The sequence below is a fragment of the Gouania willdenowi genome, chromosome 10, assembly GCF_900634775.1.
Source record: "Gouania willdenowi chromosome 10, fGouWil2.1, whole genome shotgun sequence".
NCBI classification, from domain to species: Eukaryota; Metazoa; Chordata; class Actinopteri; order Blenniiformes; family Gobiesocidae; genus Gouania; species Gouania willdenowi.
Window position 1 is genome coordinate 26,273,896 of NC_041053.1, and position 138,097 is coordinate 26,411,992.

Here is a 138,097-nt window from a genome sequence, read left to right on the forward strand (position 1 = left end):
TGGAAATACAAGAAATCGGGGTAAGCATGACGTAAAAATACATCTATGCATACGTCTACAGGACTCCACATCCCACAACGCAATGTGCGAAACTTTTCCGAAAATGTCAATAAACCCTTGTGACATATTCTGTACCTAAAAATTTAAAGAACTGATAATTTTTTTTTTTTTTTTTTAACCATCCTTATAAATAGGAGCAAAAAAAAAATCCTTTTGTCAAATCAACAATTGTTCTCCAATCCATCTTATTTCTGTGGTTGCTACTTCCTGTTTATGGGTGCAGTTTCCTGTGTGATTGGGAACATACATCCCATATTGCAATGTACAAAACTTTTTCCAAAAATGTCAATAAACCGACGATTTAAGCAGGAAAACAAACTTTCAAATCGCAATTTAAACCTTAAACTTTTTTTCTTCTTCATGTAAATGATCTTTGAGTTATTAAGGCTTACACTATGACTTTATCCGAATATACAGTGCATATATATATATATCATCTCCAACACACTTTAAAGTCAGTGTGCGCACTTTAACAACGACCCTGCATGTGTGCGTGCAAAAAAACCTTTTACACCTAACCTGTCATAAAAAAAACATGAAAATGGATTTAATGGGCACTTGAAGTAAGTTGAACATAGTAAAAGTTACATACCTCTGGTCTTATCGTTGATGCTCTATGGTAATACAATTAAAGCTCTTTAGTTATTTTTTTCAGAGATGGAAACATTGGAAGAAGATGCAAAAAATCAAAATAAAACTACGGTATCTGTACCCAAATCCTGTGTAAACAAACAGTTGTGTTCCATCTGATGTCAGCTTTCAATGAGCATGCATAGAGCAATGAAGTCAGTTAAAAAAAAACGATGATTTGTGCACGTAAAATCCAACACAGTATAAAAAAAGTTTTTATAGCGTCCCACAGATTGACTTTGACTACTTTCCCAATTGTTCTTCTAGCCATCAGAGGAAATTATTGGTGGTTTGGTGTCACAGAGATTAGCGTAGCAGTAAGTCCATGGAGGAATCTTGGCTAAGTTTGGTGTGCTGAGAAATAGTTGTTAGATGGGGGTTTAAAGGGATGCTGTAGCGGTAAAGACAATATGGACCCACAGTTTCTGTGAGGTGAGGGAGTAGAGTGGATCCCTGTGAGGCGAGGGGACTGTGGAGAGGGATCAGACATGGCGAGGGACACAAGGGCTTCTTCCTCTGTAGTGTGGTCAGAAAAGGGAGGTCTGTCAATGGATGCATCGGCCGGTCTGCTCGCAGGGAGGAAGACGAAGAAGAGGATGAGAAGGTTCGGCCGGGCAGCGGGGAAACAGCGGAGGACGTTTTTCCATAAAGAGGGAACGCGAGGGTGTGGAGGGTTCCATCCTGGCAGGAGAATGGGTAGCGGGATGAGGAAGAGGAGAAAGGAAGGAGGCCTTTAGCAGTGCCGGACGGTGACCCCAAGCCTGTCAACAAGACGTTTGAAAACTGAGCCACAAAAATCCTTTTTCACAAGGATGAAGTAAAGCCATCGGTACCTTGAAGCTGGAGCGCGAAAGGCTTAAAGTCCAGACTGAGAGGTCCTCTCCAGGGATATGATTCCAACAGGCCATCCAAAACTCCTCTACACACACACACACACACACACACACACACACACACAAGCATGTAAGTGAAAACTGTGCTTCCTTGTGTTTATATTTAAATCCTGAGAGGTGTGAAATCCTGCATTCATCTTTAAGTGAAGCTTTAATATGGTTTTGATTGCAGCTGCTGAACCTCAGCCCTCTCCTGGGTCTTTTACTATAAAACACTCAGTTCAGACTTTGATGACAGTTTTTCTACCTGTTTCTTCCAGGATCTCTGAAGCCCTTGGCGAAGGGGTTCCTGTCAATCTTCAGTTTTGTGATCTAGCCCAAGAGAGAAGAACAAAGACAGATTAGAGCGAACCTATCAACGTTGACGTGTTGATCTAACAGTGAGCTCAGCTTTACAACAGCACAGAGACTGCTATAGGCGCTCACTTTCTACCTCTGAAAACACATTTCCCAACAGCACCGAGGGCGACGAGCCACCCCAAACACGGTTCTTGTAGAAAACTGTGCGTATTTATGGATTTATGTGGTGCTTTACTAGGCCATGGACTGTTACCGTGTCTGTATAATATTACATTCTCTAATGGTAAAATGAAAAACACCCATATATTTTTAACTAAAGGAATGGTATAGCCAGTGCTGTGGTCAGGTCCATGCACACGTTTACACACAACACAAATATTTGTTTGTGAATTTCCATAAATAAGAGACATTCATTCATTCATTGGCTGCAATGCACAGACTGTGTGTTATTTTAATCACCCTCCATGGTCAGTGTGGTTTCAGTGTTACCTGTTGATTCTGATAGGCTGTGACTGTGGTGAACTCTGTTTCTGGGAAGGAGAAGCTGTGCACTCCACTCGCAGGCAGCGACTGGATCTGAGACAAGTCCATGTGAGGGTTGTGCTGGATGATGTGCACTCGGGGCTTGTATTTGTGCATTGACTGGAGAATAATCTGCATATAAAAAATAGAAAAGAAAAAAGCTGAGAATGTTGGGGGGTTTTTTTGCAGTTTTTTCTCTAATACTATCATCTGAAGTCAAATTTAATGAAAATTATTTTTTATTAAATTAATATTAGAATTGTCTTTTTTTTTCCATTTGTAAATACATGTTTATAGTTTCTGTCATTTCATCATTTAGACAACTTCATAAAATAACCACTTAAGGCAAAATATCTATAAACAAGAGGTTTTTTTTCTACATGACGTTCAACATGTTAATTTAAATAATGTAACTTAATACAAAGTATCAGGGCTGGTATATTTCAAATATAATTAAGGTTTTGTTCTGACCTTGAAATGATGTTTGTCAGCAAAGTTGTATTTGTGTTAACATATTCTTGTACGTTACTTTAAAAGTTATATTTAGTAATGCTTTGATTAAAGTATTATGAAATACATATTCATTTAAAAGCCCATCCAAAGACTAGGATTACCTTTTTACAATTACATTTTCATTTAGCAGACGCTTTTATCGAAAGCTACAGTTAATATTGAGGGACTTGTTTAATATCGCAGAATGTTAGAGTTAGATTAGAGTTCAACACGTGACCGTCCGATTAAAGCCCGCTTTCTTAACCGTTACTCCACCGCTGCCCCTGTTATAACAAGTACCGGTAAATATGAAACACACCCCTGTGCTTCAAAATAAAGCTATTAAAGTACATTGTTAATTTTCATGCAATAATTCAAGTCACTCCTATAGAAAAACCAACAATACAGCAAAGCAATTAAACCTGGTGCAATAAAGAACAAATTATTAAAACATAAAACTGATGCAGAAAATTCCAATAATAAAATATACTTGTAACCTTATTGATGGATATTTTTGCAGGACATTTTTTCATATAAGAAAGTTTGATCACATCCTTTGCCGAAAAACAAAGCACAGTGAAAAAGTGTCAAAATTTGAGTCAATATCTCACAAATATTATATTGTATAAAGTTAAAACTAACACAGGATTGTTTATAATAGGCTAACCAGTGCTTCCCAATCTTTTTTGGACCGTGACCCAATTTTAATATCACAAATGTCCGACGACCGCAGAGACATTTTTTTCTCCTAGAATTAGCTTTTGATAATTTTTTATTGTTGCCAGGATTAGTGCACAAAGTGACATCATGTGAAAGCTCAGGTATTTTTATACTGTATTTTATTTGACCAGATTTATATCTGAGAAAGTGAAAGTATTAAATGTTGTTTGGGATTGTGTGTGGTGTTATAATTTCAAAAAATGTCTGTCAATTACTAAACATTTCAGGGGACCCCATTTGAATTCCCCAGGCAAACGCACACGATCACGACCCCAAGGTTGACAACTACTGGGCTAACCCATCGATGAGACATGTTCATTTCTCTTTAGCAAACAAAACAAGAAAATACTGTCAATTCTGCAACGACCATGACCAGCAGCTACACTCAGTAAACATGTTTTATAGAAAGATCAGCAAAAGTTTACAACGTGTAAAAATGCCACACTGGCCCATGCAGTAAAGTCTCCACTCAACACTTCTGAACATGAGGGGTTTTTAATAACTTCCTTCTTAGACACACAGGCTCTCTGTCATATTAAAACTGCACTCAAACTCATTCAGAATAGAATGTTTTCTCAATGTTTCGGAAATGTTGTATTTACTTCTATATCAATAGAATTTGCACATTTTTTAAATTTATTTAATTTTTGGACACATATTTGAACTGTAAAATATTTTTGTAAATGTTTTTTATTATTATTGATGTAAATGTAGGGTTTTAATATATATATATATAATGTGTTTTACAACACATTAGCCCAATTGTATGTGGTGAAACAAATGTGGGCCAGTATGGCTGCAGTAATTAATAATAATAATAATAATAATAATAATAATAATAATAATAATAATGTAGCAACACAGCCAAGCAGACTGAGTCAGAAAAGTGGTGATGATGATGATTTAAAAAAAATCGTATTAAATCCAGAAGAGAGAGAATCCGCTTCTCACTATTCCATGTGATGCACAAAGCTACAGTATGAATGGTTCACCTACATGGCCTTTATCATCCATCTCGTTGTTGGTGAGTTTGACCCGATCGAAGCTGATCACCTGACGCATCCACGTCTCTCCTGCGCACGGGGAGTCCGGGTGCACGTAGAGGCGCGGAGAAATGCAGGAATGGTCCGTGTTTCCCGCCACCATCCACTGGGAGCTGTGGTACACATATCTGGTGGTGGAGGGACGTGTAGACAGACAGTACATGACTGAAGGACTGAAGGACGGCGCGTAAAAAGGTGTCTTGCGCGCGCTAAAGTATGGCCTTTACACACCTGTAGCGCTTGGAGTCCACGGGGTTGACGTCCATGGCTACATAGTACTGCTGGCACGGGTCCAGGTTGCGCACTTTTACGCGCACGGAGGGAAACATCCTCCTGAGGAGAGGAGAGCAAAGAGGTTTTCTATACAATATGATGTGATGGTGGGTCACAATGAACAGCACAAACAGGAATGTCCAGGTGGAAAAACCTGCAGCCTGTGTTGGACACAGATCAGAGGAAATGTCCAGGGGCCGCTGAGATTTACAGCATGTCGGAATAAACGGAACTAAAGCTTCCCAGTGACTTTATCTATAGGCAACACAACAGGACGCACACTTATTGTTATTAAACCAATTTTTAACACACACAAAAAAAAAACTGACCAAAACAAGCTGTAAGATGAACATCAGCAATACACTTCAAAATAAAAGTATACGCAAATGAGTGTGTTTATTAAATTAACTTAAATATAAGATTTTCAGTATTATTGGATAGTCTTTATTTTAAATATTATTTAAACAGTGTAATCTGTAAAATTAAAAAAAATAAAATAGATAAAAGAAGAAGAGGTTTCCCAGCATTGTAGGTGAATGCAAAACTATACATTTTATCCAGTTTATAGAGAAGAATTGGCTTAAAACAGCTAACTTTTATTTTATTGATTCTTCATTTTTATTAATATACCTAAATAAATAAATAAAATATTTTGTACAACTAAGAGGCTTTGAATACATTTACATTTGAATATGTATTTATTTGTATGTATTTATTGGTTTATTTAACAGGGACAGTGGACATTAAAATTAATACTGAAAATATACCAGAACTTCTGTATGGCTGGAATAACTGATGTCACTGTGCTGTGTTTCACGCTACGTTATAAAATAATTAAATTAAATTATTTATATTTTTTTAAACGGAAAAAAATGGGTATTTTTTTAATAAATAAAAACACTTACTCCAGCTTTTACGTGTACATTACCCCAATATATCGTTTCAGTGAAATATTCAATTATTTTAGTCAATATAAGGCCTGAAGCCTTTGTGTGTTTCCACTATTAATATTAACCTTATAGTTGAAAAGCTCATTAGTCCTGTGTGTATAAATTAAAATGATGGTCATTGCAGAAACATGTTTAATTTTTTATATTACGTCGAAATTAAACCAGACTTTATCTTCACTAAAGGTGAAGAAAAGCTAAAAACTTCTATATGTAACTATACCGGCCAGCTTTCGTGATGATCATCTCGGTTCCGATGTCAAAGAAGCGTTTCCACAGCTCGGATCCCTGCAGCTCCACTCGCAGCTCCGTGTCCGCGTCACGGTCGCTCTCCTTCGGCTTGTGACTCTTCCCTCTGACCGGGTCACAGTCCTCTGGAGCAGAGCAGTCACTTTGTCTTTGATGGTCACTGTGGGTCTCATCCGGCCTCACATCCGCAGACACGGATCTCTTTGCCTGGCTGTGGGGATATTCCTGCTGTCCTGGGGAGGACATCACATGTAGAAAAGTGAATTTGGAATATTTGAGCTATTTTATTCAAATGACTGTCTTTGTGTGTGTGTGTGTGTGTGTGTGTGTGTGTGTGTGTGTGTGTGTGTGTGTGTGTGTGTGTGTGTGTGTGTGTGTGTGTGTGTGTGTGTGTGTGTGTGTGTGGTAATATATTACAAACATGGCCTGTTTGTAATATATTGGAGTAAACATGAACTTTTTAAAAGGTGTGTTGAAGGGATTTTTAAATTGTGCGTAAAACGCACAATCTCAGTGTGCCATAGACTATATTTCAATCAGTCTCACCGGTGATGATGTCCATGTCTCCATCTGAACTTGAATCCTCCGACACTTTCATCCTCTTGCAGGGTTTCCCGACCAGCGCTTCCACTGAAAACGCGTGCGCTTTGGAGCTCAGGCCCTGCATGCTGTGCTGGTGGCGACGCACACCGTTCCAAGTTTTTTTGCGTTTTACGCGCCGGGATTCAAACTTTTTTTCAATCCCCTCTAAGTTTACAGTTTAGATTCCCAGCTACAACAGAACAGGGAGGAAAGAACGAGCATCAGCAGAGGCAGAAGTTCAGGAAGAAGTCCACCGCGGCTCAATGACACTGCGTAAATGATCCGGTTGGCTTGCGTGTGTTTCTCGCGCGTACTCATCCAAACTTCAATGCTGGCACGCCTCCTCGCATCACATAATCCCATGTCTGTCTTCCCAGTTTGTGCGTTTCCCTTTCCCCTCCTGTTCCATTTGGAGCTTGTTCTGTTCCTTTGGTTCACCTCGGCGCGTCAGAGAGGGAGGGAAGAAGGACGCTGCATTCCAACACATGAGCAACACACACACACACACACACACACACACACACACACACACACACACACACACACACACACACGCATATATATATATATTACGCAATAATAAAAAAAACCTTTAACCAGATAAAATGTTAAAAGGACAAAAAAATCACACAATTTTCACAGAGTAAAGCAGCTGAATAAATCCGAACGTGTTGCAATGAAACAAAAACCATGTAAGAACAAAAATATAGATATTTTAAGTGGTGCCATTTGCAGCAGAACTCAAATTCAAACGTTTTTCTTGTCGGTTTTTTTTTTTTTTTTAATATACCTTATATTTTGCTGCAGATAAATTCCACCTATCCAAATTAAGAAGAAGAATTTTGTAAATTAAAAAAATAAAAATAAAAAAGTTTGCCCTGGAGATATATAAAAAAAAAACTACTGAGCCCTGGCCAAGGAAAAACAAGAGAAGCCCATTCCCACCAATAGACAAAAAACTATAGGAAAAGTAAAATAACAATGATAGTAATAATAAAAAAAAAAAACATCATTATGAAACACTATCACATAATTATGAGATACTAAGTCATCTCATAATTATGAGATACTAAGTCATCTCATAATTATGACTTAGTATCTCAAAATTATGACTTAGTATCTCATAGTTATGATGTAGTCTCTCAAAATTATGACTATTTTTTTTTTAATTGTTGTTATTATTTTACTTTTCCTAGTTTTTTTTTTTGTTTTGTTTTATTTTATTTTTTTTTTACTGGTGGGAATGGGCTTCCATAAAAAAACACATTAGGCTACTTTAGAAGTTTTACTTCTATTTTTAAGGTGCTTATTTTCATTGAGACAAGATAATAAAATAGCTTTTTGGGCGTAGATTGGGAGGAGATGCATGGCACTAATATTTAAATCTGCTAATTTGGACCATCTGGAAGCTTAAATGTTTCAGGAAAACTTTGTGTCTCTGTGTTGAAGCCAACGTATCCTATATAATTTGTAAGCTTTCCTCAAAGTGCTGTATTGTTTCCTGCTTCCCTCGTATAAAAGTTATTCTTGGTTTTCCTCCTGGTGTCCAATGAGGGCGTCGGTCTGTTTCTCATATAAAAGTGGAGATCAGTTGGAGTTTCAGGGGGAAAACTGGCCTGTACTGACAGCTCGGGATTATTACATTACAGATCGACATGAAATAGATCCGCTTAACACAAATACAAGTCAGCGAGGGCTCTGTTTAAGATGTTTTTTAATCACATGGTGTAATTGCTATGAGGGGAAAACAAATGAGGCCTGTGTTTACGGCACGGTTGGTTTGGTTGGTGATGGAAATCTCTGACAACAGCCAGGAAATGGAGAACTATGACCAACAGGAATCACATGGCCTCTGTCATCATAACCTGTTTCACAGCCACAGACTGTATCCGTGTTTATGCTTTATGCTAACTTGTCGTTCTCTGTCCAACGTGCGTCTCAATCAGGAGTTCATGTAGTCTTTGTCCACACGCCTATAACAGAAAGTCTTCACTGTGCTCTCATCAGCAGTCAGATGATAAATCTTTCAGATTATGGGATGTCAGAGTGATGACGGGTGTGTGTTGGTAGGCAAGTGAAGTCCTCGGTTTGTTTGAGAACAACAGGAAGCCCCCTCTGTTCTCCATCTGATTCCTAATCTAGTGCAAATCTGTAATTTATCCCATTCGGCCTCATTGGCTCACATGTTTCTCTGATTAGATGCTATAGGCAGCAGCTCAGTGGAAACAGGAGACTTCAGACCAGTTTAGGATCAGGTTGATGACCAGTTGTAATTAGGTTTCTATCTCTCAGTGCACCCAGGAATGCTGGGAGGATTGTTTAGAGTACCTTACTGTACTATATGTCAGGGGCAGGCCTGACTAAATTGGGGCCCTAAAAGTGTTTGGATCCCGGGGCCCTCAACTCACCCCCTCCCTAATATATCATTGGTACAAAATGATTATATAACAACATGCATTTAACTTGACAACCCTTATTAGTATTAGGGATGTCTCGATACAACTTTTTCACTTTCGATACAATACCGATATTGCAGCCTTGCGTATTGGCCGACACCGGTATCAATATGATACGATATCAACACAAATTATACATACTTTTAATTTAATCATTTTGTAGTGTGGAATGTTATAAAAGGCTTGATTATTAAAAAAAACAACAAAAGAAAAAAACAGATCCATTTATTTTAAACAAATAAATTACATATAATTAACCTTTTAGAATAAGAATATTCTATGAATGAATAAAATAAATCAAAAATAAAATAGAAGATATTGAAAAAACAAATCCAAAAAACCAATGTATATTATATTGGATATTTTAGATGCAGTCTGATAAAATTCAATATTCGTTTTCTTATAAATATTAACTTCAAACTGAAATAACAAAAATAAACCTGATTCACAAATAAAACTAAACATCCAAGTGTGCCTTTAATAATGCAAATGAAGCAGGGGGGATTAGAACAAAATCCTGGGTTTTCATTGGTTGTCATGTTTCATTTTGGACTGAGCAACCAATCGTAAGACTCCTTCAGCACACTTTTTCCAACTTATCATGATTTTTTATTTCCCCTCACTAGTAAGTTAGTACATATCACTAGTTCATTAGTGCTGCTGTAAATGTCTTCACTAGTTTACTAAGGGCAAAAAAGGCTTAAACTACAGATTGCTTACTAGACCTTAATCAATGATTGACTAGTTTTTGGAGCTCAGTGTTACTGGTGAACTTACTATAGTTTGTGTCTTTGACATCTTTGATATCAAGGATACATCAGCTAATAATTACTCGCTCAGCTTTCTATACACTCCTGACTCAAGATGTCGACAACTTTATGTTTTGCAGCTCTGCGAGCGCTCCCCTCTGATTGGTCATTGCAGCGGTTACATTGCAGCTCTATTTGATCTTTCTGCATATACGTCCCCTCACGCAAAATGTTCAGTTCAGGGGCCAAATACAGACAAGTTTAATCTGAAGTGGGTGGGGAAATTACCAATTTTAACATGACTGTAATGTGTCCGTTTGCACTTCCATGTGTAAATACTGTATGTGAGGCTCATACATTATCAAAGCAATAAGTGACAGATATCTATTTCACCCGGATATTCTCTTTCAGTTTTCTTGATTTTATAACCAATTTTTATTTAATCAGGAGACATTTTATGAAATAATTTTAGAACAATTGCAGTGTTTTGGAAGAATTGAGTTCTTTCAACAATTTGTGCTTCGCTGCCATCATGTGATATGAGAATGGGAAGTGTCAGCCCACATTGTGGAGTTTCATTGCATGTGTGTATTTAGGGGGGCTAAGATATCGACTGAATTAGTTTGTAATTTCCTGCGGGCCGAATTGGATGCTCTAAAGGGCCAGATTTGGACCCTGGGACTTAAGTTTGACACATTTGAAACATCATGTTTCATACTGGATGAATTTGCCAACTCATGGTTAGCTGAGCTCTATCAGATTAGATGTTCATATGAACCAATGGATGATTAGATAATTTAACGTAATATTCAAAGTTGCTACAAAATATGCAATTGTTGAAAAAGCCTGTAGTGAACATTTAAGAGTGATATTTTGGTTTTGTTTAATTTGAATAGAAAACTTTGAGATGTGTGGACATTACAGCTGTACTTTATTATGTCAGGATTAGTTGAATGTGTGAATTGCAGTGATGAACTATCTCCCTGACCCCATAAAGAGGATTCCACCACGAAATCACGTCTGTGCTGCCAAAGCCAGAGCGCCCAAAAACACTGCCAAGTAACATTTGTTTTCAGTTGTCTCCCTATTATACTTTTTTATTATGATTTATCTCTTCCATTCTATTCTGCAAACTCATCAAGAAGCTGTCTTGACTTCTGGAAAACTCTTTTATTCTACTGAACAGTGACCATACACAGACATTCCTCAACTCTCCAACTCATTTTTAATTTCTAACCAATACTTTTCTTTCTTTTGTTTGGTCCGACATGTTGATCTCTGTATTGCAGCATCTAAGGCAACATGATTAAACTGATTTGACATGTAAAATCCTACTGTTACTAACAGTTAATGTTATATGAAAAGGATAAGCCTGTATTTGATGTGAATTATTTTCGTGCCCTAACTTTCTTATAACCAGTTATGATAAAAAACAACACTGCGTGAGACTAAAGTGTGTGAGTTTCAAGGCAGAGCCCAAAGAATAATCACAACCAGTCCTACAGCTGTATATGTTAGGCGTGGTAATGTGCACACACGTGTGTGCGTGCGTGTGTGTGTGTGTGTGTGTGTGTTTATAAAAAGGCCTGTCTATCTTCAGCTCAGGCCTGAATCAATGTGACAGAGTGCCTTGATTGTTTGTTTTAAGCTGGATCCTAATGCAGAGGTGTGTGTGTGCGCGTTTGTGTGTGTGTGTGTGTGTGTGTAGCCAAATGTCAAACATGCACCATCGTCTGCTGTGCACACTTATGGTTTGGAGCGCTGACCTGAGTTGATTAGGTTTGAAACACACCATACAGTACATAAAAGCGCTTCACAGAGATACTAAACGTGCGTCTACATCGTTGGTTTCTGTATTCCTCGGTGTAGATCAAGGATGTCCAGATGTGTTGAAACAGGGTTACATCTTAAACCTGCAGGATTGTGACCCTCTAGGACCAACTTTCCAAACCCCTGGTACAGATATGTGAGAAGATGATGAAGAAGAGTCAAAAAATGGACGCGGCCAATCAAAGTTCCTCATAAGACGAGCGATTTCAGGGTGGGAAGCGATAATTTGACCCTGTTATGTCATCAGCTTTGTGATGTGTGTGCAGCGTAGAGCACGGTCGGGCTGATTATAGCTATCGCCGATTAATCGACATCAGTCAATTAATCAATCCGTCTCTAGTTTGTAAGTGTTGCTTTATGCTGTGCTTTCTGCTCTAAGCGACTACTTTTGGATTGGCAATATTGATGAGAAACTTACAAGTGCACTAGTTCATTGTTTACAGTTACATTTTGCCTTTAAAAAAAATAAAAAATAAAAAATAAATAAATTATCCATGATTAGTGTTTGAGATATGAGCAACTTTGTCAGTAACGCAGTTTGCCTTTTCTTATCTATCAGTGTTTTTACAGTCCTTATGTTGACAGCGTTACTAATTAAAGTTCATTATTTTAATCTAACAGTGTCTTGATAATCCATCTTGAATCATAGTTTGGTATAATAATTTCTGTCTGCAAATTTTAGGCAGGAAAATTAGCAATTTTTTCATTATTCAGCCCTAAATATAAGAAAAGTAGTGGAAGTTACAGACAATATCCAATCTTTACATTTCCTTCAGTTTTACTTCATTTGGGAACAATGTGTGGAACAATTTGAATAAAATTGCAGGATTTTGGAAAAGATAAAGATTTATTTGCACAATTTGCGATTAAAAATGAATAAAAGCATGGGAAAACTGTGAGCCCTGGCAAATATGTGAATATTCATTGAATTTATGTATTTGGAAGGGCGGGAGGTATCTAAAACTGAATGACTTGTTTTTGTTACACAATGATTCATGTTTTTGGTAATTCTGATTTTATCCTGCGGGCTGAATTTGATGCTCTAACGCAGGAATAAGCAACTCCACAACATTTTGTGTGTCTTTGGAGCTGTTCTGTAATGTGTTGTTTGTGTACTTTGTGCATTTTGCTGCCGATTTGTGTGTTTTGAGCATAGTTTCGAGAGGTATTTACCTGTCATTGCCTAAACTTGTTAGAACTCAGAAGCTAAGCAGGTCTGGGCCTGGTTTGTCAAGTGTGAAGTGAAAGAATAATGCCATAATTCTGTAAAGCGACTTTGAGTGTCTATGACAAAGCACTATATAAAATCCAATGCATTATTATCAGAATCAGAATCAGAATCAGAATCATCTTTATTGGCCAAGTGTATGTTGTACACACGAGGAATTTGACTCGGTCAACTGTGCTCTCTCCAATAGTGAAACATTCAATAATAAACAATCAACTAGAAGAGATGATAATAAGTATAAACATAAGTATAAATATAAACAGTAGTTAGACTAGAATGTGCAAATAACAAGATGATAATAATAATAATAATAATAATAATAATAATAATAATAATAATAATAATAATAATAATAATAATAATAATAATAGTATAAAAAAATAAACAAATACAAAATAAAAATTAAAAAAAATAAGATAAAAAGAAGGAAAAAAAATAATAGAAAAGAAAGATAATAATAAAATATAATAATAATAATAAAGGAAAATAGTGCAGTAGAGCATTGATAAGTAGTGCAGGAGAACATTTAAATTAAAGGTATGTACATGAACATTCTGTATTATGTTGGGGTTCATATAACTTCCAACTTCTTGAATTACAATTTTGGGGGATTTGCTTTGGGGGCCCATGTCTACTCTAAAGGGCCAAATCCGGCCCTTTAGATGTACGATTTATATTTTGTGTATGTCAGCATTCTTTTTTCATACTGTATATTGGCAAATATATTAGATATCAGATTAAAAAAACAAAAAAAAAACACAATAACAATACCAGTTTCGGCTCCGCTCCCAAAAATTCTATATTGTTTGGGCTCTAGTTGTGTATGTGTGTGTGCATGCGTGTGTGTGTGTGTGTGTGTGTGTGTGTGTGTGTGTGTTTTCACTGTTTAAGGATGTGACGCTGCACAAAGCCTGGCGCTGCAGCCTCCTGCCCACAGTAGTGTGTGGACGATTTAACGGCTCATGTGCCATAGCATCCATCTTTTACTGGATGCTTCTGTCTCACTTTGGGATTCTGGGTAATAAGTGGAGATGGCAGGAGGGAGACAGAAGAGGAGAGAAGCGTCTATGCCAATGCTGCTGTCACCTCCTCCTCCTCTCAGAAGTGTGTTGTGAATTATCATCCCTGTTTCCCTACCTCATTTCTCTCTATATCCTGCTAATCCTTTGGTTATCCCTCACTGCTCAAGCTCTTCCTATTAAAAGCAAATGTATCTTCATCTGTCTACCGCGCGTCCAACTTTGAATCTGACTCTCAGGCACATTCATCTGGTTTGTTTGGATAGCTAATTGTTTGTGATGAAAATTGTGTGCCTCTTCTTCTCTGCGTCTTATTCTTTGTTCGTGTTTGACTGCCAGGAACAGTGTGGTTAATGGCTGTGGTGGAGAGAAACAAAAACAGCCGTAATTGATAATGAGAGTCAGACTTGGCCTGTAAGGATTACAGTTGAGCTTCCTTTTCCCCCATCTTGGATGGAGCAGCTCTGCCAGTCATGACTCTGATTGAAGGGGTCAGTAGCAGAATCCACAGGGTTTTGGGATGTGAGGATTTGGGAATAAGGATTTCTCTAAAGGGAAAGTAAATTGCAGGGTGTAAGTTTTACATTTTTGATGCAATAACGTCCATTTTCTTCATAGTTTTGGTGCATTTGGATTAAATGCGTGTGAAAGAGCAACACTTTATGAAAACATGCTTGAATTAAGTTGCTGTGGGATTCTTTTTGAGTGCTGAATGTTTTTTTTTTTCTATGTTGTCATCATGTTTGGTGAAAAGTAGTGATTGTTCTGTGGGAATTATTGGTTTTGAGCACATGTGGTGGGGGGAAAAAGAATTCATGTCTTTATCTGTTTTTGTCCTGCTGAGTACAATCACTCTGAACACAATCTTTTTCTTTAATCAAAGCCATGCAGCAGAGGGAATAGTTTTGAGAGTCCTCTGATAAATATGGGGGGAGGGGGGTGTAATTTTGTGGTTGGAAGGTAAACAGACGAAAAGTTAAGGAAAATGAAAGAAAAAGCTCGGAAAATAAGTCTGACTGAGCCACGAGAGCTTTGAAAACAACATGTGAAAAATCAGCAGTTCTTAAACAGTTAGCTTGTCATTTTTATTTGCCTCCTCAGACGGTGGCAGCTAGCGGTCGGCTTTCAGGCTGTGCCAGCTGGGATCGGCTGCTGGCTGCAAGACGCAGGCCTGGCCCCAGTTAGCACTCTTATTATCATCGCCACACACTGTAATTCACATGCCAATCACAGCCCTGAGCAGCGCCCAGCAGGCCCGGGAGGAGAAGGGCTTGGTAAAGAGAGGCCGGCTGCAGGGATGGGTGCTGTTTGCTCTGCATCAGGCTCCATTCCCACTGTTCCCACTGACATCTCTGAACAAGCTAAAGCTGGAAAGTACTATAGGCCAATCCATGAGCAGATCTACAGGGGACAGGTCTGAGTTTGGCCAGGTTTAACTTGCTTGAGTTTGCAAGAGAGTGAGCAAAGAATGAGTTTTCAGCCAAGAGTCACAAGAACGGTTTATTTTAAAACTTGGTTTATAATAATTATATATTTCCTTTCACTGCAGCGCTCTCTCTGAAGTAACTTCATAATCTACATCAGAGGTGGGCAACTTCCACCTGTTCGATCGAAGGGCCACATTATCAACATTCATGTCAGCATTTAGAATAATGACTAATCTGAGTTTTTATACTAATTTTGTGTGCTTTTTGTTCATTTCTGTTGTCTTATTGCCTATTTTTCCTGCAAAATACATGTTTTTTTGAGTCATAGTGTGAATTTGTGTAGTCATTTTGGGTTTTTTGGAGTAATTTTGAGTATTTCTGTTGTCGTTTTGCTTGTTTGTTAGTCCTGTGGATTTGCAGTCATCTTTTGTATTTTCATTGGCTTTTTGTGTGCTTTTGTTTTCATTTTCTGTGATTTTGTGTATTATTTTCAGTCATTTGGAGTATTTTTGTTGTTGTTTTTTGTTATTTGTCATAATTTTGTGTATCACTTTGTTGTTTTGTTCATTTTTGCAGTCATTTGTGCATTTTTTCAGTCTTTTTTGTGTTTTCTTGTCTCTTACTGTATTCTCCTGCAATGTTGTAATTCTTTGTGTCTTTTTTCATGTATTCTTGCTTTTTTTTGTGCATTCTTCTGTCATTTTGTAAGTTTACTTTGGAGGGATGCATACAAGTAGACCGAGGGCCATATGTGGCCCCTGGGTCCCTGGGCCTCCAGTTGCCTATGTTTGATCTACATCATGTTCTGAACAAAACGTAGGGCTGGCTTCGATGTGTTAAACAAAACATATTGTCGAGAATGTGTTGCATGTTTGTTTAAAAAATGGGACAGACTACAACTGTACAAAGTGCAAACAACTGTGATACAGAAGCAGAAAAAAGCTCTAATGTGTCCACAAAGAAGCTTTGAATTCTGTGCTACACTCTGAGGTCCAAATACTTACATAGTCTATCTCGTGATTGTGTAACTTACAATTCTTCAACAAATGTGTGAAGTTAGACCAAATTGTTAACCTATGAAGAGGATAAATATCAACTCTTGATTCTACCTCCGATCCAAGTTTACACTACAGTGAAGAAGCATGAAGACTCCAATCAGCCTAACCTACGTGTTATTGGACCGAGGGCTGAAACTGGAGCAGTGGAAGAAAACTAACTCACATTAGCACGTTATCGTGATGCAGTAAATAACCACTGTTATATTATGTCATCTTATTTCACACTGCAAAAATGTAAACATGTCTTGTTTAATTTCACTACACTGAATGACTATGAGTTTGAGTTTTAGGGCATTTACAGTTCATCCACATCATCTCTTTGCTATAGTTTATCGAGCCACTTAGCCTGTAGTCAACAACACACCCAGTAACTTCATCCTTAGATTTTCAGTGACAAGGTTAATGCATCATTAATATGTGGTTTCTTAACATTCTGTCTTTTTTTTTTTTAGCTCTGAAAGGACTTTGCAAATACATTTGTGAACAGATACTTAACGCTGAACTAAGTAACTTTTTCACCTTAATAAATCCTTCTCATAGTCCCTGTGAGGGTAATACCAGTGTTTATGGGGTGATTGGGGGGTAGATTATGACCACGATTGTCTACAAATTCACTTTTCTCAAACTTATATCATGGTGGAGCCAGCAAAACAAAAGGCAGAGAAGACCTTTGTCTAAGGAATGGAGCAATTCCATGCAGTTACAGCTCAGCAGCAACACACAGCAATCACACACACTGTCGTCGCGGCAACAGGCATGCACATACACTCACAACCCATCGCTCCCTCAGGCAGCACACACACAAATATCATCTATCTATCTATCTATCTATCTATTTTCAGAGCCGCTGTCAGCACACAAGCACATCACACACATTTCCACACTCCCTTCCGTATTATCATTCATTTATTTTACTTGTCTCTCTTCCTCATACTGTTCACATGGTCACATGGGACTATATGTGTGAAAACACCCTTAGTGTCACTGTTGTATTAGGATTTTTCAGTGATCGGTTGCTACCGTCTTGGGAGAGCAAAGGTGCGCATGTAGCTGTGGGGAGGGGCAGGCGGTGGGGAGTGGGGAGTTTTTAAGACAGTGACATAACCAAAGGGACCTTTAGGGGGAGCGCTAAGTGCAAGTTACTCAGTTTTGCTTTAAAATTGAAACATGAAGTTTACAATTAAATACCACAACCTGAGGTGCACTGTAAGCTAAGGGTGTAAGAAAAAATCGATTCAGTGAAATATCATATTTCACCGCGTGATTACCAAATCGATCTAAAAAAAATGTGCAAATCAATTTTTTCCATCATGTTTTTAATGAAAAAAAAACATTTAATTTTGCTAACATATGTATAGCATGTAAACACCTGGTCAGACCTTGGTAAACTATCTCACTCCTCAATGCATGATTGGAAGTTGATTGCACTTTATTTTCATACAACATACAAACATACTGGGCACTTTCATAGATGTATGTGGTTACTTTTTTTTTTTTTTTTTTTTTTTTTTTAAGATTTTAAGAACTTCAGAAAATCAGTATCTGTTGTAGACACAAAATATAAACTTTTTTGAAAAATGTAATTTGACAGTTTAATTAATATACCACTTGTTTATCATATTGGTAATTGAATTGCAGTTAGTTACCATTTATTAGTGCTCGCAAGTGAAAAAAAAAAACAAAATAAAAAATTGTATTTCATACCATTTTGTACTTGTAAAGATGGAATTAGTAATTTTTGATATTGCGATATATTGCACTGTATACCGTATTATTTAGTATCGTATATATCGTATCGTAACATGCAAATCGTGAATCGTATTGTCAGATTCAAGGCAATGCACAATACTGTAAACACAAAGTTTAAGCTTGATGAGTGAACTATTTGTGCAACTATTTCTTAGGAAAGCAATCTGAGACATCAGAGCTCCCAAATGTCCTCACTTTCATACAAAAACAGTATTTTATGTTTTAGATTATGGTATCCACGGTATCCAAGCTCTCTACAGGGACTTCTATCGTTCAAATACGGTCAAATTGGAAACAACATACAGATTTAATTAAAAGTCTGGTTCTTGGGACACCATCATGACTGCCAAAGCAGGGTTTGACACATTGATGCACACCCAATCTCTCTCTCACACACACACACACACACTCCAAGATGGGCCTACCATCGTGTGGCTTTCTATGCCTTTTTTGCCTTGTGGTTAGTGGTCTCTGAGCCATGAGAAATGATTTATTAGTGGCTCCTGCCTGTATTTATAGAGATTGAGCCACATTCAGTTTTCATAAAGTGATCCATCGTGGAAACACAGCACCTCTTTAAAGGATTACTGCATTGTTTAACACTGGCCCATCCTACAGAAAGACTACGTGATAAGCTCTATGGCAGGAACAAAACCCCTATGGCACCTAACACAGGATCCGTCATTACACACACACACACACACACACACACCCTCTCGCCTTGCTCTCATCTGGCTTAGATGTTGGAGAGGAATGGAGCAGATAAGTATTTTTCCACGTAGACTGACTTTTCTTCCATGTATCTGTCTATATGTCACTCACATGTACATGTCAGAGTGTGTGTGGCGATGATGAGGATGAAAAGGAAATGTGGAGACACACGAGCGCTCTGGCAGTGAAGTGTGCTTTTGTGACATCATTCTGTGTCTCCTTCTGGTTCCAATCAGCCCATCCTCCTCTGTAAATGACACCTGATGGATTAATGACGTGTGTGTGTGTGTGTGTGTATGTGTGTGTGTGTTTTTTTTTTTTTTTAGGGGCCCAATTGAAAGCAATCAGACAGCTTTCAAATTAGCGCTCTACAACTACATCCTGCACAGGGCTTATAGACTTCTGAGACGCCGGAAAGTCTTGTTTTTAATTCTCTCCACACACTGTGTAACCAAAATACCAATAGCTATATATATATATATATATATATATATATATATATATATATATATATATATATATGAAAAACTAAAAATATTAAACTTGAAAAGTACTTTGTTGCATATATTCTTGATGAAATTCATGATCATTCCTATTATGTATAAAACTATTTTAGTGTTTGTCTGTATACTTTTTACAGAGCCACAAAACAATGCTTGCAATATTTAGTCATTATTACTACGAGCGCAGATATTAGTCCACAGTTTGTTTATTTGTTGTTCATTGGATCCCCATTAGCTTCCACCGTGGTCATTGCTAATCTTTATGGAATCCATAAAAAAAAAAAAAAATCAAGATTTTAGTGCATGTATAGAAAACAATTAGAAACATTACATAAAAAGGTACATCAAGATACATTTTCATTACACCATCAAATACATTTAAAAATACATTATATATACATTAAGACTGGTAAAAATATGATTTTAAAGCATTTTTTAAATATGCGTAAAGTTAAGATGTCTTTCAGGTCCCTTGGTAATTTGTTCCATAAGTGAAAAGCTCAGGAAAAAGAAAAAGTTGAGTTTGGAGTCCAGTTGAAACGGAACAGCAGTCAATACGAATCACCAAAAAAACTAATTTGGAGTTTATTCATGTAATGGTTATTTCTCTTATAAGATCATTTTGGAGTTTTCTGTTGACTCAGGACTTTATCTGTTATCAAAAAAGTTGTTATGAATGATAAATCAAGTTTGGTGCTTTTACAAAGTTTGACGTTTATGTAAATCAGGAGTATAGGAGAGACAGTAAAACAGTAAAAACACAGCTATGGCTGTTGCAACGAAGCAGCTGAGCCCTAATAGACCCATAAAGAAGGTTGGTTTTTATCTTTGTAAATAAAAAACAAACAAAAACAGCAATTTTTATGCAAAAATGTCTCCACTGTATTTGATCAAACAATGTGGGCAGATATTCGGCAACTCTTTGCAACTTTTAATGCAATGTGAAACAGTCTGCTTTAAATACAGTCATATTACATGTCGTCAGGTATAAATACATTTGTAGTTTATTTTGAATGTGAAGCCAGTAATGGATCAAACGCAGTGTGAGTCTCTCTGACCTTAGTTTGAACAAATATAAAAGAAGAGAAATCTGTTTGTCTGCATATATGTATGTAACTTACATGTATGTGTTAAATTAATATGTGCCTTTTTGCTAAAAAAATAAATTAAAAAATGCATGTTTTCCCAAACAAATCAATTGGAATAACTGACACATTGATGCTTTATTGTATGGATGCACTTTTATTTGAAGCACAAATGCTGAAATGTCCAATTGTCACTGGCACGAGGAACAGCAGTATCCTCCTCCTCCTCCTCCTCCTCCTCCTCATTTTCCCATCAGCACAGCAGGGAGGAAACCAAAGGCCTCTGCAGACTGCTTAAACCTTATTAAGGGCATTTTAGAGTCCAGCAGGAACCATAACCACATGGCTTACAGCCATAGGAGTTTAAGTCTGTCAGTCCCAGGCTGTCCACACTGTGTGATTTGAGGATCATTTTATACTGGGTTCAAAAACGGAGCAGGAACAAAAGGCCTCAAAACAACCTCTGTGGTTTAACGGAGAAATAGCACTCTGTGTGTGTGTGTGTGTGTGTGTGTGTGTGTGTGTGTGTGTGTGTGTGTGTGTGTGTGTGTGTGTGTGTGTGTGTGTGTGTGTGTGTGTGTGTGTGTGTGTGTGTGTGTGTGTGTGTGTGTGTGTGTGTGTGTGTGTACCATTTTGTCTTACATTGGGGAACCTGACAGTGGAGACGTCATTGAGTCTGGAAGTGATTCAGTGATCACTCCTGGCTATAAAACCATCGCCCACAATTTGCCAACTTGTGTGTGTGTGCATCACGCATGTATGTGTGTGTGTGTGTATGGTTGTGTGTGCGAGATGCAAAGTCAACACGGCTGCTGGGCTTGCCTTGATGAGGTAATTTCCTGGAGGTTTAACCCTCCTCAGGACCCTGGCAGGCATTTGTCCATTTCCATCATTCTGTCCTTCACTGCCCTCTTTCATTCTTCCACTGCTTCCTTTCTACCTGTGCCAGTCGCTAAACGCTGAGTATGTGCTCACAGTACATGTGACATTGACTTTGATCCTTTCTGCCACTAATTTGGTCTCTCATCCTCATTACCCCATCGTGTCAAAAATCTTTATAATCCACAGTTTTCCCCAAGTTTTTGCTTCTCAACATATAAATACACAACATTTTGTTACATGGCTCGAGAATAGTAAAACAAAAATACAAAAAAAAAAAAAAACAACTGGTAAGTAAAAAACAAAATAAACCCAGTGAGACCAAGTGACGTTACCAAAAGATAAAGACTAAATAAAGAGTAAATGCACAAAGAAGCCAACTCACAATCAAAAAACACGTATGCTGGGTAATTTGTAGTTTAACCGTCGAAAATATATTCATTTTAGCAGAAACCCGGCTACGTGTGGACAAGGCCTAAATTAGCAATAGGAGTGAATGAGTGTAGATGTTTGGTGCTCTGTCCAGGTTGCAGAGGGGAAAGAAACGGAACTCATGTTACTCATGTTACTGTAGTTGAGTTGCTTCTATGGGCACTTTTACTTTTTTGTGTATTTCTAAATCAGTAATTTTACTTGTACTTAAATACGTTTTAAGTAAAGTAATTTGCTACATTTCAACACCCAACCGTTACTGAGTAAATTATTATTGCTTTTCGTATTAAAATGATGAACGGACATTGTGAAACAACAAAAAATGAAAAGACCAGACAACAATCAAGTGCATCACATCATAGCTGACCAACCACATTAAACAACATTGAATGCTGGTTATTTTACCACTTTCTTTGGTTTTGTTTATATTATTACCCACATGGCTCATTTGGCAAGGCACTTTTTGAGTTCATAAATCCAGCTATACATAAAGCTTGAGAAGTTTTTATTTTTTTTATTTTGAATTTAATTCATTGGTGTTATTTTATTTTACAAAATAATTGTACATTTTGACAAACCTTTTATTTTATACAGATGCCTTTGTGAAAAATAGATCAAGTTCCAATTGTGCAAGATTTCATCTCTTCCTTTTTAAGTTTATACATGAGATGTTTACTGTATGCAAGGAAACTGTGGCATGATTTATTACCAAAAATAAACGCGGGGGGGTGAAAGTAACTCGTAACTTTTACTTTGAGTACTATTTAACTGAGCTTCTTTTTACTTGTACTTGAGTATTTTATGTATGACTTACTTGTACTTGAACTTGAGTACCACTTCATTCAAGTAACAGTACTTCTACTTGAGTAGGATATATCAGTGCTCTTCACTCCTCTGCCAGGTTGTACCCCACATTCCACATGATGACAGCCGGAGACCCGCACAACCCTGAGGGAATAAGCAGATACAAAAAAAATGTAAAAAAAAAAAAAAGTGAATGTAACCATGTCGGAAATAAACTGAATAAATAAATAAAAAAATAAATAAATAATTGGGCGGATGAATTTCACTCAGTGATTTGAAAGTAACGGTAAATAAGCGATTCTAGGATTTAAGGTTACACTGGTCCTAATCAATACATAATTTATGCCTCAGATTGTTCCCACTGTAGCGAAACAAGCCCCTTTCAAGTTGAACTTTGACTTGAAGACCCCCTCTCTAACAGGATTTACCAAAAAGCCTGTTTCTTTATCACAAACTGTTTACAGAATTCTGTTTCAGTAACTTTGAAATGCATACCTGACCCTCACACACACCATTTGGTGAACACACCTTCCCTTTTATCTAAACAAAAAGGACATCGGAATCTTATCACCAACTGTTTATATGACCCTTCTTTCATCCCACTTGAAAAGGGGAAAAGCAAGGTGGAGTCTGCTTCACATAACTGGAACTCTAACCAAAACTTTGATCCTTTGACCCCCTGTGGTGACCACTGTCACCTAGGACACATCCCAGGCTTTCCCCAAGAGGCTGGGTGGAAAAACGCAGTTCGTGTCCCATAACACATGATATTTCAAGATATGATGTTGAAAAGATGATTTGAATTATGCTGAATTAATTATCATCATTTATGTGCTATGTTTAGATCCCCCTCTGTTTGTCTGTCATCACACACACCCAAAGACGCACCTACTACAGCTGTAAGCCGACAAACTGGGTCTGACCAGCCAACCACCGACGGGATTTCTGGACAATCAACGAAGCCCCTTCTAGAGAGAGTCGTCTCCAAATCTTTTGAAAAAGACGCGCTCTGCCAGAAAACCTTTGTTTTGAACGTTAGTGTTCATGCTCAAACGCTTTCCCTCATCGTCCATTTCTTTCGTTTTATATTTGTTTTTAGCTGCAGGTTAGTTTTTCGCAAGAGCGAAAGCAAGTTCAGACAAACCTCATCATGCGTAAAAAACTATTCACAAAGTCCGGACCGCGGCCCCAATAGCGGTCCCTCTGCGATATCCTCCACTCCTAATCCACACAGCTGCGACAGGCTTCTATTACGCCTATAACTACGGTTGTACCACAAACTTTGTTCCTGCCAAACCCAGAACGCCTCCAGGTCTAACCTGGACCTCATCTCCAAGTATGGACCAGCGAACATTGGACAAGCAGAGCCGTCACTCACATAATTTAAATAAATCCTCATACCTACACTCTACTTACAATATGCTTCACTCACAATCCACAATATTTACATTTGTCTTACCCTCTACGTCTTCCCTCTGTGTTTTTATGAGCTCTTGTTATTCCGTATAATCCTCACCTTCATTAGCTTACACATGCATATTATCATGATGTAATTACCACATTGTTCTTGTTTATTATTAAATTATGAAAATAAAAGGTTAAATAGTATTTTTGATTCCTCTGGTTTATTAAAGCTGTGTTTTAAGGTGCAGACGTTGCTGTACGAATCCATCCAACTGGCTTCAAATAATGGGTTTAGTCTAAAAACTAAGACATATTTCTCCGGTTCAAAAGGAGTGGCACCCCGGCATTCTTTAAGATAATATTAATAATCATAATTCATATTGTCATTCATATAACCCATTATTAATAACTCCTCCTCCTACACCACTAATATATAATCTGGTCTGGATTGCTGCAGAATAACGCTGGTTGTATCCTAAAACCAGACAAAGTGAGGCCTTAAGAAGTGTTCACCGACCAACCCTGAGTCCCTCTTCCCTGTTCCCTTCCCCCTCGCCAAGGTAACACTGCCCTCTCTTATCACATTCTCCCTTTAATAAAGTTTTTCTCACCCTTCCTTAGGGATGGCTGGTGATGGTCACAATAATGCAATATAATAAATTCATTTATTCAATTGCAATAATTGCTGTCAAAATACATAAATACACAGTCCCATTGGTGAGCCGAGCTGAGAACACATGGAGACCGAGGCAGAAGATGATACTTTCAGGGAAGACTCATTTTTCATCACCAGTGTCTGTGTGTGTGTTAGTCAGGAAGGATCATAGCAGCGTGATGAACTTATTTTAGTGGTAGGGTGGGGGATAGGGGGGTGATCAGAGGTCTGACAGGAGGCTGTAAAGCTGGTCTGTACACGAGCTCTGTTCACTCGTCCTCTCATTTTCTACCTCGTGCTCTCTCTCTGTTTCTCTCGCTCCCTCTGTTCGACCACTAAATGTTCTCCCTCTCTCCACACATGGTGATTATGGTGGATCCACATGGAGATATGTCAGTGACGTTATAAAGTTCTGAGCAGTGTCTAACTTTTTGGTTCAACGCTAAATGTGGCTGTAGATGTTCCCATAGCTCTTTCTGGGCTCTGGCTTGTGTGTGTGTGTGTGCGTGCGTGTGTGTGTGTGTAGTTTGCAGGAAAAGTGACACAGTCATTTGTCACTTGTGGTTTCACGAGTCTGCAAGGAAAATTGATGACAAATATGAGCTGTGGGTCTGTACGTGTGTTTATATATTTTTTGCAAAGGGGTGAGCTCATGCATGGGAGCTCCATTCTGTCGCCTACCACACTTTCAGTGTGCTGACAGTGCAGCCACAGGGGTGTGTGTGTGTGTGTGTATGGGCAACCATGATGTGTGCCTGTGTGTTTTCTTGCTTTTATTGAATGTTTACTGCAGACCACATGCAGGCAACGACTGCCATCCACCATTGTGATGCCAACTATAGCCTCCATGTGTAAAACATGAGCGTCTGTCATGTGTACATTTTGGCTTTTGGAATCGGTGTGTGTGAGGCAAAGAAACTCAAACCAGCAGGGTTGTTAGGCAATTTCAGACAGAAATTGGTCGGACGGCGAGTTCAATCTGCCGTTAATCAGCTTTTCGGAAAACTCCGTCAAGCATTGGATGCCACAGATTGCGTTGCTTCTTTCAATGACTCCCTCTCCGTTACCCCCCCCCCCCCCACATCATCACTTCACTCTCTTTTTCATCCAATCTCTCCATTTCACCCCCACCTGCTTCATTTACTCTCCTCAATCACTCATCATTTCCTCCTGGAAACACAGCACCGTTGGCCATCTTTCTATCCCTCCGTTGAGTGTGTGTGATGCCGAGAAGCCCTCAGGATTAAATCTAAGTCTTTTGTTTATCATCTTGAGCTATTACTACTAATGCTGGCTCTCTCTCGCTCTTACAGTATGTGTGTGTGCCTGTAACCACACATGCATGTGTGGGCAAGCGCTCAGATCAAACACAACGTAAGACGAGCCCATAAACAAGCCTTCAGGACCACTTAGGATTTTCAAGCCGAGTCAGTGTTAGGGGGGGCGCACAGAGGGAGAGCTGGGTACAGAAATCAGCTGCTCTGTTTATGTTCCTTTCAGTGCAGATTACCGGTCCAATCCGTCTGTTTAACCAAGGAAATATCATAGCCTCGCAGAGTGCATCGCGTGCTTTTTATGTGTGTGTTTGTGAGATGCTTGAGGTACAGTTGAAGAGCAGAGGGACTGGAGAGATGCCACCAAGTGATGTGATTTTAGAGCGCTGGTGCACTGGTTAAGTGTTTATTTACTGGTAAGTGCAGCCCCTGACTGAGGAGAGTGAAAGCAGAGGAAGCAGCAGAGGACCACTACAGACCAGAGAGATGTGTCAGATACAGTGTACGGCCTTGGCCTGCATGGGCCCGTGCTTCTACACAGTGTGTGTGTGTGTGTGTGTGTGCAGACATGCTGGCAAGAGGGAATAGAAATGTATTTACAGAGTGGGATATATTCACAGACAGGAACAGGTAACATTATACACTCAGACATTTCATTGCATTACAGCGGCGCAGCACTGAGTCACTACATGTCATGCGCTGCACTGAATCTTGTTTGACTTACAACTTTATTGGGTAAGTGACAATATTTTATAACTTCTGTAGACAAAGTCAATACTTGCCTCATGCTCCAGTATATGGCACCACTGTGAGTTAGTGTTTAGCACATTTGGCCTCGCAGCATCAAGGCTCTGGATTCTATTCCAAGGATTAGAGATGTAACGATTCACTCAACTCCCGATACGATTCGATTCACGAGACTGGGTTCACGATACGATTCTCTCACAATTTATTTTACAAAATGGGACTGTAGACAAATTTTTTTTTTGGGAAAAAAACTAGAAAATACTGTACTATTTTCCTTTTATTTTTCATTGTCAAAAGAATTCCTTGATAAACTATTCAAAACAATGCAATTTAACTAAAAATAAATCTTGAATGAAATAAATAAAGGAATAATACAAATGAAAATGAAGCCTATTAATTTAAATTCTGGTTCTATAATAAACAATGCAAAACTGCATAATAGTTCTTTTTCTTTTTAAAAGTGCAACTGAAAATGTATTTTGTGCCTTAACAATTGGACTTTAAAAAAAAAAAATTACGTCATATTTGTTTGGACCAGCAGAGGGCGCTGGTAACACACTGCGATTCAATTTTCAGAAAATCGATATCAACCGTGATACCTATGAATCGATTTTTAACTGCCTTACGATTAATCGTTACATCCCTACCAAGGATAGACGTAGGACCTTTCAATGTGGAGTTTGCATGTTCTCTCTCGGCTTAATGATTGTTTTCCAATTGTTCCTAATTAATGATGGTAATGTAATTCTTTTAGATCAGGTTCTCAAACTTTTTTTGGCTCAAGTACCCCCCTTTTTTGTATCCACGTCTTCCATTGTCCGACACTACAGCATTTTGCTTAGAAAACTATTTAAAAACAATTATAGAGCATGATGATGGAATGAAAGACTGATAACACATGTCTTAAACAATCTCATTTTGTAAATAAGTGGAAAGAAACAGTATTTAGTGCAGTGGTTCCCAAACTTTTTTAGATTGTGTCGTGACCCCATTTTGATACCAATTATTTCTGGTGACAACAAAGACATTTCTTTCCAAAATTAGTTTTTTTTTTTTTAACTGCACTTTAGTTGAACTAGTTACTAGAAAAGTATAGTGAAAGTGTAGAAATACAGTTGTTTAAGATTGTGTTTTGTTTTAATGTTATTACTTTAAAAAAAAAAAAAAATTCAAAAATTCAAATATCTTTGTAATTTTTCAGAAATTTCAGGCGACTCCACATGGGGTCCTGACCCCAAGATTAAAAAACAATGATTCAGATGCTCCTGAATAGATTTATTTCTATGATTTGTATAACTTCTGGTCATCTCACGCCTGGGGTGGGACCAAGACTGATGCTTTATTTGTTAATTTTCCACACTCTCTCTCTCTCAAGTACCCCCTGTAGTGCCATCACGTACCCCAAGTGGTAAACGTACCTCCATTTCAGAAACACTGTTTTAGATGACTTGTGACTTTTAGCTGTCACTCAATAAATCCCCTTTTCAACCCTGTGTTTGTGTTTTAGGGAGCTGCAGCCTTTCAGTAGACTGGTGATAATCTCATAGTTTTTACTGCAGATTTTAATGTTCTTATTGATTTTTAAACTGTCAAATTTTTTCTGTTGCACTTTTTAATCATGTAAAAAGAGCATTGAATTGCCTTGTGTATGAAATGCGCTATACAAATAAATTTGCCTTGCCTTACTACTACTACTACTACTACTACTACTACTACTACTACTACTACTACTAATAGTTCCTGCTTGCCCTCAGAGGAGAAGGACGCTTTTTCCCTCGCTCCCTCTTTTTTTCCTGCTTGCTCTCTTTGTCTTGTTTTTGTCTTGTTTTAATCTAAACAGGATCCTCAATTTGCATCCCGATCCTAAATCTAAATCATGGAATTGATCAGCTGGTCGTTTTTCGCTTTTGGTCAAATTTATCTACAAGCAGGAGGGGCAGTGGGAGAGTCTGTACGTCCTGAGGAGATTCGCCAGATTGAAGTTTATGATAACAGGTCTTCTGCTGATTGGATCTGGCATTTCCCTGATTTATCGCAAAAATTCGGATTACGTTGGCAGCATTACTGGAAGCCGCTAGCCACTGATGGAAGAGGCCGATCTCTCAGAACTCTCAGATGGAATCCACCGTGGTGAACTTCAGTTCGTCTCAATGAAATGGCCATATTATTGGATTATTGATCGAATGATCAGAATCAGATCAGATGGAATGAACAGCCTGTCAAGGTCTGTTTTTCTCTTCACACTCTCCAAGGATGGATGTTGATTCAGTGGTCTGACTTTTCCCTCACTTTCCATGAACACCTGCAATCTGGTTCGGCTAACAAACTCTCGAGGTCATCTCTACTGCAATGGCACTGGAGACAAACTGTGTGAGAGACAGCAGCAAAGACTCAGTGAACAGGCCTATACGCAATGAACACTCTCACTCCCACATTCACATACACAACCTGTTTCTACACCGTCTCCTCTGCCCCCCTCCTCTCCTCCCTCCCTGCAGATGCCAGCAGGAGGTGAACCGTAAGGGCAGCGCCATCCTGTGGCCGACCTGCGAACTATACCCACCCTAAAGATCCATTCCCTGTGCCAACTTGCTGTTGTATTGAATTGAATGTTGTGTTTGTTGGTTTTTTGTCGCAATTTTTGCTGAGGAGTTTTTTCTTGATCCCAAACTCCACCCCTCTCTACAAAGACCTAGTTGGTTTGTCCTTTTTACCTCTTCCTCTTCCCATTGTTTCACATTTCTCATCTAAGATACGGAGCGCTGTCCCTCAGGGATAAATAAGTCCTCTGATTCTGCTTCTGATATTATAATAGTTATAATATTTTATTAATTGACATCAATAATACTAATAATAATAATTATTATTATTGTTATTCATATTTATTGTTTAATATATGTTGTTTAAAATGTGAGCTAATTTGTTAATGAAGAGTTGAAAAAATTATCAGCAGGTGTATTTTATTGATTTCACCAAAACCTGATTTTATCTTCTGTAGTGTGTCAGTCAAACAAGCTGCAGCGTCAAACTACTTTTACTCCTTGATCAAGATTTACTTTTACTGTAATCATCCTTTTCATGTTTTAAACCAAGGCAAAAAGACAAATCCTAAAGCCCAAACTGAATAAAATTAATCTATGATTGAAGTCTGGTGCACATTAGGATGAATGTGCATGAATTCTGATGTAGTTGGAAGTTGTTTTGGAGTAAAAATTCAAAATAGAAAGAGGATATTGTGAGTATAATATCATGCAATAGCTAACCCGTATGGAGGACCAAACCTGCCAAAAAAAACTATATAAACGTGACAAATAACAAAAAGGATAATTGAAAATTAAATATAAATAAATAAATATAGGTGGATAGAATACAGAAAGAAAAAAATGCAAAAATAAAAAAATATTGTCCAAAATTAAATAAAGATTGATAAATAAAAGTGAAAATAAAAACGAAAATACTAACATAATTTATCTTTATTTTAATTTTAACTTTTATTAATTTATTAATTGATTTTATACATTTAAAAATATTAATATTCGTATTTTTATTTTTACTTTTATTCTTTATTCAAAGAAAAATATATACGTATTGTTCGTACCTAGCCACTAGGTGGCGCCCAATATGCAGAAACAACGTATTCTGAGACGTAAATAAAGCAATAAATAATAGTGACCTTTAATAAAAACCATGATTAAAACACATCCACACTAGTAGACGTTTCAGATTAGCTAATACTCGGCCCATCTTGGTTTTAAAGGCATATTTCCAGGATTCCTGTGTGCTTCTTTTCCATTCTAATCCCTCCCTTCTCCTCTCGAGGCACCGGAAGTGCAAAATAAAGCCGAGTTTGCAAGTGCGTCAAACAGCGCGAGTGTGCGGAGACGAGCCGGAGCGCTCCACACAACATCACCTACAGCCTCACTTTGACACCATTTCCTCTGCATTATGGTGAAAATAGCTTTAGTCTCGGTTGCTGGCGCAGAAGGCTGTGGGAAAAGAGGCTCCAGTCGCTGTAAATGTGTAGTAACGGGTGTTGTGGTTGCTTGTAGTAGGCCAGAAATCGTCATTGTACCATCATTTTGGTTCATTCAGTGTGAACTCAGCAAACTGTTTTATATTTGTGTATCTATCTCTCAAATAATGTGCTGAGTGATTTTACATATGATGCTGAGGAGACGGGACCGCCCATAATCTGCACAATGTGTCTGCTGTTGTACACATACATTCACGCAGTGGGATTATAGAGCTGGAATCTGCCATTTTTAAAAAACCCCTGCTGGCTTGTGTTCTGATGCTCTATGTATCCCCCTCCCTTACTGTACGGTGTGTGACTTTGTGTTGGTGTCCAGGATCCGGAGCTGGGCTCTGCTCCAGCGGGCTCTGAGGGCTCCACAGGTCGGTGTCTGCTCACCCTGCTGGGCATCGCCTTCATCCTCAGTGGCATCATCGTGGGGGGAAGCGTGTCGGTTTCCGATACTTCACTCCCAAGGTGCGTGACTTGCTTCAGTGCACATATAGTCTAGAGGATGGTTTTTCTCAAGTGGGGGTACGTGTACCATAGGGGGTACGCAATGGTACTACAGGTTTACTGGAGAGAGAGAGAGGAAAATAACAAATGAAAGCATTAAAATATGGGCTTTATATTGTTTTTTTTTTGTTTTTTGTTTTTTTTTTTAGATAAAAATTAGAATCACACTGAATATTACCGCAACTCACAAAACGACAACAAAAACACACAAAAAAAAAACTATACTGAATAATAAAAGAACAGACAGCAACAAAATATGCAAAATGACAACCAAAAACACTCACACTAAGAGAGAAAGATACTTACCATTACCAGCAACACACAAACACGTCAGCGAAGACGCACTAAATGGAGAAATGCACAAAAACAACAGAGAATATTACCTGCAGTACTGTATATATATATATATAATATATATAAATATATTTATCTTTTTATCCTTACCCTTTATTCTATCTGTCCTATATTTATCCCTTATCCTTTATTTTTATCATTAGGTATCGACCGATATGGTTTTTTTAGGGCCGATACCGATTAATTTTTTCCATCAGCCTTAGCCGATGACGATACGGACTGCCTATTTTCTGGAGCCGATACTACTTTTGCTCCCTCAATTTACATTATAAAAATTACGCAATGAAGATAACAAATGGTAGGAGTCTCAATTTTTTTAAAAAAAGCAACATTTATTGAAATTAACAAAGGTGAGGTAGAACAACAACGGGAAGTGAAAAAATATTGAACAGATATAAAACAGGTGATGTAGAACAAAAAATATTTAACAAATATTAAATAATGCAAATCAGCCAATGTCGATACACGTACAAACCGCAAAAATTGGCAGATAATATCGGTCTATCACTATTCATCATCGTCATCATCATCATCATTATTGTTGTTGCTGGTTTTGTTTTTTGTTCCGTGCACCAAAAGTAATATATAAAGTATAAAGAATACAGGTATGTTGTGTTATGTCTGCTATGGACCATGTATTGTGTCCAAAATACAGTTAGATGATGATAAAGAATATAGATTTATACATATTTACAGACGGAGGCGAGGAGAGATATTTATATTAGGAAATGGCTCAAATACGTTCTATTTCTAGACTATTGGTAGGTGCTCAAACTGCACCATGTATAGTCAGTGGTTTGGTTCCAGCATAGTCCACACCATGTGACAAAGTCATTTCTCCTTAAAAACAGTTGAGAAGATTATGTTTGATTAAATCAATCTTAAACAAGAGCACTCAGAGAGCACGACGCTCTGTAAAGAACTGAATCCAATCACATATTGACAGTTATCTAGATCAGGGTCAATGACCATGATCATTCACAGTGTAAAGGTTTGCATGAAAATCCTAGTCAAATTATTCACGACTCATTAGGCCCAAATGTATAAAAGCAAGACAGAAATGGTCATCCTTGTTTTTTCAGCATATTGCAGTAAAATGCACAATACGTATCCGATCCTGATGAAACTTGCAAACCCACATTCATTTTTGAACTTTTGCCAATGATGTAAGAATCAGTAAATTTTTCCATATTCCTTCCAAAATGTATTGCAATCTTCCACGGCGTGATGTTGCTCTTTGGTTAAAATTTTAGTATGTTAAGTACTTTGGTAACATTTTACTTTAAGTTTTAAACATAAAGGCTGACATTACCCTGTCATTATTATGACGTGACACCTGTCATTAGCATGATTAAGGTGTCATGAAGGCTGTCATTAACTTTACTAGATCCCTCCACCCTAAAAACGCCAACATAGCTCCAAAAGTGTCATAATTTAGCAATTGACATTTAATGATATAAAACGTCAAGTGTTACCAGAACTTTTAATGTAATCCTGCTGAGAGACAAACAAATAAATGAACATTTCAACACCTTTATTGATTTCATAAGGAAGTGCCGGGGCAGCATCAAGCTTCTCCATTCAAACCAAGGATAGACCTTGGACCTTCTTATGTGGAGTTTGCATGTTGTCATTTGTCCTTCCATATAAAACAGGAGTGAAGATAATTTTTTTGATAAAACCACAGGCAGATATTGACTTTTAAATCCAACTAGTCATCAGAAAGCAGCACATTGTCTTCTGTTGTGGCGACTGATGCGAAACCAATGTTGGAGACCTGTGGAAATCTGCAGCACTGAGAGAAAAACTGGACTTCAGAACAATCAAGTCAAGTCACTGTTCTAGTCACGCTGCATTTTAGCTTCTTTTAGAATCCTGCTGTGTTGAAAATGCAACAGAAATGTCTTTATCTTTCTTTTGCTTTAAGGCATAAGATTTTAAACAGAGAATAAAGCGTATTCAACTGTAACCAAAGTCATTGTGATCTCTGGCTCCCTCTGGCAGCCACAGCAGAAATGTGTACTTGGGTAGAAAATGAGTCTTAATTAATCAATCCAAAAAAAAAAACTTTTCAATCAAAAAAAAAAAGTTTACTGAATCAATAATGTATGTTTTCAATCAAAGAAAAAAAGTGTTCAAATGTAAAAAAAAAAAAAACTATTAGCGAGCCAAGTAATTGCATTTGAACACTTTTTTTTTTTTCTCTTTGATTGAAAGGGGTTTTTTAAAAAAAAATTTTTTTATTGAAGTTACGTTTTTTGTATTTGGGCCATATTATGGGTAATATATTTGTGTCTTTATTATTCAATCAAAAAATAAAACATTTAAATCAAAGAAGAAGAAAAAATTCAATCTAAAAACATATCTTCAATCAAAAAGTGTTTGAATGCTAAAAAAAAAAAATGAGCCTCAAATAATGTTTGAAAACTTTTTTCTTTGGTTGAAGTCAAAAAAGTGTGGATTCAATCAAAAAAAAAATGTTTAAAAACTTTTTTCACTTCAATCGAAGAAAAAAGTTTTCTAATGCAATGTTTTGAGGCTCACATTTTTTGTTGTATTCAAACACTTTTTTTCTTTGAACACATTTTTTTTTCTTTTTTTTTTATGCTTGAATTTTTTTTCTTTGATTGAAATGTTAATTTTTTTTTGATTGAATAATAAAGATACAAATCTACCTCCATAGAAAAGCGGGCTATTCAAGAAGGGGAACCACAGAAACATCACCTTTCTTCATATCTGTTCAGAAACGCTGGAGTGAGATGTAAAGGTGACTTTCTGTCTGATTCTCCTGCAGAGACTGTATCATGGTGCGATGGAGTTCAGGGACTCCTCAGGCAGAGGAGAGAGTCAGCCCTATTATCTGCCCCGGGTAGAGGAAGAGGTGGAGATCTCAGACAACATGGCTGTCATCAGCGTCCCTCCTCCCCGCTTCAGGCCTGGAGACCCTGCCTACATCCTGCACGACTTCAACAGGGTGAGAACTAAAAAAAAAAGTGTTGAGCTTATGGATTATCTAAATAGATCCACTACTGTCTTTGGCGCCGCAGGCACACTGCGCACCTGTGTTTGATGTGCGTTTGTTTCCCCATGTGCTGATGATGGCTACATTAACAGTTGTCTGTTAATAAAAGCAGGTTTACCACTAAAACAAACGTAAATATGTCATTTGTATGAGGAAAAAAATAGGTTTTAATTGTCGGTTTCAGGTGTCACTGACGAGATAACTCGTCATTTGTGTTTTTTCATGGGGATTACTAGAAAACACCCTGTGGGGTGTTGTAGTGACCAACTGCGCCCTGAAGATGGCAGCAGTGCACCTTTAGATGAGAGATTGGCCACTGATGCTACCCAGCAAAGCAGGAAAAAGGGAGATTATGGCGCTACAGAATTGTGACGTATCCAGCAGCTCACAGCTCCACATACTAACACAGAACATGTGGACCTGAGTGGATTATTGATAATGTTGCGATGGTGAGATAAAACCATCAACTAACCGGGCCAAACGGGTCATCCCTGCATGTCGGGAGGAGGGGGGGTGTGTGGAGGGGGGTACAAAATACCCCCAGTAGAAAATCTGAAAATGGCTGGCACTGAATGAGTAAATACCTAATGTCTGTCGGACCTGTAAGTTTCACTTTTGCTTTGTCGGGTTCTGGTCAAAGCTTGAATAAGGTCCATATCATAAATGGTCTGTGTTTAAAAGCAAATCAGCACCACAAAATACCAAAACAGAATATTTGTCTCTCTTTTTCTTTCTCCTCGTCCTCCTCGGCACCTGCTCATTCATTCTTCGTTTTTCTTTTTCTTTTTTTTGGTTAACATGTGCCATAGTCTTGGTCAACCAACATTTTCCTCGGTCTTTGAGATGCTACACACACTACATCCTGATTGCTGACTGTGTGTGTCTGTGTTTGTATGTGTAGAAGCTGACGACCTACCTGGACCTGACCACGAGGACCTGCTACTTGATTCCTCTGAACACCTCATTGGTTCTCCCTCCTCAGGACCTCATTGACCTTTTCTCACAGCTGGTAGGTCCTGTATGTGCTCAACCTCTTCACATCTTAGAACTGAAATGTAGGTGTGAGTTGTTAATCTAAGCAAACCTGTATTGGTTTTAAACACACTTTTAACATAATTGGCTCTTTTTTTTTTCTAAGATAAGTCTTCACGTCTTGAATTGTCTCCTAATTATGTGTCTGCTAATAACATAATGTTAATCCAATGTTAAATGAGAGTATTTCCATATAAATCCAGCAGAAATAAGACAATGTTATTGTTGTGGCGCTTTTGAATGAAATGAGACGTTTTTGGGGAAGACTGCTCTGGGATTCAAAGTTTTCTGTGCTCTCAGGGTTTTTGTATGCTGATAGCGCTAAGCATAACAATGACAGTCTCTAAGAAGAGACCTTGGCAAATGTTATCAGTATGATAGTATCTGGCCTGCTTAGGGTAGTTTGACCAGAACTGACCAGGAGAGATTCTGTAATCACATATACTTACAGTTACTGATGCACTTTTGATACTTTACAGAGGTTTAAAGTTGTAGGAGTATCCAGGCTCAGTCTGATTCTGGTCACGTGACTTAGCCCTTCCCAAGCTTTTTATTTCTTTTGTACTGAAAGAAAATATTATTTTTCTTATGTCCATTTACTTGTAGAGATACAAATGACCACAAGCAGTAAACAACAATGCGGTCGTTGTTGAAATCTTGATACTAATTGGTTTTGTTGTGTCTTTAATGCTCTGCCATCCACCCCCAAGTGTGTGAGCTAATACTTAGCATTTATTAGTTAACAAATAGTTTGAGAATCGTCCATAGTGTGTACATTTTGAATGCATTTGTGTTTCTTGTTGATCTCGTACATTAGCTCTCCACTCTGCTGAGTTTGCTTTTGTGTGTTCAATGTTGCTGAGAATTAACACGTGGGATTTTTTTTTTTTCTGGAACCTAAGGGATGGAAAGTGGTTAGATTACTTTTTAATCTCCGTTTGCTTGTTTTCTCAGTCGGACTCGTACCGCAGCTACCTGGTCCAGGAGGACCTGGTGGTGACGGAGCGCATCGACGACATCAGGCCTCTGGGCTTCTACGTCCGCCCATTGTGTGCTGGAAAGGAGACGTACAGAATGCAGCGTCGGGCCACCCTTCCAGGTATGCATGTGTGCACTGAAAACAAAAGATAAATTATCGACTGATCAGTTAATGCATGAGCACAGAAATTGTTATACGCTGTTATCACTTTTTGTACATTTATGATGCTTAAATACTTAGTTTCAGTACTATAACATATATATTTAATTAATCCTTATTTTTATCACCATTAATTTGGATTAAATGGTACCTGTAGTGAAAATACATATAAAAAAAAATTGTTTAATGTATTACTAATAAACAAAATGTGCACCTTATATACCTTAATGATATGTTATCGATTCACTGGCGCCAAATATCAATTGAAAAAAATAAACATTTTAATCTTTTACATACAAGGCATGACAAATAATATATATATACACACACACACACACATGATACACAGAGATAATGCAGTACATACACAGTACAATGAGACAATAGGTGAGGAATGGATATTTACAAATTTACACTGTGTGTGAGTGTGTTCAAAGAAGAGCCACTGTGCAGTATATACTTTTTTACTTAAATGGATTAAAATTTGTATTATTCTTTTATGATGCTGCCCCTATCGATGTAAATGCATCTTTGTTCTATTATTTTATGATGTTGCTCCTGTTGTTTTAATTTCTCCTCTGTTCTGTACAGCACTTAGAGATTTTATCTCCCAAACGCGCTTTATAAATAAAATACTTACTTGTTTTACTTGGCTGTCATTCATGTGAAATTAATTGACAATGTTTTGTAATTCCTGTGAAATGGATTCAGTGCAGTAGATAAATTCTGGATTTCTTCAGTGACAGATATCGTGATGTATCGTGGATTAAATTTCTCGTGATATATCGGTTATTGTTGTATTGCCGTATCGTGATAATATCGTTATTGTGGGAAAAAATAAAATAAAATTTATTGCACTATATTGATACCCAGCCCTAATCAACGGAGCACTGTTGCCTAGCAACAGCGAACAGGAATCAACAAAAGAGCATCATATCCGATCCAAAATGGTGTCTCTCCATAGTTTATGCCCCAAGGTATAAAATTGTTCTAAAAAGGCATTTTAATGTGATTTTTTAATATAAAAAGGTGCACATATCTGGTTTATTGGTAACACATTAAACACATTTTTGTTATACACATTTTCATTCCAGGTACCCTTTAAATACTTACTTTCAGTGTAATGAGTACTGTAACATATAATTGATTGAATCTTTATTTCTATCACCATGTATTAGGATCAACTCTTTGACTTCACTTCTCTTTGCTAGGTGGAGCTATCCAGAAGCGCTCAGCAGAAGACTGTTTCACCATCCATCACTTTGAAAACAAGTTTGTCACAGAGACCAGGATCTGCAAAGCTTGATAAGAAGGCATGAGTGTAATCCCGAGAAGGTGACGGGGGGGAAAGTGTGAGTGACTGAGAGAGATTTGGGTGATGGAAGAGGAGGACGGATGGAAGAAACTTTCAAGAAAAAGTCAGTTTTGTATAAAAACCTCTTTGTTTTCCTCCTCCTTGTGTTTCAAATCTTGTGTCGAGTGATTTTTATGTTCCGGTGTTAAAGCTTAGCTTTTCCTCCTCTGCTCTACACACGTGTACCTGCATAGGTCGTAGCTCTCCTGTGTAACTCTTTACTATCCAGTCTTGTACTGATGCTGACGGGTATTATTAGTTTCTGTTCTGTTGTCGTTTCGTTTGCTTCTGACAGAATGAATTATTTTCCATTTGTTTCCAGCCTGAGGGCCGTTTCCATTCTAGTGATACTGAGACATCACTTATAGCAGAGTAGCGTAGTCTTCTGTCAACACTCTCACCAAGGTTCATAGAGCGGCTTTAGCGACTAACTTGTTAAAGTGTGATAGAGTATACATGTCTGATCCATTGCTGTAACAATAGAAGTGTACCACGCTCATCATTTGTGGAGCGAAACACGAGGTGCACCCACACTTCTTGTCTTCGAGTGGGCGGGTCCTTCAGGAGCTTTTTTTCACCGTTATCTATTGTGTAGCCAATGATCTTCTACCTACCGACTAAACAGTCCTGCTTCTGTGTTTGTGTAGAAACCTGATGTGTGACTCCAAACATAAAGGCATAGGGAAATGGATGAGTGATAGGAAATGAAGTTTTGATAAATTATATAGTTTTGACAAATTTATAAAATAGGTTTATCTTGAATAAGATCACTGGATTGAACACGATCGATTCCATAGTGTTATCGAGGTGTACAGGATGCTGCATTTTTATAAAAGAATCCTAAAATGTTTCAAGATAAGAAATAAGTAACTTTCCTCTCGAAGTTCCTAAAGGTGATTTTCAGTCTGTCCATTTTGATGCCTGTACATAAAGACAATCAAGGTTTGTTTTAACCTGACACCTACTGTACTCGCACAAAGTTAGGGATATTAAGCTTTTGGATCAAAACTCATTGAACATGTCAACAGTTTATGCCAGAGTAATTTCATAAAAGTAAAGCATATGATTGTAATTGTAATCTCAAACAAGATAATGACAATATTTGGTACCCCAACCAAAAAAAAAGAACGAAATAATGTCTCAATAACTTCTCAAGAAGTCATAATGTGAGCTGTATGATGAAGAAAACTGTAAATACAAATGATCAGTGAAGAAGGATATTAAGATGTGGATTCATGGACGTGTTGAATATGAAACGATGAAGTGGAGGTCACATTTCAGCTTTTCTTTGTGAAAAAATTAAAAAAAGCATTTTAAAAGCCATATGTCCCAAACTTTATGTGACTTGTGTAACAGACTAGAAAAACAAATGTGTATTGCTACTGAATTAAACTTTCTTTGTGGTTAAAAATTTGTATTTCTTTCTCTGTTTGAGTTTCTAAAGTATATCAAAGTGTTCAATCATGAAGTTGAATTTAAACTATATAAACCTTTTTATTTATACAAATTTAAAAGGGTGTGTTTCTCAACTTCTTTTTTAGCTTCCTGTTACATCCACCACTTGTTTCTACCTACTATATGAGCCAGATGTCTATCTTACTGTAACTGACTAAGAGCAAAGTAGGGCTCTTAAGTTATACAGTATGTCATACTGTATCACCAATGCATATTCTTCTTCTGCTGTTTATTATTATTGAGTCTGGGAACAAGGAAACCATGTATAACCATCATAAGTTAAAACGAGTTTTAATACAATCATTTTTCTTATTGACGTACCAGTACCTTTTCTCCTTTTATTAACTTTTGAGTAAAAGTTAATTGGGAGCTTTTGTGTTGCTGCTTCCATCATCTTCCTTCTCAGGTTGGTTACAGTAAAAAACATACATTTCATATCCAATGGCTAAAGAAACTTAGATTGTTGTGAGAAAACCTAATAAAAACAATCCTAGGAAATGAGAATTAACCAACAGTCGACGAAGCGTAGTGGTCTGAACATTACTAAAAGCAAAAGGACTGCCTCATACATTGACCTAACTCCTAATCTGACACCAAGCAGCTATAATGTTCAGGAGAGAACACATTTTAACTACATTTTTAATATTACTGTTCATAAATGTGTAGAAGTGCATGGACTATGTATTGATCAGTGATAACCAGCAGGAGTGCTGCGTGAAACTGTCCAACTTCATTTGATTGATCCAAAGATGTCACTACAATGTAGAGTTATTCAAATTTTTCTTTAGATACGTGTCAGTGTCTTCGACATTTGTGCACAGCATTATTCACATCAGTAGGTGTCAGAATTTTGTCAACGCTTAAAATGTGCCTTTATTGTATAGGGTGCCAAACTTTTTCACAGCCGACATGTTTTGAGCTCACTTACCTCACATTTAACTGTTTTTCATTAATTTGTCTCAAATTAATGAAAAACAGCACATTTTATACATATCTTTGTTTAAAATGTGTAAACCTGAAAAATAAATCGAAATGTGAAAGTTAAATATAAATGTAATTCCAAATGTTAATTGTAAATCTAAAGGTTAAATGTAAATGTGAATTTATATCTAAATGTTTAATCGGTCACCTAGTGTAAAGAAATTATACAAAGTGGGCTGGTCAGTGTGTGGGTGGGGCCTTGTCAGCGATCTGCCCACTTTGCATAATTTCTAAACATTTAGCTTTACACTTGGCGATAACAATGATATAGAACTGTATAACTACATAGAACTATAGATGCTGTTTTACAGGAATTTCTGTCTCAAATTTTTTTAAAAAAATAGCTAAACATGAGGAAAGTGAGCCAAATATGTTGGCTATGAAAAAGTGACCGAGTTTTTACGTTGAAAGTGTCTATTTGTACGGTTGCCATACGGACAATCCCCGGTGCTATTGGTACTGTTACCAAAGTACATGTACATAGCGTTTTAGGGTTAGGGTATAACCCATTATCGCAACAATTTTAGGGTTCAGTTAAGGGTAAGGTTTAGTCTTCGTCACGGGACCTAAACTGGCCAAATAGGGGCACTGCGTACGGATAGAATGTTGGTATATTGATACGGCAACCGTACGGATAACCACTGGCTTTTAGATTTGGCACCCCATATTATTGGCTCAAAACAGAAACTTGGTCAGCTGGAAGCTCCTCCTTTATTCTCAGGCTCCTCCCCAACAGCTATGGATGACTGACGCCTGTTGAACATCACAGCCTCTCGTATCTCAGGCTTGCTGAGTCGCCTCCAGAACTCGTTGGTTGTGAAATAGTACATGAGAGGATCCAGGCTGCAGTTGAGGCTGGCCAGGCAGAGATTGACCGGGTGACAGCGTAGGATCATATTCCTGAGGGTGCAGTTCTGCAGCGCCTTGGCTTTCACCAGAAAGTCCAGAGGCATGGTGACATGATAAGGAACAAAGCAAATCAAGAAGACGCCAGCACAGCTGAGCACCATCCTCAGAGCCCTCCTCTTCTCCCCTCTGTCCAGTACAGCCTCAGATGTGACCTCCCTCAGACTCCCAGCAGTCATACATGTGCAGGCTAACACCACTAAGAGGGGGATGATGAATCCCATAAGTTCTGCAATGACAAGGAGTGCCCAGGCAGCGGCACTACTGGTCTTCCTCAGAGGCAGTTCGGCAAAGCAAACCTGGCCAGATGAGTTTGAGGCCTCCGGGGTGATGATGCTGGAGGTGCCTGGTTCAGATTCAGTGCTCCTCAGAAGAGGGAACGCCAGACAGCAGAAACACACCAAGAGCCAGCCAAAGCCACATATGAGCAAGTCCCCTTTCCGCCTGGACGAGTGATACTTTAGTGGGCGCATGATGAGCTCGCAGCGACGCACACTGATACACACCAGGAAGTAGATGGAGGCATACATGTTGACGTACTTGAGGTAGAACCAGATCATGCAAAGTGGATGACCAAAGGGCCACCTGTCGTTCAGGTAGTAGTAGATCCTCAGAGGGAGAGAGAGAACCTGGAGAAATATGGTAGTGTTAGGAAAGTGTCATAAAAATGTAAAACTAGGATTAGAAATTGTTATAAAGTCTCAAATATTTCCTCTGGGCACCCAATCATTAGTTTAAATAATAATTCTAGCAACATCGGTAGATACATTGGGCGACCGTGGCTCAGTGGTAGAGAGGGTCATCCAATAATCGAAGGGTTTGGGGTGCGAATCCCACTCTATCCGAGTCGTTGTAGTTGTGTCCTTGGGCAAGGCACTTTACCCACATTGCCTCATATTAATGGGTATGCTGGTGGTCAGAGGCACGGGGCAGCTGTGGCTACATTGTAGCTTATCACCATGGTTATGACTGATGTGAGTGACTGGTGTGAATGAATAATGGTTTCTGTACGCGCTTTGAGTCTCCTCAAAAAAAGCACCATTTAAATCCAAGCCATTATTATATCAGAACAGAATTGTACACAGTAAAATTATTTATGAAAACACAATCCCATATGTAACAAAGGGATGTCTGTGAAGGTTCTCTTGATGTTGATTCCTGTATCAGTTGAATCAGGTAGATTGTTGTTAAGTTGTTGGTTGTATTTAACTAATGCTCTTTAAACAAAGAGATTGTTGAGACACAATCGCTCATATATCTATAATCCGATCATCTCTTCACTCTCTAGACGACTCAACACTTATCGGTAACACTTTATGAAGTTTTATACATAAGGCTGACATTAGCCATCATTATCTGTCATTAGCATGAATAAGGTGTCATAAAGGCTGTCACTACGTGCCATTCGCTAAATGATGATGACACCTTTGGAACTATGTTGGCATTTTTTGGGTTAGGTAGAGGGATCTAGTGGGGTTAGGGTAGTAAGGTTAGCGGGTTAGGGTAGCGAACAAGGCTTATTACAGCCTCCATGACACCTTAGTCATGCTAATATAAGTTTTATAATGTTGAGTCATGTGGCACAGAATGTGAAGGCCTCTCAGGTCATCATGATCAAAATCTGCTTTATGTCCCCCACGATCTGGACTTTTGCTCATGCAACATGAACTAAACGAGCTGCAAGAAAACAACGTCATGTCTCCAACTCTAAAAGGTTCAGGTCTTCTTTATTTGCTTCTTCCCTCAATAAAGTAAATGATCAAATTTGATTGACATCAAAGAATGAATGAGTCATGTGGATAGAAACATGTTTACCTGCAGCAGGTCAGCCACTGCCAGGTTCATCATGAATATGACGGCCTTCTTTGTTTCCTTAATGTACATCCTGAACACCCAGATGGCCAAAACATTACCCAGCAGGCCGGTGCCAGGATCACACTGTACACCACAGCATACAGATAATGTTGGTACGCCTTTACGTCAGCAGGACTGCCACAGCTTTGGTTCATTTTAAAACAAAAAGGATAACGTGATGAAGAGGGCAGACAGGCGGTCGTCCACAGCAGTGAGAGGTTCCTTTTAGCAAAGCTCGGAAGTTTGCTGACCATTACTGCAAAAAGCAGCTCATGTTGCAAACGGATTGAAAGTGGTGTCTGAAGAATGGTAAACAAAGGAAGGCTGTCCTTAAGTTTGTGTCCAGTGCTGACCAACTGTTTGGTTGCAGGTGGCCGCCATCCAAAAAACTTGGTACTTGGTAAACGGATAGAAAAGAGAGTATTACAATATTTCAAACTTTTAAGTCAATGCAACAAAAAAAAAAATATATATTTTTTAATGTGTTTTTTTTGCAAAGGGAATTTTACAATTTTCTGTGTTTTTTCCACACCAAATGTTAAAGCTGCTACAAATTTTTTTTTTTTCTCCTTTTATCAGATAAAGTTTGTGTAGGCTACATAAATGAATAAATTGAAGATTATTTGCTGAAAAAAAAATGAAAAAGATTAAAATTGCTGCTTGAAAATTAGTTTTGAGTTTGACTGTTTATTGACACACAGAAAGTTTCTTGCATTACATTGTGGGATGTGGAGTTGGATGCATAGAAGGTTTTTTACTTCTTTCCTCATGATGTTTGTAGTTTGTTCCCTGTTGTTCCCGTGATTACAAAATAAATTGTATCAGTTTATGGGACTCCACATCCAACAATACAAAGTGTGAAAATGTCACAAACAGTACAATCTTGTACACAAAATAATGTTTAATACAAATAATCTTTGATTCATTGATTTATGAGGATACTATAAATGTATTTAATGTTCAGCAGCTTTAAGGTCCTGATCAAAACGACAGGTACAAATCCTTTCTCTACAGATGTTTTTCACAGGTTTGTTTGATGATTCATCAAAATCCATGTGGATGCCATTTTAGAATCAAGGAAAACATTGTGCGTCACATGAGGAAGAAGTACATCATCATTATTTATAAAATGTCCTACATATACCAGATGAAACAGTTTATTACCACGTGAAATGCCTCTGCATGAAACACGTGAAACAAATGCGGTTACATGCAAACCGTGCAGGGGATTTGTATTCAACGAGGTTACACCCACACAGATTACACCCACACACTGTTCACACCTTTTTACAGATAAGAATTAGGGCCACAGAAGAAAAAAAATTCGGAGGATGAGAAAAAAATCATCATGCACTTCGAAAGAAGTCGAAAATCCATGTCGACATTTTTTTTTCTATGGAGAAAGCAGCGCAGCGGGGAGCTGCACACTGCTGTACGTTTATGAAGTTATGCAAATGCATGCTGAATTGATATGTTTCCAATCGTAAGTGTTATTATTTTTTACTAAAGCCACTTTTAAAGTATAGTTTAACCAGTTCCTCAAACTGCCTGCCAGGCATTTTGTACAAGCAGTCAGCATAATTAAAAAGAAGTTGATATCGATTATCGACTTTTCCTGAAGTGCATTTTTTTTTTTATCTTCGATATTTTTTTTCTTCAGTGGCCCTAAAAAATCTCGACATTGATTTTCGACTTTTTTCAATTTTATTACATCCGAAAAAAAATCTCGACTTTGTTTTTTGACTCTTTCCTGTAGTGCATGAGGTTTTTAGTTTTTTTTTGTCTCCAAATTTTTTTTCTTCTGTTGGCTTAATACTTCTGTACTTTTTGATACGTCTATCAACAGATATAAAAGTAACAGAAGAATCTCAAGGTTAGTCTTACTTCAGTTTCAAACTGACATCACAATCGTAAAGACTTTCCTAAACTTTTCTTCCACAGATAACTCTGCAACTTATTCCATTTGTATACGTTGTCTGGTTTATCATGCATTTCCTCCTGTTGAATTTAGTCTGACAATCAATTTTTCTTAATCAATCTTTTTATTTAGACTCAGGATCATCAAAAAAAAAAAAAAACTAAACAAACGAACACACAACAATATTTTAAAAGACAGCCATACCAGTGTTTCCACATGGTATTTACAGCACTGAGGACAGGGTTAGTCAACATCATTATAATGGCATTACAAGAACTGTCAAGTCGACATAAATTTGAACATCGATCGTCTCAAAAGAGCATGAAAAGTGATGACTTGTACTTTACAAAAGAGTTCACTTGCACTATTCCATCTTGGTTTAGCAAGATACGCAGACAATCGTTATACGCAACCTGAAGTTTGCGGATGCTGGCCTTCTTAAATTTAATCCATAAGGGCGCAGTATAACTGTACAAACCTTTAATAATCATAACAAAAGATGATTTACAAGAAGACCAAACAAGTTAAAGTTGACCAAGTAAACGTGCTTTCCGTTTCTGTTCTAAAGTGGGATTTTTTTTGTTACACCAACAACTTAAATGTTTGATGAAGTTTCAAAGTCCACAGAATAATCTCTGATTGCTTCAAGATTTTATCTACCTGTGTGATATTGCTGTTCAGCGCCAGGATGTGGTAATATTCCACATTAAATCAACAGAGTTCTCAGTCATAAAGCAAAAGCGTGAAGGTCACATTGTGGATGTTTGCTGGACAAATGTTGGGATACAAACATATAAGACTTAACTCATATATAAGAGCGTGTAAATATAGTTTCATTTCTGTTTGGTAGTGTCAATTACCATTAGCATTATGCACTTAATCCAGGCCAGTAGCAGTGTTTTAGCCATGTGCATTCTTGTGTGACACGTGGATACACACGTGAGTGGGAATGCTATTTTGTTGGGACAAGGAAGGAGATTCATTTGGACGTAGACATGCTCAATGACTTTATTCAAAGCAGTTAATATATAGAAAATAATGCTACTTGACTAATGTTATTGCTGCCAAAAAAATGTTACATATTTCTATCTGTGGAATGGTGTAATTGATTGGCTGAAGAGTGATGGAGGTGCAAAAAGATTGTGAATGTAAATAGATCATGGGGAACAGGGTTTTGAGGTTTTGATGCCATATTTGGACATATCTAAGTTTGTTTAATATTGGCTTGGTTTAATTTCCTTTACTGCATGTATGACGACCTTTATTTACTTTGTTGAATAACACACACTAATACAGTTATCATAGAGTACACAGAATCTCATTGGAAAGCCCCTGCAAAGGGTGATTTCTCTGCTTTTACACGCATCAGTGATGGTGAAGCTCTTTGGTTTTATTTTAATATCGTTTTCTGTTTCTTCAGCACAAGTCATACCATGTGCTTTTAAGGAAAGTTGGCAGTTATGGTTAAAAAGTGAGAACCAATATGTCTTGACATCTAAAGTTTGAGTGAGGGATTTAAATGCATCTTAAGAGATTTACTGAGGGTTTTGTTGTATTTTTATTTATTTTTTACTGTATATACTGAGATTGGACAGTTTCGAAAACTTCAGGTCTCGCTTGTGTCATCAGCGCTCAAAATCTAACAATGCATACCCTATTCTGTCCTTGTGACATCCTCAATGCTGAAATGATTTTACATTCTATACAAAACATATTTAAACAGGGGGACCCAGACACAGGCGAACCCGAAATCTACACACCACACGCTCGACATAACAGACTTCCTCACACAGGAGAAAACACATGAGATCTCCATTGAGGGATGACTCCACACTGAAAACATCCAGCTGTTCAAACCCCTCACACTTATCTTTGTTTTAAACGATTTTCAACAATTCCCAGTTCATTGTCTCACCTTTGTTCTAGAAGCTGTCGTGGCATCAGAAATCAGATGAACAAAGCATCAGCGGAGGTAGTTCAATCCATCCTCCTCCTCCTCTTTCCCCACCTTCAACATTTACTATCTCTCGCTTCACTTCTTCTTTTCCTTTACCTCTCACTTTACTCCTAGCCGTCTCTAATTAATTTCTTTTTTTCTATCCCTTTCATGCTTCCTACTTCTTTTCCCACTCTAGTGATTCATGTATGAGTCTGTGGCCTCTGTCTGCTGTACTGGGGGATTTTGCAGACTCAAGACTTCCTGTGCACCTAGGGTGTGGTTTAAAGAATTATGACACCATGGCTTCTGCTAAGATACCAATACTTATGAATAAATACAAAATCTGAATACAACACTGAATTTGAAATATTGAATCAGTAAGTAAAGGACATTGTTCAGACTTGAAAACAATACATTTAGAGAGTGTCTCTTCCGTCTAAGGTGAACATGTGCTCACGTTTAGATGATGAAGAGGACACGAGAGGCAGTTTGGGGGCAACCACAGAGCTCAACGTGTACTAGTTTTCACAACTGTTCTCCATGCCTCACGGTGCTGAGAAAAGAAGTTTTTATCAAAAAGAAGTTGGCACCTGTAGAGACTTTTGGTGTTGGTTTTACCTGAAGAAGAAAATCCAAGATAAAAAGAAAGAAAGAAAGAAAGAAAGAAAGAAAGAAAAGAAAGAAAAGAAAGCAAAGAAAAGCAAAAGAAAAGAACGAATAAGAAAAAAGAAAGAAAGAAAGAAAAAAGAAAGAAAGAAAGAAGAAAAGAAAAGAAAGAAAGAAAAGAAATGAAAGAAAAAGAAAAAAAGAAAGAAAGAAAGAAAGAAAGAAAAGAAAGAAAGAAAGAAAGAAGAAAGAAAGAAAGAAAAAGAAAGAAAGATGTCAAACTACTTTCAGTTTGTTGGAAACTTTTGTGAATCTTTGAAGCATCTTGGAAAGGTTTCACTTAAAGACTTTCTCTTTGATGACAAATGTCTCCTTTTATGAGTCAAACATGAACTGAACACAGTGACACTTGAAACAACTGCGATTTGTGACAGTGTTATCTAGAAATTACATCAGTTGAATATAGTGCTAATGAAAAGTGATTCCAAGGCCAGCAGCACCAGATTCTATAGTCATTTGACACCTAATGCTTACCACTAATTTTTGGGGTCTATGCAAGCATCAGTTCTTTTTAAAGATAAATGTATATGTTGCCTGTATTTGTTGCCGATGAGTTGCAATAAAAGCAAAAGCCCTCAGAGAGCGCAAACCTGCGCCAAATGCCAAATATCGTTTTTGCCAGATATTTGCATAGTTATCTACATATATCAGTGATCCTGATGATGGTAACATGATCACTCACTCTTTAAAGGCTCGTAAGAAATGTATATCCCCATTAATAACAATACAGTAGGTCCAAATATGTGGGCACCCCATTTTTTCACAAAATTGCATTGAAATGCACAATTCAAATCTGATCTGGATGAAACTCGATAGGGTAATTAATGAACCAACCCAACATAACTGAGTCAAATTTCATAAAGATTGGACAATTGTTCTGGAATCAGTATATTGATCCGGATCCCCCCAATAATGGAATCTTCTATGGCATAAGGTCTATTTTTTTTCACAATTGGAGCCTAATTTATTTTCCACAAAGGCATCTGTATAAAATAAAAGGTTTGTCAAAATGTACATTTACATTTTTTAAAAAAAAATAAATAACACCAATGAATTCAATTCAAAATAAAAAAAGGAATTCTCAGGCATTAAGTATAGCCAAATGTATGAACTCTAAAACTGAGAAAATAAGCATTCAATGCTGTTTTGGCGCTGTGCATTACTTTTAACCCTCTGGAGTCCAGGGTGTAACTGGCTATTTTTGACTACTTTTGATTTTACCTTTATGTCTCATCATAAAAACAGATTAGATTAGAATAGTCAGGGAAATGACATTTCCAGCAGCATAACAGAAAGAAAAGAAAATCAGCAAACAGGGTTTAAATAATAAATAGATACAGAAATACAGAATATAGAGAATATTCAAGAAGAAACCAGAATGTACAGAAATAAATAATAAATAAAGCTTGCCTTGTTTGTCATTGTCTTTGCACAACTTCAGCTGTATGAATTTATAGTTAATTGATCATTTTGATATACTGTATAAAAACAATGGACTTACAATCACACAAATATACCAAATCCAGCCTTTGCAAGTAATCCTGCTGACAGACAAACAAACAAAAAAAATGACCTCTTTGGCGGAGGTAAAAACTGTTGTCATTCTATCTTCTGACCAGCCTAATCTACAAGAATCATACTGGCAGCTTTACACGAACATACCTAAGCATGCTAAATCCCTTTATGTTTCTTCATTTGATACAAGGGGTGCAAAGTCCACCTTCAAACTTATGTGAATACTAAATATTTTGTGTCCATGTGGGCAGCCATAGCTATGGAAAAACATTTGTAGGGGTTCAAAAGCCCAAAGTTGCTGTGACTACTGCTCCAATGACTGCATAAAAAGTTGCCCTAAAAATGTGCTCAAGAAAAACAAAAGACTCTTCACTTTTTTTAAACTTTAATGGCTAGAGAAACTGAGAACATGAGGATTTTCCTTTTGGGATCCTTTCAGTGAGCTTTACATGAAATGCGATGAAGACAGTGAGTTAAAGCTTGGTCTGTGATGGATTTCACACAGTCTTTGAGCAAGCACTTTCCATGCTCTGGAGTTTGCGTTTGAGGGGATGCTGGGTTGGTGAGCTAATCGGGGAGGACATTATTGACGATGTGAAGGAGTTTGTGCGTATTCTGAGGTGCATTCTGAACTCAGATGTCTGAAAGTAATAAAGAGCAGGATTGAGGCAGCAGCTCATACTGGCCAGGCACAAGGACACAGGGTGAAACCTTTGCACAACCAGTGCCGCCGCACAGTTCCACACTACTTCCTGTGATACCAATAGATAAAGCAGGAAGTTGAGATGGTACGGAGCAAAACAGAGCAAGAAGAGGGCTGAGCAGCTTAGCACTGCCCGTAGAGCATGCTCCTTCTCGCCCCTGTGCTCTTTGGCCTGCAAGCTGGAGGAGTTGGACTGGAGACGACAACGCACTGGTTCAACTGAGTCCTGCCCACCCTGTCTCTGATGATGGAGGGTCCAGGCAATGCGGATGGAGCAGTAACTGATGCAGGCGAGAGGAATTACAAAGCCAAACAACTCAGACAGAGCCATCATGGTGATGGCCAACGGGAGGGACAGGCGGCGCATGGGCAAGTCTTTGAAACAAGTCATTGAACTGGTAGGTGGTTTCAACCTCTTTTCAGTCAAAGGTTGCAGAAAGACTTTGGTGTAGCCTGAGGGTTGTTGGGTGAAAGTTGCATCCATACTATAGGACGTGTTAGGGACTACCTGTATAATGGTATCAGCGTTGCTGTTGCTGTTTCGCATCAGAATGAAGGGAGAGCAGGACAGGCCGACCAGCAGCCACACGGCTACACTGATGAACAGGTCGTTGCGACGTCTCCACTGGCGAGCAGAGAACGGGTTGAGCAGGAAGAAGTACCTCTGCATGCTGATGCACACCTGAAAATAGTGACATTTATTATTATTAGAGAAGAACATAATTCAATGACACATTTCCTCACTAGAATGTAAAAAAAGATGTAGTTAGAATGTATCATTTCATTTCAATTTTGCTGAAAATTTTATTATTTTTTATCATAATTTATACCATTATTCAATATTATATCACCAAGTCACTACATTTAGGGAAAATTGACAAATTCAATTTTCTTGGAAGTTTCTTGGAAGCAAACAAAATCATTTGAATAGTTGCATTTCCTGAAGAAAAAGCAAGTGAAGATGCAGGTGCTGGCCTGCATCATTGAACATTGCATTAGCATTAACATTAGCATTAGCATTAGCATTAGCATTAGCCTAGCATTAGCATTAACATTAACTAGCATTGACATTACCTAGCATTAACATTAGCTAGCATTAACATTAGCATTAGCATTAGCCTAGCATTAGCATTAACATTAACTAGCATTGACATTACCTAGCATTAACATTAGCTAGCATTAACATTAGCTAGCATTAGCATTAGCTAGCATTAGCATTAGCATTAGCTAGCATTAGCATTAGCATTAGCTAGCATTAGCATTAGAGAATCTGCATGGTTCACTTTATATACAGCTATATATTTTACAAGTCGTGGTTGATTTGATTTGATATGGCCCACTTACCAAAAACACTATAGCTGCGTACATGTTAAGGTATTTGAGGTAGAAGCAGAACAAGCAGATGCCCCTTCCAAAGGGCCACATGTGTGTGAAGTAATAATAGATTCTGAGTGGTAAAGACAGGACGTGGGCAAAGTCTGCAACAGCCAAGTTTATCATGAAGATCACCGTCTTGGTCTTCTTTCTGTGGCACAACAGAAAATATGCGTCAGCCAAGACGTGTGTGTGTGTGTGTGTGTGTGTGCGTGTGTGTGTGTGTGTGTGTGTGTGTGTGTGTGTGTGCGTTCACCAGGGTTGGTTTTGTGTGACTTTGTACCTGATGTGTCTACAGAGCACCCACAGAGCAATGGTGTTAAGCAGTAACCCAGGGATGAAGATCACCAGGTAGAAGTAGGTGTACATCTTCTCCATGTTCTGCTCCCAGTTCATGTCTTTGCCACATCCTGACGAGGAGTTGGAGAAAGAATCTCCAGATTTGTTCAGGGACATCTTTTTTGTTTTTTTTGTTTTTTTTTTTTTTTTTTTTTTATCACAGAGATCTTGTCCTTTGATCAGCTCTTATCCAATAACAGACTATTATTTGCTGGAAATAAAACAGTGAGAGAAGAAGAAATGTAACACAAGTGTATGACCAAAATTGATTAACTTGTATTTATTATTGGACACTTTGAGCAACAAGTTTGAAAATGTTAAACGGATTCTACATCCCAAATTAAGGATTAAACAGGTTAGAAAACTAAGACATTCAAAGATGTTTTCTGGTGGCTATCCAGGACTGGACTTATGGACCCATCTATGTCCAATTTACTGCTGCTTTTTTCATTGTTGTTGTTTTTATGCTATTGTTTTTGCTGGAAAGAACAAAATCTTCAGTGATAAATCCAAACCATTATTGGCATCCATCTATAAGACCAGAACTAAATAGGCTATCAGAATGTGATGGTATTAGAAAAAAAACAGATATGTTATTGTGGTTATCACTGAAACATTCCATTTCCTACACTGGACCTTGAAGAAACTGTGACAAACTTCTTTTTTTTTTTTTCTCATTTACCAAAATAACATCAGATTCCTGTGTTCTCGATACAGCCAGTTTGTATGTTTTCAGTCATTTCCAGGGAGGATCAGTTCATAACTGAATATTTTTGTGCTGTAATAACATTATTATCTAATCATTTAAAAGGCATATGAACTAAATAATGCTGCCCTTCAAAAGGCACCATATTTTGCACCGTAAAAACACATGTATGGAGTCCTGAGACTGAGCAAAATGCATGATAGAGTCACTAATGTTATTTCTATAAACAAACACAGGGTCATTACCTTGCTTCAGTGCATCTTGCTCCTTAAAGTTCTTCTAAGAAACATCTTCCTGCAGCTTTGAAATCCTTTTCGAACACTGCAGGTTTCCAAGAGAACAAAGAGATTTACAATTGAACTATTTTCTGGTACATGCTGAGAACAAGCTGCAGTAATAAATTATCAGTCTTGAGAATCACTTTTGGTGATTAAGTGAAGCGTGGGTTGTCCCGAGATGGTACAGTTTGCTAAGAAAGAGAAGAGGAAGTTGTTTGTTTGCCTCGCTGATGCAGTGGTAGCAGAACCACACGCTTTGCACACAAGGCTAGGTACATGTGTGGTTTATGTATAAACTAAATGTCAGCACAGATGTTGTTTTGCAAATGTTGTTTCCTTCATAAACGTTTCTGAAGCAGAGACGTTACTCAGCAGACCTTCTACAATATATTTTCACATTTTCCTAATATTGTTTATATTGCTCAAGTAAATGACAGTTTTCATTGTACAATATGAGCAGTGGTTGCAAAAATACTCACTTCCCTATAGTCAAATGCAAGACTTCCCTTTTGAAATGGAAACAGTATTTTTATGCTTGTGTTCATTATTTTCCTCACGTTTATGTATTTATTTGTGTTGGTTTAGTTGTGTAGAGGTAATTTACAAATGAAATAAAACTTGATTGAATTTTTTTTTCATCAATGTGCCTTATCTAAAATATCCTATTGTGGTTAAACATGACAACATTTGGGTGAGATATACCAGTAATAATATTTCTTTTTAAAAAAATAAAAATAAAAAAGGGGGTTGGGTATTGGGGGGGAACCAGGCACTTGAAAATTGAATAAAATCAAAATTTATTGTAATCATTAAAAAGCCAACATGTTTCGACCAAGCAAACTAGGTCTATTGGCCACTCCCACATCTTGTAATGGGGGCTAATCACGGACACAGACAGAACAATGAAGGCGAGAAACAAGTGAGGTCATTAAATTAATCAGCAACACAAGAAAGAAAGAAGAAACCTGAAAGACAATAAAAATGACACAAACTAACATATATTACATAAAAACATGATAGGTCAAATTCATCATTTAAACCAGGAAGTCATAAAGTGACCAACTGATGGATCCAGAAAGCTTCTGGATTCTATCCCCTTCTCTCATCAAAGGTTTCACATGTTCAATGCCCACAATGTGCAGTAAAGAATAATTCTAATTGTGGTATTTATTAAAGTGTCTGGAATTGCGTATTTATACTCAACGAGTCAATCTCTCATACGTCTTTTTGTACATCCAACGTACAAAAAACCTCTACATGCACAAAACAACTGATATATGAAAAAGGTAGAGTTACTTTTCTCCAGAAAAGCACAAGGCGTAGCGTTTTTGTGACTACCTATAGCACACGTGCTAAACAGATCAAACAAATTGTTCATACAAACTGGTACATTATCCAGAGTGATCCTCTTTTAAACAAAGTTTTCCCAGAACGTCCATGTTGTGTGTCTTTTAGACATGCCCCCACCATGAGGGACAGATTGATGCGCTCACACCTACCAGTGGAAAAGAATTAACCAGCGGGTACATTTAAATGTATGCACTGTCTCATTATCAGCATTATCACTGTCCTCATTGTGATAAAGCTGCACAAATGAAAGATTTTATGGATGTTCATACAAAAAAAACAAAATAATTTCATTATTGTAACACTACCTTTGTCATATATCAGTTGTCACGGGTCCAAAGCTATAGAATGCACTGCCATTTTATATCAGAGAGGCTTTATCTCTGCCTGTTTTCAAATCTCTTTTAAAAACGCATTATTTTTACTTTGGCAAATGGTTTTTAATTGCATTGATTTTATGCACTTTATTTTATATTTTGTATTGTTTTGTCTTATAGTGTATGCACTTTAGTACAGCACTTTGTCCCCCTCTTTTTGGGTTTTTAAAGTGAGTTATAAATAAAGTTGTATTGGATGATTCTTTACAGTGCATTGTGGTTATTAAACATGTTAAACCTTTGATTTAGCATGAGGGGATAGAATCTAGAAGCTTAATGAAAGGAAAGCTTTATGAATCCATCAGTTGGAGGCTTTATGATTTCCTGGCTAAAATGATGATTTCAAATCACGTTTTTTTGTAATATCTGTTGGTTTGTCCTTTTTTTAAAAAAATTGTTTTTCAGGTTTGTTTTCTCATGTGTTCATGTGTCGCTGATTACTTAAATGACCTCACCTGTTTCTCCCTTCCATTGTTCTGTCTGAGTCTGTGATTGGCTCTCATCACAAGATGTGGGAGTGGCCAATACAGGATACCAGTGAGTGAGCCTGGTGGGAGGAGTCTCACCTTGCTTGCTTCATATTTAATTGGCTGATGATTCTATATAGGTGTGACAACAACCACAAAGGGTTGATAGTTCTGATGAAGACTATGCTTGGTTGAAACATGTTGCGTTTTAATGATTAGACTATTATAATAAAGGTGTTTTAGAATCTCTTTCCTTATTTTGATTTTTTCAGTTTTGGAGTGCCTGCATGGTTTCCCCATTTTTTTTTTTGGACACATTTCTTCCCCCTCTTTTCACCCAAAACTGCTAAACTTTAAACACTTTGAACAGCCAGTCGTCCCTTTGACTTTGTTCTTCACAATAATATTTCTTGCTTTCTTTGTTTCCATAGTATTATGGTAATGAGGTATTTATTTATTCACCATTTCATATCAGTGGGTGGAGCTTTTTAGACGTGTTCACCTTGGTTTTAAAGTTAACTTTGCCTTTTCATTAAATTCCATGACATCTTTTGCATTTGTTAAGTATCACCAGCAGTGACAGGTTGTTCCCAAAGGGTGTGACATAATGGCAAAGTACAGCAGGGGTTTTCAACTTTGATGTCGGGACCCCATTTGGTGTCGCCAGATGCTTTTAAAGAACTAATAACATTTTTAAACAATTTCAGCCAATTTTTGCTTATTTTTACCCTTTTTCTGCAACCACACCAAATTTGCCACATTTTAACCTATTTTCATCACTTTTTCTTGCCATGTTTTTGCTCCTTTTAATGCATTTTTGCTACATTACTCCCATTTCTGCCACTTTCTCCATCAAATTCAATGCCTTTTCTATTAAATTTTTCCACTTTCAAGACATTGTTGGCATTTATATACCGTTTCCACCACTTATAACCTCTTTTCACCATATTTAATTTTCAATTTAACCACATTCACAATTTGTCATGCCCATTATTTGCCAGTTTAAACTAATTCTACCTTTTTTTAAATGTACTTTTCTCTCCATTTTTGGCTATGGAGGCGACCGTGTTAGTGGGTCGTCTTCTGATCGAGAGGTTGGAGGTTCAATCCCAGTACCTGAATATGTGTTGAAGTGTCCTTGGGCAAGACACTGAACCCTAAGTTGCTCCCAGTGGTGGACTAGCGCCTTGCATGGCAGTCCTGTCCCACTGGTGTGTGAATGTGAGAGTGATTGGGTGAATGAGCTGATATGTAAAGTGCTTTGAGACTGCTTCAGTGTGGGGATAAAGCGCTATATAAAATCAAGTCCATTTACCATTCTAATTTGCAACTTTTAACCAGTTTCTGTGGTTTTTAAAATCCCATTTAACCACCTTTTCCACCATTTTTTGTCACTTTCAACCCATTTATCTCTGATTAAAACAAGGATTTACATCTTTAAGTTAACTATATACTAGGGCGCAAATAATAATAAACTGCCTGGAATACAGTGGATATTATTCAGATAAATAAATGTGATTATCACAGATTCATGGAGCATTGGACCGTCATTTTGCTGACTTTATGGAAAAAATGCCTCCACATGACTGTTCTTCAATGTTCATGCCTGTGTTCAACCACCTTCAGGTACAGTGGGGTCCCCAGTCTCTGGCATCTTTGTTTTGGGGTTGGCGAGCTGAAAAGGTTGAGAACCACTGTGCTGGAGCTTTAAAACATTTTGCTGGTTAGACTTATGGTCACTAGATGGCAGCCCAGGCTGGGTTTGTACCAATGGCAGCTGCTGCACTATTCTCTCTTTAAACTGCCAAAGGCTGCATTTAAGAGATTCTTTGTTGAAGGTGGTGAAAACAACATCCTTGACATTCAGGGGGTAAAGGGGAGCCCTCTCATACTTTAGCACTCCCACTTTTCTCACTTCCGGCCTTTCTGTCCTCGATGGCCATCCTCCCCTCTGCTACCTTTGACCTCAAATCCCTGTTTGTCGTCTTTCTGTCTCTGTTGCTAAATGCATATCAGTCACAGTGACTAAGAATCCTGGTGGGTTGACAGCATTTCTCTCTCTCTTGCTCATTCACAAACGCCTCCACTTCTAGGTAAAGTGGGCCATATGCTCCCACATAAGGCAACAGAGGGGGCACACTACATTTTGAAAGAATGAATAAACAGTACTAGCATTGTATATAAAATCCACAGACATAAGGCAGCTCCTTTCTCCTGATAGGGCGCTGCATGCATATAGAAAGATACGGGTGGGCTTGCTGCAGGTCTTTAAAAATGAATTGCGTTTATTTTAAATTTCTGCTAGCCAACAGGGTACACCCACACGAACATAAGTATGACTCAAAGAATGGTGGTTAATATTGGTTCTGTGCACTGATTTCCAGTAGCTATCATCTTTGTTTACGTTTCAAACTGTAGAAGTTTGTGTTTGTAAAAACCATGCAGCAAGAACTTTGTAACTTTGTGTTTTTGGTGGTTTCTAGCTAATATCCTAAATCAGTGTTTTTCAACTATTTCTTCATTGCACAAATAGTGACTGCTAGTGTTTCACTAAGGATTAGCTTTACTGCCTTCATTAGTAACAAGTAATGAAATACTCTGGCTTGCTCTGGGCCAAGTGGCGAATTCATTAGTTTGGCCTCAAAAAAGTCAAAATACACACCTCTAAAGAAAATAATTACCCACTATCATTAGGTAACCCTGAATTTCAGTTTTCAATGACGGCGTGTTTCCTCCAAAGAGGGAGCACTGCACTTCAACTCATCTTAACCAATAAGCTAAATACTAACAAGTCAGGAAAGACAGCTAACAATATCGAAAGTTGTCTGAGATTTAGTCTTCTTTATTTGAGTATTTTTAAAAACTTTACAGACTCTATAACAAAAGATTGCACACCTGATTAGTGAAAAAAAAGTGTTGAGCAGACTTACCCACCCTGTTATCAAGCTTCGACCTGAAACCAAGTTTGATTTGGCATAGGGTATGAGCTGAGGTAAAGGAACAAAATGTGTTAAGTTGGTGTGGTGACATCTTGTCTAAAGGATGAATAGCGTAAATAGTGCTTCTTCAACAGATTACGTAAAAAGTGCTTAATGTTTTTAGCATTGCCAAAACTGCTGAATCATTCTTATTTTTCACCTTAATCAATGTAGTATAATGATTTCGGTGAAACAGTGAACAGCATGCATCTAAACTTTGTAGTGTGTGCACGTTGCAGTGTGTAAGGGACTTTGAGCAGATCTGCAGTGTAAGGCTAGATTAAGACAGAGAGAGCTCATTCAGGAGCAAACAATGGACCATTGCACTAGTTGTAATAAGCATTTGGCTTGTGACAAAGCAGTCAGGCCAAGGTCCTCAACTAAATCAGAGGTTCCCTGTGTGTTAGAAACAAGCGCGCTGGTTGTAGAGTGAACAGCTACAGCAGAGAAACTCCTCAACCGGTTGAGTGTTCAGTTGTGTTCACAAAGGGCACCGTAGATCAGGAGAACATTGCAAAGGCACTAAGAATTAATAAATGCAGCAATGTTTTCAATTCACATCAGATAGTCCATTTAGTGCAGTTGAATTTAGGAGACAGAGATCGCAATATTGGACCCATGGGTTAACACAGAGCGCAGTTATACACTAATAGAGTTAGGTTTTACAACAACAAATTGTGCCAAAACATAAATGTCAATAATTTGTGTGTGTGTATGTGTGAGGTCTGAGAAATGTACTGAATTATCTTCCAGAAGCTGTACATGTCTCTGAATTTTCACTTTTGTCCTTGTGTGGCTGAGCCTTCAGTCTCTCGTTCTCTTTTCACAAACATAGATACATTCCTTGGTTCTCCGCTGGTGCATTAATCCACAAAGCTCAGGCCATACTTCAGGACTTACCTCAGGTCTCAACTAATCTGGGAAGTTATGCATTCATTTTGTCACTTCCAGGACAAAACAGCTGATTGCTTCATTTTCCAAACCCTTCTTCTTGTCCTCTTTTACCTTTCCTCGTTCCTGTTTTTTTCAGAAATGGCTTTCGGACATTTTTGCCTCTTTCCCATTGCTGGACGTGGTGTGTGTGTCTCTTGGTAGAGTGTTGGCCGCGTCCTGAATTTCAGTGTCACTGCGAGGGATGCTCTCAGGTCTAGAGCCCGATCCTTTTCCCCCCAAGGTGAGGCTCTTCTGGAAGCTCTCGGATGTAAAGTAGTACACAACAGGATCCAGGCAGCAGTTGAGACTGGCCAAACACAAAGTAATAGGGTAAAGTGTTCGAGCGAAGCGTTCCACACCACAGTTCGCCAGAGCCTGGGTTCGCACCAGAGCATATAGGAAAAGGATTGAGTTATATGGAACAAAGCAGATGATGAAAATGCCTAGATGGACCAGAATCATCCGAAGAACCCGTTTTTTACTGTCAGAGCCATGACCAACTGTTGCAGGGCGGCGCAGAGTACGCAGGACTAGTGAAGAACATACCAGGTTGACAAGGAGGGGGATCAGGAAACCCACAATCTAGAAAAACATAATGTAGAACAGAGATTGAATGAAATCAAAACTAGATGCCTGTACAATTTAGAAAAAAGGTCTAACAATCAGTCTTACTCACCTCAATGAAGATCGTGATCTTGGACAGGTAGGTCTTCCAGGTACTTTTGGAAAATCCTTCAAAACACGTGGTGGCTCTGTGTCTGCTGTTGATGGTGGAGAAGAAGGTCACTGATATCCCTCCTCCAACAATGGTCAACCACACAGCGGCGCAAACCAACGCTGCATTCCTTCGTGTACGGATGGACCGAGAACGGAAGGGATAGACTATCGCCAAGAAGCGATCCACACTGATACAGGTGAGGAAGAGCATGCTGCCATAGATATTAGTGATGAAGGCTGTGCCTGACACTTTACACAAGCCGTCTCCAAAGGGCCAGTGGCGGTTAACGTTGTAAAAAACCTTGAATGGCAGCGTAAAAACAAACACTAAATCTGATAATGCTAAATTAGTCATAAACATTGTGGTTTCGTTGCGCATCTTCATTCGGAAGCAGAACACAAAGAGTGCAGCGCAGTTGGTTATCAGGCCTAGGATGAAGACCGTACTGTAAACCACAGAGTACAGGTTGTACTTGAAGGAGTCGTCAATCCCACAATTCTCCATTCCAGTCTCATTGATTACAAGACTTGCCATGGTGTTGTCTCAGGCTGGGAGAGGGTGTCCACGGAAAAAAAAACAGCCCACACCAAAACTGATCAGAGTGAATATATGTGGGAATCGGATGTGTCAGCAGGGAACCAGATCGTCAAGCTCATTCCAAGTCATGGTGGAGACAAATGGAGGCCGAGGCAGTCAGGATGCTCTGCTCTCAGGCTGCTCAGACCTCCTGTGAAAGAGAAACGGAAACAACACTCAGACACTTCCTCGCTATAAAAATCACACGCAAAGGAGTAAACCCCCATGTTCAAAGCGTGTATTTAAAATAGCACACTTAGACTAAAATAAATTGTCCAAAGTTAAAGGATAACAATTGGATAAAACATCCGCTAAATTCCCAAACCACAGTGAAAGCTCATTGTGACAATCCTGCCTGAGCCATAAAATGACAGAAAAGAATCAATGGCTAAACTCCAGCTGGAAGACGCTGAAACTCAGCATGCCAGCATTATGGAAAAGCAACTTCCCACCCTAATAGAGCTCCACTTTACAGGAATCATTTTGGGAAAAAAATCAAGGAATTTAATATTCTGACACGTTGAAAGACACAGATCCTACTTCAAGAAATGTGTATTGAGATCAAAACAGGAACTCGACAGCAGTCTTTAAATGTAATAGCAATGGTGTAAATCCACTATTTTCTTTAACAATACATTCTATCCACAGATGTTAGCTTACAAAACTACATCAAAATATGCACTTAGATCTTGATATCTTGTAAAGCATCATGCTGTGATGAAATTATAAGCAATAGAAAATCATACGGTTTGCAAAAACTCAACTCAAATGATTAATTCTGACATTATACAGTATATTTAGATTTTTTTTTTTGGTTTTTTCTTTTGAAATTGACTTATGTTGGTGGGTTCTACCTTCATAATGTCGTAAAATGTTTGGTAATTTGAATTTACATCCATATCAATGGGTGACAGTGAGCAACCAATTAGGAACATAACATAACACTGCCAATTATAATAGTTAGAACTCTGTGTTTTAAAAATGTCAGACTAACCTGGTGTAAAAGGACAGAATTACAGTTGAAGTGTGTTAGAGGAGCTGTAAAGCTAGTTCAAATAAAAAGTATCTCCAATGCAATGGGTTTTTTAAATTCAAAGTACACACTTCAAACTAAAGTACATGTTTTGTTGACAATGTTCAACTGATTCCTCTGAGAGTTGCTCAGTCAGAACAGAAGTTAGCAGTTTTCCACTCTAACTTCACCTCCGTTTCAGATTACTGGTCTCGTGAAGCCTTACACGGCTTCTGAAAACACTTGCGTAATTAATGTGATGGCTGTGCAGATGCTGTGAAACTATGGGGAAAGAGAAGAGAGTGGGATCAGAGTACTGTGCTAAAGAGTGAGAAGCGTAGTAGTGACTAAAACGTCATCATGTATCAAGTTTTGTCCACTACTGTATTGTTTCTTTACAAGAGCCCATTTCCAAACTGCTGCAGAGGCAGTTTTATCCAGTTCCACTAGCTTCATCTTCTGTTGCACAGCCAGGACTAGAGCAGGATGAATGGTTTCTGGCCTTGTTTTTAGTCTTTTCAACAAATACTCCAACCCACACGCTGTAGACTGTTAGTGTTAAGTGCAAGCAGTCGATCAGTGCTGTCCTGTGGCAACCGAGTTGTGACAAATCTTTACTGCTTTTTCACACGCCTTCAATAGAAAACACTCACTGTATCCATCTGCACCAACACTTTTAGATATGCACACTGACAGCAGGCCTCACACACACATTCTCACACTACATGGTTCTGTGTATCGTGGCTCCAGACCAGGACCCCCAACAGCCACAGATTCATTCAGATGTTGTTTCGGCCCCGGCTATAGAATGCTGAATTTGGCTGCTTTTCAGTTGACTTCTCTGCACTAAAAGTAAAGGAAGCTCTTCCTTGCTTTGAGAAACTAAGACATGCGGTGGATTACTAAGTCTTATATCTGTGTGTGTGTGTTTAATGTACAGGTCATGAACAGCTGCAGGAGTGACAGAAATGGGCCTCCGGGACCTGCTGATCCTCACGGATCGAGTTCAGACTCGGCTCACACATCCAGCTGTTCCTTTCTCTCACATACGAGGAGAATGAAAACAAGAGGGAGGGATGGAAGTGGAGGAAAGGCAGACTCATAGTGTTACTGCTCACAGCTTAGATACGTAGCTGCTGTGACAGGAAGAGATTCATCAGAATAACTCCATGTTTGTACGAACAATCTTACTTCTCAGTTTCCCAAATGTGTAACCCTTGATGATTTTATTGTTTTTGTCTTCATATGAAAGAGTTGGCTAACATTCTCATTAAACATGTATGATTCCACCTTCAGATTTAGGAAGCTTGGGAAACCATATGATTATTTTTAGGTTGTTTAATGAAAGAATGAATTTTTCTTCACTTCACGTGTGTGTAATTGTGCAATGTATCAATACTCAAAACAGAGAACAACAAGGTAACAACGAGTTATTTAAAGGAGACTTTTGGGAGTGATTTGGTATTTAGGTAACAATAAAACATTTGAAATGTGATAGTTACTTTAGTATTTTCTAACTGGTAAGGAGACAATAATAAATTGTATTTATCTAAATCAGACTAAGTAAAGTTTAATTCATGAATTAATATTTAAAGTTCATATTATTCAAAGGACATTATAAGCAGGACAAACTCACAGTCAGTTCTGACAGCTCAGCTCCGGCTCTGCTGGCACAGCTGTCAAAATGTTCAAACTCAGTCAAATATCCTCCTGCATCAGATCCGTGTCTCCCTCTGTGGCCCAGGCTGCGGTTGTAACCCAGCGACTCTAAAGAAAAACCAGTCAAATCAAAGGAGTTCATTTAATCCTTACGACTGGCTCGGTACGTCCGCCACAAATGGGACCGGTGCGTCTGCACGCGCTGGAGGGTCCGCAGCTACGAGTGTGCGCACGCGTGCGTGCACGAGGGAGGGGAGATTCTCTCTCTCTCTCTCTCTCTCTCTCTCTCTCGCAGGGTCACAGGAAACGAGACAATAGCACCTCGACCATGCACAGGGAGGGAGGAGGAGAGGCGTTTAGGAGAAAGGGATAAAAACAAGACCCATCTATTAGTGGTGGGATGATACATTTAGTTTACGATACGAGAGACAATAATGGACTTTAGATTATGATACGATACAATATATTGGGAAAGGGAAAAGTGACCCCAAAAAAGTGTTATGTATCTATCTATCTTTACTGTAAGGTGTAAAAAAAAAGTCTAATTTAAGCAACCTCGACCAATTTTGTCACCATGCACGTCATTTATGTATCCAGCTTTGTCTTAAGATCATTCGCATTGTCTAAATCGGCGATTCTCAACTGGTGGGTCGGGACCCAAAAGTGATTCACGGACCTGTACTGGGTTGATCGCGGACAGCTGTTCAAAAATTAATAATAGACTTAAAGCTGGAATTTACTATAGTCTACTGCCGGTGGTCATTCATATACATTAATGTACATAAGTCCCTCCTTCGTCCTATAGACCCCTATACAAATAGAAACGATCACCAACTTCACCCAGCCAATAGGCTTGGACTTTGTGTTTTTTAGACTGTCAATCAAAGTGAACGTGGAACTGTGCACGGAAACAAGGCCGCGCGTCACAACAGCAAACAGGTAAATATGATTTAGGCTCTTTCCTGACCCATAGACCTATATCAATGCGACCCGATGTAACCTTGTTATGTTCCGCGACGCGCGTGCAGAAAAGTAGAGGCGTGGCTTCTGGTAGATTGGCAGTATAATGCAATATACTGCATTATATTTGCAGTAGTTTTTAGTGTCTAATGATGGTCTTAACTCAATTTTTTTTTTTTGGAATTTTTTTGAAAAAAATGCCTTGCTATAGCCTTACTTTTTATTTTGGGTGATTTTAGTTTTCTGTCATTTTTTGTGCCTTACAGCCTTTTTAGCCTCGTTTAAGTATGTGCATTATATTTGCAGTAGTTTTTAGGGTCTAATGATGGTCCTAACTCAATTTTTTTTTTTTTTTTTGAAATTTTTGAAAAAAATGCCTTATTGCCTTACTTTTTATTTTGGGTGATTTTTGTTTCTTGTCATTTTTTGTGCCTTACTGCTTATTTAGCCCTGTTTAAGTATGTGCATTATAATTGCAGTAGTTTTTTGGGTCTAATGATGGTCCTAACTCAATTTTTTTTTTTTTTTGGAATTTTTGAAAAAAATGCCTTGCTATATAGCCTTACTTTTTATTTTGGGTGATTTTAGTTTTTTGTCATTTTTTGTGCCTTACTGCTTATTTAGCCCTGTTTAAGTATGTGCATTATAAAAAATATTCTTATGGCATTTATTTACAATTGGCATTAAATTGCGTTTGATGTGAAGATCATACTGTATGAGGGGGTTCTCGAAAAACCTTCTCCCTAAAAGGTCCCTGGATGCAAAAAGATCAAAAACTCCTGGTCCAAATAATCCATTGACTCTGAACGAGACACAAAGCATCATGTCTAGCACCATAACCCACAGTATTATATTTCTGACTGATTGCTTTGAACATTATTTAAATATTGGTTGTGACAGCTGCACTAACATGAGCCTGACACCCCCCATGCAGAAACCCAAAGAGCCCTCTGTCTGTTGCTGGTTTGATGTGTAAAAACACAGAGCATTTGTAAGTTCTGCCAGAAGACATGCTGTGGATACGTTGGACTTATTGGTAAAAAACTGTATAATCACATGTGGTGATACAGATGTTAGATGCATGAGTGGAGAAGAAGTGCATGTTTGAGTCTTTGTGTGTGTGTTGGCCCTGCAAGTTGACTGATAATGTCAAGGTTATTTGGTCTGAATAAAGTGGAATAGGCATCGTTGCTCTATAAATCCTGAACAGAAGAACATCCCTGCTGTGAGGCATCGCTGTCCTTCCCTTCACCATCAATTGATGACTTATACAACAATTCAACCTTTTAAAGAAAACGACTCCATTTCCACCCATTGTTGAGCTTGTGTAATGTAATTTAACCTGTCGTGCCATACTTCATAATAGAACTATTTCAGCTGATCAAAGTCTGACCACACCATTGTTAGAACACAACACAATCCTAATGTCTAAGGGCTACTGGGAGCTATTTTTAATCAGGTGACAGGGTGGTGTCAGACAGCTTCTCATTGTGTTCAGGCTGGCATTGGGCAGCAAGTGTTAGAGAGAGAGAGAGAGAGAGAGAGAGGCACTTGACGGAGGGGAAGTGGTCTTCAGGGGTAGCGTCTGGTGGGCTGACCACTCCACAATAGCAGCAGGGAGGACAGGACATCCTGCTTACTGCAGAAACACACACACACACACACACACACGGTTATTGCTCACACAATGCTTCACATAACACCAGATGTCTTGAGCCTTCTTAATTGTTGGAGTTAAAGAACATGTGCTCTGAGACTCATGACTTACAGTGTGTAGAAAAAAACTTGCTTTTTCCTTATATCTGATTTAAAACCCAATCCCTGTTGTATTGCTTATGTCAGACTGAACATATTCTCACTTCATTGAATGTTACGCAGACATTTTCTCTTACTGTGATAATACAGACATACTTGAGACATGTCTCTAAGGTAATAAATTAACTTTAAAAGTGATAATAAATAAAACCAGCTTTTCTACCACTTTCTGGTTACAATATTAACGTCATTAGATGTGTAGGAGTGAAATCTGGTAGCAGTACAGTATTCTAACTAAATAAACAGTGAAACATTTCCCAACCTATGGAAGGCAAAAAGCCGTGTACACCTTTTGAAGTTCATACGTCATTGAAACATCATCAGAAACATCATCTGTCAGTGATATTTGACTTGTATTAGTCTTTCACCACCTACGCAGTCCAGAGTTTGAATAGCACTAACACAAAAACTAAATGAGTTCATGCTTTTCTGAGGATACACATCATTTCTGTGTCTGTTATGACATATTGGAAATGTTTGCTCCAGCAAATTGCTCTGTAACACTTGGAAACCCACCTCGTTTCCCTCTGTTCACTCGTACCTTCTTGACAGTATTCCAGCATAGCATATTTCTCCTGATTAAGCCCCTAATAAAGTTTATCATACCCTGCCTGGGCATGCAATATAATCTTTATTTAATTAATAAAGGGTGGTAATCCAGTAAATTCTTTAGTGACCGTCTTTAATCGTTCTCCACGCAAAGTCTTGTTCTGTATTTTGTTTTCATGTTTGTTAAAGCTGAAAATCCAGATTAAACACATTTGGCTCGTGCAAAGCAATGTCGCTTTTGTCATATTTGCACTTTTTGATGAGATTGTTTTTCTGTCACCACTAGATGGCAGACTTCCAGAGGCCAATGTGTAACTTGTGGCAATGCATGGAGACTCCTGGCTACTCGTCGATTTATATTCTAGTTTCCAATGTTGCGCGCTGTTTATGTTTTTATTGAAGTACCCCCTATGACAATTTGGGTACCCTACTTTGGTAACCTAGGAAATAGAGGAAGTGCTCTGTTATTTCTCAGTTCACGTGAAGTTCCAGAGCAACTGGAATACAAGCCATTATGCACTGACCTTACAGTAAAATCTGACAGATTCTCTCATGATTTCTTGCTAAAACCTAATGATCGCAGAAACATCCTGCCGTAAACACACCCTTGCCCTCCTCGGTCCTCTGTCTCTGTGTTTGGTAACGGTAACTAAGCTGCGCTGCCCTTGCTAAAGCTCACACCAACCAGAACAAAGAGCCCATTACTCCAACCTCCTCCCTCCCGCCATCTCCTCTCCTCTTCAACCCTTATGTCCTGCTTGGCTTTAATGCGATGATGAGTGTATTTCCTTTGCTTTTCTCCCTTCTCCTTAGTCCATCCTCTTATTCAGTGGCTCCAGGAGGGGTTAGGGCCCGTCCTGCCATGCCATACATACCTCTGCCCTGACAACACAGCCGGACAAAAGCAGGGAAAGTAGACAACACAGAAACCTGCCTATCTATAGGCTTTATGGACTGATATAAACATGACTTTACCTAGATGTCTTTAGTGTGTGTGCCTATGTGTAGGTTGCCCTTTTCCCTCAGCTCTGACATGATTGGAAACCAGTCTATTCAGTAGAAAGTAGAGGTTTCGATCACCTCAGTTTGTAGCTAGAGGCTCAGTTCAAGCCGAGAGCTGTTAGTTAGTGTTTACCCAACAGAACTGATAGGTGCAGCATGACCAACCACGCGTGAGCACTCACTCTCCAGAGAGAAGTCGAGACGAGCTGGCCAGGCTGACCCTGTGTGTGCAGACAGAGCAGCTAAATCTGTGATGTAATAGGCTGATACTCTTTGTCTTGGTGGCTGACCAATTATCCAACAGTTTCTTTCCCAAAGGTAAAATATGTGCACCTTGGAAAGAATATTTTAATATATTTTATAGAACCATCAAATTCACTCTTTATCAAACTGAAAGCACTAAAATTCAAGGATTTAGTCGACCTCAAAACAGTTCAAATCCCGCACAAAGCAGATCAGAATCAGTCACCGAACGGCATCCAAAAGCTGTCTCAGATAAGAGAAAACAAGCACAATCTCAGGGGAATATGCATTTTCAAAAAACAGCCTGTACGTACCGACACAAAAACACACTGTATATCAGTCAAGGGTGTGTGAAATCATTGCAGTGAAGAAATGAAAACCCTCAGATCACTAAAAAACAAATGTTTACAACCCACATTCTGAAAGAGAAAAACAGAAAGATGAGCTTTCCTATTTTCAGATACACTTCGCTTTCCTTTCTACTATTTTGTTTTCCTACAATTGCTCTGATTGATTAAACTAAAGGGAAAAAAATATGAAAAGCATTATTATCCATGTTGTTTCCAAGTTGTCTCTTTAATTTTTTACCTGAGCACTTTGTATATTTTATTCATATTTCTTTTGGTTTTTTGACCTGTTCTAATGAACAAGATAAACAAACAAACCTGTACAAGTACTGGAAGAGTATTGAGTCATTTATTTTCCTTTATCTCCTTAAGCTTCCACGGTGAAAGGATGTTTCTATTATTAAATTATGGAGGATTCCACAGTGTTTGTGTGGGTGTTTTCTGACATGAATCACTGGTTCGCTCTCATCCTGCCCCATTTAGAACTGAGCCAAATATCTCTAGAATCATCCTGGAAATTCACCTTTTATTATTGTCCTTAATATTAAGCAAAATGTTGTTGTTTTTTTCCCCTATTCTGTTTCATGTTAAAAAACTTTTGTTTGTTTTTTTGTATCAGAGGCAAATGTGTTTGAACTAAAAATAGTCTTTATTTATGGCTAAACATTAAACAATATGACCCATATTTTTGGTTAACTTGGTTATTAGTCATGAAAAAACAACACACACACATAATTGTCACTTATGTTTTACATTCATTCTGTAATTTTCATCTTGGAAAACCTGTCACTCCAAATAAAGCAATAAAGACAACAACAACATTGTGGAAAAATTCAAAAATATCTTACTTTTGAAGGTTTTCCCACAAGAAACAAGCAGTCGTCTCATTTAATCCATAAATCGTCTTGAAAATTTTCTAAGGCCCAATTTAAAGTATTCATAAAAATGTTTGATGGTTCAGAGCAAAAATACACTGCAGTAGGGTTTAGAATTTACTGAGCTGATTTCATTCAAGCTTTATTCAAAACAAAACAAAGAAACTTCTTAAAAAAAATATTGCTTATACAAATCCTATATGCACTTATGATACAATAGAATTCATATTTTTTATTTGACTGTTTATTACTATGTTTGTGTGCTGTTTTCTCTGTGTGTTGATGCCATTTTGGCCCATATACAGTATGACTCCTTTGAAAAAGAAGCTTTTAATCTCAATAGAAACATCCTTGTTCAAAAGACGTTAAAATTGAATTCACAAAAATAGGCAGAAAATACAAAAAAAAAAATAAATGCTAAAACAATAGTGTTGTGAAATATTGCTAATGTCATTAATTGCTGCCGTTTTCTTCTTGGGCTAAACTAAATTACACAGAAGTTACAGCTATAGTGTTTACATAAAGAATCCAGAAGGGGGCGCTGTTGAACTGTCTGCAAAAGCTGAAAGAAATCTGAACTCCAGGCTCAAGTTAGGCAGAAAAAGAAAACTTTGTGTTGCAACAATATTGCCTCTGTGGTGGTATCCATGGAGACCATTACTATTGGAGACAGAACGGCTGTTTTGTTTTCTGTCATTTCTTTGATTCATTTAAAAATAATTTCACAGTCTAAAAACAGAGCTGAACCTTGACAAATGAAGAGCATAAAGTGCCCTATTGTTATTTATTTCTGATATCTGACCTTCTGCATTGTGTGTGATGAGTGACAGAAAGTAGACTGGGAGGAAAGCGGCCACCACCCTTTCTTCTGTGGCCTTGCTGGGCTTTTTGGTAATAGTTTTATTAAGAAACAAACAATATATACAAACAGATAATATACTTTTTACTACGAGATCATCAAAAATGGACAAATCAGTGATTGAGTAATGTTAATTCATGTCTAAAACAGTGAAGGCTGTGTTTTACACATGACTTTGAAATGTATTTGGGTAGTTGCCAAATGTCTTGTACTTTGTTGAATGTGACATCATGCCTGAGCACACTATGGCTAAGGTTAGCATCGGATTTATTTGGATCTTAAAGGTTGTGGTTGCATGAAGCAGAATCAACTTTAATAGCCATGTACTGTATGTTATACACACTAGGAATTTGACTTGGTGAACTGTGCTCTCTCTAACAATGTAAACATGAAATGATAACAATCAACTAGAAATTATATAAACAGTAGCTAAAGACTAATATGTGCAAAACTAAATAGGATAATATAACAAGATAATAATAGGATAGTAGTGCAGTGATGAGGCAGCAGAAATCTACTGTGATGGATGTACAATTTCAAAATAAAAGCCTGTTTGGAAACAAGATTTACATTCAACCCCCCAAAAACCTAAACCCTTGTCCCCAACTCCTTCCTTGTCCCTAATCCCTAGTTCCTAAACCCTAGCTCCTAAACCCTAATCCCTAATCCCTAGTCCCTAATCTCTAAACCCTAGTCCTCCAATCCCTAGTCCCTACTTTTATGGTATTTGAGTTGAAAAATGTTACCATTACAAAGTGTTTTCTAATGGAGGAGTGAGTGAGTGAGTGAGTGAGTGAGTGAGTGAGTGAGTTGTGTTCACAAGGATGCTGGTTTTTAAGATGCTTTCACTCCGAACGCTACTGAAGCAGTTAAAATCAATGTAAATGACGCAGCCTCAAGTTATCTCCCCTAAAGCGACTTGACATGAGGCAGGGCAAGTTGAAAAATCTGAACTTTTTAAGTGACGTAAAGCGACAAATCCCTCCTTCTTCACTGTCTGTAGAGCGGAGGTAGCAACCCCTCCCTGCTCCCACCCGCTTCAGTGCAGACGGCTGCTGCAAAGGGCTGTACAACTTCCTCAATTTATAAATAATAAAAGAGGTTAACTTCTTGAAAACCACAGTAACTATTGATCATAACACATTCTGAGTGAAGTCATCCTTTAATAGCTCCGTAAGTTGATCCTTTAAACCGTGAAAGTGGAGCAAGGAGGAAAAGAAGTGATCAACCCCCTCTCTCTCTCTTTCTCTCTACCCTGTCACCGGCTCAACACACACACACACACACACACACACACACACACACATTGTTCCCTGGTGAACGTGTCACTGGAGCGATGGAGTGACCAAAAAGCACCGCTATGTGCAAGCGACACATCAAGGGAGATGGAAGCTACTGCACCACTGTGGTCGCATTCGGTGTGAACGCACCATGAGGGATGATATGTTTCATAACAGGGAGGGGAGGGTGGAATGTGGTTGTTTCTATACAAGTCTCACAATTCTACATACTGCAGCTTTAAGAAGCTTCTCTCCCAAATTGTTAATCATTCTTAACAAATGTAAGGAGTTCCCAAGTTTCCACTATTTGCTCTTCATGATCTTCATGACACGTCAGTGCTTGAAGCAATGACAGGAAAAGCACAGTTATAATCAGGTGATCTGAAAGCAGCTGTGATAATCAAGGCTTCAGCACAAGTCACTCAGACAGAAGCGGCAACAGTTCTAGAAACAATCACTATGAAATCATCACTTATCAACCAAACTATCCAACTAATTAAGAAATAAATAATCTGCAGCCCAATTAAGACCAAACTGGTCTATATTTGGCCCCTGACCTAAAATGAGTTTAACACCCCTGCTTTATAGTATCAGTGAGGAAATTAAAAGTGGAAAAATGATGGAATTGATCCATGAAACCTTAACAGACACTCTGGATTTGGCTCACACTGGATCTCCCATTGCAAGGTAAAGATGTTAGCCCTGCATGACACGGAAGACTTATTTTAGCAGTTAGCTAAAGTAGTTTTTATAAACTCAAGCATTAAATGTTAAAACACGCTGCGATTTACAGACTTTACATTTGCACATGACAGATGTGAGTTATGGTTCATATTCTGAGCCATCAGAGCTGACAGCTTTACTTTATTTACGCTCCCAGGAACTTATTGGATGTCTGTTTTACAGCTTGAACTGCAAAAAGCTCTCATAATAAAAATCTGTTTTCATCACATCATTAGATTTATTGTGAATTGCTTTTTGTTTCAGAAGCTGGCAAACTTATTCATGTTAGTTTTCTTCTTTGTATGATGGAATTCACCAAGTCGGGTCTCTTGCAGATGAACATTATTGTCGTAAATGGACTGCAGTTACTTAAAACCTTACAGGGCAGCATTAAAGATGACGTGTGATCATTTTGTTGTAACATGTGCAGCTTTTAAGTGTATTTTTTTTATTATTATAAACAGCAAACATAATCAGATGGCTCATAAAATGCTCAGTGTGGAAGTTTAAAGAATCCAGGAGGATGAATTGCACACACTGTGGAGTCCTACGTGTTCAATGTCAGCTGAGGGACAACCAAGCACTTGATGTTTATGGTTTTTTCTCACAGCGCTCTGGTTAGATTCTTGTCTCTGAGCTTCAATGTGTGAGTCTTTTGACCAAAATGTCAAATAATGTCAATAAACAAATCATGTCAGAGATAATGGAAAAACATAAAAACATTGTTTCCAGAGAGGAGGAAATGGGTCATAAACAAAACTAAGATGAAGAGCTTTTGTGATTCAATTGTGATTTCAAAGTTATTAAATAATGTAAAGTATTCGTGTGGTTTTCAAATTCAAGCAGTTCATTTAATCAAAGGGAAGAAAGGGGTCCCATTTAAATGTTCAAGGACATCTCTGCATCCTAATCGCACTTGTGTTTATGAGTTCAGAACAAAAATAACCAGCTGCTCTTGTCTTTTCCATTAAAGGAGTGACGCCATTGCCAAGACGGAGCTGCTGAGACCAGGTCAAATATACAGAGTTGCAGAACTGTATAAACACACGTTTCAGTAACTTGGACAAGCACCTACTGTAAGTCACATTAGAAGTGCTTTTTTATTATTGTTTACTTATAACAGCTACCGTGTACATGTCAAATTCAGGAAACTCTGAAGAAAGCCTCATGGGGAAAAAAAAGTTTTATTCTGTTTCAAGGCAACACCTTGCATGGTTTGCATGTTCTCATTTTACATGTGGGCCATGCACCCATAGGCCCAAAACGTGTCCTTTTCAGGTTTCGGTTTTTATTGACGCTTAAAATGAAGAACTTTGTTTGGAGTCAAGCATAGAATAACTTACAACAAAAACAATAGAATAGTAGTCATGTGATAGACAGGTTTTGTGTATCTTTATGCATGGAATAGATGGGTGATCTGTCCAGGTTATTCCTTGGTCCTCATCTAAATGAAATGGTAAAGGAAATTACCGGATATGAGAAAGAACATTTGTCTCTAAAATTATAACAATGTGATTGGTTGAAGTTAACCTGTAGCTACTTGGTAGTTAAAGGTGCAGTCTGCAACTCTTATAAAAGTGACTTTTTGTCATATTTGCTAAAGCTGTCACTATGTAAGGACAGCTTTACATCAAACTAGTAGTTTGTGTGGAAAAAAAACAGGCTCATTGAGCCCCCCCTGCTGCTCCTGGAGCCTTTGGCAGATTGCCAGAATGCACCGTGACCGAGCAAAAAGAACCAGTCAGAGCCAGGATTGTGTTTGACGGGCTGTCTGACAGCTGTTGCTCACAGCCCCCGCCCCTTTCCCGGAGCTAAAGTGCCATCTTTTTTTACAGTGTATGGTCTGGAGGAGTAGAAGATGGAATTAGCAACTTTTCTGCTTGAAAGGTAATTAGTGCTGCTTGATTTACATTGTTTGATTTGTAATTGTTACACTCGAACTCTGTAGTGCATGTGTTGTACATGTGCGTGCAGCAGCCTCTGTGTGGGCTGCTATAAGTGACACTGTGTTGTTGTTGCTGCTGCTGCTGCGGTGTGTGCACATTGAGAGAGAGAAGCGCTGCAGTAATATGCTTTTAACAGAGCATGTTATATTACTGTGATGTTGCTGTTGGACTAACGTTAGCTTGTTAGCTCCACTGAGGGAGGGACTTTGGAAAGTTTGGATGCAGGGCAAGAGAAAAGCAGGAGAGGGAGGGGGAGAGAGGGATCTGAGAGTTGCGGACTGCACCTTTAATTGAGTAACATTAGGATACAACATAATAGTTACATTTCAAGCATTTTCTTCACATGGTTCTGAAAAGGCATCCTACTAACATTTTTTTTTTTTAAAAAATACCCACTAAATTTTATGGAGCCCTGATTAAAACATGTTGTCCATCCTTTGGCCCCCTGGTTCTTCCACTCTATAGGTACATCATTGTTGTTTTTGAATCCAAAGAAGTGTGAAATTTATAGATTGCAACATCGATGTATCCCCATTCTGCAGCAACACACATTCATTAGTCTTTTTAGTCACACAAAGCATAATTTCACCCTCAAGAGGATACATAGACTAAGTACTGATGGGAATAAACGTTGTACGTAAACAGATGTGAACTGTTTCATGTAGTTTCTGTGAGATTAATAGCCAATCTATTAAAAAAAAATCATATCCTGGACTTCATTTATTAACATCTTGATTTCCAACCAATATAATCAGAGTGGGATTTTTCTAATCAGTGGATTTATGGATCACAAAGTGATAAAACCAGCTTGAACATATCTTCTGCCTGTCCAGATGTGCAGCGATGCGAGGCAGATTCTTTCCAGCAAAGCCTGAAAGTGAAAGGCCTGTTTCCCCTGAATAAAACACACAAATGCCACCTGCCCTTAAGCTTATGGTTTCATATTTATTTAGGCTCCCTGTGGGTAGTTTATTGATTATCTTTGTCTTCCTTCTCCAAAATTCTGCTTCATGCATTGTATTGCCTCCTGTGTGTCGCTCATTACCCTGTGGTTTTCATTCTTCTTCTTTTATTTCTGCAGGTGTTTACACACATTGTTACCTCTCTGTGTATTAATGATGTCTATGCATGTTTCTTTTCTTATTGCGTATTGTCTTTTGCAGTATGTGAGCTGTATTCAGCAGGTCTGGTGCAGATTTGATGCTTAACCATCACACCTGTAACTTAGGCAGGAGTTTTGGTAATGAACCCTAAAACACATCAAGTACTCAATACTCATTTATACTGATTATAATTGCTGACTAATCGGTTGCAAAAAAATAAAGGTATATTATCCTTCCTTTCCTATGAACAAAAAAAAAACACATTCTGAGCATCCAGTGTAAATTTTGATAGTCAATTTTGATTTAGTTGTAGTCATAGTCTTTTGACTAAAAATCAACTTAATTTGATCCCAAATGTATTCATCAGGAACATTTTAGATACGTTTAGTTCTATTCAACTAAATTATTTGACTAAACCTGCTCCTGATATACAGTAGTCGACTAAAATATAAAGTATAAAAGTTTATGCATTTTTAAAGATTCAGTTACTATTTATCAGCTGATAGGGAATTGTGTTAATGTTTGTAAAAACACAGACAGATTTGACGTGATTGATGCACTAGAACACATGATCACATTAGTTCTGATTGGAATTCATCCCGTGTGACAAAATTATAGTTGTTTTTATTAGTTAACAAAAATATCTATATTTTTTTAAATATGTTTTTCATTCACATGTACTTTTTTTTACACAGGCGGAGTTTGAGATTCTTGTGGCAACCACAATGTGTGTAACAACAATAATGCAAATATGATTACTAACATATTTGATAACGTTGGCTACAGAAATGTGCGTTGACACGTCGTTTAATGTTCTAAATTCATTATAAAATCAGGCCGGAGGCCGTTTTCTGCTTTGTTTTTGCTGCAGTACCATACATGAACTGTTGGGCGCAGTGTCGCTTCACCATTTACATTGTGAAGGAGAATTGCGCAACAAAAGAAGAACCAACCTAAAGTCCCAGAAGTTTGGGACCATTTCACTGAAAACGTATTATGCACTACAAAAAATATATTACACAATCTACAACAAACTAATTGAAATGTATTTTTTACAGTCCCTGTGTTTTATGACGCTTAAAATATTTGCATATTATGCACATCATGTTAATGTAGTCAACAAAAACTTTAACAAAGATTTTTAGTCGGCAAAAGTAGCACTGATAGCATCGCCATTTGTTTTCAGGCAACACTTCTGTTTATGTAGACTGGTCGCTACAGGCTCCCAATGTTTCATAAATTGTTCAGCTAAATCAACAATAAATTCCTGCAGGCTGCAGTAACACTGGCCAATAATTCAAAGCATCTTTTTATATAGCGTAAACACTTGTCAAATAAACCAGTATTTCAGACAGATGCTGTAGTGTACTTTTTTGTTCACTTCACGTTGGCATCAAAGGAAAAGATTAATCAAAGACAGGGGTTGTGTTAAGGCCACATAATTCACTTCAGGAAAAAAATGCAGAGGCAGCAATAAAGTGTTGTAAAGTGATGAGTTAGCATTCGGTGCGGAGGGCATTCATCTGATCTTGCGGCTTAAATATGCAGTTTTCATTCGTGCAAAAGCACAATGAATGCATGAGGTATCTCATACTTCATGCAGGACATTTCACCATGTTAACAGCTTCTTCCCACAAGCTGTTATCAGGCTGAACAAAGCACTTTGAAGGCTGTTATTGCTCTTTTATTGTTGTATTGCTTTATTGGTGTATTGTTTTAGGTAGGCTATCTGTGTTATCGCCTCACTTCATAGTGTTTCCCTTGTTTAACTTTTACTGTGACTATTTTGGTGTTTTTTGTTGCCGTCTCTGGTGCATACTGGTGTTTTTTTGCACAAATATTCCAATGTGGTTGTGGATAAATTGAACTTGAACTTGAACTTTTCCAGCTTTTTACCACTTTTTACATACCGTCATACTGATGGTATGTAAACAGCTGTAAAACTCTACCTGGCTCAGTGATTAGATCATCTGTCCTGCATCCAGGAACGCACTGAAACTATGCCAGAAATGACAGGGGACATGGGTCGTGTGGAAGGTGTGGATTTGTGGTCAGTGATGCTACAGAGAAGCAGTAGCGAGGAAGTTTAAAGGCAGCATCATCCCCCTTGTGCACGAGCGATTGCAGCTGTGACATCTGTTGGATGAGAAGGAGGAAGAGGACATTCTGCTAAGAGCTGCTGCTGTTTGCTCATCAAACAGGAGGGAATATTACCATCAACCAGCAGCTCTGCTCTCAGACCACCAGGAACAACACAGTAAGACAATCTTGTTGTTAAACCTGCTTAGATCACAGCGTAACATTCACTTTTTTGGAATCATTTTGTCTATTTTTCTCTTTTTTTTGTGTGTGTCTTTGGAGACATTTTGTTAATTTTCTTCTCATTTTGTAATATTAGAGTCTTGTTGTCATTTGGTTGATTTTCTTTAGTATTTTTTGTTGTAGTCTTGTCTGTTTTTGTCTAGTTTTGTATATTTTAGTTGTTCCTCACTGTATTTTTCTGTATCTCTATTTTGTATGTTTTATTTTGTAAATTCTTCTGTAATTTTGTTAGTTTACTAGGGGAGAGGCACTCAGAATTAGACCGAGGGCCACCAGGTGCCCATGTCTGCTGTAGCCAGTCAAAGTATTATCTACTCATCCATGAGTGGTTGACATTAAAAGTATGTAGTTTTACCTTTTCGATATATCTTATTTATTTTAAAGAATAGCAGACACTGAAATTAATGTTTGAATAAACTGTGTAAAATGGTTGAACCAAATGTAGCAGAATGATAAGATAATATCAGATTATTAGATTAGATTGTACTTTAGTTTATCCCACAGTGGGTAAATTCACATGTTGCAGCAGCCAAAGAAACAAAGAGCAAGAAAGCTAAATACAAATACAGAAAGAAAAAAATTTAAATAAATTGAAAATAAAATAAATAGTAGATATTGGTCAAGATAAGAGTACAGAAAGTATATAAATAAGCGATAAGTGGGGTTTTACAATGAGTACTTAGTAATATTGCACATAACAAGGCAGTGGAGGAACATTATTATTTACAGACGAGAAAAACAATGCTTCAGGCTATGCTAGTGTTTTACATTCTGATGACAGATGATAATGCCTTGGAATTAATTAACATTGGAATGAAACTTTAAAATGATCTTGGGTATTTGTTCTTTTTCCCCATTAGTAATTACTAAAAACTATATGTTACACATTACCTTAATATTTTAAGTCATTTTACGATTTGATCAGAAAACTTGTGTCGGATGTAGAAAAGTCTGTGGTTACTCAAGTACAAATACTCAATAAGTAGCTGTAAAAAAAAAAAGATCTTTCTAATGTATACAAGTAGCAGAAGTAATTGACAGCTTACATTTCCCAAATGGCTTAAGTTTCACTGGTTATTTGTATGACTTCCTGCCTGTTCCCTAATGAATGAGAGCTACTTTGTTTTAAAGCCTCCTCTCATCAGCCTGAGCTCTGTAGTTAATCTGTTTAAGAGCACATGAGCCCAGCTTCCCACACCAATGACGATCCGTCTCTTCTTGGAACATTGACACGCTGACCACAACATACGCCACCACACACCAGCTGCAGTCAACTTCATTTTCCTTTACCTCTAATTAGGGATGTAACGATTCACTCAACTCCCGATACGATTCGATTCACGATACTGGGTTCACGATACAATACTATACTATACAATACAATACTATATTATTTTCCTTTTATTTTTCATTGTCAAAAGAATTCCTTGATAAACTATTCAACACAATGCAATTTAACTAAAAATAAATCTTGAATTAAATAAATAAAGGTATAATAGAAATGAAAATGAAGCCTATTAATTTAAATTCTGGTTCTATAATAAACAATGCAAAACTGCATAATAGTTCTTTTTCTTTTAAAAGTGCAACTGAAAATGTATTTTGTGCCTTAGTAATTGGACTTTAAAAAAAAAAAAAAACCGTCATTGCACTGATTTACGTCATATTTGTTTGGACCAGCAGAGGGCGCTGGTAACCCAGTGGTCGGTTGGCATGCAGATATCTTGCAGTGAAGAAGAGATGCTATGCTAGCAGACAGAGCTAATAGAAAAATGTGACTTTTACAGATATTCAAGTAATATTACAGATATACTTTCGGCGCTAAAGGGGTAATGAATCATTTATTAACATATTTAAGAGTAGAAGGCGGCCAGAAAGAAAGTATTAGCAGACTCCGCCCGCCGCCTACACTTCCGGATGGCGCCCTCTGCTGGTTAAAAAAAAGTACCACGATTCAATTGTCAGAAAATCGATCAACCGTGATACCTATGAATCGATTTTTAACTGCCTTACGATTAATCGTTACATCCCTACCTCTAATCGATCAACTCACTAATCTATTTCCGTGCTGATGATTTGTGAACGAATAGATTTGAAGGTTGACTCAGAATATCACATAAATAAAAACGGAAAACCTGAAGTTGAAATATCGAGTGATACATGGGTATACAGTAAAAGGTATACTCATTTATCTGACATTATAGTATAGCCATGAGTGGACTGTCCATACCAACCCATTACATTATCAGCAGACACCATGTAGAAGTTATTATGTCAGTGATAGTCAACATGTGGCTCTTTATGTCTGAACTTTAATTATTATTTCCCAAAAATATCTTAAAAGGGGGAAGCAAAACCCTTTTTAACAAATTCCTTTGGCCATTTTGCAAATTCCTTTGTCCCATTTTTGCCCCTTTTCAAAAAGTTCTGATGCTTTTTTCTGACATTAGCTTTGTAGCATACCCCCCCGAATGAAGGTTGAGACTTTACTGATGAAACAGGTTTATTGACAGGAAACCTCTAATTCACCGTAAGAGCTGAAATATATAAAAACAAAGTATAAGCTAAACGCTAACCTCTTACATCTCTGCATAAAATCCTACACGTGCATAAGTTCAAACAAACATCACAGAACCCAACAAAAGTTCAACTCTGGACACACCAAACATTGATGCAACATTACCAAACATTTTAAACGTACCTTGTGCCTCTTCAAGGGGGTAACTAAACATAAAAACACTTTTAAAAACCGCTCCGTGTCGTTTTTCTCACACTTCTCCGTGTGTTTCCATCACCATCAAGCTACCTCAAGCATAAAACGGCAAACAGGAAGTGATGATTTCAAAATAAAAGCATTACATTTTTAAACCGGAAGTTAACTAAAACTAACTGCAAAAAATGATGATAAGCACCAAAATAAAACACTTTAAACCTTGTTTATAAACAGAAATATACCTGTGGTTATTTACACTCCCATCAAAATTATAACGGTTGGTTTACATCAAAACAACAGATAATTTTCTCATGAAAAATTACACACAGGTCACCTTAAGAGCTTTCCAACAATAAAACAAGTTTTTGCACTGGACGCTCTACAACTGAAAGCTTGCTAGAGCGTTGCCCTTTGTTATCTAATTTATTTTCTCCAAGTGAAATCTTCACTCTTCGCACAAGTCCATCTTTTCCACTGACAGTTTCTAAAACTCTTGCAAGTTTCCATTTGCTTCTGGGCGCTTGTTCGTCCATGTCCAACACAACATCACCAACTGTTAGATTCCTCTTTGGTGAATGCCACTTTTGCCTCGAAATGATGCTGTGCACATATTCCCGTCTCCAACGGCTCCAGAACTGCTCTGCCAGAAACTGGACACGCCGCCACCTCTTTTTGCCGTATAGATCTTCCTTTGAAAAGGCACCAGGTGGGGGCAACGGTGCGTTGGATTTCAGATGAAGCAGATGATTGGGCGTAAGCGGTTCCAAGCTGTCAGGGTTGTTCAAGTTATCAATAGCCAGAGGTCTGCTGTTGACTATAGCCATAGCTTCGTAGAATAGAGTCCTTAATGAAGCATCATTAAGTCTACCATTGGAAAGTGTCAGAGTGGTATTCAGTACACTTCTGACAGTTTTTATCTGACGCTCCCACACTCCCCCTGCGTGACTGGAGTGGGGTGCATTCATTACAAAGTCACACTGTCTTTCAGTTAAGTAAGCACTTAATCGATGAGTGTCCAGTTCATTTAAGGCAGCTTTAAACTCATTTCGAGCGCCAACAAAATTTGTTCCCTGGTCGCATTGGATTTGTCTAATTGCACCTCTGATCGAAATGAAGCACCTTAATGCATTGATAAATGCATCAGTGGACAAGTCCTCCAATAGCTCAATGTGAATAGCACGAGAACAAAAGCAAGTAAATAGAAGTCCATACCGTTTGTGTTGTTTCCTTCCTTCCGTTGTGAGAAATGGGCCAAAACAGTCCATGCCGCAGTGTGTGAAGGGAGGAGAGGGCTCTAAGCGTTGAAGAGGTAGGTCACTCATCCTCTGACCCTCTGGAAGTTTGCGGAGTCTGCGACAGGTCACGCACTGACGAATGAATGAAGCAACGGTTCTACTCATACCGGGAATCCAGTAGCCTTTAGACCTGACTTCATTTATGGTGAATCCTTTTCCTTGGTGTTTTACTTTGTTGTGACAGTGAGATATTATTAGTTTGGCTGCATAATGATCTTTTGGAATCACAATTGGGTGTTTGAAAGAGTCATTATCTGGTGAATGTCGCAGTCTCCCTCCCACCTTGAGGAGACCATCTGAGTCCATAAAAATGTCCAGTTTATACAGTTTGGTGTGATGTGGGAGCCGTTTTCCTCTTTTCAACAGATTTATCTCTTGACCATATGTATGACACTGCACATCACGAATGATCACGTTTTCAGCATTTTCTTGTTCACTCACTGTAGTTGGTGTGTTTGACTTGATTTGTTTAGCTCTTCTTATCAGTTGTGCTACAGCTTTGACTGCGTTAGACCATGATGAGAATTTACTAAGACGATCCGCAAGAGTTGTAGTGTCTGTGGCTTTGGTTAACAGTGTCTGGACCTCCTTCCTGACTTCTGGATCTCCGATGGCCAGATCCAGCTCAACAGTTTGTGGCGTGGGTAGCTCATTTTTCCACAAAAAGGCTGGGCCGGTGAACCAGCTAGACTTCATTAACTCATAGACAGTTACACCCCTTGATGCGCTGTCAGCTGGGTTCACTTCAGATGGCACATAAAACCACTGCGAAGGGCTCGTACTTTGTCTGATCTTTTGAACTCTGTTAGCTACAAAAATGTGAAAACGACGTGCATCATTGTTAATGTAGCCCAATACGACCTTCGAGTCAGTCCAAAAATATTCTTTCACATCATAACACAGTTCTTCTTTCAATATGTTACTGACTGAGACTGAAACTACAGCTGCTGTTAGTTCTAGTCTTGGAATTGTGGTCAGTTTGGTTGGAGCAACTCGGGCCTTAGCTATTATCAGCAAGCAGTGAATCTCATTTTTTGCGTTCTTGGCTCTCAAATAGCTACATTGTCCATAACCACTCGAGCTTGCATCAGAAAAATGGTGCAATTCTATTTCCTTTAGCTCACCAAAACCGGCAGGGAAATAGCAGCGAGGTATGTTTAGCTTTTCCAAATTTACAAAGTCACTTAGCCAACTCTCCCACCTTGGTTTAAGTGCGTCTGGTAAGGTTTCGTCCCAACAAACACCACGCTGGCACATTTCCTGCAAGATCTTCTTTCCGTTTAGTACATATGGCGCTAAAAAACCAAGCGGGTCATAGATTGAAGCAACAGTAGATAGAATGCCTCTGCGTGTGGCTGGCTGGATTTTTAGTGTGTTGTCAAATTTGAAACAGTCCTTTCCTATATTCCATCGGATGCCTAAGGCTCTTTCCTGAGGCATGTCTTTAAACGTTAGGTCCTTTGTGTCTATGTTTACAGCACATTCTGATAGAGGGATGCTTTGCAAAACAGTGTGATCATTTGAGACGAATTTATGGAGACGGAGGTTACCTTTGCTGCAGATCTCTCTGGCATCCTGTGCCAACTGTATTGCTTCTTCCACAGTGTTTGCGCTGGTAACCCCATCATCGACATAAAAGTCCCTTTCAATGAACTGTGAACCTGAGGGATGAGTGCCGCTGTTTTCTTTTGCTAAATACTTAAGTCCGTAATTTGCACAGCCTGGAGAAGATGCTGCACCAAAAAGGTGCACCTTTGTTCTGTATGTTAGAGGTTGTGTGCTTGTATCACCGTTTTTCCACCAGAGGAAGCGGAGATAGTTCCTGTCCCTTTCATCGACGTGAAACTGATGAAACATTTTTTCTACGTCACACATTAAAGCGATACGATGCTGTCTGAACCTTAACAGAATACCAGTCAGATTATTTATTAAGTCTGGCCCTTGGAGGAGATGATCATTGAGACTCGTTCCGCCATATTTGGCTGAACAGTCGAACACGACACGCAGTTTTGTTGGCTTTTTTGGGTGATAAATCCCATGGTGGGGGATATACCATTGTTCACCTTTTTTTCCTTCATTGTTAACCTCTTCGACATCTCCTCTTTCTATTATGTCATTCATGTATGCCACATAGTCCTTTTTGTATCTCTCATCCTTGTTAATCTTTCGCTTTAAGTGTTCGAGTCTGATTTCAGCCAACCTTTTGTTGTCTGGTAATTGCGGCCTTTGTTTGAACGGGAGAGGCATCTCATAGTGACCTTGTTCATTTTTCCTTATTCCTTCCTTAAGTTTGTCTAGAAAAATTAAATCTTCTTGTGAGACTGTTTTGTCACCCGTCTTTGTGTCTTTAAAATCTGACTCAAGAACAGTAAGCACGTCCATTGGTGTTACAGGAGGTTGTTCTCTCACTGTAATTCTGTGGCACAGACTTATTTTGGTTTCGTTAGGTTCTGAGGTGAAGCCACCAACAATGCTCCACCCTAAATCTGTTTTAACTGCAAATGGCTCATTGTCTTTTCCAAGTAGAACTTGTTTTGGTGCTAGAGTTCTGGGACAGTTGAATCCAATGAGTAACCCAACATCACAATTTAGGAGGGGTGGTATTTTCTCAACAATCTCAGACAGATGTGGCCATTGCTTTGCTGTATCATTTGTGGGTATGTTGTCGCAGTTAAATGGAATATAGTCTTTTGTGTAAGAGGGTGGAAGATCAATATGAACGTCCGAATCATAACCTCTCACACGCAGCCCTGATACTCTCTGACTTTTAACTGTCATGTGCACTCCAAGCATTGTGGTTAGTTTTAGCTTGACTGGATGGAAGTCTGCCTGCAGCTGGTGAATTATATCTTCACTGACGAATGAGTTGTCACTTTGTGTGTCTAATAAAGCGTACACTAACTTCTCTTTAGACGGATTCTGGGTAGTGGAGACCCACACAGGAACAATCATGGAGGTACTACCTGACTGACCCACCTTTGTAACGTTCAGAGCTGTGGCTGCCGTGGTTCCGATTTCTGTGGTTGTAGTAGCATTTGCAGGGCATTGAGGTCTTTCATTTGTTTTGTAATTCTCATTATGCAAACAAGTGGGATGCCGTCCTTTACATTTGTCACACGTGTGGCGATGACGACAGTCTTTGGCGTTGTGGCCCACCTTCAAACACCCGTAGCAGAGTTTATTGTCCCTAACAAATGTACGTTTTTCGTCTAATGACTTCTCTGAGAAGCTGTGACACTTTGACAACTGATGCCTTTCATCTTTGCAGAACATGCAGGGTACTTTAAATCTTGTGTTATTTGACTTTGCTGTATCTATATTTACAGTAGCTTGCGTTGTAAAGACTTGGGTTGCAGCTCTGTTTGATTTAAACTCTTTTGCTTGTCCTTTTACCAGAGATGTACTGCCTGCATAGAGTGCATATGAAGAAGTCACTGGGTTACATGCAATTTCCGCCTCAAGTGCTACAAACTCTGCAAAATCCTTGAAAGAGGGGAAATCTTTACCTTCCATCAGAGCAACTGTGACCTTACGATTCCACCGTGTTGCGAGCCATTCTGGGGCCTTTTGCAGTAACTTTTGGTTCTCCTCACAGTCGTTCAATATCTCCAAGCCCTTTATATGTGGTGTTGCTTGGAGACAGGCTGTAAGAAAATCAGAAAATGTCCGCAAACCTTCTGCATCCTTTGAGTGGATTTTAGGCCACTTTGATAATTTGTCTCTTATTGCCTTTTGAACAACAAAAGGCTGACCGTAGCGTTGATCGAGTCTTTTCAATGCATCTTTGTATGCATCTTCATCACTGCGATAAAATGTGCCATCCAAACATTTAAGTGCTGGGCCAGTGATATATCTTTTTAACAAGTGCAGTTTATCAGCAGGAGAAATACTTTTACAGTCTATCAGTGAGATGAAGGAAGCCTTCCATTCAATGTAGGCGATTGGATCTCCACTGAACACAATGGGCACTGGCACTGGGATTCTGTTTACAGCTATGCTGTCTTGGATAGCTTTAGCTAGCTGGGAAAAGTCTGTTGGAGGCGATGGAGTGATAACTTGAGGTTGTGATTGTTGTACAGGATTGTTAACAGGAATAGATACATGTTGTTGCATTAGTGGGTGATCTGAACCTGTGGATGACATTGGAACTGGTTGTGCAAAGCCTTGATTGAAAGGAGAAGTCATTTGAGTTTGTAACATTAACTGACTGTCCATGTCGACTTTTAATTCCTTGTCATAAATCTCTATTTTTGCACGTGCAGCTTGCCTTTCCTTTTCTGCTTGTAAACGCTCTAGTTCAGATTTTTGTGCATCTATTTCCCTCCTGTGTTTCTCTTCCATTTCTCTTATTTTTTCTCTTTGTTTGATTTCCTCTTGTGCGATTTTATACTGAGCTTCCATTGCAGCTGACTCTGCGGCTGCCTCAATTCTTTTGGCGGCAATGCTTGCTTCAGTGTGATTACTTGACTGTGATGCAGTACCAAATATGGACTTAGCATGTTCATAAAGCAAGAGCTGATGGAGCCGCTGTCTTTCCTTTTCTCCATCATACTCATCGATTGCTGCTAAGCGCTCAAAAATTATTTTCATAATGTCCTTTGTCACTGATTCACAAGAGTCCATTTTGCGCCTTATGACATGGGATGGTGCATGACGCTCTCTTAAATCATTGTATACTTTCATCATGTCATTTACTGTCCTTTCAATGCCATCGGCCATGTCTGCTAAGCGTGATTCTGAGAGATCGCTTTTCAAGTCTTCTCTGTATACTCTGACCTGGCCTTTCCAATGTTCATATATAGTTTCCAACTTTCTCTCTCTTTTAGTCTGTTCATCCTTTTGAAATAGAAACATTTTCTCGGTGGGCACACTAGGCCGTTCTGATCGCCTAGGTAATGTTTCAATTGCTGCTTCATCAATTTCACATTGCGACTCCTCCAGTTGTTCATCCATACCTTCGATTTTGAGAGCGATTGCTTGTCACCTTATCCTTAGATCGTTGCTCCAATTCGCTGCTCCGCGCCGTAGCCGTGCCGTTCCTTGAGGTTGCTGACAGCTCGTTGAAGCACGAGGTGAAGCACTTTAGCTTAGCGCGTGCTTCTCTCCACGACCAGCTCTCACTCTTCTTGGAGGTAAGCTCTTACTGTAGCATACCCCCCCGAATGAAGGTTGAGACTTTACTGATGAAACAGGTTTATTGACAGGAAACCTCTAATTCACCGTAAGAGCTGAAATATATAAAAACAAAGTATAAGCTAAACGCTAACCTCTTACATCTCTGCATAAAATCCTACACGTGCATAAGTTCAAACAAACATCACAGAACCCAACAAAAGTTCAACTCTGGACACACCAAACATTGATGCAACATTACCAAACATTTTAAACGTACCTTGTGCCTCTTCAAGGGGGTAACTAAACATAAAAACACTTTTAAAACCGCTCCGTGTCGTTTTCTCACACTTCTCCGTGTGTTTCCATCACCATCAAGCTACCTCAAGCATAAAACGGCAAACAGGAAGTGATGATTTCAAAATAAAAGCATTACATTTTTAAACCGGAAGTTAACTAAAACTAACTGCAAAAAATGATGATAAGCACCAAAATAAAACACTTTAAACCTTGTTTATAAACAGAAATATACCTGTGGTTATTTACAAGCTTTCTTTTTGCCTTTTGCCTTTCTCCCTTTATTTTTTGTCTATTTTTGCATGTTCTTTTTCAGAATTCCTTTATTAATCCCAGAGGGAAATTGCTTTTGTTACAGCCACAGACAAAAAAATATAAAAATGTTAACAAAGACAAAAGAAAGAATAAACAATAAGTGTATAATTAAGTAAAAGACTGTTAAATAGGAATCAAAAGCACACACATTACAGTAGTAGAAAATAAAGTAGGATAGATGATAATAATAATAATAATAATAATAATAATAATAATAATAATAATAATAATCTACAAATACATACCAATATGATTTAGATATTTACAAAATAATACAATTATACAAATATGATTTAGATATGTACAACACTTTTTTGACATTTTTTATTCATTTTTTTTTACCCTTTCTTTAATTTTTTTGGCCACTTTTCATCCCAATAAGCTACCTTTCGTCCAATAAATACTACTTGTTTCCTTTTCCTCCTACATTTTGTCTCATTTTGTTCCACATTTGCACATTTAATACATACCACCTGATTCCTCTTTCTTTGCCCATTTTTTTGGCCACTCTTGACTTCTTTTGGCCCATTTTAGTCACTTTTCACTCTTTTTTTTTTTGCCACGTTTTTGCCTTTGGACCATTTTTGGCCACCTGTTACCATGTCTGCTTCCACTCGCTCGTCAAATAATTAAATAAATGTCGTGGAACGGACCGGCCCTCTTCGTGTCGAAGGTCCACCGGCACGATGTCCTGTATGCGAGATGGCCAGTCCACCATTGAGCCGATAGCTAAGAAACAAGTGGATTATTGGCACTGCAGGTGTGCTGGAGGGCCACCCACACCTGATTTTAAAAGCTGCTCATAAATAAGCTTTCATGTAATTTAATATAATAAATTCAGGTGTGTTTGAGCAGGGATGCCTCTAAAATATGCTAAAGCAGAACATAAGTATTTAACTTGAATGAAATATACAGGTGTTGTGTATAGTAAGTATAGTAACATTTAGTCAAATATTGAGCAAAGACACAACTGTAAAGTGTTATGCATCAGTATTGTTTGTCCACTTTTTCATTGCTCTACGGTCCATGTCTCAAACTTGGGGAACGAGGGCCATTAATCATAGTGTAAATGATCAAATAATTGAGTTGTAGATACTGTATCTCAGCCCCTTCAAATACATAAATTCAACAAAACTCCACAATATTTGCAGGGCTTACAGTTTTCCCATACTTATACTATGGTATATCACATGATGGCAGTCACTCTTATTCACAAATTGTTGAAAGAACACTGTTTTCAATTATTTTTGCAAAATTAAATAAATAATAGTCACAAAATCAAAGAAAATAAGTGAAGATCCAGCAAAGACTGATAAGTGTCACTTATTGCTTGAATTTTGTTGTGCCTTACCCACTTTACATATCATTTATACAGTGCGTGAAAGTGCAAACTATAGCACATTAATATTAAATTAATTATCAATTTGGCCCCTGAACTAAAATGAGTTTGACAACCTTGCTCTAAGAGAACAACCCTGTCACACTAAACAAAGCCATTCAATCGCTTGCCAGATATCTGCAACAGCTCAAATTGAAGTATTTATTAAATAAAGCCATTACAGAAGCTCCACTACATGTCTTTCAGGAGCCTGATCTATTGTTGCATGATTTGTTTGCACCTGAGATCACACACATTCTTTTCACCTCTACAGCTGAAATGGAGCTGCTGAATCTGACCGACACCAAAAACAGCAGCACCTCCATTGACTGCCCGTCCATCGATGAGTTCCGTAACCAGGTCTACTCCACCTCCTACTCCCTCATCACCATGTTTGGCACAGTGGGGAACGTCTTCGCTCTGGTGTTGCTGATTAAAAAACATGAAACCAGGTCTCCCTTCCACACGTACATGTTGAACCTGGCCGTGTCAGATCTGCTCTGTGTTATGACGCTGCCACTGCGGGTTCTCTACTATGTCAACAAGGGTCAGTGGAACCAGGGGGACTTCCTGTGTCGTATCAGCTCCTACGCCCTTTATGTAAACCTCTACTGCAGTATTTATTTCATGGCAGCCATGTCCTTTTCACGTTTCCTGGCCATTGTTTTCCCCATGCAGAATCTGCGACTGGGGACTGAAAAACATGCCCGCCTTGTATGCGTGGGCATCTGGTTGTTAATCTGTCTGTTATCCTTACCCTTCCTGAAGTCTGGTCAGCACATTGACACCTTAACTAATAAAACCAAATGTTTTGAGCCTCCACGAGGCAAGGGATTGCAGAAACTAGTCATACTAAACTACCTGTCCCTGGTCCTGGGCTTCGCCGTGCCCTTTCTGGTCATCCTGCTTTGCTACGCAGGCATCATTCGCACCCTGATGTCACGCAGTCATGCCATTCAACGCAAGGGCGACTCCGGTGTTAAGGCTATCAGGATGATAGTCATTGTCCTGTTTACCTTTCTGATTAGCTTCATGCCTTACCACGTGCAGAGAACCATCCACCTCAGCTTCCTGGCTAGGAGTGACACCACCTGCTCAGAGAAGGTGACCATGCAGAAGTCTGTGGTGGTGACTCTGTGTCTGGCTGCTGCTAATTCGTGCTTTGATCCTCTGCTGTATTTCTTCTCCGGGGATGCTTTCCGCACCCGCCTTTCCTCCATGAGAAGGTCAGTGAGGGGCGGCACAATTCGTCTATCAGGGAGACTAAAGCCCGTTGTGGGCACAGAGGAGGCGTGTGGAAGCCCCCGGCCGAAGAACCTTCAGACTAGACTTACGATGGTGAAGAAGCAGAGTGAAAAGTGACACGTGGTCACACCAACATATAGCACAAGCTTTTAGGGTTCATACTAAGGCAGCACAATTAATCAAATTTTAATCTTGATTACGATTTTGGTCTCCACGATGAAATTAGCCCGCTCTGCTGCATATATAATCAGGCACTTTTTCAACCCAGTCCTTAAGCCTAATGTTCTTAACTTTTCTTTATATGCTGTATTTGTTTTCAAGGAGTTGCACTCGGTAGCAGTGTATTTATATAGTTAGCACATAGTATATTTAAAATTCTTGGGTATGCTTAAATTTTTATCAATATTCTTGTTTGAAGTTTTTCTTTTGTGTTCTAAACTATTCACATATTGGTTTTTTTTGTTGTTGTTTTTTTAAGTTGTTAAATAAAAATACAGATGTTTTCCCAAACAGGATGAATAATAGTGATTCAAATATTGATCAAAATAATCTTGATTATCATTTTGGCCATAATTGTGCAGCCCTAGTTGATAGTTGATACTGTGCTTTAAAATATTCAAGTCTCAGGGAGATGTGTCAAATGTATTTTCTAAAGAAAATTATTTTTATTCAGTATTTATTGATGCTGCTCTGCAAAATTAATTGTACGTGGAATAAAAGCTGCTTTACTGTTTAAAACAGTGGTTCCCAAACACGGGTACAGAAGCACATTGCAGGGGGTACTCGGAAAAATGTAACTTAATCAGGAAATATTCCTAGTTCTTTTATTAGGCTATTTCTTAATAAAATACTATATTTTATTGAAACAGGATTATTTTATCCCGCAGAGGCCATTATATCACACTTCTGACAATAGGAGACAATAATTAGCTATTTGCCTGCTATTAAAGTAATCACATAAAAGTTACATATGGTATTTGAGAAAATAATAACTCCACTTTAAATTACATTCATTGTTTTGAACTTGTGGATGAAGCTGAAAGGGAACCAATGTTTGAGACACAGTTGATCAATGTCTGATCAAGAGGTTGGGGGTTAGATCCCAGTCTATACCAGTCTGTGGAACAGTCAGCGGAGAACCTCATGGCTGCAGAGAATGTTCATATTTTTAAGAACAGGCTCAAGACCCACCTTTTCAAATCAGCTTTTAACTAATTCTTTATTCATTTTAGAATTGTTATCTTTTATGCTTTTATAGTTTTAGGACCGTTACCTTTAATGTTGTTTGTATAGTTTTAGAATGATCTCTTATGTTGTTTTTATAGTTTATAGGATTGTTCTTTTATGTTGTTTTTATAGTTTTAGGTTTATCTTTTAGGATTACTATCCCAGTGTTTCCATGGAGGGAGCCCTCTGCACTGGGGGCTTGTGATGGGCCGTGGCTGCAGTGGTGCTGTCTGTCTCGTGGCCCTCAGTGTTGGTGAATGGCTTCTGCTATTTTGCCGTGCTGGGGGTTCTGTCTTGTCCCCTGTGCTCACGGCCTGTGTCCTGCTCCTGGTGCAGACGGCTCCTTGTGGTGTCTCCTTACCTATCCTCTGTACCCAGCCATGTGCCATTGTCCTTATTTTAACCTGTGTCTGCATGTGGTGGACTGGGTTTGTACAGGGTGGATGTTTATCTTATTTGTCTTTGCTTTGAGCTGAATTTTATTGTATGAAAAGTATTTTTTATAAATAAAGATTGATTTGATATTGTAAAGTGCTTTGGGACCACTTCAGTGTAGGCATTAAAAGCACTATATAAATCAAGTCCATTTGCCATTAAAAAGCATATTAAATTATGGAGAGGGTGCACGTGATTTGACCAAAATGCAAAGGGGGTACACGGGACAAAACATATTCGGAACCACTGGTTTAAAACATTGTTTAAAAGATATGTAATGTAAGAACACATTTGAAGATATAATAAGTAATTTAATTTATATGATGTGTAATGAGTTGACAAGTTTACAGTCAAGCTTCAAACTATCGCTGTTTTTTGAATCCATCCATCCATCCATTTTCATACCCGCTTTTTCCCGTTTAACAGGGTCGCGGGGGTCTGCCGGTGCCAATATCCAGCTCTCATAGGGCGCTGGGCGGGGGTACACCCTGGACAGGGCGCCAGTCCATCACAGGGCAACACAGACACAGACAACCATTCACTCTCTCATTCACTCCTATGGGCAATTTAGAGACTCCAATCAACCTTACAGTTATGTTTTTGGATTGTGGGAGGAAGCCGGAGTACCCGGAGGAAACCCACGCAGCACGGGGAGAACATGCAAACTCCACACAGAAAGGACCCAAGTCCACCGTTTTTTGAATCTTTTCTGTTAAAAGTATTTGTGATATTACTGTTATATCTATGAAGGTTAAGAAACACTGTGGAAATAAATAGTAACATTTGAGAAGGGAACTTTGCTTAATTTATTGATTTATTGAAGCGATTTTATATGATGTTATTTAGTGTCATGTTAATAAAATGGGTGAAACGTCTGTCCTCAGCATATGTGCTGTTATATTTAATGATCTGCTAAACGTTCCCTTGCTCATACATGAATATCAAGCGTTCAATCTTTATTAACAAGTCCGCCTGCTATAAAACCCTCTTATCATTGGCCTGTATCCTGTTTGCTTATTTCTCAAAGCCTGCAGCCTTCCTCTGCACACCAGGCCTCCCTGTGTGCTCACTGGATTTTTATTACTGTTGGCTTCAAATGTGTTGATCGAGGTGTCCAACATATGGCACCGAGGCCAAAAAATGTTGTCCAGACGTTTTAAACTAGACCGCGTAGATTTATCAAAAATGACAAAGAAGAAGTTGCTATTTCAATAAATGAAGGTATTTTAATTGTGGGAGGTGGATAAATAAAAACACTGAAAACATCACCAGTGCCATTCCAAATGGTTTCGTACCTTTATTTAAGCTAATTCACAAGAATCACAATCTGAAATGTGCTACTATTTTTAATCGGATATATTCTGATGCTAAGCTGCTGTGTCTGCTTGCTGTTGTTTTACTATTCTCTGTATGATTTGTTTATCTCGTAGGTGTAGTAACTGTAACGTTACGCTGTATGATTATGAACAGGAAAGATTATTATGAATGCTGAGAACAGGAGAGAGATTTGCATCAATTAATCAGACCTGTTTTGAAAATCCACAAATATATCCACTATCTAACACGTGTTCTGTAAATTTGTGAGTGCATTTTGAGTGAATTGTCATTTCTAAATCTGCAATTCTGTTCGTACATTGTGGATCGACTGACACGCGTTGGATTTTGAGACAAACGTAAAGAAGTTTGATAGAAGATTCACAAACAAAAATATGCAGATCCATGTATGTAAAGCCATGCCTTGTCCTCTCCATCCACTAGGGGGCAGGGATGCTGTCTCTGTTCATGACTGTGTTTCATTTGACTGGCATCATATATAATACTATAGAGGTTTAGTCATATATTTTCCTTAAATATCTTTGTAAAGCAGCCTGGAGGAGGAAAAACCTGGTCTTCCGGGATACACGGCGGTCGCCATTTTCCATTTCTGAATTTCCATAAAGCCTGAAAAGCTACGGCTGTAAAGGCAGAAAGCGTCGCCATAACAACCAATGTGATAAGCTCATAAGGTATGCAAAGTCATGTCACTATTACCACCCACTTTAACAACTATGACTGGAAAAAGAGAAATATTGTGCTACAGACTCTACTTTATGAGTCCCACAAACATTGCCAAACTAGCATCTCAAGATTGAAGCCGCTTATGAAGTGTTTTGCACTCACTGATAAACCAGTGGTTCCCAAACTTTTATTTTTTATTTTTTTATTTTGACCCCATTTTTATATCAATAAGTTCTAGTGAACCTAAATACATTTTTTCCCCTCTAGAATAATTTTTTGGTCATGTTTGTTTATCATTTATTTTTGGGTTGTTGATTTTGTTGCCGCATTTTAAATGTAATTAGAACTACATTTATATTTCACAAAATTAAAGTATTGAAAACATATTGTTTGAATTTGAAAATATATTTTTCAGTAATCAGTAATTATATATTTTTTTATTTATTTATTAGACGATTCCCATGACCCTATTTAAACTCCAGGCGACCTCACATGGGGTCCGGACCCTAAGGTTGAAAAGCTATGCCATAAGCCACGACAGCTGGCCTCCGTCCTGCCCATGTCAGCTGTTTGCTGGAGGTTGAGATGTGTGCGAGTCCAACAACCTCCGTTGTGTTGATTTCCAAACAGAAGCATCTGCAGCTGACGTATTAAAGGTTCCATGTCATGCTATTTTTCACCCATCTCCATTTCTCCTAAGAACCACAAAAACATAGTATTTGAGGTGTATTTTCCCAAACTCGCCTGTTTTCCAGAGTTTTAGCCTCTGAAAAGTCACTTTCTGAGCAACTCTACACAAACAGGCTGATTTGCGGCCTACTTATGCATATTCATGAGTGGGCGTGTCATGCTGCTTGATAAACACAAGACAGAGCGTGGGGGCGGGGCGTTTGCTGGTACATACATAGACCTTTGTGGGCGTGTCTGTTTACATGTCAATCACGGCAGAGAGCTTCCTGGAGGCGCGGCTTCTCCAGTTCAGTGCTGGGTCAAATTCATCATCAAAGTGGGAACGCGTCATCAAATTGGAGCGAGGTGTTTGTGCTCACCCTGCAGTAAGAAAGGAGCAAATCACCCTCAAATTAACGACTGAGGGAATCAATGAAAGAAACACTTTGGGCATGTGTATGAAGCCCAAATAGCACTTTTATGATGTTTAAAGCACAGAAAAGTTGATTTAGCATAACATGAGCCCTTTAAGTTAATGATGGGCATGAGTATGTGGTGGACCAGCATCATGGACATGATGGCTTGCTACTTTAAACAAGAAGCAGCCATTTAAACTCTGGAAATCTGCGATATCGGAGCTAGGTGTAGAAGAACTTGTGAAGCTAATCATTCCATAAAGACAACAATAGTTATTTGTGAGGAAAAAAGACCGACTGTGTCTCTAACTGTGCCACTGAACAGCATGATTGAACAGTATTACTAAATAACAAAGATTCCACTACTGGTCAAAACTAAGAGCATAATCCTTCATATCGTTGCGGACTAGCTAGACAGGAGAGTTGAACACTACAAAGAACAGGCCTCCATCCCACTCAGGAGCAGCCATTTAATGTGGTGATGGGAAAACTCTTCCCAGTATGCTTCACTTTATCCTCCTGAGAAAACATACTTCTCCATTTCTGCTACATTTGTCCTTAGCGAGCGTGTCTTTTAGACTGCGGGAGGCATACTCAATCTCCAAATGACTCAATTGCTGGCAGAAAATGTGGACGTGCTATTATTGTTGAAACAGATTGTGTAGACTGTTCTAGTTTGATGTTTCAAAAAACCCGTTATGCCAAGTTTACGCACAGATAGTAATGTTTTCTTTTAAGAATGTCTTGATGATGACATGATTTGGTTTTGATTTTAGGCTGGCTTGTTTTATTTGAGTGGCATGTTTCCCAGTTTGAACAGGAAAAAGTAAGTAAATAATGTTTATTTTTATAGCCCCTTTCACAGACAGAGGTCACAAGGTGTTTTACATATCAGCTCATTCACACTCGCATTCACACCCCAATGGGACATAGCTGCCATGCAAGGCGCTAGTCAACCACTCGGAGCAACTAGGGGGTTCAGTATCTTGCCCAAGGACACTTCAACACATAGACTGGAATAGATCGGGATCGAATCCCACAACCTTTTGATCAGAGGACGGCCCCTCTACCACCTGAGCCGTGGTCACCCAAAATTGCCCTAAAGTTTTGTTTATGATATGGTTTCTTTCATTTTTTTATACTCCTCTTGAGTTGTAAAAAGTCATATCATATTATAAACTCAGTCTATCATCCCACCCCATGATAATGACACTTAAAACAAGGTCGGGGTGGAGAGGGTCCATGTACCGGCTATTGGATATCGGAAATTAAGTGTTTGGACAATATCGGCATATTGGATCTCGGCCTTGTTACAACAACACTGCCCCCTAGGGGCGGGGCTTTCCACTCTCATCAAATGGCGTGGTTCGTCACTCGATGCTTAAGTTTGCAACAAGTTTGATATATATTTAATTTAATATAATATATGACGTGTACTTTTGTGGATTTTTATAATAGGTATAAGTAATTTTAATAAAAATCTTACCACAAACACAGACATAGGAGCAGTGACACTAACTTGACATTTTGTATTCTATAATGAATTATTGTAGGACACTGATGTTAAGTATATGCCTTTGTTTTACACTTTGTATAATTTACATTTAATAAAATTATTTTTAAATAGTGTACATATTGATCTATCATTTTTTTTTTTAGAAATAATTAACAAATAACAGAAATTTCAGTGCTTTAAAATATTAACTGATGTGATGCGAGGGATTAAAAGCTCTCCCTTCGTTTTATCTTCACATATTCGTAGCCTACATTTAGTTTTTAAGATATTTCATCAGAAAGCTTCAAATTATGTGAGGCTTTATTAAGCAGACGTGTTTTTGTGCCGCTATTCGTTTTCAATTAGAATGAAAATGAAATGTCAGGTTATCCACACATTCCTCCATTCTATTCCTCCTGTGAAGTGGTTCAGGATAAAAAAGATAGCAACAACCCAAAGTGATCACCTGAGAGAGACCAAAGAAGTTTTGTAAATAATAATAATCTCTCACACAAACTGTGTGAAGAACTGCAGTGTGACCACTGGGGGTCACACCAGTTCATAAGTCCAACTGATCAGTGCTTTATTGTTTGTTTGTTTTTTGTTTTTATTATCTTTATAATGTTTATGGTGTTTAAACTACATCAAGGTATAAAGTGAGCGTCTGTTGTGACGACAGAGGAAAAGCCTGAGTCAGCATCCATGAAATCACAACAATAAGTCTGGAAACTTTCAGGTTGATTTGAAATAAAAAACCTTAAAGAAGGAGCAGACTGGTGTGGTCAAGCCTGCTGATTAGAACATAGAGGACCACTGTATTACCACTTCATGAACAGATGAAGCACATGACCACCTCCCTCCTTCATCCACACAACAGGATGTTTGTTTGAGTCTCTGCAAGAAGAAAGCAAGGAAAGTCCCTCCTGAATGTCTCCTGTTTTATATTCGAAAAGCGTAAATATGACTTGTATCACTTTAGGGAGTCCCATATACGGCTTTATTTCCCAATATATTCCCAGAATTCATTATTCCTTAGCTAATTAAACACTGAAGGGAGTGTATATTTAGAAAGGTTAATAATGAAACCGTTTGTACTTCTTGTGACTGCAGGGGGTAAACTAACACTGTTACAACAAGTCTCAATGTCTTCATTATTATTAGCAGTTTATATACTTGTTTTTTTGACAGAATTTGGCCCTCCAGTTATATTTGAGGGAATTTATTCCACTTCAATTGTAAATAAAAAGTACTGACAGATTGTTGCTGTGGTTAAATCAAATCAAAGATGAAACATTTTAATGAAGGGTGATGTTGCCAATCAGTTGTGGTTTTATTCCGAGCGCGGATAATTTATGTGCGGCTTTTTTATGTTCCCCTCCAGCCTTAGTTGTCCCTGGGTAGCCTGGCTTAAAGAATGTATGATACTAAACAATAAAATAAGCTCTATTTACTTTGTATTTTGGGATTTTAAATGCTTCATCTATGACAGTGGAAAAAAAAGATAAATATCTCAGAATGGCACAGAAGTGATACAGCAAGATAAAGGTTATATATATTGTTATATCTAAGTTTTATGAACACAAAAATAATCTAAAGGAGTTCAAATAATGAGTAAATTGAAATTAAAGGAGAATAGTTAAGACAGTGGCTATCCGTACAGTTGCCGTATCAATATATCGACATTCTATCTGTACACAGCGCCCATATTTGGCCAGTTTAGGTCACGTAATATGTCAGTCATTGGTCAGTTTAGGTCGCATGACTAAGACTAAACCTAACCCTAACTCTAAGTAAACCTAACCCTAACCCTAACTCTAAGACGCTACATTGCTTCGGTAACCGTACCAATAGCACCGGGGGTTGTCCTTATGGAAACCGTTCAAATAGACACTTTCAATAGTTAATGATTAAAGGGAGCAAACTTTACTTAAGTGTCGCTGGTTCGAATCCCCTGTGGGTCACACATTGTGGGCCTTTAACCCTAACTACTCCCCAGGTGCTCATTGTTAGCGCTTGAATCAGGACACAAGTGTGCGTGAGTTTGTAACATCATCTTTCTTGTAAGAGTTTGAGGGCTCTGTTTTCATGGAACCAAATGTGACCTAGAGCAAGACACAGGGGTCAATGTACTTGGCCGGCATCCGTTTTTTCTTGTTGTCCCGCTCTCTCAGCACCAGGTACCCTACATGGACCACAGGAGCTCCAGTCACCAATGAGCTCCATCTAAATTCTGATTTACTTTCCAAGATTCAAACTCACAAAGATGAATACATATGACAGATGTAGATAGTAGTAAAGTTAAATACTGCTACACCTGATAAAGTTTAGTGGTGTATGGTTTGTTATATATATAATATGATAAATAAAATATTTATTTTTTAAATGCAAGGTGGACTTTTGTAAAAAATATTACATAATTGTTACATTTTACAAATGTCACGTGTTATATGATGAGTTAAAAGTTGTTTGTTAGTAGATAGCAAAATAGGAAAATTACAATTTTCTATGAAATACAATGAAAATGAAACAATTGCATACATTAGGTGAAATAAATTGTTCCATGTTGAAACTCAAATATTTCTATACCTTTTTAAGTTACTGATAGCTTTTTTTTTTTATTAACTTACCCTCTAATTAATGTAAAACCGTGAACATTTAATATTTCTGAAGTTCTTTTCTAACTGGTAGCCCTTCAAACTATACAGTACCTATGAAGTAGTTTACACTTTCAGAAAGGTTGGTGACCCCTGATCTTGACTGGGACCAGTATACTGGAAGCTCCCCAAATCCTAATTGGGACACATGACCAAAGGTGGTTGAGAACAACAAGGATGAGATCTTGTGGGACTTCAGCTTCCAGACTGACCAACAGCTGCTGGCTAAGTGGACATGGTGGTGGTCAAACATCATCATCATAGGGTGGTGGTCATAGATGGGGTGATACCAGCTGACTGCAACATTAGGAAGAAGGAACATGAGAAAGTGTGGAAGTGTGTGGAAGGTCAAATCTCCCATTGACACCGTGGTTGTAGGACCCCTCAGAGCAGCAACCCCCAAACTGGGAGAGTGGTTCCAAAAAGTTCCAAAACTAACATTGGAAGCCTCAGTCTGGAAGCGTGCAGTAGGAGGAACAGCTCGGATACTGAAGAACACTCAAACTCCCAGGACTCTCGACCTTGAAGAAGACAAACACACCCCGACAGGGTGAGAGGAAAATACTGTTTATATAATTTTCTTTTGCCTTCTTGTTAATACTCAATCCCGATGACCTCCACATGTGCAATAAATGGTAGCAGCTTTTTCTGATTTAATGTACAGTATCACATGTAATCCCTTGAATAATAAAAAACCAAGCTGCACCCTGCAGTGCTGGGCTTTTGTGCCTTCAGACTTATTCATACCTACTTATATATTTTTGATATCTGTTAAAGTAATAAAACATCTATGTTACATTAATCAGTTTCTCAGAAAGAATATGGTGCTTCATTTCTAGCCCAAGGCTTCAGTGTAAGGGTTTTATATCTATCTGCAGCCATGGGGATTGTTGTGATGTGTGCATGAGGAAGATGTAGGTCTTAGAAAGACTGGTCTAGGGTGGAAATCACAAGGGGATACATAACTAGCTTGAATATATATGAAGGCTTCTTAATGGGCTGTTGGGATAAAAGAGGAATTGGTTTGGAAATTGTCTGAGGATGTGTCGACTTCAGATTCTTCAGATTTAAAGCCAGTCCAGTTGTGGAGCGATGTGCTGGATGAATCTGCTGATATCTTTGTGTACATTATATTTGAACAGTCAGGACTCTTCTGATGTTGCAATACGACCTTAAGCAAGTAACGCGCATTATCTATCTATGAATCTGTGTCTTTGATGACTGCATGATAGTCACACATATTGAATCAGCCCTCTGGCATTTCCCTCTGCACTGTGTACGTTGATGCAGAAAAATGTTTTCTTGTTTCACTAAAGGTTTTGAAAAGTCACAGCCCTTCCAGCAGTTAATCAGACGTGATATCGTACACTATCTCCTTTATAATGTGGCCTTCATCATATTAATGCATTGATTCTAAATGTATTGTAAAACCCAATAAGCTATCAGGTGGAGTGGAGGGAAAGACTTAGAATTCAATGTAGATGAAATCATTGAAAGTAGTTGTAACTACTACTGTATTTTTGACCAAATTCTTTTGTTGTAAGTTTGTGGTCTGTCAACCCAAGTTAAGATGGTTTTAAAACTTGCTTAAAAACTAGAGATGTATCTCTTATAAAAAAAAAACAAAAAAAACAACAACAAATCTATAACAATACAGTGATGTTTTCTCGCTTTTTTTCTATAAACTTGATAAAAAGCTAACTTTTTTGTATTGTTGAGCAAAATAAACACACTAATACCCTAGAAGTAAAAAGCAGATCATTTTCCACAAGTTTGTTTACACGTAGGTAAAGGTTTATCTCATCAAGTGTTATGAATATTTATTAGATTACATTTAAAGCAGCAGTATGTATTTTTTTTTCTTCCTATTTTTCATTTGGTGAACAACCCATGAATGACCTTTCAGCATATTGTAATTCAAAGTCCGAGAGAACACTTACCGGTAGCTTTGTATTCAAGCTTTAAAATTCAAGGACCGGGATGCTCTTTTTTTTACAAACCAGGTGGTCCTTGGCTGTTTTGGGCATTACTATTGGCTGCTAAAAAAAATCATGGTGGCACCTTCACTATTGGTAAGCCAAATGCCACTATCGTTGGCGTAAGGCACAACGGCTTACATACCAGTCTCATCGATTCTGCATACTGCAGCTTTAATGTCAAAACACAAGGTGCTCTTTTTGCTTTGTGCTGCAAAAAGGAAACAAAGCTGGTGGACGGGTAAGCCAAACCTGATTGAGACCTAGTTAACTCACAGTAAGATTAGATATGGTTTTCAAAACAATATTACTGCCTTGAAAATGCAGATTGAACATAAATGTGAAAGTTTCCCCCAAAACTAACTTTTTACAACTAGTTATCTTCTAATGAGTTCATATACACAGATATCCTGAATATAAATGCTGTAAAGCAGACATAGGCAACTGGCGGCCCGGAGGCCACATGCAGCCCTCAATCTAATTTAGTGAGGCCCCAAAACAAAATTGTAATTGTAATTGTAAAAACAGAAAAATGCACAAAATGACAGAAAAAAACACAAAAATACAACAATAACAAAAAAATATAACAAAAACACACATAATGACTAAAAAGCACATACAAAGGCAACAAAAATGTGCCATATTGACACGAAAATAGACAAAATGAATTCAAAAACGCACAAGATGCCTTAAAACAAAAAAAGACAACACACACAAAAGAACAACAAAGACAAAACTCTTTATTTTTTCCTGTATACATGCTCAGATTGGTCATTATTCTAAATGCTAGCATAAATGTTGATAATGTGGCCCTCGGATCAGACAAACACGTTTTTGTGGGACCCACTCTGATAGTATTTGACCATCTCAGCTGTAAAGTGCAGTGGCCCAGAAGGGCCAACAACACAACACACCAACAAAAGTCACAACACACCAACAAAGAGCCACAATGCAACAGCAAAAGTCACAGAGGTCGGAGGGCAGGCTTTGTCATCAGGGGACCATATTTTCTGACGGACCCAAAGTGGAACCAAAGGATCGACGGCAGAGCACAAACATAACGATATAAACAATTTCAACACTGTGATCGACATTGCTGATATCTGAAAACACATAAAGACATTACTGTAATCACAATCATCATGCAGCAGCGTTTTACTAACGTTTTAATAAACTCCGTCATCAAAATGTTCCATCCGCTGCACACTTTCATTGAGGAATTTTGCTGTTTTTTGCTTTTTTGTTGTTGTGTTGTGGCTTTTGCTGTTGTGTTGTGTTGTTGGCCCTTCTGAGCCACCGTAGTGAAGTATCAATAAAACGTGCCAATCCCACCATGGATGATTCAGCCATTACTATGTGTATTTAAAATGAAGTGGGCTGAGCCACACTGATCCAAACACAGTCTTAAAGTTTATCCTAAAGACTTAAAACTGCTTCGTTGGCTTTTGAGTGAAATAAATTGTGCTAATAATATGCTTTGGTCTTCCAAGAGGATCTACATTTAAACAGCCATGCATTTCTGCTCACTCTGTAAATGGCCTGTTTCTTTAAAAAAAAAAAAAAAAAAAAAAACCTTGCTCTCACACAGTGTGTGAGGTTAAAGGTCAGGCTGATGGTTTATCTGAGCTTTCAGCACATAGAAGCAAACGTAAATCCTGAAAACTGAACACAGCATGCAATCCATGCTTTTTCTACAATTACGTTTAGCAGACGCTTTTATCCAAAATGACATACAACAGCAGCAGTTAGGGAATTGCTCAACATCCCACTGTGATGGCCCAGGTTGGAGTTGAACCGGTCACGCTCCAATTACAGGCCTGCTTCCTTAAATGTTAAGCCACCACTGCTTTTTAACTGATTTAAACTCAAGCAGTTTATCAGGTTTATCACTTTTTACTTTTAACATCTTTTGTGTAAAAAACAAAAAAAACAATCTGGAGCGAGAAAAACACTCATGGTAAATGGACTTGATTTTATATAGCGCTTTATCACCACACTGAAGCAGTCTCAAAGCGCTTTACATAACAGCTCATTCACCCAATCACTCTCACATTCACACACCAGTGGGACAGGACTGCCATGCAAGGCGCTAGTCCACCACTGGGAGCAACTTAGGGTTCAGTGTCTTGCCCAAAGGACACTTCGACACATAGTCAGGTACTGGGATCGAACCCCCAACCTCTCGATCAGAAGACGACCCACTACCACCTGAGCCCTGTCAGCTGTGCTCATTAGTTGATGGTAGATTTGGTGTTCTCTCACAACTGCCTGCATGAGATACTAAACAGACACACGCACACACACACACACACACACACGCACGCACACACTCGCGCTCAATCTTAAACCTAAATCAGACCACATGCTGATTTAATATTTTATTATAGCTTTATCACAAACAGTGCAACAGTGTGTGTATGACAATTCCAACTCATCATTAGTGTTCTTTTGCATAGTGACGCACTCAGAGAGAATGGATCCTCAGTTTTCTGAGCTTTTGACTGTATCATTTGACCAGGAACAGTATAAAGATCTCCAACTTTTAATTATTCACGAAGCATAAAACATTTTTTAATGTGGAAAAGTTCCCCTAAAAATATAAAAGACTATGGGCAGTGCTGGATTTTGAAATGTGTTAGCCAAAATACGAAGCCTGGGAACCTTGATCTTAAACATTTTGATCATTTTTAAAGCCTTTTTAGTTCTTTTTGTCTTCATTTATTAACTGAGTTTGGAAAACATCCAAAATTACCTCAAGATGTCTTCTTTACATCTATTGTCCAAATGCCTAAAACTGGAAGAAATCAGATTACCCTCTGAAGAGAACATGTAAACTCCAGGCAGAAGAATCCCAGATCCAGGTGGGGTAAAAGTGCGCAACAATGCTAACATTTTTATTGAATATTTATTCAATAATAAGGACAAAGCGGCTCTGAATACGGATGGATGGATGGATTTATTCAATAATAAATAGTATGATTTCTATCAAATCACTCTTCTGCAATTTTGTGTTAGCATAGTTATATAAATGTGCCTCGAGACCTTCGGAACCAACAACGCTGCACGTGTAAAACTGTTGATTTTAAGTACTACATTATAGGTTGGATGTTACATCCTGAACAATGTCCAGGTTGACCGACATTAACAAAGGTATTAAAAAAAATAAAAAAGTAACTCTAGAATAGTTTAACAACAAAGGCATCACAGGGTTTAATTTATTTATAAAGCACTTTTAATAAACCCAGGCGTACAAAGAGTGATACATGTAGGAACTAAACATGGGAACTACATTCAACACTAAGCACCGAAAAATAAAAACATTATAAAAATACATAACCAAGAACACATCGGCCCTAATTTATCACCCTTGCGTGAAAACGGGTGAAAATTGGAGTGGATCGTACGACAGGACCGACGTGTGATTTATGAAACAATCATATTTGATCAATCCCAGAGTACAAATGATCCAGTGTTGATAAATGCGGTGGTTAAAATTGATCGTCATTTACATGATATGCCCTCAAATATTCCTGGTTCGGAGGCCCCGCCCACTGAGGTCAAACAAACATTGACAAGGAAATAAACGTTTCCAAGACTAAAATCAGCATTCTCACAGCTGAGGGGAAGAAAAACAAAGATGTTCTTTTCAGTAATGTGAAAAATTTAATTTAAGGAGCTAATTTTAAACATTCTGTGGAAAACAATAAGGGAAGCACTGGACAGTGTTTGCGTATTGTAACAGACTGAGGTTTGAATTAAATTCTCAATAACTAAATCAATGCCTAATGATGGTTTAATGAAATTTTACTCACCCACAGCCTAAATTTGTAAATCCCTGCTATTTGATCAAGACAATTCTTTACATTTTGGTCAAGTAAAAGTAGACAAGTCTGTCTGGCTGAGCTTTATTTGTGTATCTGGGACCCTCAGGAGAAGCTGATCAGCAAACCAGACAATACATTAATTTAAAAACAAATAAAAATTTAAAATCAATTCTAAAATGAACAGGCAACCATAGTAAAGAGTGCTAATGACTGGGGAAATGTGCTCAAATCTCCTTGAACCAGCTCAAAGCCAAGCAGCAGCATTTTTGGACCATTTATGGAGGAGAGGAAGGGTACATACATTGAGGATTCTTTTGAAGCAAGATCACGTTTGTTTACTAATTCCATCTCAGCTTCACAATGAGAATTTTTATGACACACATCCGGCAGGGTTTTGGGGGTCACCACATCATGTTACACGCAGAAGGTGAAACTTCTTCAGGACAATGATGTTTGCTTTCTAATGCTCAAGGCTTTGTGTTTACTTTTTTATAGGATTCAGATGTAGGGATTGTACACAATGAGAAAAACTTTTTTTTTTGTTAAAAGACAGAGACAAGGGGGCTAGAGACTTGATTAGAGTTTTAACTTTTTCCGAATCCCATGATATCTCTTCTGCCCAGTGCTACCATTAGAAAATTCACTGCGGAAAACAGTGATGAGTGTGAGACCTTGAATCGTTGACATTTTTACCTAATGGATGTAATAACCCAAATGTTTTCACACTATTAAACAAAAAAACAATGTCTGATTTTTTTTTTTAAAACCCGCTCTTTTTCTGCATTCCTCCCTTCTTTTCCCAATGACTAGGACAACATCATGTTTTCCTCAGAGGCCTCCTGTCAGTGCTGCAGAGGAAAAGAATGTAAAGCAGATGTCAAACGGATTTTGTGAGCTTTTCCAATCACTGTGTGAAAGGATGAACTCTGACATGATGCACCACTGGTTGAAACCATTGTGAACTACAATCTCAATGCACTGCTGTCATACGTATTTTTCACTATCTATGGTTGTGATCAAAATGGCACACTCCGTACTATGCACTACAAACTCAATGAGTACATACTGTCTACTATATAATCTAAGTATTGTTAGTATGATTAGAATGATGAGCGTTCCCACTGAAGTATACTTCCAAGTTTCCCAAGATGCATTTCGAACCTGAAGCACACTGAGGCTAAATACCTGCGTTGATTCTCCACCTTTGAAAGTTCTGAAAGCATTTTAAGCAAGAAAGTGACCAAACAGAATATCAACATGTGGTATTTTGATCCACAAAACTCGCAGAAACACATTTAAAACAGACATTTTTGAGATTTTCGGAGACCCGTCATTGTGCTACTGACAAAACTTCTGGTTAATTTCAAAACAAAAGTCCTATTTACATAAGTGTTAAAAACTAATGAAACACAAGAAGAGATGGTTTTGTTTTGAAAAGGAGATGTTTGATTTTTAGCTTGAAGCCAGTCTCAGGACGAAATTTTATATTCTGCTCACATCATGGGGTATCCCGATATAGTATACATAAGGGTATTTGATGAATTCATGTTGGGTGTGGGATACATATGTATGTGTATATACGTATATATGCATATGTGTGTATCCATAAAATGAAGAGTCCGTCCTTAAGACTGCTCTACTGTAAAGTGTCTTGAGATACCATTGGTTATGATTTGACGCTATACAAATAAAGATTGATTGATTGATTGATTGATTGATTGATTGATTGATTGATTTCTTGTGTACTTAATCGTTCCATATATCTAATGTGAATGCACTACAAACAGTTATGATTTGGCGCTATACAAATAAAGATTGATTGATTGATTGAGATTGACTACAAACTCATTTTGACCTCAGACTTAGTGTTAGTAGTATGTTAGTATGCCATTTCAAACACAGCCTATGTCTCCTCGCTGTCATTCATGATAGAAAAGCAACTGGAAGCTTTGCCTGACCAATTATGGCCCCTCTAAGTCAGTAATTAGACGCATGAGAGCCTCATTAGAGATTTTGAATGCTTACGTTGCATCCATGGCACGCAGATCTGCATGCACTTGCATGAACTCGGTGGAAAAAACACTGAAAGCTACAACAAGCAAATATTGGACACATACCCAGAATTCCATGGTGTTGGACCCACACAAGCACACATCTTACGGTGGTGTTTAGGCTGGAGGAACGGAGACCTAAACACATCTTTATTTGTTGTCTTCTAATGAAACGTCCTTGATTGAGATGTCTGTCCGCCACCTGACCTATCAATAGACTATATTTCAATGACCCACCACCACCCACATTGAAGGACAACACACACAAAAGATGCACTTCTAAAGAAGAAGAGCATTCTTTATATCAAGGTAAAAACACAAATATTCATGCTTCCTGCTCAGTGCAGGGTTCATTTGTTTGTTTTTTAAAGAGTCCCCAAAAGTATGCTGGACTCTACAAGAGCCCTGACCTTTTCAGAGTTTGTCCCAATTGTCTTTTATTACTTAGAACAAAAATAAGAGTTGTCCCCTTGGTGCTCCTCACTTGTTTAATTTTGTTGAGTCCCAAGTTGTCACTGAGCCTGTTATTTTATCCCTCTCTGTCAAAATAGTCCAATGCTGATGTGTGACTCAACTCCCCACATCACAGAAATTAGTTTGGACTCTGGGAAAGAAGGAAGATTGCCTCTTTTCCCAAAGCCATGATTTAATGCTCAATAATCAGAAATTTTCAAGTATTTTACAGGCTAATTTATACATAACACACCAAATCAAATGCAGAAGATTCAACTGGAAGTTAGTCATCTCTCTGAGTAGAAGGTTGCACTTAAAAAACATGACCAAATGTGTTCTTTATGTCGATTAAAACACAAGTGGGAAAGACCAAAAGGTGGCTCTGTGAATAAAAATGTCAGTCACTCTTGGAAAATACGTCTACATTTTGTATTTAACAGTTTTAAATCCATCATATCTTGGTGGTGTAGGTGTTTTAAATGAGGGAATGATCCCCTGAGACGTCTCTTAACCTGTATCCAACCTTTACATGACAAGTTTGTTTGAGCTTTGACTTGCCTTCATCCTTAGAAAAAGCCCTCTTCAATTCACCGAAAGAGATTTTTCAAATATTTTGAAACTTCAATTGTTGTGCAAAGCTCAGCAACTATATAAACTACGCACAAACAAAATGTAGAAAAGTAAAGATAAAAGCTATGAAGAGACAGCATGGCATTTTGAAAAAACATTTTGAATTATTTTGTAAAGAAATACGAGTTTGATGATAGACTAATGTCATCTGTGTTAAGATGAAAAGGTACATCAAAAGACAAGCGTTTGGATGCTTTCCTTCAGTAAATATGGGTCTTCTCTCCCACAGTCAGTCAGTACAAGTCTGATAATATATGGGCGACTTTGTGTGTAACATCTTGTGATATGAGCTATTAGTGACCTTTTTATGGATGTTATTCTGTAAAACTACAGCACTGATATGGAAAGCTATTATAGGATAAATTTGATATCGGTGACGTCACCTGCATTACGACTTAAATTTGGAGTACATGTATTTAATTTTGGTTTACTAGTGTGTATACACTTCAGCAAAATTGTCACTAGCACTACTAGTAAACTTAGAAATGGTCACGAGTATACCTACTATTAGTAAGCCTTATATGCTAATAAGAGGGCAGGGAAAATCACAATAACCCCAAATTTCAACTGTATTCATCTCCGCTGCGTTATGGCTCCGATGCGGATTTGCTCCGCTGTCAACCGTCCGGCAATCCCCACCGGCTACGTTTTGAGTGCACCACGGCACAGTCCAGTCCGACGACTAACGTCACGAGACAGAGGAGTTCTCGCGCTTTTTACATAATCACGCGAGAACGCAATTAAAGGTATGTGTTATAAACCCAACAACAAACAGATAAACAAGTCCATGGTGTCGTCAATGACCTCTGAAAACCTCTTACCTGTTGACTCCGCGCCTGGCCCTGCCCATTATGACATTTTGGTGGTGTAGTTACTTAAAATATGATCTGAAGTGTTTTGTTTCGAAAAGTATCCGGATATTTTAATGCTGAGTATATGCTTAACTTCCTGTTTCGCCATATTGGTTTATTTCATACTCATTTGTCGTGGTCACAAGAGTACTAACTGGTACAAGCAGGAGAGAGCATATTTCTCCAGTACCGGCTTCCTGTAAAATTTGGACGATAGTTTAAAATCCTCCTGTAAGCATACAAAGCTCTACATGATCAAGCTCCAGTATGTCTTGAAGACCTGTTATACTTAATACCTACTTATTTGAAACAGCGTATAAAAGCGTAAACCTAACCACAAGAGACAAAGCCCTAAACCTAAAAACAGAACTAAAAACTTAAATTGTATTGTAGAACGCCAATGTTACATTCAAACACAATCCACCCCTTCTTCATTGTGGGGGAAGAGTGATGGAGGTTAGATTAATTAATTAATTAAATCACATTACATTTCTACACCCAACTGTTACTGAGTTAAATATTATTTTTTGTCTTAAAATGATTATCAGGCATTGTGAAACTACAAAAAATGAAATAACCAGACAACAATGAAATGCATCACATCATAGCCGGCCAACCAGATTAAACGTAATGCACATCGCCAAAATATCATTGAATGCTGGTTATTTTCTCTTATTTTCTATGTAGCTATACTTAGAGCCTGATAATCTCTTTTATTTTGAATTGAATTTATTTGTGTTGTTTTATTTAAAAAAAAATTAAAAAAAATGTGTATTTTGACAAACCTTTTATTTTAAACAGATGCCTTTGTGGAAAATAAATTAAGTTCCATTTGAGCAAGATTTAATCTCTTCCTTTTTAAGTTTATACATGAGATGTTTACTGTATGCAAGGGAACCGCGGCTAGATTTATTACCACAAATATATGTGCGTGTGTGTGTGTGTGTGTGTGTGTGCGTGTGCGTGTGCGTGTGTGTGCTTTGAGTACTATTAAATTGAGCTACCTTTTACTTGTACTTGAGTATTGTATGTATGACTTACTTGTACTTGAGTACAATTTCAAATGAAATTAAGCATTGCATGATTACTGATTACTTTTATAGTGACTGACTCATTCATGCACTCTATAAAATGAAATCCATCAGATTGCAGAGTGCTGAATAAGGAATCAGTAATCTTTCTGCATCCCTCCCTGTTACTTTCTTTGTCTGTCAGCAGTTTCCTCACAAGGGTCCAAGCAGTGAGGAAGTACCCACCTATCCTGATCCTGACACCAGCCCTCTTACACAGCTATATTATTGTGACTTAAGGAAAATACAATCTTTTGCCCTGATAATAACATTGCAAACGTGGCCTGGCTAATAATAAACCGGATGTGTGCTGCAGGTTTCCCTGGCTGATGTCATTTAGAAGTAGCTGTTCCTGTTCCCAGGGTAGAACCAGCCAGAGTGGCGGGATTTGTTTATATAGACCCAGCTGTGTGTGTGTGTGTGTGTGTGTGTGTGTGTGTGTGTGTGTGTGTGTGTGTGTGTGTGTGTGTGTGTGTGTGTGTGTGTGTGTGTGTGTGTGTGTGTGTGTGTGTGTGTGTGTGTGTGTGTGTGTGTGTGTGTGTGTGCGTATTGTGCCTCGAGGGCCAGACGTGTCAAACAACTGAAAGAAGAATAACTGTACAATGGGATTCCACATTTTCCTTGTTGGTCCACTGCGCATTAATCAAGTGTTTCCAGATGTATGAAGAAAGAAAAAACCAAAACATGCAGGTTTAAGAAAAAAGAAGGAAATTGGATAAACTGTACCTAACTTACATGATCCCAGAGGAGAGGTGTGGACTCTAATGTACACCAGCTCTGAAACAGACGAGAGTAAACCCAGTTCGTTGAATTTAAAGCCATCCATCCATCCATTTTCAGTCTCGCTTTGTATTATTTCAGGGTTGCGGGAGTCTGCTGGTGCCTATCTCCAGCTCATGCTAGGTGCGAGGCAGGGGTACACCCTTGACAGGGCACCAATACATCGCAGGGCAACACACAGACAGACAAACAACAATTCACACTCACATTCACTCCTACGGGCAATTTAGAGACTCCAATCAACCTAACAATCATGTTCCCCAAGGGAAACCCATGCAGCATGGGGAGTACATGCAAACTACACACAGAGGACCAAAGTGTCCACCCCAGGGCTTGAACTCAGGACATTCTGAATTCAAAACAAATTATTATTATTATTATTATTATAGATTATTATTTTTATTAGATTATATATAGACGCGTAGACGGCAGGCGGAGTCGCCTAGTACTCTCTTTCTGGCCGCCTTCTACTCTTAAAGATGTTCATAAATGATTCCTTACCGCTTTAGCACCGAAAGAATATCTAAAACATTACGTGTATATCTGTAAAAGTCACGTTTATCTATTAGCTCTGTCTGCTAGCATGTAGCATCTCTTCTTCACTGCGCAGAATAGCTGCATCCCAACCGAACACTGGGTTATCAGCGCCCTCTGCTGGTTGAAACAAATATCTGGCGGCTGCAACTGAAGGAAAAAATAATTCTCTCTAAATTTTTCTCCAATAATATGATACATCTTAACACGAAATGATGTTAATCATGCAGATATGTTACAGTGCCAGACAACATTCTACAGAGGACCAAGCGCACATACTACTGGTATACTATAAGTTGGTATATTTTCAACTTGAAAGAGGTAAACTGATAATGATGCTCAATTCTCTGTCATCTTTATCATGGATACCAGATTTCAACTTGTGAATGCATCATGCAAACAAAAACGAGGTGAAAAAATACATCATGCAAAGAAAAGTAAAAAAAAAATAAACAAATAAACAAAATACACAGAAGAAAAGACACCAAATGCACCAAAATCCACCATATAGCATAATTTTTGCAAAATGTTCTGGGGGGGCCATGACCCCCGACCCCCCTAGGTGTTGAGCATCATCAGCGTGCAGCAGCGGCTACTCGCCACAAGTTTTAGCCTTCTACTTTATTTTTTAAAGCCTACTACTTTTTTTTCTAGACATCTATGTATTAGTAGTAGTAGCAGTAGTAGTAGTAGTATTATATACTACCAGTGTTTGGAATAACGGCGTTTAAAATAACGACGTTATGTAACGGCGTTTGTTTTTCAGTAACGGGGTAATTTAACTAATTACTTTTTACGCCGTTACAACGCCGTTATCGTTACTGAACGTTAAATGCGGTGCGTTACATGCATTGATTAAATGAAATGTTATCCGAAAGCATCCCCGGCTTCTGACTCAGCTGTGGGTTAAAAACAAGGTGAGCGATTATGATTGGCTTAGGCGGCATCATGTTTCATGGTAGCCAATCAGAGCCAGTGTTTTTACACATGTGCCAGCAAGAGGAGGCGGGTTAAAAACAAGGTGAGCGATTATGATTGGCTAAGGCGACGTGCCAGCGCACGCGACACACACACACAGAGCAGATTTGATGAAGCAGCAGAGATGGCGAGAGTGGAGCAGTCTGATGAAATGTTGACATTTTTAAGGTGACGATACAAACACTAATTTAAATTAATTGTGGTCAAAGGCAAGAACGTGTATGTGAAGTGTTCATTATATCCAGGAGTGAAGACTTTGTCCACATCCGTTGTAAACAACTTGAATTTAATGAAGCACCTCACGACACACGCATCTAAAAAATGTGAATTATTTGACATAGAGCAACTTAGTAATGCAAATAGTTACTTTCCTTGTTAATGAGTTACTTTTATTATAGAGTAATTTAGTTACTAACGCAGTTACTTTTTTGAACAAGTAGTGAGTAACTATAACTAATTACTTTTTTAAAGTAACGTTACCAACACTGTATGCTACATGAAGAGGCATAAGAAGAGAGAGCGGTCAGAAGGACCTCCTCGAACAGAAGCACAGATGTTAGATGCCAACAGAAGACACTTTTTAATTAGACAGAAGAGGAGGAGCTGGGGTGGGGGTGGGTTGCGAGGCGTTAAATTTTACTGGTCCTTGTTTTTCTGTGAGTCTTTGTTTATTCTGTTTCCATTCTTGTTCTTGTATTTTGCTTTAACACTTGTCTTTGTGCTTCAGATTGTTGTCAGTGTGTTTGTGTTGTGAGTGATTAGCTGCCTCATGTTTTGCACCCAGGTGTGGCCCGTTCCCAATCAAGCCTCCCTCACTATTTAGCTGAGTGCTTGGACACAGAATGGTTGCTGGTTCATTGTTGTTACCCTGTTCATGTGCTGCTGCGTTTTGTCCCCTGCTCCCTGTTTTCCGTGGGCCTTTTTTTGGATTTGGTTTTTATTCATTAAAAATGGACTGGTTCTATGAAGCTGCCTCAATCTCTCTATGTGCTTGGGTCCTCCACGACACCATCTTTAACGTTATGACGACAAGCATCTGTTTTGATTGTAGAAGCCAAAGCACAAAGCATTCAGGGATCTATATATTAGTTTAATACGTTGGATTTGTAAACACTTTGTGCTTACAGAATTCCTAGCCAGATTCAATCTGTCAGTGTTTACATAATAGCCTCTGGCAATGCAATTTTTTCTGTTTAAAGCTGGTAATGATTTGGTAATGAAGCAATATGACCCGTGACCAATGAATTAAGGAGTAGCCTATTGTGACGCCACATGTGAACAAATGTTATTAGACATGTGTGCATCTTATTTGTTTTAATATGTCAATCAGTTTTGCTCTCACTGGTGCGGTGCATTACAAAACTTGGCTTAAGTTTACATTCATAATGAGGGAGAGATTTCATGCTAACACGAATAGCTGATTTAGAATAAATAGTAACTCACATCAGAATTACAAGTCCATTAAAGAGTTTTAAGTTATTTATAAAGAAGGTATCATGAGCCACAAATTATGGCGTTTATGCTACACTAACCCTGAATGCAGGTGCGTTAGTTGTTGTAAAAGCTGTATGATACCTAGAGATGAGTGATATTATAGGTGGATATTAGCCATTAAATGTAATATCAGTCTACAACACTATCTAAAAAAAATACATGTGCTGCTGTTTGAGTCAATCTAATACAAACGAATATGGTATTTTCCCTATTACTAAAGTTAAATTAGTATTCTTATTTTGCACAGATGATATGTATATGTTTAATATATTCAGTGGATCATCACATTAAAGGTAGCCTTAATCTTGACGCGTTCACACCAAACGCGTTTCGAGTGTCACGCCCCCAGTTGGAAGCTAAGTGCTCATCGGATCGGCTTGTCACCAGCATGGGTGGGAAGAGAGCGCGTTGAGCGCGTTTAGGGGAGGGGCTTCTCTGATGCTGTTGGTGTTCATACAATGGATGATACTGTGGGGAACATTATTGTGTTGAGAAGGCGGTGTTTCCGGTTGGATGAATTTTGGTGTGACTCAGTGTGTGCACTGTGATGTTAGAGGGCTATAGAGAAGTGTGGTTGAATGGAGAATAAAGTTTGAGTTCCTTGCTGAACACGCTGCCTCCATCTCTACATTATTGAGAGAGTGGCGTGGCTTTATTTCCCGTGCCCAGTTTGACAACCTGTTGACCCGCATTTGAGCTTGCATCTCCTACCAGGACACCAACTACAGGCGTTCTATTCCAGCAGAAGAGTGCCTGTCCATCTGTCTCTGGTTAGTGTTTTTTTAATTATTCTGAATTCGTCACAGTTTGGGAAAGCTCCTGATTGCTCGATATGCGATATGCCAGAAAAGTTCAACAATCCCAACTCTAGCGTCGCCCACGTTGGAGGTGCCAGAGGCACGTCAAAAGCTTCAACACGCGCCGCACAGGAGGCGCGGGACGCACAGTGGGACCCAACGCTCCTAGAGGCGGGTCCACCATATATTGTGTATGTAAACCTGACGCTTTTGACACTTTCGACAGAATGGTGTGAACGTGCCATTAACCTGGTATTTCCATGGAGAGATATAGAATGGGACCTAAAATTAAGTTTGGTGCAGGGGTCTGTGTATATGTCAGTATTGATTAATATCAGGAATCGTAAATATAGTGTTGGACAATATCGGCATATCGGATATGGGCAAAAAGCTAATATCATACATCCCTAATGATAACAACTATAGTTTCTATATTAACTGTAGGAGTGAATGTGTGTGTCATTGTAAGTGTCTGAATAATCTGTCATCCTGTCCAGGATGTATGGTGTCATCTGAAAGAGATAAAAATGCAGCTGTCTATTTGAATCACCTAATATCCCTATGGTTCTACGAGCCGTCCACTCCTGCTGTACGACCAAGCACATTTCAAGACAGTTCCACCGATCCAAAACGTATGTTATACTCATAGACACAGATCCTTTTGATCACAGAGAGTTTGATAGGTTCCAGCTGCTCCTGATGTTTATCATGATGAAGTGCCTGCCAATCAGAGTCCCACCGACAGGGCAGAAATTGCTTGTTTCAGTCTAGAGTTTAAAAAAATAAAAAAAATATTAAAAAAAATATATAAATGGGGAAACCTATACTCCCCTTTTATTCAAAGAGGGAAAGCCATCATGGATACATTCACTATTTATATATGAATGTAAATGAGAAGGGTGAGAAAGCAATATATATTGTGGTCCACTTAAAGGTCCAGTGTTATGCCATTTTTCACTAATCTCCATTTGATCTAGGAACCCCAAAAACGTAGTGATTGAGGTTTGTTTTCCCAAACTCGCCTGTTTTCCAGAGTTTTAGCCATCTGAAAAGTCAATTTAATGACGCTTCTAAAAACAGGCTGTTTTGGGGCCTTCATGTATATGCATGAGTGAGCATGTGTATAGACGCTGACTCCACACAACAGCTTTATTACCATAGCGATTTTTTTTTTTTTTTTGTTGCTATGCACACATTCTTGTTGTTGTTTTCAGCCAAAAAACTGCATATTTTCTTCCTGAACATTAAAAATGTTTCGAGCAAGAATTTACAAGTCCAACCATTTTCTGACCCACTTGCTCCTTGCTCCTGTCGTGATTGGTTTGTGTAGGTCAGTATGTAGCAAGTTTGGTGTCAAGTGAGCAAAAATTGTGGGAGGAGACAGGTTTAATAAGCCTTTTACAGTTTAAAAAAAAAAAAAGTACAAAGTAATGGACTCCATAATTTGCAATAGGTTTAAATGTACAAAAGTTTCTTCAGTATTGGGTCAACACTTTGCTGAAAGTTGCAAATCAGTAGCACATATGGTTAATTTATTTAGAATTTTCAAAATTTTGAACTTTAAAGACCTGTTTTTGCAAAATTTTATGAATATTCGCACATTAGAAATATGATTTCCTCAGAGGAAGAAAAGGAAAAACAAGAAATTAGTCCTTCGAACACTGCATGCTGCCTTTCTTTTTAATTTTTGTTAGTTACGTAGTTATTTAGTTCCTGGCACTTAATTGATCTATCGCAAAAGCTTTTTGGACCAATACCTGCACAATATCCTCCAGATCCAGGTAAAAGGGGTTACAGTATGCTGTGGCGGATATATTCAACATATTGAAACAAACAACAATGGCGACATTACAACTATCGAAGCGATTCACCGAATGGGTGCAGCAGCAGCTCCAGCTCACAACGGAACTTTTCCCTTCTTTTAAACATGGACGCTCAAACTGCACTATTTTTTCTGCTGCTAGTGTCTGCAATTTTTGCAATCGTGTCGGGAAATACTGCTCGGATTGTTTACAGCCAAATCAGCTGTTAGCACTCTGTGCTAATGCTACGCCAATTACTTGTGTGTGCAAACCATTGCATTAGGCCACTTGAAATACTCACAATTTATAAACAGTCTATATGTCCAAGGCTGTCTATGTACCTGGAGATAAAGCACAAAAACGATTTAGTAATTTATAATGACCGCTGGGGAAGTGAGTTTAAGAAAAGCATTCCAAAAAATTCCCAAATCTGGAATAAACCAGGAGCTGCATCGAACAGAGACAAATATTCTATCCAAGAAACACTTCAGGTTTAGAACGTACTCCCACCTGGCTGCTTATGAAGTTGATTAACTGCTCTGCACCCAGATTCTTTATTCTCTATTCACAGCACACATAACCACTTTTCAAGCATTTTCATATCAATTGCAATGAACATTAAACGTCAGTTGTCAAATAAATTCTTATTTGAAGATTCTTTTTATATTTGCAATCAATGCCTAAAAACACACTACACGCAGACACACTCCCCATTCACACAAACACACAGGTGCATCATTGAGTGTGTATAATGGTGATAATGTCTGCTAATGGTTTAATAATATGAGAATGTGCTAATGACAATAATGATGCACCAGGAATAGATGCCTCCCAAAATAGAGTAGGGGATGGGTGTCATTAAACAGCATCCACAGAAAGGACCTTTGTGTTTGTGCACGTGTGCATGTGATTGCAGTCTTTGTTTGTCCCTGTGGCCACATGAACACTCAACACACCAACTTGAGCATGTGTTGTAAAAGGATCACTTTTCATGCACAGTAGGACAAACACTAGAGGAAAAACTTTATTGTTTTTTTATTTTTTTTTTATTTTCTAAGTCGCTGACAATGAGTAATACACATGTTGCATCAAAGCTTCATTGCTGCATGTGCCGTGTTTGGGCATTAATCTGCAAATACTGCTGTTCTATGTGTTTGCATTATCCTTGAAAATGCTACAACTAAAGATATAGGCACAAGTTTCCTTATAATAAAGGCAGTAGCAGTATTGTTTGAAGAATCAATTCATTTAGTGGTATCTGCAAGTTAAACAGGACTTAATCTGCCACTGTGTAGATTTACTGTGTAGAATATATTCAAAGCTGTCGTTATAAGGCTGGAAACAGACATTTGTGCTCTGTGTGAGGCACTGTTGACTGTTTCTGTTTATGTTACATTCATAATCAGGAAGTTCATCGCTAGCCCAGGATTAGCCCACTTTCAAACTCAAACAATGCATCCTCTCTCTAATGTAATAAATAAATAAACGTGTGATTCGATCGCTGTTCTTGGACCTCTTCTGTTTAGCCTTTATATGCTTCCTTTAGGACAAATTTTACAGAACTGTAAGGTTGATTATCAGAGCTACGCAGATGACACACAACTATATCTATCACTGAACCCAGATGACTATGGTCCCATTGAGGTGTTGTGTGACTGTTTAGAAAAAGTAAACTGCTGGATGAATGAAAACTTCTTTCAACTAAACCATGACAAGATGGAGGTGATTGTCTTTGGTAACAAGGAAAAGAGGACTGCTATCAGCAAGTATCTTGAGTCTTGATCTTTAAAAGCTAAAGAACCAAGTCAAAAACCTTGGTGTTCTGATTGACTCAGATCTGACATTCAGCAGTCAGATCAAAGCTATCACAAAAACAGCCTTCTACCACCTAATGAACATCTCCAGAGTGAAAGGTTTAATGACTCAGAAAGATAAGGAGAAACTGGTCCATGCTTTTATCTCCAGCAGACTGGACTATTGTAATGGTCTTCTGACAGGAATCCCCCAAAAGAGCATCAAACAGCTACAGCTGGTTCAGAACGCTGCAGCTCGGGTCTTAACCAGAACAAAGAGGTCAGAGCACATTACTCCAGTTTTAAAGTCTTTACACTGGCTCCCAGTCAGCCTCAGAATAGACTTTAAAGTTCTGCTGCTAGTGTATAAATCTGTGAATGGTTTTGGTCCAGAATACATCAGTGACATGTTAGTCAGATATGAACCCAGCAGGTCTCTCAGATCTATGGACACAGGTCAGATAGTGGAGCCCAGAGCTCACAGTAAACACGGTGATGCTGCTTTTAGTTGTTATGCTGCAAAGAAGTGGAACAAACTGCCAACAGAGCTGAAGTCAGCATCTAATGTGAACATTTTTAAATCAAAGTTAAAGGCACTTTTTTTCTCTACTGCGTATGATTGAGAGAGAGATTTTGGTCACGTTGTTGATGTAATGTGTTTGTTGATGATTTTACTGATGATTTTAAATGTTCTTATTGATTTTAAACAGTTGAATGTTTTATCATGTAAAGCACATTGAGTTGCCTTGTGCATGAAATGCGCTATACAAATAAATTTGCCTTGCCTTGCTATATGTTAAATTCTGTAATTGTACATTTCAGGTAACACTACAGAGTTTAAGAGAGAGTTTCAGACTTCAGCACTGTATTCACCTATTCAGAATGGGACATCAGGCAGGGTTGGAGAGTATGATATGAGTTGGTGTCTAAGAAAGTTACCAAATAACTTTTAGAACGATACAATGCAGACAGTAGCATACATGAAACAGGTGCAAGAATCAAAGAACAAATAAGACACAAACATTGTAAAAACAGTCAAATGTATCCAAACTGCACAACTTAAAGGTTCCATGTCATGCTATTTTTCATCCATCTCCATTTATTCTAAGAACCCCAAAAACATAGTATTTGAAGTTTATTTTCCCAAACTCGCCAGTTTTCCAGAATTTTAGCTTCTGAAAAGTCACTTTCTACACAAACAGGCTAATTTGCGGACTACTTATGCATATTCAGGAGTGGGCGTGTTTATAGACGCGACACTGACTTCTTCCTCCACGCATGGTGACGTAGGGCCAGAGAACGCCCGCCCTCCTCCCACCCACTCCGTAGCTGAACTCATGCTGCTTTATAAACACGAGAAAGAGCATCGGGGCAGGGCGTAGAAAATACATACATAGCACTGCGTGAAGGATGCTGAAATCCTCACCTTCGTGGGCGTGTCTGTTTACCTGTCAATCACGGCAGAGAGCTTCCTGGAGGAGCGGCTTCTCCAGCTCAGTGCCATGTCAACTTTGTCATCAAAGTGGGAACGTGTCATCAAATTGGAGCGAGGTGTTTGGGCTCACCCTGCAGTAAGAAAGGAGCAAACCACCTTCTAACTAACGATTGAGGGAATCAATGAAAAAACAATTTGGGCATGTGTATGAAACCCAAATAACACTTTTATGATGTTTAAAGCACAGAAAAGTTGATTTAGCTTAACATGGGCCCTTTAAAAGCAGTGGAGATTGAGGCATTTTCATTGGTTATGAGAATTCCAGCTTACCTAGTGTATATATATATATATAGGTCTACTATCCCAAAACAAAAAAAATTCAAAAACATCAAGCAAAGCTCACAACCAAGGAAACAAAGAAAAACCAAACACACACTAATCCATAGAATATGTTGAAAGGAATGTTTATGAGGAAAAATGTATGTGAGTATGTGAAAAATGTAGCTGCTCAAAATGATGTTTATGAGGTTTGACAGAACAGGCTTTAGGAACAGAAGAGAAACCTTTGGGGTTTTGAGAATGGAGGTGAAGGATGAACTACAGATGGATTCCCACAAACCTACAAAGAAGCCATGGCATCAACCAAACTAAGGCTAGAAAACGGCCATCAATTACACTCACTTAATTATCACAAGACGATAAGTGGGTGGTACATATAGTAGAGGGTAGCACAAAACCATTCTTACACAGAGTGGATGGTAAAACATCATATTTACATGAAATCTGCAGAGCAACCAGAAGGTTGTGAGGAAAAGTCACAACAGAATGCGAAAAGACTGTATACAAGCTACAAAAGTCCACGGTATGAAACAGTCAGACAGAAACAAAAATGATTTAATTAAATTCAAATCAATTCAACTTTATTTATATAGCGCAAATTACTAGTCATCTCAAAGAGCTATCAAAATATGAAATTCTTCAGAGAAAAATAAATTAAATAAATGAGACATGGGGTGTCAAACCTTTTGTTCAAGGGCCACATACAGACCAGTTCGATCAAGTGGGCCACAGGTTTTAGGTGGGAAAACACACAATTTCAACATTAATGTGCACTAGTTTGCACTTCCAGTTATAAAGTCTGGAAGGCATCAACAATATCTAAGTAATAAGGGACAGATACTTAAATGTCCTTTTATTTTTATTTTTTGTTGACCAATTTGTATTTAAATTGGGGAGATTTTGTGGAATAATTTGCGAAAAATTGCAGGATTTTGTAAAAAAAAAAATTTGGAGTTCTTTCAACAACAATTTACAACTGAATTATTTGGTAATTTACACAATGATTCATGTCTTCTGTGTCATTTTTATTTTCTCCGTGCGGGACGAATCGGATGCTCTGAAGGGCCGGATTTAGCCCCCGGACCTTCAGTTTGGCACTGACTAAAATAGTTTACTTTTTTTTTGTTTGTTTGTTTGTTTGTTTGTTTGTTTTAAGTAGGGGGTGTTCAATACATTTAATTATTTATTTGTTTAATTAAATAAATAATTGTGATGTAGTGCTCTCGGTCTTTGGGGTGCCACGTTGCTTTTGCAGAAAACATTCATAAATTGATCCGTTTAAATGTCACCCTATTTGAATGGATCACTTTATAATTGTGTTGTATTTACCTAATTGTAGTCTCTTTGTAGAAAGTGATTTACTGGTTTAATGGGCGTTTTGGGGGAAAGTCCTGGGTTTCTCAATAACTTTACTCATTAAGTAGCCAATAGCCTGTCTTCTCCTATATCTACAAGCAGCATATGCAGCTACTTCTCCAGCACGCATTCTTAGAGCATCCTAATAACAGAGGGAAGAGCTTGGTGGCTTCTGGACGCTGATTGGCTCTTTCCGCAGGCTCCCGGCTCCGCTGGATAAAAAGCGTGCGTCCTGGGACGGTTGCGCAGAGACTCACAGCTGGACGCAGTAGATGATCTCGGTCTCAGTGCAGCTGAAGCTAACAGAGCAGGAAATATTAATGCCACACCACCCAGTATTTGGAGGAAATCCACAGGAATACTGACAGACAGGGAAAGGACTTTGGATCAAAGCACGCAAGGGGACTGTGGTAAGTCTGTCCATCCATCCATCCATCCATCCGTCCATCCAGGGTCGTGTCTCAGTGCTCGCCCTATGATCCCATACCCTGAGCGCACTGTGTTTCGTGCCGTTACGCACAACATATTCTTTTTTCTCTTTTCTCCTCTTTTTTTGCAGCTCTCTGGCTGAAAGCAGCAGATCCAACCTTTAATCTGAATTTCACTACCTGCTCTTTGGTCTTTGCCACAAACAGTTCCTATAAAACTTGAATTTATACATAATTTAACTGATACTTTTTGCTGCAAACTTTGGCTATGACTCCAGGGTGAGGATCCCATAACTTAAAGCAGCCTTTGTTTCATTGTTAAACTGTATCTTAATGGATGTTGCAAGTTTATTTTTTGTTGAACAACAACAAGTTACAAAGTCTCGCAGAGGTGATAGCAGTAGAACAACTGTACACAATATATCACAAAGAGACAGTAAAAACAACAACACATACAAATCACATACATTGTAAAGCAAAGAAAAATAAAAACCAAAAGGAGCTTGACTTTATACATTTAAAACAAAAACAGATTTAAAGAGGAAAAATACAAAGTCATTAATAAAATGATGGATGTTGCAAGTGATTGCACAATGTATTCAATCCCTGCTTTGTGTTTTTTTTTTTTTTTTTAATGTATTTATTATTTTCATCCTACATTACCTGGTCCGAAATTATATTCTAATCCCGAGGGAGATCTTTATTACCTCAAGTTTTTCACTGTAATGCATTGTAAATGACATCTTTTTTTTTTTTTAAACAGTGACAGAAATAGTGTATGTCATATCTTGTGTTTTAATATAATGGATGCCATGTGAGAATTTGATCATTGAAATCAAGAAAGGTTTTTTTTTTTTTTTTTAGAATTGTTGAATGAAAACACATCAATAGCATTTGAAATTGTCAAAGAAATGCAACCACTTTTGCAAAGCTTGCAGGAATTTCACACCAGTCTGTGTGTTTTGAGGTTTGTTATCTCTAGTCACGGTTTCTCCTCCCTTCATCTTCCTGTCATCTTTGCAACCTTACAGCCCGTCCTGCACGTCACTCATCTGACTCCTGCCCTCTCCGGGCATTGTACCTCGTCGCTTACTCTTTCCGCTTTTCCGACTCTGCCTTTTCCTGTGAGCTGTTTTCATTTTTCTTCTAAACACTGCACTATATCTGCCACCTTTCTGTATCTCAACTTTCTGTTTCCTGTTGCATTTGAGTTATTTCGCCCACTCCACCCTCTCCCTATCATCTTCACACATATGCAGACTATCTGATCCTCCACAGTGTACTCCTACACCTTCACTCGCTTGGTTTTTTATCTCTTCCTTATTGCTATGATGTGGAGCCAGTAGAGCGGATACATCAGAAATGTTTTCCTCAAACAATTCTTTTGGAGTAAAAGGATCAGCTCAGTTAATAATCAGCCATCTACTCTAATCATACAATCCTGCTCTAACAAATCCTAATGAGCTGCCATATTGCAAAGTACAAAGGCTTTGTTCACATGGATGATAATGAGGATATTAATAGATAGGCAACACTTTCAAAAGAGATTTCCTCTGTTATGTGAAGTCACCCATGTGACTCTTCTAATTTGTGTTGGAGCAAAGTGAACTGGTGTTTTAGAGTTGAAGGCAGACCTCAAGGCCAGATTTCACTGGGTTTTATGTTTACAGTGGTGTTACAAATGGTAACTTTGCCAATTGATAATGTGTTTACAGTTTGTGCAGATTGTTGTAGGAGTGAATGGGAGTAAATGGGTGTGTGAGTGACTGTCCGTTTGCCCTGTGATAGACTGGCGCCCTGCCCAGTACGTATCCCCCCACCACCACCATCATCGAGCGACCTTTGTACAAACCGCCTTGATGCAGTTTGTACAGATATTGCATGTGACCTCAATCAGTTCATTTATTGGTGGTGCCTCAGGCTATTCTTGGGGTACACATGATTCTTGAGTGGCTCAGAGTGAAACTAGTGTTCTGACTCAGAGAAAGAATGCAATTCTCTCTCTCTCTCTCTCTCTCTCTCTCTCTCTCTCTGTCTCTCACACACACACACACACACACACACAAACAGTATTCCAACTAGGACTGATTTTTTTTTTTTATACAATTCTTTGTTTTCTCTAAATTGGTCTTTGCAGTGAATGTGTGTGTGCCTGTGTTTAAGCATTACTTTGAACTTGTCTACTTTAAACACACTGAGGAAGTTGGAATGGCTAAAGAATAATTCATAAGTCATTTTAATGTAATGTAAATGTATTTCTGTTCAGTGTTGTAACTTTGCTGCCTCTTGGCCAGGACTCCCTTGAAAAAGAGGTTTTTAATCTCAATGGGATTTTTTTCCTGGTTAAATAAAGGTTAAATAAAAATAAAAAAAAAATAACAGGTATTGAGAAAAGAAGGAAAAACATTTGTTAATATCATTGGGGAAGGGGGGGGTCTCGTTTTCGAGGGTACCAAGATAGTAAAAAGGCACCTCCCTTGCCTTTAGTTTGAAGCTTTTATTCTGTTTGTTTGGCCTCCATCACTGACGTCCCTCTCTAAGTTATTATTAAGCACTGTTAGCGCATCTTTTGGGATCAGAGTTATTACTTCTTGTTGCTACTTAAATCAATTAAACTTTATTTATATTGCATCAAATACAACATAATTGTCTCATGGCATTCATTACAAACATTAACATGCATCAGACATCAGGATGTCGCTAGACACTTTCAGCAGTGCTGCTTCAGTGGAGTGGTCCTTCCGTAACCCTGACTGAAATCTATTGTAGATGTTGTGCAGCTCATGGAAGAATGTCAGTTGTTTTGCTATCACCTTTTCCAGAGTTTTCACCAAGAAAAGGAGCCCAACATTCTTACATGAGCAAGCATCCCTGTTTAATCCATAAAAGACATTTGCTCAAAAAAAAAGTCTAACATGCTGCTGTTACTGGACAGAACTTGTGACTTGTCTTGTGTACTATTTATCTGACAGTTATTCAAAGCACAATAACTCCAATATTGTTTTTGAAGTCTCTGAAAAGAACTAGAGATGTTCACAACTAAAGCAAACAGACTCCATAAGTGACATAGTCACAACAAAGATACTGTACATAACTTTAGGCTCAAACCCGGTGCTTGACTTCAGTCTGTAATAAGATAATCAGACCATGCTTATCATCTTGAATGTTTTTTTTTTTTTTGTTTCAGCCTTCATCAAGATGGATCTTTAGCACATGCAACTTGTTTGTTTTTAATATAATATAATATAATGGAATGGTTTGTTTGTTATCTCTGCAGGATGCGTAAGGAGTCCCACTCTGAGCAGGAGCCACTAAGTGGAACCAGCTTCAAGTCTGTTAACACATTTTTGTGTTCCGACTGAAAATCACGCTGTGAAAGCACACGGTCCATGTGAAGATGAGGGTCGTCTCATTGCTGTGTCTTGTCTTCATCGTGGAAGTGGGAGGCTCCAGGTATGCCCGTGACGCCCAAAATGTGCCCGAGGCTGTGGAGCCCTTCAGGAGCAACGCCTCCATCTTACTTTCACTGCCACCAGCGGGCCGACCACGGAGCTCCTTCCCTCCAATGTGTCTGAAGCCGACAGAGATCAAACATGCTTTTAAGTATGTAAACACGGTCATATCCTGCCTGATCTTCGTGGTGGGGATCATCGGCAACTCAACACTGCTCAGGATCATATATAAGAACAAATGTATGAGAAATGGACCCAATGTATTAATCGGTAGCCTGGCTCTAGGAGATCTACTCTACATTATCATTACAATCCCCATCAATGTGTACAAGGTAACAACAGTTTGTCATTCTCTGAATATTCCTTGTGTTACTCTAGTTTCAACAAACTATTAACAATAAACAAAAAACAAAAAAAACTTTCAACCAAGTATCAAATCAAACTGCAGCAATCTTTGATTTCAAATGAAACATGGTGGTGATTTTATGCAAAATTGTTGTTTGATCTACTTTATTTCTTACTTTATTGCAACATTCCATTTCAGTGGTCATCACACTGTGGTTTTTGATCATTTAGGCTAAAAGGAAGCAGATGCAAAGTCTTCTTTTGGGATTTGAAGATTCTTTGCTTTAAATTACTTCCCTTGTGTGGTGGGAAGTTGGAAGACGTAATTATCTACTCTCCTCTAACAAATGATGTGCTGGTTTAAAACCCCAAGCATACAACCTGATGGGACTGACTGTTTCTAAAAGCTTTAAAAGCTTACATTTTTTTTTCTTATCCATGATAATGTGTTTCAGAGATCTCACAATATTTTCTTTGAGCTAATGTGTGAGAACTAATTACAGTATATTTTAGAAGATGTCAAGCTGTATTTCCAATCCTTTCACCTCTAACATTTGAGAATGGGATTCTCGTGTTAAATACAACAATGTAGAGTTAAGTGAACAGATAAAATGCTTGAAGTGTGCCAACTGCTTTGTTCTTACAATGAGAAACTCCCACTCTGCTTGAAATATTTCACCAGTGGGGAGGAACTCACTCATATTGGTTTTGGCAATGGGAATTGCTTGAATGATTAGAGACAAGAGGGAGAGAGAACCCTTATGTGTGCCCCAAAAACCATGTGTTGTCATAAGTTTGTTCCTCTCTGTCTCGCCCCCAGTTAATTGCAGAGGATTGGCCATTTGGTGTGTATGTGTGTAAGCTGATACCCTTTATCCAAAAGGCATCGGTGGGAATCACAGTCCTTAGCCTGTGTGCCCTCAGTATTGATCGGTGAGTCAACTTCACCACATTGCCAAGACACACATACACAAAGCAATATTAACAGTGCTGAAAGTAATATGTTCACCCATGTGTGTGTGTGTGTGTGCAGATACCATGCTGTTACATCATGGAGCAGGGTGAAGGGAATGGGGATCCCATTTTGGAAAACAGCGGAGGTCATTCTGATCTGGATTCTGGCTATAGTGCTGGCAGTCCCCGAGGTGCTGGCATTCGACATGTTGGAGATGCCATACAGAGGCAACAAGCTGCGGGTTTGTCTGCTGCATCCAGAGCAGACGTCCAGCTTCATGAAGGTGGGCAGTCAGTAAAACAAAATAGCTGTTTGAAGAGTACGTACGCTGTTTTTATCCTTCAAAAGCATTCGACTGTTGGTGTGTACTGCAAAGTCCAACAATAGACAGATAACAGTTTTCCATGAAGTTGCATTGTTCATTAGAAATTCTAAGATAGGCTGTCAAACAAGGGATTTGATGTATGTTGCTTAAACTGTTCATAAAATGGACACTTATCAATAGAATGGTGATGTCATTGACCCAAATGCAGAGGTGATGAGGCATTAGGCAGGAGTAACAGTAAAGAAGCAAGTCTACTTTGATAAAAAATAAATAAATAAATAAATAAATCTGAAACAGTCCAACTTAAAATCCAAGAACAAAAATTGCCACAGGAAAAAGAGCACATGAACTTTCAGGCACAGGGACCCCCAATTTCCACTGGATGCAGCAGAGCCGCATCCAGTTGGACACGTGGAAATTGGACACGTCACCGCCGCGTCACCAGAGCTGATAGGTTTCCACTTTATTCTATGTGTTAATTTCCACCGGTTCCGCTGCGCTGCGTGTCAGCTCCTTCCCAGTTGCGGTAGTCCGGTGCCCTCCGCCAGATATACGCAGGGCTTCTATTTCTGGCGGACACCGGAGCACGACGCATCAATCGGCACAGAGCAAATGAAGCTAAACAGGAAATTAAGCACGTACTTTGCAATAAAATATTGGGTTACTTTTCAAAATAAAACACTTCAGATTATATTTCAAGTAAATACATCACCAAAACGTCATAATGTGTAAAAACAAATTCACATCCACTATATTGATTCCTCTCACACTGTAACTGCACCGTAAACTGCAGCAACTTTGATTTAGTTCATGTTTTACTGGTGCAGTTTTATCTCTTCTCTGTTGGCTGTTGCTAAAAAATGTGGCTATGACAAATCCAGAGGACAACCTTCTTGTAATCCTTCGTTAGGAACACTGACCTATTAATCTCTTTATTGTTGCGTTTATAACACATACATTTAACCGTGTTCTCGTGCGATTATATAAATATCGTGAGAACTGCGCTGTCTCGTGACGTCACAGTCGTTCAACCGGAGTGCACCGCGGCGCACTCAAAATGCAACCGGTGCGGATTACCGGAAGGCGGACAGCGGGGAAAAACCGGATCGGTGCCGGGGCGCATGAGGAGCATACTGGGAACACTGGGAGTAAAATCCATGACACCAAGCACTCGTGTATATATGTATATATATATATGTATAGCACAGAGAAGATAATTAGGGGGATGAGCTTCTCCTGTGAGGAGAGAAGAAGGGACTGTAATCCATAATCAGACAGAGAATGAGAGAAAAATTCAACCGATTAACAACACAGAAATTATGAAAAACATGTACTGAAGCACAAATACTGCAAACTTAAAAAGAGCACTACTAACGATTAAGTCCATACCTATTACGCTACAGGATAAATCAAACATGAGCATGACAATCAAACACAAAAACACCCCACAAACCCAAATCATGATAATCATGAAGGGATTTCCTAACAATAGGACTGCGCTGGTGTGGGAAAAACTCCAAGATTATATATAACTATGTGGAAGTTGAACATACCATTGACTTGCTTGATATTGAAACAGCTGGAGGAAACTAAATATAACCAGAACAATTCAAGCTTGGCAGAGTGCTGTTACAAAAGCTGAAAATGAAATTTTTTAGCTTACATCTTATAGTATCTTCTCAATTCTTGTCCTTTGAGATCTTTGCTTCTGTAGATACAGATGGTCTTTATTTATTGCTGAAAAAACTGGAACATGACATTTCATTGTGATTAAAGGAACTGCTCTACATTGGTTTAATCATATTTATTAGACAGATCCAACTTTTTTCCAACCTTAATATTAACTCCTCTGCACGCACAATATTGATGTTGCACATGGTTCAGTTTTTTTTTATAAAGCAACATGATGAGTGCATTTCATGAACAGAAGTTATTTTACTTATTCATTCGTCTGCTCATTACTGTACAGGATCCTGTGGGTTGATTGCTGCCTATCATAGCTCACACTAGACATGAGGGTTACAGAGCCAAGACATTAATACAAACATTAAACCTTTTCAGCAACTCCATTTGTCTAACATAACATGTTTTTAGATTCATGCAAAAAAGCATATGTAACAGGTAGGGATGTAACGATTAATCGTAAGGCAGTTAAAAATCGATTCATAGGTATCACGGTTGATATCGATTTTCTGACAATTGAATCGCAGTACTTTTTTTTAACCAGAAACCGGAAGTGTTGGCGGCGGGCGGAGTCTGCTAATACTTTCTTTCTGGCCACCTTCTACTCTTAAATATGTTAATAAATGATTCATTACCCCTTTAGCACCAAAAGAATATCTGTAATATTACTTGAATATCTGTAAAAGTCACGTTTTTCTATTAGCTCTGTCTGCTAGCATAGCTTCTCTTCTTCACTGCAAGATATCTGCATGCCAACCGACCACTGGGTTACCAGCGCCCTCTGCTGGTCCAAACAAATATGACGTAAATCAGTGCAATGACGGGTTTTTTTTTTTTTTTAAAGTCCAATTGTTAAGGCACAAGATACATTTTCAGTTGCACTTTTAAAAGAAAAAGAACTATTATGCAGTTTTGCATTGTTTATTATAGAACCAGAATTTAAATTAATAGGCTTTCCTGATTTTAACTTATGTTATCTTTCTATCAAATATTTTCTCTTCTTCCTTTTCACTATTTCCAACTAGTAAAGGCAGCAGATGATCTTCAGAAGAATGACATCGTTTTATCTCTCCATTGTACATTGTATGACCATGGCTCAGGTGGTAGAGGGAGTTGCAAGAGGTTGGGGATTTTTGATCCCAGTCTATGTCTCGAAGTGTTCTTGGGCAAGGCACTGAACACTAAATTGCTCCCAGTGGTTGACCAGTGCCTTGCATGGCATATGAGTCCCATTGGTGTGTGAATGGTGGATTGAGCTGATATTGTAAAGCACTTTGAGACTACTTCAGTGTGGGGCGAAAGCGCTATATAGATCAAGTGCATTTACCATTAATGTTGCTCATGTGTGATTATTTAATGTAATTTTTAATACTAACCTGGATATTAGATGTGACAAGGATCACTGAATTTGGCACCATGTGAATTACATTGATTGAATGATTGAAATATGCACGTATGCCAACCGAATGCTACATTTGAAGCAAAGTTCCTGGTGCATCATTTATCTGTGTGTGCATAGAATTGGTTCTAAATTCGTTCGAATGATTAAAATTTAAAATCTGCATAGGGTTTCACTGTTCTACTACTAGGTGTTTTTGTGTACGCATGGTCAGAGCTGTGCACATATTTACACCTGTTTTGACACTCATAGAAATTGATAAATACCCTACTCATAAATAATGATGGAATCTCTCATTAGTCCAACAAATCAGTAGATGAGCAGTTATTTCCCTTTGACGTGATTCCTCATATGGGAGTGCGGCCCTAGTTCCGGGACACGCAGCCAACCACAAACACTTCAGGGGATTTTGTCCTGTTCTGAGGTGAGAGGCTCACATTTTCTGTGGGCTCTCCTGTCTTAGACGTATGCCACTCTTGACTGGCCAAAGAATTTAATACTGCTTCAACCTTTCCCTGACAGCAGCTGTCCTCCCAGGTTCCTACTTCAATGTTACAGCTCCAGAGATTGGCTTTCAGTGTGTCTTTGAAGCAAAGTAGGGGCCTTCCCGGGGTACGCCGTTTCTCCTTTAGTTTCCCAAAGAGCAGCATCTTTGGAATGCAGCAAAAAGGCATCCGGACAACATGCTATGCCCAGCTGGCCTTAATGATAAGGCTTTCAATGCTGGGCAAGCCACATCTCTGCAAGACCGCAAGGTTTGACAACATGACCTGCCACTTGACATTGCATATTGACTAAAGACACCTCTGGTGGAACTATTCTAGCTCCTTGGTGTGACAGTGGTAGATTGTTCAGATTTCACAACCATGGAGAAGGGCACTCAGGATAATTGCTCTGTAAACAACAGTTTTTGTGTGCAATCTTATACCATGATTATGCCACAGCCTCTTTGTCAATCTTCCAAAGAATGACCTGGCTTTGGAGGTATACAGGGATATTCCGTCATCAAGACATCCATTGTTGAGGACAGTGCTTCCTGGGTAGCAAAATTTCTCCACAGTTTTGGATACTGTATTACCAATGGTCACTGATATTAGGAGGAGAGCAGCAGGGTCCTGAGGGGATGGAGGTGGTGGGAACTCATAACCTTCTTAAAAATAATCATTCATACACACAGATCTGTGCATATGAATGCTTGATAAATGAGGCCCCTGTACAGTAACAACACAATTGGAGCTCTACTTTAATAAGGATCTCTTTTGCAGCCAGTCCAAGGGATACAACATTTGATGAAGTCCAGCTAAAGCTTATCTTGTGATACTGTTTTTAAGAATCTTCAATGTACATCCATAATTGAAAATATTTTCTTTTCTAGTGTCAACCACTTTCCTTTGTACGGTCTATAAAGGGTGTATTTTGTGTTCCACAGTTTTACCAGGGAGCCAAAGACTGGTGGCTGTTTGGATTCTACTTCTGCGTCCCGCTGGCATGCACCGGCATCTTCTATACGCTCATGTCCTGTGAGATGCTCAGTCGGAAAAAGGGAATGCGTATTGCGCTTAATGATCATATGAAACAGGTATATGGACTCATTCAGTAGTGCTAGATTTGTAAAACACAAATACGTAGCAAATACTAAACAGGTTTTGCCATTTTGTTTCCCACCTGTTTGTTGCAGCGGAGGGAAGTAGCAAAGACAGTGTTCTGCCTGGTGTTGATTTTTGCCCTCTGCTGGTTGCCGCTTCATCTCAGTCGTATTTTAAAGAAAACGGTCTATGATCAGAATGACCCCAATCGCTGTGAGCTGCTCAGGTAAAAGTGCTGTACAAACAAGAACCTATTATTTTCTCTGACCTACACTGTAAACATTCCATTTTGTTCTTTTGCCAGTTTCCTTCTAGTAATGGATTACATCGGTATCAACATGGCCTCCCTAAACTCCTGCATTAACCCAATCGCCCTCTACTTTGTCAGCCAGAAATTTAAAAACTGTTTCCAGGTTGGAATGCTTTTTTTAGCGCAAACAAAGTTTGATTATTAGGTTATGGTCAGCTGAACGAGTATCTGTGTTGTTGTTGTTTTGTAGTCTTGCCTTTGCTGTTGGTGCTACAGAGCTTCTCCTCTAGAAGAGCGAGGACTTGGAGGACGCTGGAAGGGTTCTTACCACGGGAATGGACTAGATCGCTCCAGCTCCCGCTCCAGTCAAAAATACACAAGCTCTTCCTAGAGGCTCACAGACACACACAGACACGTACACAATCAATGCAGTACTTTACCAAATCAGTGCTGGAATCAGCTTCCACGATGGAGAACCACAGTGGCCTTCACTGCTCATGGTCTGGCATTCATGTGTAAACAGGTATGTTAAAAACTACTTTAATAGCCTCAGATCCAATCAATTACAAAGTAAATTGTCCCAAACTCAAAGGTTGCTAGCATTGCTTCTTGGAAATTAAAATTACTATTCATAGAATTCCTTTGTGTCTTCTACACGCACAACCATTCAGGTTTCAGGAACTTTCTATTATGACCTCAATCTACACATATGCCTATTTAGGTTTCACAAAATGGGCCCAAATGGACCAAAACACACTTAATTCATTCTGAGTCATCACCAAAAAGCATTACTTCAACTACTTCAACCGACTGAGGCGTTTTCCAAAAAATAGTCAAACCTAAACATCTTTTTTTTGAAAAAGCAGCAGCTCAGCGTCAACATTTAGCAGACAATCTGCTCTACACTATGACATCACACCCAGACTAAAAAGCCCCTACTGTGTTACTAATGGTCATGTGGGGACTGAAGCATTGGAAATGATTTTTTCTGGAAATCATCACTGCTCCATGTCATGTGCAAGGCAACTGCCGTCCAAGAGAGCTGAAAAACAGCAGATGACTCTCATTGTAACATGGGAGAGTAATCATGAGCGTTGCACATCTTTATGCTGTATAAAGCTATTAAACATATATTTTTCTAAGATCATTTCCTCAAAAGCAACTTTCTACTGTGAAGATTTATTTTAGTATTGCCAAATAAGGTAAATATATTGAGATGTTTAACTTTTTCTCATCCCAGACCAGTTTTCAGATGAAGAAAAATCATGTGATTTTTATTTAGTAGGATTATAGCATGTGAGAGAAACTGATAAAGCCTGGCCCCACTCCTTGGCTATAAAAAGTATTTCTTGGCACTGCTTGCTACAGCTGGTGGGGTTGGGAGCTGGTCCTGGTGGTTGGGTATGAGGGGGGTGTGGATGCATTTGATTTATTTTATACTTGCACAGATTTGTCAAGACTGTGGTTGTATGACACAACAGGAAATTGCCACAAGCTTTATTAAAAGCCTGTATATATTCACTAACTTCTTTAATTTGCCTTACACAAATCATCTTACTGCCTGTTTTGAAGTCACTTTGGGGGTTCTGTCTTGCTGCCTCTCAGAGCAGAGATCGTCAGTTCAAGTACAATTTGTCTCAGTTATCCCTGCAGTAGACTGACATCCTGTCCGGGGGGGGGACACACAATATTAGCTGTTAAAAGAGCTCTAAAGCAACCCCGGCTCTGACCCTGCACAGCCTAAGACATGACGAATGTGATAGTAACTGATCCTACATGTTTTCTAAGCAAACAGAATTCCCAACATATTAACTCTATGTTGTAATCTTTCAGGGAATTAATATGAAATGACAAATCTAGCCTCTCTTGGTTGGCAGAAGCTCTGGAAGCGAGAGGGAGTTCAGAAGTGTGTAGGGTGCCAAAAAGTGTTTTTGCTTGTCTATATTTAAAAAAAAAAAAAAGACATTGCTTTCAAGAATGTAAAATCACTCAGTAAAACCTTTTTTTTCCATACGAGAATTTTACTGAGCCACGAGGTACCCTCATTATAACCTTTGTTAATTATTGTAATCACTGTAAAAATCTGTTCATATCAACTAAACCAGAAATTAATATGTATTCTTTTCCTAACACAACGATGTTGCCACTGTTTTAGTATCACATCTGATCCCAGATAGCACGCATAGGTCTCGCCGATGTCGGCCTCAGATCGTGCATCAGCATTCTACTCCTAATGCGTCATTGTGTGTTTTTCCCCCCAAATCTGTGATACCACTTATACAATTGTAGAACTGTAAAATGTCACTTTCATGAAGCTGTTTTTGTGCTGGGGCTCTTTTGGCTATGCTGCTGAAAATACATTTATGATCATGAACTGTGTCTCTCTTTATTTTGTCCATACATAATAAGCTATTTAGTGGTAGTATATTGTTGTTGTTGTTGTTGTTGTTGTTGTTGTTGCTATTATTCCTATCAGATTTAAGTAAATACTCCACTATGGATGTGGAGATATTTCTACTAATTGAATGATTCGAGCTAAATAAAGATTAATATAAGCTCTCGAGCTGAGCATCTTTAATCCATCGTCCAAAACATCGGCTAAACGCCGATGTCTCCGCGACGTCTGCCCAATGAGTAAACGCTCTCCATAATACGTCTCACCGATGCAACTTCATTCATCGTGCCGACGTCGGCGAGATGTATGTGTGCTATCAGAGATCTTTCGTCCAATGAACTGGAAACGTATTATATATGTCATGCTTTTACCACAGCTGAGGTCTAAATCTTTTTAAGTGGTAAAGTTAAAACATGGAGCAGCACCTCTTCTTTGATTTTTGATCCTGTTTTGAATAGCATTCATACCATACTTATTTGTTCAGAGACTACAGTAATAAATATTATTTTATACCGCTTGTTTTCGTTGAGTCTTTTCTTTAATGAAGCACTTCTGGTAATTCACGCGTCAAGCTCAAGGCCAAGTTCGGCCGGCCAGAGCATCTAGTCCGGCCCACAGGAAGATTTAGTTTAAAGTAAAAAATAGATCAAAAACATATAAGTTGTAGTACAACATTATTTATAGTCATATTAAATTGCAATTATTGAAAAAAATTCTGGCAAATTACATAGCAAGTCAAGGATTTTTGACCAATTGCTTAACATTCAGGATTTTGATTGAATTTGAGCTTTTTCCTTCACAAAAGCATTAAAAAAATGTTTTGATCCGGCCCACTTGGGGTCAAACTGGGTCGTATGTGGCCCTTCAACTAAAATGAGTTTGAAAACCCTGTGGTAAGAGTACTATTGACGATTTTTAAAACGACAAAGATTTAAAGGTTTCAGAAATTGAAGCAGGATACATAAAGTAGCTAGTGAAAAATTTCATCCTCAAAGTTTATTTGTGTAGAAGCAGGAAAGAAATTCAGGACCACAAAGTCCAGGCTAGACCATGTGTTCAGAATAATTTAAAACATCACAACTGCGGCTTTCGTTTTTTTCCAAAGGTCAAGGTACACCTGGCACTTTATGAAACCCGCACGGGGTGAAAGTTGGTCCATGTGGTCCAAAGTTGAGTTCATGTAGCTCAAAATCTGCACAATATTAAGGAATAATAATGTTGTAGGTCTTTCGTTTCTCCCAAAAAATCCACCTTTTCCAGTCAGCTGTGTTATGAAAGACCACAACTCCTACCAAGAGAGCAAAATGTCACTTTTACTAACAAGCTGTCATCGTCTGATAAAGATTGACTTGTTGTTTTCCATACAAGTCATCTGGATCACATCTGTTTCACCAGGATACGAAACGCACCCGGTTTAAAAAAAATAATTATTGAAAGATGTGAAACCTCGAGTAAGCAGCTGCTGATTTAATCTCAACAAGCACTTCCTTTGCATTAGTAAAGCTATTGTTGTTTTGTTGCTGTTTTTTTTTTTTTTTTTTTGGAGCAGATTTAAAGACACTGTAACTAGCTCGCTGGGAATTATTTAAAAATATTTCTTTAATTTACAAAATACATGGTTTGAGTTTAGTTTTTTTAATTTATTTTTTTATTTTTGACACGATGCATGTGACTGGGAATTATTTATTTTGTTATATGCAGATGAATCCCATGAATCGTCCAGTGCTGTTATGCAGTAATGTTTTGGATAAATGCAATGTTCTGGATTAATGGAAAATAAATTATCAAAGATGAAAATTTGTAACAACAAAAACAAAAATAATTGATTTATACAAGAGCATAAAATAATAATAAGAAGAAAGGATTCAGTGGAGATATTCAGCTTGAGGACTTCTGCTGCCTCCAACTTCACAGCCAAACAAATCATAAGCATGTGTTTTAGATTAGACTGTGTTGAATGTTAATACAGAATGTAACGACCTGAGCATTATGACAGTTACAAGACTTTGGCTCACTCTCTAAGTCTGTATGCATTGTTTATTATTTAAACTTTCCTCCATGAATGTAAATTTGCTGTGGAATAATTTGTATATTATGCTATATTACATGACCAGTCTGAAGTCTTGCTCGTCTTAAAACACTCACACAGACTAAATTTCATGACAAAAGGTGAAAATGTATACATTTTTTCGTTTGAAAAATCCTTCAGTCCAAAAGATTTTTTCAGGTGCAATTTCTCCTTAATTGTCTTGCATGACTGAATGACTGAATGAATGAATGAATGAATGACTGAATGAATGAATGAATGAATGAATGAATGAATGAGCGATTTTAATAATTGAAGAGGGCATTTAAAGTAAAGTTTGAGTCATTTTCCATCGTAGCCCCCAGAGCAGTTCTGGCTACAGTTAGTTTATCTGTAAAGTGCATGAAGTTCAGACTAAATTCAAATTTAGTGTTAACAATTTAGCGTAATCCATTATTTGACAACAGGTTTGTCTTTTTATTCATATCAAACTAAGGAAACATTCCAGTATGATCTCCCCCCTGCCCCCCACCCCCCACCCCCCACCCCATAATTTGATTTATGGTGCCAATAAATCATCTAACTCAAACAGAGCGGCTCACACTTGTGTTATTGCAGTTATTTTACTTGAAAGACAAATTGATTCTGTCGTGCTGTAAATTTTAGGGACATTTCATTGCTTCTGTGGAAAAGCTCCTGTTTTAAAGGAAATTGTGGGAACAACTGAGCTCTTCAGAACAAAGTTCCAACTCAAATCTCTTTCCTCAATCTAAAAACAATTTGAATGTGGTAAGGAAGACATACATGAATACATGCTGTAAGTAAAAATAGGCTTTTTGCCTTTATCTTCTCTCATCCTTAGCATAATCAGCAGAGTATGATCCAAAAGTCCTTCTTTTCATTCTTTATCTCTCCCCTGCAGATGTTTAAACGGTAAAAGTCTGGCCACTCTCATCTTATCTGATGACCTGAACACCTTTAAAGTTTCTCTGATGCTCACATTTTAAACCCTTTATATGCTGCAAACCTCCAAACTGCACTAGACTCCATGCTTCAAAGGCACAAGTGTCAAACTCATGGCCCAGGGGTCAAATCCAGCCCTTTGGAGCATCTAATTCAGTCCACAGAAGAAATTAAAAATGACTGAGAAAGCATGAATCATTGTGTGAATGAAACTCAACACCCCTGGTGCTTATATTGCATGATTGAAGCAATTTTTTCACATCAAACCATTGAAAAAAGCTAAATATTTCTACAAAATCCTTCAATTTTCCTCAAATTATTACATAATATTTCCCTTAATTAAATAGAAAAGTGAATATCCTGTAGGGACTGATATCTGTCACTTTGAATGTGCTTGGATATTGTTGGTTTCTTACATATTTTGTATTTTATGTATGTGTAAAAGTGCAAACTCTAGGGCACAATGAAATTTTCCTTCATATAATTTGTGGCCCACTTGAGATCAAACTGCGCCGTATTTGGCCCCTGAACTAAATTGACTTTGACACCCCTGTTCTCATGACAGCTTTTATTTGTCTGATTAACCTTTTTAAAATTTGCAAGATCCAAATACAGTATTGAATTTCTTAACTTACACTGTTTAATAGTCCAATTTACATTTTTCTATTTCACAACCGACCTTATTTTTCTTCACTAAAGGAGGGGGGGAAAAATCTTAAGTAAATACATTTTTACATGCTGTACATGACTGCATGCTTTCCTTGTGGTGTGACTTTCTCACATCCAGATCTGAGGGCTTTACAAGTTGCTGTGTGGGGCCCCAGCTTCTTAAAAAGAGAGATTCCTGGTCCTCATACTGCTGCAATTTATTACCCTTTACCAGGGCAACAGAATGCAGTCAAGACTCAAAACAAGCTCTCTTTATAATAAACATATTAAAATTGAGCCACACAAGAAATATGAGATGAAAATTAAAATAAAAGGGAGACAACAATGTCAATAAATAAACACAGGTATGGTGGGTTCAAAAATGTTTATTTTTTTTTTTAAAAAAGGAGCAAAACAGTGGAGACCTAGGGGTTTATTTAATTTTGTACATCAAAAAACTCAGCTTTGTGGCCCTCGAGCGGCTCACGGTGCACTATGCAATTTCATTATCCACATATAGCCAGAAACGGCTTTGCTTGTGTTTTAGCACCTGAAGAATGTATCCTTCGTATAAACTGACGCAGCTCAGCATTACAGTATGTTGTAAACAATTTGGCTCACATCAATTAAATCAGAGGTGAACCTAGGACATTAGACTGTAATTTAGTTTGTATTAAAGTTACGGTAGGTTATTTTCTCCAGATACACTATTTAAGTTTTTGGTTAAAATTTCCTTTATGTCCTGACAGAAATTAAGATGATATGTTTTCTGAAAAAGGAACAAAGAAAATCTGTCACCTGTAGCAGCTGTAAACCTGTAAAAATTTCGAAAAAAGACGGTTTGTTTTTTTTTTTTTTTACCAATCACGTCTCCCTGCTCACTCATAGCGCATCACCGGTGACAGAGTTAAAACTGAGTTTTTGGGCACATTTTTTAACATATATAATGATAAAGTTTAGTGTTTACTGACTGCTGAATGAGACATGAGACGACAAAGTTTCTACACAATGCGCTTGCATGTGAGTGAGGGGCGTGGCTTGAGAGGGAGCGGGGGTAAAGGCAGAGCACTCGGAGGATGCTACATTCAAAATTATGTTAGCTTTCGCTAATTACCTACCCTGCCTTTAATAAAAAACACCAATACTCTGAAAATGTTGTATAATCTTGAACCAAATTCCTAAAAGTAAAATGAATGCTACCTTTACCCTTAAGCAAACTGAGCTAGGCTTCATCAACCTCAGATCAAAATATAGGAGAATAATTAATAAATGAATCACACAATTATTTCCAATATTACATATTTGACTAGTTATTGAGTAGCTGTGATTTATTTCACCATGCCATGGATTCACAGA

General features: G+C 38.3%; 7 protein-coding genes across 7 annotated transcripts; 3 read left to right on the forward strand and 4 right to left on the reverse strand.

Moving 5' to 3' along the window:
- Window positions 1-876: 876 nt before the first annotated feature.
- On the reverse strand, window positions 877-7,103 carry tbx22 (T-box transcription factor 22). Its single transcript, XM_028460016.1, has 8 exons — window positions 6,676-7,103; window positions 6,104-6,362; window positions 4,892-4,993; window positions 4,614-4,788; window positions 2,373-2,537; window positions 1,831-1,895; window positions 1,524-1,609; window positions 877-1,451 (listed from the first exon to the last, which is right to left on the reverse strand). Exons 1-8 carry the CDS (start codon window positions 6,794-6,796, stop codon window positions 997-999), a joined length of 1,428 nt encoding a protein of 475 aa, XP_028315817.1. The 5' UTR covers window positions 6,797-7,103; the 3' UTR covers window positions 877-996.
- An 8,110-nt stretch (window positions 7,104-15,213) lies between these two features.
- On the forward strand, window positions 15,214-39,566 carry LOC114470782 (integral membrane protein 2A-like). Its single transcript, XM_028459112.1, is given in 8 exon segments — window positions 15,214-15,267; window positions 30,686-30,739; window positions 31,071-31,187; window positions 31,190-31,210; window positions 34,398-34,577; window positions 35,527-35,636; window positions 36,611-36,756; window positions 38,007-39,566. Coding segments are annotated over 8 exon segments (777 nt in total). The 3' UTR covers window positions 38,102-39,566.
- Window positions 39,567-40,651: 1,085 nt separating this feature from the next.
- LOC114470783 (uncharacterized) lies at window positions 40,652-53,148 on the reverse strand. The gene is given in 7 exon segments (XM_028459114.1): window positions 40,652-42,120; window positions 43,307-43,413; window positions 43,416-43,741; window positions 49,885-50,768; window positions 51,431-51,611; window positions 51,744-52,010; window positions 52,751-53,148. Coding segments are annotated over 6 exon segments (2,514 nt in total). The 5' UTR covers window positions 51,917-52,010; window positions 52,751-53,148; the 3' UTR covers window positions 40,652-41,277.
- A 4,652-nt stretch (window positions 53,149-57,800) lies between these two features.
- Window positions 57,801-63,096, reverse strand: LOC114471262 (lysophosphatidic acid receptor 4). Its single transcript, XM_028459947.1, has 3 exons — window positions 62,828-63,096; window positions 59,562-60,330; window positions 57,801-59,467 (listed from the first exon to the last, which is right to left on the reverse strand). The coding sequence occupies exons 2-3, from the start codon at window positions 60,135-60,137 to the stop codon at window positions 58,979-58,981; spliced, it is 1,065 nt and encodes a 354-aa protein (XP_028315748.1). The 5' UTR covers window positions 60,138-60,330; window positions 62,828-63,096; the 3' UTR covers window positions 57,801-58,978.
- A 13,249-nt stretch (window positions 63,097-76,345) lies between these two features.
- cysltr1 (cysteinyl leukotriene receptor 1) lies at window positions 76,346-91,378 on the forward strand. The gene is made up of 2 exons (XM_028460434.1): window positions 76,346-76,809; window positions 88,259-91,378. The coding sequence occupies exon 2, from the start codon at window positions 88,264-88,266 to the stop codon at window positions 89,344-89,346; it is 1,083 nt and encodes a 360-aa protein (XP_028316235.1). The 5' UTR covers window positions 76,346-76,809; window positions 88,259-88,263; the 3' UTR covers window positions 89,347-91,378.
- LOC114470784 (uncharacterized) lies at window positions 80,906-85,859 on the reverse strand. The gene is made up of 3 exons (XM_028459115.1): window positions 84,389-85,859; window positions 80,990-84,289; window positions 80,906-80,937 (listed from the first exon to the last, which is right to left on the reverse strand). The coding sequence occupies exons 1-3, from the start codon at window positions 85,833-85,835 to the stop codon at window positions 80,906-80,908; spliced, it is 4,779 nt and encodes a 1,592-aa protein (XP_028314916.1). The 5' UTR covers window positions 85,836-85,859.
- Window positions 91,379-120,532: 29,154 nt separating the features above from the next.
- On the forward strand, window positions 120,533-133,621 carry LOC114471536 (endothelin receptor type B-like). The gene is made up of 8 exons (XM_028460378.1): window positions 120,533-120,696; window positions 123,992-124,498; window positions 125,332-125,444; window positions 125,545-125,749; window positions 130,303-130,452; window positions 130,552-130,685; window positions 130,764-130,872; window positions 130,960-133,621. Exons 2-8 carry the CDS (start codon window positions 124,112-124,114, stop codon window positions 131,098-131,100), a joined length of 1,239 nt encoding a protein of 412 aa, XP_028316179.1. The 5' UTR covers window positions 120,533-120,696; window positions 123,992-124,111; the 3' UTR covers window positions 131,101-133,621.
- Window positions 133,622-138,097: the final 4,476 nt, after the last annotated feature.

Bases quoted from the DNA above. Each gene is read 5' to 3' on its own strand.
- tbx22 (XM_028460016.1), bottom strand. From the start codon at position 6,796: ATGCAGGGCCTGAGCTCCAAAGCGCACGCGTTTTCAGTGGAAGCGCTG. The intron at 4,994-6,103 runs GTATAGTTACAT...TCCTCTCCTCAG, and splicing joins ATCATCACGAAAGCTGGCCG to GAGGATGTTTCCCTCCGTGC. The intron at 1,610-1,830 runs GTAGAAAAACTG...GTGTGTGTGTAG, and splicing joins AGAGATCCTGGAAGAAACAG to AGGAGTTTTGGATGGCCTGT.
- LOC114471262 (XM_028459947.1), bottom strand. From the start codon at position 60,137: ATGGCAAGTCTTGTAATCAATGAGACTGGAATGGAGAATTGTGGGATT. The intron at 59,468-59,561 runs GTGAGTAAGACT...ATGTTTTTCTAG, and splicing joins AGATCACGATCTTCATTGAG to ATTGTGGGTTTCCTGATCCC.
- LOC114470784 (XM_028459115.1), bottom strand. From the start codon at position 85,835: ATGGATGAACAACTGGAGGAGTCGCAATGTGAAATTGATGAAGCAGCA. The intron at 84,290-84,388 runs GTAAAGATTTCC...CACTCTATGCAG, and splicing joins CACAGTTGCTCTGATGGAAG to GCAGTACATCTCTGGTAAAA. The intron at 80,938-80,989 runs GTATGAGTAGAA...GACCTGTCGCAG, and splicing joins TAAAGGCTACTGGATTCCCG to ACTCCGCAAACTTCCAGAGG.
- cysltr1 (XM_028460434.1), top strand. From the start codon at position 88,264: ATGGAGCTGCTGAATCTGACCGACACCAAAAACAGCAGCACCTCCATT.
- LOC114471536 (XM_028460378.1), top strand. From the start codon at position 124,112: ATGAGGGTCGTCTCATTGCTGTGTCTTGTCTTCATCGTGGAAGTGGGA. The intron at 125,445-125,544 runs GTGAGTCAACTT...GTGTGTGTGCAG, and splicing joins TGTGCCCTCAGTATTGATCG to ATACCATGCTGTTACATCAT. The intron at 130,453-130,551 runs GTATATGGACTC...TGTTTGTTGCAG, and splicing joins TTAATGATCATATGAAACAG to CGGAGGGAAGTAGCAAAGAC.